General features: G+C 35.9%; 2 protein-coding genes across 5 annotated transcripts in view; both read right to left on the bottom strand.

Moving 5' to 3' along the window:
- Positions 1-1,893: 1,893 nt before the first annotated feature.
- LOC136033984 (uncharacterized) lies at positions 1,894-62,143 on the bottom strand. Of its 2 annotated transcripts, none has more exons than XM_065715016.1 (12): positions 62,085-62,143; positions 52,082-52,237; positions 48,329-48,472; positions 46,231-46,386; positions 39,711-39,922; positions 31,823-32,020; positions 30,999-31,291; positions 26,293-26,429; positions 22,743-22,854; positions 13,734-13,922; positions 7,570-7,680; positions 1,894-3,812 (listed from the first exon to the last, which is right to left on the bottom strand). In XM_065715016.1, the coding sequence occupies exons 1-12, from the start codon at positions 62,106-62,108 to the stop codon at positions 3,481-3,483; spliced, it is 2,064 nt and encodes a 687-aa protein (XP_065571088.1). In that variant the 5' UTR covers positions 62,109-62,143; the 3' UTR covers positions 1,894-3,480. The 2 variants fall into 2 exon arrangements, with proteins under 2 accessions (XP_065571088.1, XP_065571089.1); XM_065715017.1 differs by lacking the exon at positions 62,085-62,143 and adding an exon at positions 61,895-61,914.
- A 13,868-nt stretch (positions 62,144-76,011) lies between these two features.
- The window catches only part of LOC136033983 (orexin receptor type 2-like), a 232,175-nt gene continuing 186,290 nt past the window's right edge, over positions 76,012-121,896 (bottom strand). For 2 of the 3 annotated variants that reach the window (XM_065715012.1, XM_065715013.1), the window contains 2 exons: positions 97,470-97,585; positions 76,012-76,279 (listed from right to left, as the gene is read on the bottom strand). In XM_065715012.1, the coding sequence (XP_065571084.1) occupies positions 76,074-76,279; positions 97,470-97,585 (322 nt within the window). In that variant the 3' untranslated portion in view covers positions 76,012-76,073. Of the gene's footprint in view, positions 76,293-97,469; positions 97,586-121,896 lie in introns of all 3 variants that reach the window. The other variant, XM_065715015.1, reaches the window with a different exon arrangement.

Here is a 121,896-nt window from a genome sequence, read left to right as displayed (position 1 = left end):
GCCAGCCATCCTGTGCTTTCGCACACATATCTGCGTTCTTTCTTCTGAAAAAAAAGCGAAATTCCATATTTTGTAGATAAAAGCTTGCTGCAATTTTGTAGGTATAACAATCTAGTTACAACCAATGCAGTGTCTGTTCATCAAATGTCCCATAAGTAAACGTCGTATTCACATGATGGCAAGACAGCAAACCTTATTGACTATGTTATTGTAGACCGAAGACTGGCACGATCAATACCAGATACTAGAGTATATAAGAGTTAAGTATGTAGTTTAACACCTCCTTGACAGAGCCCTGAAAATCTATATTTATTGGCGCAGGATCAAATTTATATCAATAATATCATATGTTTGAATATTTCAAAGATCAGCTGCACACACAACTAACAGAAAACATATTCATTGTATACATTTACAATGGGAGTAAAAAAGGAAAGAAAATGCGAAAGTGATTATTTTGGGTTGCATGTCTTCTTTTCTTTTTTATTTTGGCTATTATTATTATTATTCATTATTTTAACTTTTAGAACGTTTCGATAACAACATACAGATAGAAGACGAATGTGTTTAAGCTCACCTGCTGCTAGGTATGTTCAGGCATTGTGTGCGTGTAACTCTACCTTATCGAACTCAATCTCTATTCAATTTAACCCTATTCAACTTAACTCCCATTTGTGCGTGTAACTGGTTACAGATTAGGTTAGGATAACTTGAATGGAGGTTAAGTACAGGGCCGTATCCAGGATTTTTTCGAATAGGTTTGAGATGAACGGGGTTCAATTGTACGGTAACTCATAGTTGAATTCTCCGTTCACTTAATTGAATATTTAATGCCCGAATAATCAAATCTGGAGGTGGTAGAGGTGGTTTTAGGGGAGGGAGAGAGTGGGTACTTGCCTCAGGCGCAGAAATTTTAGGGGTGCAAAATTCCAGATAAATAATTTAACGATTATAATTATTTTCTATTTTTTGAGATTTTATTTTTATTAAAATCAAGTAGACGGTGCAGTTAGTAAATGGAAATAATGGATAAATTATTAAAAAATTAATGAAATAAATTAAAAAATAACTAAACAATATTTAAATATTAATAATAATTAAATAGTTAAATAATGTAGATAATAATTAAAAACTAATCAATTAATTAATAAATTGAAATTAATTTTGTTAATAAATGGAAATTTTTATAAAAAGTTTGCCTGAAAATTTTATGGGAGACAGGGGGGGGGGGAGGGGGGCGTTAGTCAAGATTTTTCCCTGGGCGCAAGAGAGCTCAGAACCGCCAATGATAGGTGAGCTTAAACATCTTTTTCTAATGGTTCCAAATACTCATCTATTTTAAAAGTAGCCCTAAAAAAAAAGAAAAAAAAAAAAAAAAAAAAAAAATCTCTGTGTCGCTTTGATCTACGATACAGCTTGTAACGCTGGCTATAGATAGTTTTTTTTTCAAAACTTTTTTAATGTAAATATTTTTTTTAACGCAATACAGGTTTTTTAATGTTGAACTTAACAACACAGAGAAACCTTGATTCACCCAAGATTTGACGCAAAATCAGGAGAATATATCCACTCTCCTCGATACAATTCATTTGCAAAAAAAAAAAAGGATTTTTGTGTACTCATTATATTTTTAGTGTTTTCTGAAGTACAGCTGACCACCTATGAACTAGCATTTTTTGTTGCTTTTGTTCCTACTAAGATAAATAAATAAAAAACTATTTTTTTAAGAACACAAATAAGAAAAAAACATTAAAATTACAAGATGCGAAGATTATTCTGTAAATAAAGAGGGCTATAACCCCCTTGGCTTAGTGTTGAAACCTTAGTTAAGTATGTAGTTTGACACCTCCGTGACATAGCCCAAAAATCTATATTTAAAGGTGCAGGGTCAAATTTATATCAATAATATCATGTATTTGAATATTTAAAGATCAATTATACATACAACTCATAGAAAATATATACAATTTGTGGCACGAGTAACGTTCTTCGTTTAAGTGGCATACAGTTATACAGAAATTGGAATAAAACTCAACATTACTACTACTACCACTACCAAAAACTCATTGCAGCACCAATCCAGCTGCGCACACTCTTCCTCCACCCCAAACCTATTCAAAGCTTCACTCTTTACCTCCTCTCATGAAGTTCCAACTTTCTTTCAAATTCCTATGACCTCTACCCATCCCGTTTGGGGAGGACCTGTTTCGCCTCAGAAGAATGACCCAAATCTTTAGCAATAGGATTCTTGACAAATTTTGGGTGTAGATGAGTAAAAAGAAAAGTGTATTGAATGGCCACCACGGTCTCCAGTACCCAGATCCCCGAATTTTTGTGGGGTGTATCAAAAGATCAGATTTACAATCTCAAGCTGTACAGTTAAAGATTCTGGAAAATTCAGAAAAATTATTGAGCACAATAACCATTCTATTAATTTTGTGAATATACAAATAATATCGATTTATAACTAATTTAATTATATTAATTATATCATATTATTATTAATATAATTACGCCAATATGAGTGAATTATGTTATTTATATTTATATATGGAAAGCATTCCTGTTTGAAAATTAAAAAACCCTAGTTTTGTTCCAAATTTAACAAAGTACTTTTCTTACTTACGCCACACCATTTTTTAATTAGAAAGAAAAATAATAAAAATGAGCAATAAAATAAGTAAAATAACAAGGAAAATTTGTCGAAGTAGGCGAAATAAAATAAACACAACCGAGATTTGAAGAAATCCAATCGTATAATGACAAAACGTCTATTGGGTTTGCCAGTCAAAGATGACTATGTCAGACGGTACTATTTTCTACATCTTACGATATTTTATCAAAACGCTGAAAAATGTCAACGTCAACATCAAGTTACAGCTATTATTAAAAGCTTAGAATACTGGCGCTGTTATATCTTTCTGATTCTTGTTCCGTCCTTGAGAAAATTCTTGGCTCTTATCAAGACTTAAAATATATGTACCTTTTTTTAAAGAAAGAGCTTTAATTTTTATTTATAATTCTAAAGGCAAAGAAGGTATTCTGTTGTGGATATTGTATATCGTTTGTTAATTTTAGCAAGTATTTCTGTACGTTTGCATTAATTTTGTAGTTATAATAGTCTGTTACAATTTAATTTTGAACGAGAAGATATATTTCCAAGATATATTTCCAAGATATATTTTCCAAACTCCAGTGGGGGAGGCAAATTTGTCAGTGAAAAAATATGTATAATGATAATACCGAAAAAAATAGCCTTAAAGTAGGCCTCACTATGTGAAGGTAGGCCCTTACTCCGGTACCAGTTTGTAGTGGAATCACAATAAATGAAAGTTCTTTCCATTTTCTTTCTTGTCAAAACAGTTTTCGGTCTATTTGTTTTTTGATTCTTTTTTTCCTTTTTTAATTCTTTTTGGGGGAAAGGTCAACATACAAGAACTGCAAAGGTTGACATGAAAAACAGAAAAGAAAGTAAAATCGCTAAAAATGAAGATGGATGCCCGCTGTTTTCAGATCACGGACATAACGAAACTTGCAAATTCGCCATTCCAGAACACTAAGACGCCCTGTACCGATATCGACGCCATCAGAAAGTTGTTCGATCACTTGACCAAATTTAAAATATTTAGCATAAGCTTCTAAATAACAATCCAAGTAAGCAGCAACACTACGTGGCATTCTTGGCACTGTTATCTCAACTTCAGCATCAGGATCGGCACAAAACAATTTATTTAGGATAGCTCTGAACTCAGGATCTGCCATATCCCTTGGCGTCTTCCCATGTTTATTCTTCTTATTCTTGATTTTGTTACCTAGAGAGAAAACAAAACGAGTTTGAAAGTAGGTTTTCAATCCGGGTAAAATTTCTGGCAAATATAAACAATTTTGGATATAGTTTCTTATATGATGGATAAACTTTGCTTATTTTTGAAGACGCGTCCATGGATTATTCTTTGCGGTTGATTGTGTATGGCTATGCTGTTCGACCTATGTAATTGGATGGATAAGTAAGGTTAAGGCCTCGTTCAAGTACTGATCTATTTAAATTACTAAAGTAGGAAAACAGTCTTCCTTTCTCCTTCTGTCTGTCTTTCTTTTTTTTTTTCATGGTGTGGATTTGTTTCTGTGTTTGTATTGTTACACTGGTGATTTTTGTTTTTCAATATTGACAAAATCAGATTGTTTCTTTGTGTATTTTTGCCGATTTGAGGTCTGATTCAAGTGAGTTCCAGAAACTAGGACCAATGTGCTCAAATGAGACAGCCTGCTTTAGTAGTTGGAAGGAAACCGGCTAGGAAATGTTCACTAGAGTTTGGAATAATTGTGGCAAGAAGCTGAATTTCTGAATAAATTATGGAGCGAATCTGGCACTTTATTACTAGAGGAAAGATTAGGATATAGATTAGGACTTAACCTATATCCTAATCTTTCAATGATCCTCATTGGCGCTGCTACACCCTATAAACCACTGCTAGGTCTTTAGAGGATGCTCATTGGCGCTGCTACACCCTATAAACCACTGTTAGGTCTTTAGAGGATGCTCATTGGCGCTGCTACACCATATATAACATTGTTAGGTCTTTAGAGGATACTCATTGGCGCTGCTACACCCTATAAACCATTGTTAAATCTCAATGGATAAAAATGAAACATCTAAATTACCTCTGCCACTCCTTTTTAATCTCTCCCAATTATAAATTTAGCGCCACGAAAGACTAACAAATCGAAATCTTAAGTAACGACGCAAAATTACAAAAAAACATACAAGAAAAAAATGACAGAATAATAGTAAATAATAATAAAAGGATTAAATTAAAAAAATGATAAACGATCAAGCCAAATAATAAAGACCAGCGACATGAGTACATTTAAAACCTATAGTCAAATTTAACCCTGTAGAATTCCTGGAATTCCAAGAATTCTTCAACTTTTCTGGATTTTTCCTGACTTTTCCCCATGTAATTCCATGTAACTGTACCAAAAAATTACAATAGATTGGGTAAGACAGTTCGTCATCAATACTATCTACTATGATGACTGGTAAAACTAAACATTTGTAATATTGAAACAGATTCTGCTGTGAAACCTAAAATCTTCAAATATAATCATTAAAAATAACATAATAAGTTCAACAGTGTCTCTGCAACTGGATTTCCCTCTCGCCAGGGGAGGGGAGAGGGGAAAGATACCCCCCTAAACTTAGAAAAATACTTTTTTTATCTATTTTCATAAGAAATTAAAAAAATCCCCCCTCCCTTGATTTTGAGAAATTTTTAAAATCTTCAAATATAATCATTAAAAATAACATAATAAGTTCAACAGTGTCTCTGCAACTGGATTTGGCAGCTAAAAGGATAAGTATTTTCTACTTCTAAGTAATTTTTCCTTCCTTTTCAGTTCTTTTTTTAATTGGTATATTTTTATTATAATTGTTCTTTTCTTGTTTTTATTAATTTTTCTTTTCTTTACCCCAGCCTCCTTCCCCTTGGGAAGCATGTCCCCGGGCATTTTGAAAATGATGATGGCAACGTTATTCCGCATAACACCTTACTCTGGCTTTGTTGGTCATGGGTAATGGGAGTTTGCCACTCCTTTTTGGGGTAGTAGGGGATTTTTGTGTTGGACTACTTTTTGGAGTGGTGGGGGGAGAGGTGAATTTTTCTATTTTGTTCAAATATTTTCTTGTTGAATAGATGTTCCTTAAACAATAACCTTTGATGTTATTAAGCAATTCTAGGGTTTTTAATGGCGTCACTGAATCAAGGATATTCATTTGGATTAAATATTAGTTCATTTTGTCATTTTTTCAGTTCTTCCATTGCCAGTTCATTTGTTGATTCCATTAAACACAATCCTTAGGGACTGATCTAGACATACTAAAAGACATACACAAATCCATTGATTTTTAAATTAAAATCTAATAGTTGTAGGCATCAAGCCATGGCTAATTACACCCCCCCCCCCCAATATTAGGATTGTATAAAAATGATGTTAGTTTGCCATCAAAAATGTGTTTTTATATTCAAGTTTAGATGTTTTTTTAGAATTTCTCTTTTTTTTAAACCTATCGTCCGATAGGCTTTACTGCTAGTAATTAGTAAGGTACACCATCCGAGTTTTGTCAAATTCATACTTTGCACATGAGAAGCCACGATAGATTGAGTGGCCACATGAGAAGCCACTTAAATTACCCAAGACATCAAATAAAAACGTTTTTTAAGCCCCTGGACCAATCTGAACTTTATTCATGCCTGAAAACCGTGATTTTCTGTATTTTTTGGTTGCTTTAAAATTATGAAGTTTTTAGGACCGTATAAAATTTTCACCAGTGTTGCCACGTGAACCCGTCAAAATAGATTAAAAAAGAAACAGTAAGCAGAATTTGATAACACTTTTTGTCCGCTAAATTCAGACATTAATAAGCTATTGATTTCCAAAGGCAACTACATCTTCAAAGGAAAACTATACCTTCTTAAGATGTTTGGTACCTTATGTTTTTAGTTTACTTTTTTTCTTGTTTTCAAATTTTTTTTTATCGATTTCTCACTCATGTTCTTTTTTTTTAAATTTGGGTCCCATTATAAGCAAAAGCTGCACAACTGCATAAGGAGTTTTTTTCTAAAAAATTAAATTCCCAGTTTTTTTTTTCTTGAGATAGATTGTTTCAACAAGTAGAAAGAAGAAAAGTAGAACGTCTACAATAAAAGTGAATAGCTGATGTGATTAATCTCCAAAGCAACAGAATAAGAGCTGATATTTCCTTGTAAGCAATAAGTATTCAATTTTTTTTTTCAGGAATTATTTCAAGTTAAAACCCAGTCTGCAAAAAGTAGACCTAAGTTAGTTTAGGAAAGTCTCGGCAGGTTAAGTAGGATAGTTGACTTTAAGCTAGTAAGCCTACTGAGAACAGATTTATGCTTCCTTTATTATCCCTGCATTTTAAGATACCTGAAATCCAGCAGCTTTGCATCAAACTAAGTCGCCAAAATCTAGATGGTGTTGGTGATTTTTCTTTTCGACACTAGCGCCAGTTTCCACTCTTATAAGTTTTCCATGCTCTTCACTGTAACTTCTATAAATACAAATTTTTATAATTTTTGCCATATTTGCATATATAATTGCTTTATGTCCATAACTCTCAGCCAATCAATAATCTCCACCTCTGAAAACTACTGAGACGCTATGCCACGGGTACCTGATACTAGTCAAGTATTCCTCAATATGCATACATTCAGGAGTTTAATTAAAGTGTTGACGAATTTATAAGTAGCTTTGATATTATTTTTATTTCAGGGTAGGGATATAGAGTTAAAAAATTCCGAAAAAGTTTTTGGGCGAGTTGGTGGGTGGAGGGTTTAAGGGACTTCAAATTTTATGTTGAGGGGAGGGGGATGATTTTTTCTCCGGTCCTCACAGACAAGTATTCTACAAATCCAGTGTTGAAAATATTCAGTTTAGCTGATGCAAATACTTCAACTTGAATAACTCAGAAATAAATAAAAAAGCTCAATCTTGAAAAGCATTTTTGAGACAATATGAAAAGATATCAGAAAATAGAAGACATCCTACCTCCGTATTTTATAAGCAGCTGAATGGTTTCCAAGTTTTTGGTTTTCACAGCAAGATGAAGAGGCGTATCAAAGTCATGCCCAGGACAAGTGATATCTATTTTACTTATACCTAAAATGGATACAGATAAATCAAAAAGAAGAAACCAAGACTAGAGTAGTAAAAGGCAAAAACATGTAGGAGGAGAAAAAAATATATTATAGATATATTTTCAATACAAATATCTCTTACAATCAGAGGACAAAATAAACATATAATAACCTGTCATATTCAGTTGTTTAGGAACGTTTAATATGGGCCTTCATTCCCCTGCCCCTCTTTAGATATTTGGAGTATGCACGATTTTCCAATTTTTAAATATGTATAAATTTCGTAATTTTTTTTGCACTTTTTTTCGAATTTGCCTCCACCATGGCCAAAATAAATTCAAGCGTAAATACTTGCAACCATTTTATCAGATTCCAATTTGACTCCAATTTTATCAAATCTAGAATTATGTAAACTAACAAAGGTGAACAAGACTAAGAAGTGAACAAGACAAAAACCAAAGGGTGAACAAGACAGTGACGACGAAAAAAACTTGAAATGATTTTCTAGCTTCAAAATCAACAGTTCGTGGTATGAACTGCAGTAAGGAGCGACCAGGCTCAACAGCAACCGAAACTAAAAAAAACCGAATTTTAATCCTAATATATACGTCAAAGAATCGAAATCTCATGCTGACTTTAAATATATAAGTTTCATCAAGTTTAGTCTTACCCATCAAAAGTTATGAGCCTGTGAAAACTGGCCTTACTTTAAAAAAAGAGGGAAACACCCCCTAAAAGTCATAAAATCTTAATGAAAATTACACAGTCAGATTCAGCGTATCAGAGAATCTTACCTAGAGGTTTCAAGTTCCATCTGCAAAAATGTGGAATTTTGTATTTTCTGTAAGAAGAAAAATTACGAATGCGTGTTTATTTGCTGCTTTTTTCCCATGGGTGATCGTATCGACCAAGTGGTCCTAGATTGTCACGAGAGAGCTCATTTTAACGGAAATTGAAGTTCTAGTCCCCTTTTTAAGTGAACAAAAATTGGAGGGCAGCTAGGCCTCCTCCCTCACTCATTTTTCCCCAAAGCTACCAGATCAAAATTTTGAAATGGCCATTTGGTTCAGCATAGTCGAAAATCTAATAGCTATGTCTTTGAGGATGACTTAATCCCCCACAGTCCCCAGGGGAAAGGTTGCAAGTTATGAACTTAGCCCATTCTTTACATATAGTATTGGTTATTGGGATGTATATTGACGTTTTCAGGGTTGATTTTTTCTGGTAGTAGGGGGTCGGGGGTTCCTTGAGAGCATCTTTCCATGGAAGAATTTATCATGGGAGAAGAAAATTTCCCTTCTCTGGATTTTCCAGCGTTATATAAAAACAACGAGAAATTATATAATTTTTTTTAACTTAAAGTAAAGAGCAATATTAAAACTTAAAACGAACAGAAATTATTAAGTACATGAGGGGGTTTGTCCCCTTCTCAATACCTCGCTCTTTGCGCCTAAGTGTTTTTAGTAAAAGTTTTTAGAATTGGAACAAAATTCGAGCTTTAGTGTAAAGAGCAAGGTGTTGAGGAGGGGGCGAACCCCCTTCTATACGTAATAAAAACATACGAACATAGAAGTTCGTTACGTAAGTTACGCATAATTATTACTAATAAAAACGTTCGTAAATAAAATTAAAAGTTCTAGTGGCCTTTTTAAGTTACCTATAAATTGGAGGGCAACCAGGCCCCCTCTTACAAACCTTTTTTCTCAAAATCATCCGATCAAAACTTTGAGAAAGCCATTCAGCCAAAAAAAGTAGAATTAATATGCAAATTTCCTTTTAATCATTCATGTACGGTGAGCCAAAATCAAAACCTGCATTAATTCAAAAACGTTCAGAAATTAAATGAAAAAAAGTTTTTTTTTAACTGGAAGTAAGAAGCGAAATTAAAACTTAAAACGAACAGAAATTATTCCGTATATGAAAGGGGCTGTCCCCTCCTCAACGCCCCGCTCTTTACGCTAAAGTTTGATTCTTTCTCACAACTCTTACTTTTTAAACAACAAAAAAAATTTAGCGGAATGAGCGGGGCGTTGAGGAGGGGACAGCCCCTTTCATATACGGGATAATTTCTCTTCTTTTTCACTTTTAATATCACTCTTTACTTTCAGCTAAAATCTAAATTGATCAAGCTTAATCTGATTTCAGCTGTATTTTTGAGCCGGAACTAGTCCTCTGAAAAAAGTTTGTAATAACATTCACAATTCATTATTTTGTAGAGAAACGAATTGTTAGCGAATGTTAAAAATATTAATGCATTCAAAATTATATTTTTTCTGGAGATTTTCTCTTCAACCCTTTCTGGCTCCGTCTCTACTTGCTCTTCATACATACCTGGGAGTGTTTCTGTGCTACCCGAAACACTATTTATATCAAATATATTAATATATTTGAATTAAACATATTCACTTAATTGTAGCTGTTATTCCAACAAAGGGTTTTTGTTGTTGTTTTATTTCATAGATTTTTATTCATCTAGGTATATCTTCGAGGGAGGACCGGGAACTTGAAGGAACCCATGAAGGGTTAGACGGAAGTTGAGAATTTTTTAAGGGTATCTTACGTAAAATGAAATGAAAATATATAAATAAAGAGTAATATAAATTAAGAAAACAAAAACGACACAAAAAAGATTCAAACGAATGTGCATTGTCAGTGTAATATACTTATCCGGATATTTATTTTTTTTAAATCTTAATTAATTTTTGATTTCTTAAAGTTTTAAAAGTTTAAAAGAATTTTTTTAGTAAAGTGCAAAGTATATTCCAGATTTTAGAAAGCACAGGGGTTTTGAACCCTACTCATGTTTATTTCCGCTGATGACACAAATAGTAGTGTTTAATTTAGTCATGTACATCCTCTTGTTGACCAGATAAGTAAAACTTAATACCATTCCCCAAAAATAATATCTATGCTCTTTCTGAGCCTGGACACACTTACACTCTTTTGATTTAGTAAAATATTAAGAGCAGAAGTAGTAATAGAAGTAGTCCTGAAAGATTGAGCTTCATACCCTCAGTCGTTCTTGGTATATTGCTGAGATGTCTTACTGGCAACCAGCAAACAAACAGTGCGTTTTGATTCAATTTTAAAGCAACATTTAGTTCTCAAGCATAACGGGCAAATTATAGAATTGTGGGGGGTTGACCTACCCAATAACCCTAGAGATATAGTTACTAGACAGTTCAGCTATGCTGAACAAAATGGCTGTCTTAAAGTTTTGATTGGAAGTGTCTGGAAAATCATCAGCTAAAGAAGAGGGCTGATTATCCTCCAATCACTTTTAACTCTTAAGAGGACACTAGAACTTTTCATTTTCAATCAAATTAGCTCGTTTAAAATTTCACCGATTTTACTAGCTATGATACCGCATCGCTGCCTATGTCCTTATATACCCTGAATTGCTTATATGTCCTAATAATACCTGCATGCATATAGTTTTTTCGTTGAATTGAAACTCCCACTAAACGTTCTGTACAAGTTTCAACTTAATGCCGTTAGTGTCGTTAGTTAGAGTAAACGTAAAAACAGCATTAAACGTATAAACACAGTGTCATCTAGCTAGTTTTAAATCAGTAACCTATGAAGGTAAAATTTTCAGAGAATATTTCTGTTGTACGGATGAAAGTCTAACATCCGTATACAGGTTGTCAAAAAGGCATATCAGTAATATTTTAGGAGCAATTTCGCGTGTGAAATTAAAACTTACAACACTTGTTGTGGGGATGTTGAACAAACCAAAAAACAATATTTGAAACTACTAAAGCTAAGAAGCTACTAAAGCTACTTTTAGCTCCACCCCCACAGGTACTACTATAACTACTGGTTCTGCTACTATTACTAATAAACCTAAGGGTATTAAGGCGAAAATTTTGAGCAATATTGTAACTGTATTGAAATAAATCGAAACACCCTATGTCCATATAGGTTGTCAAGAGGACGTATCAGCAACACTTCAGGACCGGTTGATGGTACTAAGTTATAAATTTCATCGTGGGTTGAAAATAACGGTGCTATTTGCATACTGCTACTAATGCTACTACTGCTACTACAACAATTGCTACGCATAATTACTGAACCTTTCAACAAAACTGAAAAAAAAATGATGTCTTAAAACTTTGTTTGGATTTTTGTTATAAAAACCTCATTTCCATTAAGGACCTACTCCATTTGCCCTTGCCCCTGGGATTTGGGGGATTATGTCAACCCTGGAGGCATTGTAACAAGTCCTTTGGCATATTTTAAACAAAATTGCCATCACACAATTTCAATCAGATACATTTAATGAAAGGGGGTAGTTGGCTGGGGGGGGGAGGGGCTTGTTATATGATATTTGGACTATTTCAAAAAGACGTCTCGATTTGGACTGTCTCAATAAGACGTGTTTGTGTGGAGGGGGGGGGGTAGCTGCGCTCTGATGACTTTGACTCAAAAACGGCACTAGAACTTCTGATTACCAATCCAATGAGACACATCCAAGCATATATGACCACCCTCTCTATAAGAACCTTAAAATAGCTTACAACCCTTTCCCTGAGAGATTTAGGGGGGGGATTTGTCCTCTTCACAAACATAATTTCTGAAACCATCAACTACAATGAACAAAATTGCTGTCTCCCAAATTTTCATTGGAGGTGTTAAGGGAAACGATGAGCATGGAGGGGGGCTGGTTGCTCTCAAATCACTTTAACTCTTAAAAAGGGCACTATAACTTCAAATTTTAAATCAATTAGACCCCGTCTGAAGTTTATACGACCGTCCATTCCATAAAAACAATATATACCCACACGGCATAACTTACAACCCTATACCCAGGGTACTGAGGTTGTTTCACCCCTATAGACATTGTTATACGTTCTTTGAACTATTTTTTAGCAAAATAGCTGTCTCATAATTTCAATCATGTGATTGGTCAAAAAGAGGGGTTTTTTGGGGAGAGGGGGGGGATAAATGCCCTCAATCACTTTTTAAGCTTAAAAAGGAACTAGAATTTCCAATTTTACCCAAATGAGCCTCTTCTGAAGCTAAACAACCATCCCTTCCACAAAAACCTTAAGTACTGCGTTGCATAACTTACAACCCTCGCCCCTAGACTCTGGTGGTCTTTATCAGCCCCAAAATCTTATTAAATTATCTTTGGATTATTTTGAATAATACGACTGTCTAAAAATATTTTATTCAGTGTATTTTGGGAAAACACGAGGTTATTTTTTGGGAGGGGAGGGTGGTATCTGCCTTCTAATCACTTTGACTCTTAAAAAGGGCACTAGAAATTTAGATTACCAATCCAATGAGTTCCCTCCGAAGTACATACAACCACCCTTTCTATAAAAACCTTATATGCCCACGGGGTATATCTTACAACCCTTGCACTGAGAGCTGTGGGGGCGGGGCTGTTTTCCTGAAAGACATAATTTCCGGAACTTTCAACACTTTAAATCTTTCAACTACGTTTAACAAAATGGCTATCTCAAAATTTTGGTTCGATGTGTTTGGGGAAATGGTGGACGTGGGAGCGGGGCTATTTACCCTCCAGTCACTATCGACTATTAAAGAGGGCACTAGCCCTCTCAATTTCCGATCCAATGAACCCTTCGTGAAGTTTCTACAACAAAACCTTCTATAAAAAACCTTATATACCCTTATATTGGTCTCGGAGGAAAAATCCCCCGATGCACAACATAAACCTTTGAATTTTCTTTTTGGTTTATTGAGTATAAATCTTAGAGAACAATTAATGAAAGCTCTAAAATATATACATCAAATCGACGAGTCAAGTATGACTGCATTTCTGTCTTATATAGTTTAGGCTACTTTCAGATAATCCTCAGTGAGGATTAACTAACAAACAAGCATTTGATTTCACATAAATCGATATTATACTAAAAAATTTAAAAGTTTCTACGTTTCTGCATGTCTATATATACCGTGACATAAATAAAAAAGGCGCAAATACCTATACGTAATAATGGTATCAGAAGGAGCCTCACTAAACACAAATTTTATTACAGTCAAACTCCCCCCCCCTATAAACAAAGGAGCTAAATTTTCTTAAAACGGAAAAAACACTTTCCCTACCTGGAGGGGGGTCCTGAAAGCATTTGGAAAGTAACAAGCTGACAGCTTCAACTGATCCTGCAGCAACCGCCTCGTGCAGGGGACTCCAGCCCGCATTATCCACTTGATTAACATCGACTTTTGCTGCGATCAGAGATCGAATTTGTGGAATGTAGTCATTTTTGCACGCTATATGAAGTTTCGTTTCTCCTAGAAGACAAATAGAATAAAAATAAAATAGCAATTAAATTATATATAAACAAAAATATGAATATTTTTATCAGATAACTTTGGGAAATAAATAGTCGTGGGAGGGAGGCCAGTTGCCCTTCAATCTTTTTTGTTACTTAAAAAGGGCACTAGAGCTTTTAATTGCCTTCTCCTCCCGATCTTCTAGGGCCATTATTTCAATATGATCACCCCTGGGAAAGAATATGAATAAACAAATTATTTTAGTGCAGCAAAGGTTACCAAAAAGATAAAAAAGAAATTTCAATTTGAGTCGTGGTTAAAGCATAGCGACACCTGATAAATATAAAACATAAACGGACGAAAAAAAAGAAACAAAGATTTAAACGGTCTACTATCTAAATCAAAGTTTTTGGGTAGCCTTGGGTGCGAGGCATGCATGCACAGAGAAAACCCTATTGGCCAGACCCCTCATAGGACTAGAGATGGATTTACCACCCAAAATTTTTCCTTTAAATTACTTTTTTAGACCTTGAGGAAATTTTGAAATGTTGAATTTACGTGGTTCTACCAAAAGTGTGATTTTATTTGTAATTGTTTTGTTGTAAACGGTTTATGTACGTAAACGTTTGGTAACATGTGCATTATATCTACGTATGTACTAGAAACAAATAAATAAGCACAATGATTGAAAAGGGCTTCAATATCATCAGAGTGTCCAATTTAATATACGAATTTGGAGCTAGCTTATTTTCTTCAAAAACAACCTCACCCTATCAGAAGATTATGCTACTTATGAGACTAAAGGGTCAAAAAATATAAAATTACGTTTCATTGGATCCAAAATCTTTTTATAAGTTCGGAACCTATTACACAAGCTAAAGTTTTGTCACTCAAGGATCTAGAAGCGAATCCAACCTTTCAAACTCTTTACAAGGATATGTCCACGGTAAATTTTGGGATTGATATTTGAGAAAAAAAGTATGAAAGAATCAGCCAAACATAAACTGTTTTTGTCAAACAGTTCGGGCTAACGAACTGTAAGTAAGGAGCGACGCGGCTCAATAGTAACCGAAACTTTAAAAAACGGAATTTCGATGCTAATATATACATTAGAGAAATATAAGTTTCATCAGTCTAACCCATCAGTTTAGTCTTAACCATAAAAAGTTACGAGCCCGAGAAAACTTGCCTTATTTTCGAAAAAAGGGGAAACATCCCCTAAAAGTCATAGAATAGCACCACAACTTAATGAAAATCAACCTATGAGATTCAGAGTATCAGAGAACCTTACTGCAGAAGTTTCAAGCTCCTATCTGCAAAAACCTGGAATTTTGTATTTTTTTGCCAAAAGAAAGATTGCGGATGCGTGTTTATTTTTTTCCCCTCAGGGGTGATCATATCGACCCAGTCGTTCTAGAATATTGCAAGAGGGTTCATTCGAATGGAAATTGAAAGTTCTAGTGCCCCTTTTTAAGTTACCGAAAAATATTTCTAAATTCACCCGATCAAAATTTTGGGATAGCTATTTTATTCAACTTAGGTAGAAAAATCTAATAACTATGTCTTTGAGGATGATTTAATCTCCCACAGTCCCTGGGGTAGGCTACAAGTTGTGAACTTTGCCCATTGTTTACATATAGTATATGTTACTGCGAAGTATACAGACGTTTTCAGGGGGACTTTTCTTTTTGGTGGGAGTGGGGGGTCGGGGGTTACGTGGTAGGAGTTTTCCACGGATAAATTTTTCATTGGGGAAGGAAATTTTCTATGAAGGAGGCACCAGATTTCCCATAATTATTAAAAAAACGATCAGAAATTAAATAAAAAACAAGCTTTTTCAACTGAAAGTAAGGAGCAACATTAAAACTTAAAACGAGCAGAAATTATTACGTATATCAGGGGGTTCACCCCTCGTCAATACATCGCTCTTTACGAAAAATTTTATTTTTAGTACTTTCAAAAGTCATTCATTCTAATTAAACGGCCTTTTTGGTTTAGGGGTCATTCTCAAAGAATTGGACCAAAACTCGAACTTTAGCGTGAAGAGCGAGGTATTGACGAGGGAGCCCTATCATATACGCAGTAACTTCCGTTCGTTTTAAATTTAAATGTGGCTCCTTACCTTCAGTTGAAAAACTTGTTTTTTTTTTATTTGATTGTACAACAAAAATGACAGTTCAGGTAAAAACAAGATGAGCTTTCAATTTTTGCTCTGCTTCATACCCGAACTCTAGCTAGTGTGCCAAAACTTACTTACAACCCATAACTGACTAGCAAGCCAAAACTTACTTGCGACCTATAACTGACTATCATGACAAAACTTACTTGCAACATATAACTGACTAGAGTGCCATAACTTACTTGCGACCTATATGTGACTTGCATGACAAAACTTACTTGCGACCTATAACTGACTACCGTGACAAAACTTACTTACAACCCATAACTGACTAGCAAGCCAAAACTTACTTGCGACCTATAACTGACTATCGTGACAAAACTTACTTGCAACATATAACTGACTAGAGTGTCATTACTTACTTGCGACCTATATGTGACTTGCATGACAAAACTTACTTGCGACCTATAACTGACTACCGTGACAAAACTTACTTGCAACCTATAACTGACTAGAGTGCCATAACTTACTTGCGACCTATAACTGAGTAGGGTGCCAAAACTTCCTTGCGACCTATAACTGACTTGCATGACAAAACTTACTTGCGACCTATAACTGACTCGAGTGCCATAACTTACTTGCGACCTATAACTGAGTAGTGTGACAGTACTTACTTTCGACCTATAGCTGACTAGCGTGACAAAACCAAAAACTAACTAACTAACTGAACTAACTAGGGTGCCAAAACTTACCTGCGACCAGTAACTGACTAGCGTGAAAAAACTGGCGTGTCAAAAAATCAAATAGGTTGTAGACAAATAATAACAAATAACAAACAATAAAAGACAACACATAAATAAATTTATCCCCATTTGAAAGTTTATTTGTTCGTCGAAGACTAATTGTTTATAAAACTAACACATAGCTTTTGCAGTTCAACGGCATCTCAACGGCAGATTTTACATCCTTTTATCAATCAATCAACTGATTTATTTAAAGAAAACAGAGAAAAAATTACAGAACCTTAGACCCCCACAAAGGCTCAATCTTGAGAGTGAGAGACTAATCATTACATTAAACAATAGAACTAATAATATATAGAATAGAATAGCACTAATAATAGCACGCTTATAATAATAATATTAAATTACAGCACTAATTAAGAATTAAATTAAGCACTAACTACATTAAAGAATAGCACAAAAAACAAGTTCAAAAGGAAAGATAAGAAAGAAAGAAACAAAAGGAGGAGAGATATAGCTCTCAAGGATAGGAGATGGTCGGTTGACCATTTTTTTAAATTGTCCATAAGAATGACACAGTCGCTTTTTAGAGAATTCCATATGGAGGCACAGCATAAAACTGGATTAAAATCCGATCTTATGGTTTTAGTTTTATAATTGAAAATATCCATATCATTTCGAGAGAAGAAAAACACAAAGCTCCTTTGGAATTTAAAAGATATAATTGTTTGAAGAAGTTAAGGAGGAGCCCATGAAAAAACTTAGAAATGGAACAAGAGGAAAGAAAGATGTATGTGGATCGACCATCCAATAAATTCATGCTGAGCTGGCCTGTCACCTCGCATACTAATTTAATTGCACTGTTGTATATTTTGAAAACAGGGAGGGTAAAAGAAGGGAATATTGATAGCCAACCTGTTGGTCAGTAGTACATATAAAGTTGAAAGAGAGAGTGAAAGAGGATCTCTATTATTCAACCAGAGAAACAATGACGAATATTCCGGAGAACTTCTAGGTTTTGGAGAACTTAAGTTTCACACGAGAACAGTGATGTTTGAAAAATATTCATCCAATAAAATACCCAGGAATCGAATCTGTCTATCAGGAGGGCGAGTTATAATCCCATGAGTGGTATAACTAATTTCAACCAAAGAACAAGAAGTACCTGATCTGGAAAAAAATAGCATACAGATGTTTTAAGGGGGATTTTTTCTCTTGGGGATGGTCGGGGGGGAGGGAGAAAATTACTTGGAATGATCTTTCCATGGAGAAGTTTTTCATATGGGGAAGGGAAATTTCATGGCAGAAAGTAAACAAGATTTAGGGCAAAACGATTAGCATCGAACCAAGCAAAGGTTCTTCTAGGACAGAATACATTCTCATGGCAAGGGAAGATTCCTTAATTTCTGAACACTCAAGAGTACTATCATCTGCAAATGCGAATAGCAGTAGGTCTTGAGCTGCATCACTAGGTGGGGCAAAATTACGACCGCAAATACCACAGCAACTTCGTTTAGTTTGTTCAGATGCAGCATGAAAAGATGATTGATAAAAAAAAGGAATAAAACAGGTCCTAGGATAAACCCACGAGGGAGAACAAAATTAACACGGAATTGATGTTGAAGTTTAGTGCCAGCACTGATAGACATTTCAGACAAATAAGTTTCTTCCCAAAATATCTGTTTACCCGTCTCCCTATGCGTTCCATCTCGGAGATTAGAATAGTAAGCGATGTGCCGTCAAACACTTTTCTGATATCAATGAAAAACGCAACTGGAATTCTACCCTCATCAATTGCCTTGTGAATGAACCCTCAGCAAGGCCATGCCATGTTCTGTTGAATGTTTAGGGCAAAACCAGACTGATTCCAATCGGAAAATTGTTTAACGACAGTAGTCTAGAGCAGATACATTTTTCAAAAACTTTACTGAAGACCGATAAAACAGAAATTGACCGATAATTAAAAAGGATTGTCTCTAGAATCACCCATATGGAGAACGACTAATCTGGCAGATTTTAGGACACTAGGAAAAGCTTCACTCAATAATGATAAATTCACAAGAATGACGAGAGGAGATGGAATAGAGGGTAATATAAACTTTAAGTCCATGGCAGAAATTGGTCAGGTCTACAAGAGGATGAGCCTATTACCTCAGAGACGATTCTTTGGACTTTAAACTCGGAAACAGGATCTAAAGCCATCAATTTATGACAAGACGGACCTTGGTACCTTTTAAAGTCACTGGTAGAAGAAGCACTAATAAAAATATAATCAGAAATTGATTTCTCTATGGATACGAAGTCAGAGCTAAATTCATCCATTATGTTATTACTATTAGTTATTACTGTCCCCTTAGAAATTAATTTATTTGGCAAGTTATTTCATTTGAAATTGGGATGAAGAAACGTGTTTGAAGAACCGTAAAGAACTTGTAGAACATCTGCGAGTAATATACACTTAGCGTTACAAATTCAAAAGTTCAATTAATTTTTCATTTTTCATACTTTTCAAGATGATGATGAAAGTTATCACTACTATCACTACTTGCAACTTTGACACAAGACAACTTTGCTAGGAAATTAATGCTGAGATTTATTCCTAATTCTGAGCAACGCACATAAAACTTGCCCCAACTCTCGTGAAAGTATGAAAATATACCAAATATATCGTACGTTGGCTGAAACACTTTATATTTAATTTTGAGTTATTAGTATTGATGAAAATAAAGATAAAATTACAGTGTGGGAAACAGACAAAATTAAAATATAAAGAAAACATAGTGAGATTATAAGTATGTAAAATAGGTTTCTTGGCTCTCGCTGGTATACAGTTTTCATGTTGTAAATCCAACTTTTCTTTTAATCCCTATAATCAAATACAGCCCCTTAATGATAGATTTGTTGCGGCATAAACGACTGTTTTCTACAAGTACATCTACTCCTCCTCTCTCCTCTCTATTTATACTGCAGTTTGGCAAGTCAATACAGCCAATACGAAGAAACACTGTACATAAGATTACTTACAAGAAGAGACACTCCACGCTAGGTACTTAAAGAACAGCCTTGAAGTAGAACCACTTCCACTTGGAATGGTCTCTCAAAGGATGCTATCCCTGGAAACCCCTTCTGCCGAGTCCTTTAAAAGAAGATTTCACGAATGCAACCCTAGGGAGAAAACCTAGCTAAATAGTTGACTAGCAGTAAATCAGGCCCTTAGTTTTTAGCAGACTAGTGCCATGCATTTTGTCATAAAGAAGGAGCCCAAAGACTTTTCTAAAACTGAAAATGTTTCAGAAACATTTCTTGCATATATATTTTATAGACGACACACTTTTGGTAGATCTCACAGAGAGACAGTGTCGGGGTAGTGCTTCAATAAAGGAAAGTAAGTCTAAAAGTGCCCTACCACTCAACAGCGGACGTCTGTAATGGATCATTTTTCTGGATTTTATTATTTTGTAAATATTCCTGGGCAAATCAGGATCCTCTCGTTATAATCCTACTAAAAAGCTTAAAGAGGGGGGGGGGATTGAGAAACACTGGAGATCCCTTGATAAGGTGGAATAAGATCATAAAGACGAAGATTATTTTGATAACTACAGTGGTTTTCGTAGAAATATAAATATAATCGCTGTACACCAAAATACTACAATAAGGGATAGTTTTTCCCTCCCATACTCGTCTCTGAAATATTGGCGTTGGGAATCAACAGCGATGCTCGCCTCTCCGTCCAGCTTATGTTCTGAATCCTTCCCTTAAAATTTCCAAAAAAATTTGCTCGTTTTTTTCCCACGACTCTTATCCATTATTCAATGCACGAGAAACGATAATTGCTGAAATGCAGTTATTACTATACCCAGCCATATGCGAGGTGCCTTTATACAACAGAAGAACAAGCTATAAAGAACTTGCCGCTATCAAGTGCTGGGCTTGATATATAGTGAAACAAGCAACTCTAGCATTTTAATGGTTTTTCGTCTTAAAACAAAATGATCAATTCAGCAGAAGGCTCCTAAGCTAGTCCTTTCGCGCAAGAAGTGATTCAAATTTATAAAAGCCGTCGAAAGATTAACTATTTTTGGGTGTAACTTCTACCAGGAGTTTATTAACGTAGTAACTCTTCACCAGTCGGCTTTCCGTGATAAAGAGAAATAAAACCCTACAACTTTCCTGGTGGAAGTAGCGCTGTTAAAGCGCAGTTACGACTGCTTACACTCAATACCTTAGCTAAGATAGAGACAACCTCTGAATTTTCAGAAAAAAGTAGCCAAAGCATATGCTTCGAGAACACTAACAGAATTACCACTTTAAGGCTCTTGTCAAGCTACTGAAGAGCTTTGTAGGACTATCACATAAAGTCATTGGTATTACGGTTCGACTTGGTAAGGAATCAGGAGGAGCAAAATACGTGGCACCAGCACCAACATTAACAAATCACGGCTCTGATGCAGGAAAACATACAGAGGTCAAAAAGAGCTGTCTAGAAGAAGGGATTTTGCCAATGCATGATGTTTTCCTGTTTCCTAGAGGAATACGAACCTAACTCGACTCAAGTTACCAATACCTTATAAGACATGACCAAAATCAACAGAACTTACTGAAGGACCCGCTCAAAATGATCTACATCAGCAACGGGAGTTGAGTTTGGTTAGCACCCTTTGAGCTTTAAAATACATGCCTGCTTCCATGCATGATTCCTCAAGACTTTAAACTAATTTCAACAAATATATTCAGAGACACCACAAAATTATATTCTGGGTAATTTTGGTTCCGTGTAAACCTCATTTAAATCAGCCTCTTACTCAAAATGAAACTACGTAAAGCTTCGGTGTTGTGTTTGCAAATTAACAAATCCTCATGAAAACAATGAAAGTTTGAAATTTATTAATAATGCAAACATCTTTTACAAGAAACACTTAAACTTCTTTATTCTCGCAGATAAGAGCTCAAGGGTTCTTAGACGAGATCCGGTTTATATCACCGCCCCCGGGAAGACTTGATGGTACGCTAAGATCTGTATTTATTTAATGTTATAAAACTTGGAGGTCTGAGATAAGGACTAAGTCAGTAGCGCAAGTTGAAAGGGGGTAGTGTGGAGGCATTTGCCCCTCCCTGCACATTCATTGAAAAATACCCTTTTTTGGTATTTTCATTTGAAACCAAATAGCCCCCCCCCCATATTTTGAAAAATACAATTGTGTTTCAGGAGTTGTCCTTAAAGAATTAGGGCAAAAAGTCAAACTTCAGCATAAAAGGCGAGAAATGAGGAAGGTATAGCCCCTCACACAGAGAATAATTTCTGTTTGTTTTAAGTTTTAATGTTGCTCCTCGCCTTCAGTTGAAAAAGATCAGTGTTTTAAATTTACTCCCTGACCGTTCTCAAATCATGCCAGCAAATCCCCCTCCCCACCCCATGTAAAATTACTACTTTCTCCACGCGGGAAATCCGGCCCCTACTAAAGTTAATCCCCCCCCACCGAACAATCCCCGTATATTTCACAATAACAAACACTATATATAAACAATGGACAAGTTGCTTAGCTTACATCTCTTTCCCCAGGGACTTTGGTTGTCATATCATACCCAGAGGCACATGTATTGGACTTTTCAACTATGCCAACTCAAATAAACTAACAAAAAAAACTTTTTTCAATGCTAAGCAATGGTATGTGTTGCGCAGGTACCGATCTCCTGATTCACTGCCTTCGGCCAGGAGTGCAATGCGTGGTTGGGGGGAAATCATCCAAACATCATATGATTAGCTCTTTACTTGCAGTTCGTTACCACGATCTGTTTTGATCAATTTAAAAAAAACAGCATGGTATAAGTTAATCAGCCGAAAGAGTACCCTAAATCGCGATAATGCAAATACAGAGCTTTAGATTAGAATAAAAGCACGTCTTCAGAATAGGTTTTGACCAGCGTTGCACGAGTCAGTCAATCTCGTAGCTTCAACATAGTAAATAACATACATACCATATCTGTTTAACTGGCTGTTAATGGGAGCCTTCTCAACTTTTGTCAAAGATAATTCAGTTGGCACTTCACTCTGTTCCAGAGTAGAATCCAAAGTCTTCTTCAACTGAAACTAAAATTTTACAGTTTAAGATATATGGTTAGGTTACAACATTTTGACTAAATTGATATCCAACTCCTCCTTCAACTGAAATCAAAATTTCGTAGTTTAAGTTATACGATTAAGTTACAACAATTCAACTAAATTATCCAACTTTTCAGCTGAAAGTGAAGTTTTACAGTTTAAGATATATGTTTAAGTTAAAACCATTAGAAATAAATTGATGAGCGCTTTTGATAAAGCAAAAAACAAAACGAAAACTATTCGCATCTTCTTCTTCTTTGATTATTTGGGGACACCATTACATTATCTCCCAACAACTTCAAGTCTTACGGCAGGTGGAATCCAGTCCCTAATCCCTATTGTAAAGTAAAGATCAATCCACAACATTCTGGCAGGAATTGTTATGAATTTGTACTTTTCTGCCTACCTGATCTTCTACCGTAATTTTTGATTGTAGCAGTCAACAATTTAATGATCCTCCCTTTGAGAACAATTTAGCAAATGATTTTTGACAAGTAAATCAGACAGGATTTTCCATCCTGGCAGCGAGAATATACGCCTTCTTTTATTGTTGTAAACAACATATTATATTACTATACACGTGTGGTGGTCAAGGATTTTCTGCAATATTCGTCAAAAGATACTGGCCCCTGACAATCTGAAATTAAATTGAGTTTGATTAAATCTTTCCGCTTAGCCAAAAATTTTGAAAATAAAAATAAGACATTTTTCTCACCTTAGACCTCATTTCTCCCGTTCAGGCTCTAAGAAACTTTCCATTTTCACCCCAATTAGTTTTCTACAGAAGGTGTAGAGCTTTTCTCCCAGACAGTATAACCAAAATTATTGATAATTATAGTGTAAAGTTTTCAAAATCATTTTTTTTCAAAGCTCCTTTTCAAACTTACAGTTACTACGGGCCGTGTTTCGCTCTATGCTAGGTTGCAGCTAGAGCTGCTACCATAATGCTCAATTTGATGAGTTTTTTTTCATCTTATGTTTTCGCTATCTATTAGCGATATTGTTAGTTTATTTTTACACGGCAAATAAATGCAGAATCTCTGCTTTGCTTATTCATTCCACAAAGATGAAATCCGGCTTTTAGTCTCTATTGCGCATGCTTACCTCAAATCATGATGGACTCAACTCCACTATGGAAGATAACAACTGCTACTACTTAACCTAATTTAAAATAACGTTCTACATTTTAATATCTAATATTAGCTTAACCTTTTATGAACGGGAAATATCCATCACAAGACTGTCGGGATAGGCGCCATAGGACGGAAGCTAACGACCCCGGAAAATTTTGTATTTTGAATTCTTACATTCAATTTGGTTTAGTTTTCAACATTCCTAAAAGAATAAAAATAATAATAATAAATAAAGATACGAGGTTTTTGTGAACTATCGGAGATATCCGTTGTGGATTTTTACACGACTGATAATTTCACCATTCTCCCTTTCCCTAACTAAACAATAATCAACTATAAACACTAAACTATAAAAATTTTTTATTTTTATATTTGCTTATTTACGCTTTTATTCTCCCTTCAGCATGCTTTACTCAAATCACGATTAACTCGACTTGAGTCAGGAAGAAAATTACTGCTATTAGCCAGAATCTGACAATACCATTGAATATTTTAGCATTTAATATTCGTTTAACATTAGTTTAAGAGAATTCGTTACCCTAAAACTATTTTGCAATCCTCAACGTTGGCTGACTGTTTCAAAGACGCACGGTTCATTAGCTATTTTTTCCAGGGAACTGTCTATCATTAAAAGCTATTGAGGATTTGTGTTTTGAATATGGAATTTGAGTGTAAAGACAATAAAATTATATACCCTGTGTCAGCAAAGTTTCCAATCAAATCGGGTAGCACCATATTGAATCCTCAAAGCAGCAAAATTAATAGAATTGCATTTCTTTTGAGCTGTTTTTGGCGTTTTCCTAGCAGGTTTGCTAGAGCATTTTTGGGAATCGCTTTTCCTGATTTTAAAAAGAAAATTCTATCCCGTTTAATCGAAAAAACTAAATTCACACTCTAATGTCGTAAGTTTTGTCAAAATTGAATATATCTATATCCGGCACAAAACAAGAGAAGCTAAAATGCTTATACAACAAGATCCCAATCCCTTTTTTGCGCCCTTCGTTTTTATTTACATTCTTAGACTCTATTTCTTTCTTTCTTTCTCTCTAAAAAAAACAGTCAATTTTAAAAACGAGTTTAAAAAAATTACGTTTATTATCTTTCTTCGCTTCTCTTTTCTTTGTTGTTCTCTAAGAAAAAAACTTATCCAACATGTTTTAGCTAACATTCAAACCTAAGCTGTCACAGGCAATTGCTGCACTCTCAAGCCTTGTATAATAGTATTTTCCTAGTTTTTGGCGTTTTCCTAGCAGGTATGCTAGAGCATTTTTGGGAATTGCTTTTCCTGATTTTAAAAAGAAAATTCTACCACGTTTAATCGAAAAAACTAAATTCACACTTTCTAATGTCGTAAGTTTTGTCAAAATTGAATATCTCTATATCCGGCACAAAACAAGAGAAGCTAAAATGCTTATACAACAAGATCCCAATCCCCTTTTTGCGCCCTTCGTTTTTATTTACATTCTTAGACTCTATTTCTTTCTTTCTTTCTCTCTAAAAAAAACAGTCAATTTTAAAAACGAGTTTAAAAAAATTACCTTTATTATCTTTCTTCGCTTCTCTTTTCTATGTTCTTTTCTAAGAAAAAAACTTATCCAACATGTTTTAGCTAACATTCAAACCTAAGCTGTCAAAGGCAATTGCTGCACTCTCAAGCCTTGTATAATAGTATTTGTTTTATACTTTTTGGTCATAAGTCAGTGATTCAGGGAAACAAGTTATACAAAATAATTTTCATTTACTTTTGTTCATCTATAATTCTAGTCTCTTTTGTTTATGCTTTTTTCAAATCGTAATACAATCGACTCCATTGAAGAAGACAAAAAGATAGATGGTGCGATTAGTCATAATTATACAATAGCTTAGACCCAATCACAGGCTTTAGACCTAAACAACGTCTCGGGTACAACTCAAAGCTTTAGAGATACCAGCGTTTCTAGCCACGGTAAAAAATATTCTACAAATTTGTTTTATTTCAGTTTAAATTGAAGTCTGGATGAATTTTTCCCAAATGAAAAACTATCTAATTACCGCTTCTTCAAGATCTAGATGTCTCTTCCAGCCATATAATAACCGCTTTTCGGTAAACTATTAATTACCTAATTAACTATCTAATTGCCGTTTCTTCAAGAACTAGATGTCTCTTCCGGCCATATATTACCACTTTCCGGTAAACTATTAATTACCTAATTGACTATCCATTTACCGCTTCTTCAACATCTAGATGTCTCTTCCAGTCATTTATTACCGCTTTTCGGTGAACTATTAATTACCTAATTAACTATTTAATTACCGCTTCTTCAAGATCTAGATGTCTTTTCCAGCCACTCATTGTCCTTAATAAACATCGATCGGCGACCTCCATTACAAGCCAAGGTGATTTTATGTTTGATAAGCATGTGATGATGTCAGTTTCAGTTTCCAAAATTTCTAAAACGAAAAATTAACTTCAAAGGAGACAGGAATTTTACCTTGGGAAGGAAATATTATATCTGTACTCTGTGAGCCTTCAAGCTTGCATTCGACGGAGAGCAAAAGGTCGCTAGGGAGAAGGTAACACTAAGCATGGTCATATCCAGGGGGTAGTGGGTTTGCCCCTCTTCCCCGAAATGTTTATCCAAATCGTACAAATGTAACCGAAAGGCATATAAACCGATTTTTGACTTTTAATAGGCATAAATTAGGGCACATAAATTGATTAATACTCATTTTTTATTTATCATAAATAGGCTTTGATCCGTTTAAGGCGAAGGCAGGGGCTAACGTGGCTCAACCCACTGACACTTCAAACTTCCTTGAATTTCTGGGCACTCCTAATCAAAATATCTCGCGTATTTTTTTTACAATTACCCTCTACCTTTCCAGGAAAAAAATAAATCATTTATGACTTACAATTTTTTTTTCCTGATATACCCTCTGCAAACACACACTATTATCAGCATTTACTAGCGGGTAAAAAAAAAACACAACATCGAGGGTGAACGCTTCCATTCAATTTTATAGTCCCCCATATCGGCATAGGCGTTAAAATAAACGATTAAAAACACTCAGTGTATCTCAGGTCTTTGTGTTGTTATGTTTGATTTTAATGGTTTGTTTAAGCAAGTTTTTTCTTTCAATCCATTTTTTGCCGTTGATAAAGGCTTCTGGGTTTAAAGTCGAAATATTCAGATTTATTTTTCTCAACTGTCTTGTTTGCAATGTTACATCAGTTTTTCTATATTTTCATTTTGTTTAAGTTAACAAACTAATACCCAGCTATCCATCCGCCTCATTCTTCCAGAGCAACCTGCGTACCTGTATGTTTTTTTGTTGAATTAATTGACAAGCGATGTCACAAGAAGACGAGATCCTCTAATAAAGATATAAAAAAGGGTGAGAATTCGTGATTTCTCTCAGAACTGAGCATTACATTGTAGGAGAATCTAGGAATTTTATCTATTTCTTTTTTTGTAAATGACACAATATTTGTTATTATTACTATATTGTTTACTATAGCCTATTATATTATTTGCTATAGCCTACTATATCATTATTTAGTAAATATTGACCCCCTAGACACTAGGTGAACTTCCTAACTAGCTATATCATAATGATATACCCAAGAAGTTGATACCTGGCCAAAACCCACACTCTGAAGCACACATCCAAGATTTTCGAGACAACTTAATCATATTTATAACTTGACCGCGCCGTAGTAGTTGGCCATTTTGGAAAGATATTTTTCATGGAAAGGCTTTAAATGCAATTATTTATTTTTAAAGTTTCACTTTGCTTCACTACGCACAAAACCCGCAGGATCAGGACATCCTATATTTGATACTGCATACAATTAGAATGCCATTGACTTCACATGCTAGAAACTTTTTCTCTAAAGTTTTCAACAAAATTTTTTTAGTAGCGGTACTAGGCCTAACACAAATTCACAAAATAGATATAAAAAAGTGATCATTGATAATAATATGCTCATTCTTTATAAAGGAATGTTAGAGAAATGTAGTTTTGAATTTCTAAATAGTGATGAACTAGATCTTAATGCTAAGTTTCAAAATTGGTATTCAATTATAAATAGTTTATTGGTTGATTGTAGTACTCGTATAAGTGTAACTCGTCGTAGAGAAACTCCAAAGAAACCATGGATTACTCGAGCTCTTTTTAAGGCTATTATTAGAAGAGGGTATTTGTTCAAAGTGTGTACGGCTAGTAAGAGTGTAAGTAATAAAACAGAATATAAGATTTACTGACGGTATACATAATGACAATACAGTTGGTGATAGAGTATTCCGTCAAATTGCTAATGTGGGGAAGGATTTGGTTCAAAGTATAGTTATTTCTGAGCATGAAGGTAGTTTAAAAAAATATTTATTGAATGGAAGTGATGCTTCAGCATATTTGAAGCCAATAAATGCTTCTGAGCTTTTTGAAACATTGAAAAATATGAAAATTGGAGCTTCAGGCTCTGATTCTGTAACAGTTAAAACTTTAAAGTATATTTACCCTGTTATTTCCGGTAATTTAACGAATGTTTTAGGACTGGAGTGTTTCCAAGTTGCTTTAAAATTGCAAAAGTTATTCCTGTTTCTAAGGGCGGGGATAAAAACGTACTAGGAAATTATAGGCCCATTTCTTTATTACCAGTAGTATCCAGATTGTTTGAGACATTAATAGTTAAAAGAATGATTGAATTTTTGGAGAGTAAGTTATTTTTTAATCCAAATCAATTTGGTTGTCGGAGGGGTTTATCTACTGAGCATGCTGTTTTACTTTTGACAACTTTTGTGAGTGATGCGTTGGATAATGGTATGAAAGTCGCTTGTTTTTCTTGACAATGTTAAAGCTTTTGACTGCGTTGACCATAATATACTAATTTCCAAATTAGAAAATTACGATTTTAGAGGACCATTTCTTGAATTACTGTCCTCGTCTTCAAAAGAAAGAAATGAATATGTAAAACTAGAGAACAATGTTTCTTCAGTCAGTAATGTTAAATTTGGAGTACCCCAAGGATTTTTCGAAAATCCCCAAGGATTTTTGCGTTGACCATAATATACTAATTTCCAAATTAGAAAATTACGATTTTAGAGGACCATTTCTTGAATTACTGTCCTCGTTTTTAAAAGAAAGAACTCAATATGTAAAACTAGGTGACAATGTTTCTTCAGTCGGTAATGTTAAATTTGGAGTACCCCAAGGATTTTTCTTATAAAAAATCCCCAAGGGTTTTTATAAATGATTTATGCAGAGCTTCTAATATGATTTCGTATGATCTTGACTTTGGATGTGACGGGGAAAAAGTAATTGTTCCCAGCTTTGCGGATGACACTCATTTAACTGTGGCTGCACAAACAGGAATTCAGCTGTTGAGTCGTATTAATTCCTGCCTGGAGTTGGTACAAAAGTGGATGAAGCTTATTAACTTAAATTTGAATTATAGAAAATCTTCCTTTTTATTGTATGCTAGGAGCTCAAATTATTACCCTTGGATAGACAGACTTAATTTTGCGGATATGAGTATTTTAAGGATAAATTGTACAAAATATCTAGAAGTCTTAATTGATGAATGTATTAGTTTTAGAGAACATATATTAGTCTTAAACTCGCTAGGAATGTTGGCATTTTAAGAAAGTTTAAGTGCATTTTCCCAAGAGATATTTTAAGAACACTGTTTTATTCCTTAATTCATCCTTATCTGCTATATTGTTGAACTTATTGGGATAACACATTTCCTTCCCATCTCCACCATAATCAAGTTTTGCAGAATAAGCACTTCGAGTGTTATGCGGTGTAGGTTTTAAGGACTCGGTACAAAAGAAGTATATAGATTGCAAAATCTTGCCTTTAGCAGGACTTATTACTTCTTATCGAAGCCTGTTTATATATAAATATTTTCAAAATTGTTTACCAATATGTTTTAAAAGTATATTTGAATTAGGAAGTGATATTCATACACATTTTACGAGACAGTCCAATACAATTTTTCGTCCACTTGCTATTACCCTTAGATCTCTATTTTCTATTCGGCATCTAGGACCCCATGGATGGAATTGTTTAACTACGACTTTAAGAAACATGGATACTTTTCGTGAATTTCGGCGGGAATTAAAGCTATTTTGCCTTAATATTCACGGTTTTGATAGTTGAGTGGACCTCAGGGAGAGCCAAGATGTTGGTTTTGTTTTAGGCGATACCGGTCAGGTGGTTATAGTTTATTTTTGTTTTGTCTTTTTCGAAGTTTAATCCCACATCGATCGAAATGCAAGGTAATTGAATACTTTTTTTTCTATTTTTCTTTTTTTTTCTTTTTTTCTTTTTCGTATTGTGTTTATTTGTATTGGTATTGGGGTTGTAAGCCCAAACAAGCTTTGCTTCCGGCCATTTGCTTGTTTTTTTTTCGTTTATTTATATTAATCGACCCATATTTCTCTCTCTCTCTCTAGATAGTAAAAAATATTTCAATCACATACTATCATCAGCAGAATTACTAAAATAATATGATTAGAACTAGCATACAAAAGAAGGAAATTTACATCAAGACTTTGAATGAACTTTTTCAGTAAACTCTCTCTGGAAATAATCTAGTGAATAATCCGAAAGTTCTTTTTTTTGTGAATGACCCGAAAAGTTATTTATTTTTTTTTGTATAAATATGCTAGTTTCAATTATATTATTTTAGTAATTCTACTGATGACGAACGCTGTATATGTGATAGAAATATTTGGATGTTGTACCTGTTTCTTTTTTCCCTATCTAAATAAATGGATTTATCCCCATTTGAAAGCTTATTTGTTCGACATCCAAAATACATATCAAAGGAGGAACATGAGAATTAATCTCATTAAATTATTAGTGCAAAGAGTCTAGTTTTTTTGCCCCCCCCCCGTGAAATTTTTTTAACAGTCTTCTTGAAATCAGGCCGTAGTTTAAGGGTTTTAAACTCACATACAGACAAGTAGTCGCAAATCATTTCTATTTCGCAAAAAAAAAAAAAACTCATCAAACCTCTCAAAGCGTTTTCTAGTCGATTTGCAAAGGTTTCGGCATTTCCTTCTGGGAATCCAATTAAGTACTTTGACTTCATACTCGAGAGTAGAGAGACTTCTCCAATCAAACTGACTAACTTGCTGATTTGTGTGATTGCAAATCTATCATTATCCTCCAGTGACTTTAAAAAGGCGTTGAAAAGGTCAGAGCAAAGGGCATTGGTGGGGCCAGCGGGAGTATTTGGCCAGAAAATTCTCGCAATCAACGGTGATGTTTTGTTGGATCTCAGGTCTTCATAAGGCTTAAGTCGCCTAGAAACAGAAATACATTTATGATGAAATTATAAAGTCATAAATAATGATAATTAGAAAGCCATTAAGTGATTTATTTGATCTCAAGTTCTCAAGTAGTGTATAGAAACTAGAAAGCCTTTCATATCAATAGTTAGAAATCCATTGGAATGAAGAACCCTTAAAAAGACTTGTTTGATGTCAGGCCTTGAAAACATTTTCACCACCAAGAACTAGAAATTTATTATCGATGCCATTAGAAAGCCATCTATGTTAATAGTTAGAATGCCATCCGAACATTTGGATTTAAAGCCTTCAAAAGGTTTACATCACCAAGAAACTCGTCAATAAATAGACTAGAAATACATGTATATAATAACTAGAAAGTCATTAAAAAAAAAGATATTAGAATCGACAACCATTTAGATATATATATATATATATATATATATATATATATATATATATATATATATATATATATATATATATATATATATATATAGAGAGAGAGAGAGAGAGAGAGAGAGAGAGAGCGAGAGAGAATCTTACTTGTGAGCCCACAGCGAAAAGTCTGAACATAGGAATTCAACTATAAAGTCCAAGAGTACTTTGTAGCTTTCTATCTGATCTATTTCCTGATCTCTATTTCCTTCTGTCATAATCTCTAAACTTGATGCTGTATTTGAATGTATTGGACTTCCTTTACGCTTCTTCTTCTTTGGCGTTAGCTTTCTCCTTGATTCTGATCTTTGAAATAAAGATATGTTCTTAGCAGTGTAATATATAATCACATTTATAATATGATGAAAGCACAGAAGGAGAAATCGATCCCTTAAAAATTTAAGGAAATTGGTAAAAAAACAGCGAAACTTCCGATTGCGAACAGAAGATACTTATAATTTTTTTTCTTTTTTGGTAAATTTTAATAGGCTGCTTTCCCTTTCATAACAAAACAAATTTAGAAATTTAAACCTTGGTATCATCCGTAATTTAGACCTCAAACTGCCAAGAAAAACGCAAGTTAATATTCAAACCAATCATGAAAACATCGAAAAAAGCTGAATGCGTGTCTGTAATCTAAGAATTAAATAAAACTGCACAAGTTAGCACAGAAAAAAAAAATTAGAAACAAGAGAGAACAATAATAATAAAGAAAGAGAAAAAAAATAATCACATGTATATTTTATTATGATGATATAGGCAATAAAAAATTTACTTGTTAATACTTTGATTAATTGTTTAAACTCAAAAAGGCTAAATCTATGAAGATAGTCCACAACAGTTTTTTTTTAGTCTAGGGGGTATACGCTCCCCCTCATTGATAAAAAACACCCCGCCCCTTCTCTAGATTAATTAACAAATCATTATATTCACCTTCTATATGAATCTATATTATTTAATACCAAGCATAAATCCACTCTTAACAAGCTCCTATCAAACGAAATACCGTCTAGGACTTGGGGGGTTATTTTAGATAGAACGTTACTTTAGTTTCCTCATATTACTCACAGAAAGAATTCTGCTAAACAATATTCCAGTCGCCTCATTATTATTGCCAGATCAATGTGGGGTCTAAAACCGCCAGCCCAAAGTTTGCTGACAACTCCTTCGTCCTAATTATCTCCTCCTTCCTATAAATGTTGAAAAAGCGTAGGCTAAATATACTTTTACGCGTTTGCTACATCTCCCTTGACCCTCAGGTAGAAACAATCTAATGCCTATTCTGGCCTAGATGTACCACACGTCATCCTTCGGCTTAAAAACTATCCTTCGAAAAAATCATCTTCAATTCTTGGTTAACCACTTGTGGTTTATCTGCCACACAATAGCCGTACAAAAAAAGACACAAACCTAAATTATCGACCAGACAAAGCTTAACTTGGCTATCTGCCAAACAAAAGCAAGGCAATATTAGCTTTGTTCTCATAAATCTTCATCTGCAGGAATTCATAATAAAAGTGTTATTAAAAGTACTATTCTGTATGCTGCTTTTATATGGATTAGTACAATCAGGAAAACGCATATAAGGAAAGCCCTACTTTCAGCTCATAAGACCTTCCCTAATGTTGATTTCCGAATATTTTATAACTGCCTCAAGTGAGGTCATAGCCACCATTTCTGGTGTACTTCCAATTGATTATCGGGCTATTAAGATATCCTTGTTACGTCACTTTAACAAAAATCGTCATACTGTCTGACCAAATTTCTCGCCCTCTGTATTTCTTCTGACCACAGTACTTTTACTGAAGAATTAGCAACTCAATATTTGGGCACAGATATTGCAATGCAAAAGAATACCACTCCCTATTTTCTATTCCCCGTACCGTTTTGACCACTGCAATATATCATAATTTGTAAAATGGGTTTGTGAATTCCGTCAGTAGCTGGACGATGAACGTTTTTGATACTAAGTATGACCTTTTGCCTCTTAAAAGATTCAACCCATCTCCTTACTTAACCCAATTCATAACTGACCACAGCCACCTATACAGAATTGGGAAGAGTGACACTCCACTTTGCTCGCATGGGGGTGTTGAAAATTGTTATCACCTCCCCTTTTGAATGTGCTAATTATTCTTTTCCTATTTTGCTTTTGATAAACTGTTTAAATGAACTGTTAATCTTCTTTTCTTTCGATTTGTATTTGTTTAGTATTTGTAAACTTACTCGGTCTTTAGTGATTCACTTTCTCATTGATACGGTCCGATTTGATCAATGTTCATAGTTGATTTCTAAAGTGATATGCTTATTGTTTAGTTCATAGTCCTTTCTTTCTCCCTTTTTTATTTTATCCTTAATTATTTTCCTTTCTACGTTTTGTTGTGTTTATTTCTCTTTTCTTTTAGTGTCACTTTACAGTTTTTGCAGTTGTATGTGAAATACTAGTTTTCCATGTTCAGTCACTAATTAAGGATCTATCTGTCTATCTCCCTAGATCTTGAAAAATAACTTTTAAGGGGTATTTTCATTGAAAATATGAATGAATGAATGAATGAACTTTATTACCCGTAAAAGTATAAAAAAAACACAAAGTACGGAGTATTATCGATAAACAAAAACAAAAGCGATAAACAGCGAAGAAAAAAACTCAAACTAACAGAAGACAACATGGACTAATTAACCAGTATCAATATGGAAAAAAGGCTGCAGAGGGTCATAAACGTGAATAAATTTGATAGTATTTTTACATAAATTATCACTGGAAGACCGAATCCGAGAAGGCACATCTACTATACCAAATCGAGTAACTATTTTTTTTTGTTTCGGTGCCATCTAGGAAGCCGGAAGAGGAATATGCAATATCTGAAATAAGCCGTACGTAGAGTATGTCGATCTTTCTTACGAAACAGATGAGTCATGCCTGATAAAAACAAAAGCACAGGGGCGCAATAAGCGTAATAAATCATGCACAAACCGTTGCGGTTGTTAACGGCTTTTGTTTGGGGATATTTTTTCGTAAGAGACGCGTAGGTTTTTCACAGCTTGATTCACTAGGGATGAACAGGTAGTGAAAAGTGTTGGGCCGAAACACAGATCAAGCCAACTAACTAAAGAAGAACATGGCAGAACTGCAGTCCCAGCAACGAATGGAGCGACCGCATAAGGGCTATTAAAACAAATAAACTCGCATTTAGACGCATTAACTGACAGTCCAATCTTAGATAGTTCAGTGGTTAATATAGTAAAATTAGAAAGCAATCCATGGCGAGTCCGGGCAACAAGAAGAACGTCATCTGCATATGCAATAGAAGACAAACCAATGTTACCGTAAAAAACAGAACTTCTAAGGGGACGCAGGCAAGATGCAAGCACGCATTTGAATATACTAGGAGACGATACGGCACCTTGCCGAACTCCCTTATTAATTTTTACCGGGTCTGATATTTGGCCATTCCAGGTAACTTGAATTTTAGACTTTGAATACCAAGAAGACAATAAACTTAATACGGAAGGATTAACACCTGAAGACGCAAGGGAAAATATAGCCTGAAAGTGCACAATATTGTCGAAAGCTCCAGAAATATCAACAGTAAGACAGTATAAAGACATTTTAGTTTTTACGGCATCTTTCATGAGTCGGCTTAAAACATGATGTGCATGGGAGCAACCGAAACTTTTCCGAAAACCAAATTGAAAAGGCGTAAAATCACAATTCGACTCAATTTTGGTAGTAACAAATGTTCAAGCAACTTACCTAAAAAACACGATACTGTAATGGGACGATAATTTACACATGACGTGGGGTCCTTGCCTCGCTTTTGAATAGACGTTACACGGCCACAAAGGAAACTATCAGGAACAAGCGACTGTGCTAAGCAAGACTGGAAAAATATATGTAGATGGTCAAGTAGGGCAGGACAATCATAAGCAAAAAATCGGTAAGAAAGGCCGTCACCATCAAGACTATTTGAACGATTAATTTTTCTTAAAGCCCGGCGAATTTCAGATATTGCTACAGGCTGGACTTGAGCTTGCAGGAGATGGTATGGTGAAAGCGGTTTAAGCAACTTATAATAAAAAGACTGAAGAAAACTATTAAATACACTGAACACACGCTTATAATGATCAACTAAATTAGCTAGCTGGAGACAAGCTAAGGTAGATGGGGAACATTTCTCACTATTAATCCTTATTCCAGGAGGCCTTATCGGTGGGGCCTGGCCATGCATTCAAGCGTGCTCTCTTCAAACTGGCCTTATATTCAAGTCTACACTTTTGTTTCACAGAGAAAACAGCTCCGGACGATGGTCGGTCACATGATATCCACATACGTTGCCAAAATTTGGCTTTTTGCTTAGCACGTTTTACTTCAGGATCAACGTTCCAATTAGGCTTTCTTGTACCAATCCGAACTTTATCCACAGGCACTGCAGCTTTGGAAGCTGATTGAAGGCAATGGACAATTTGATAATAATAGCAATTTAGGTCAACTCTACTTGAAGGTGAGGAAACTGACGTTTGCAGCAGGTGATATGGCACTTTTATGGTCGACAGTAAAGCAGTTAGCGTAGCAAGGTATAGTGGGACATTAGCACGATCCCAGTTCAACTTCGTATGCCACTTCGGATGAGCCGAAAGGGTTTTGTCAAATAGCTCACAGGGCAAATTACAGCTAAGAATAAGGTGATCGTCATCAATCTTCTCTTCATCCACCCTGACAATCGATGATATTAAGTTGGAACTGGAAGAGATCACATGATCCAGGTTCGATTTTGAACAGCCTCTGTTATGAATATATGTGAATGGGAGGCTCTTAAGTGCGACGTGATATATGCTAGGAAGTGATTCAAGCAAGAGGATTGACCTATCGGAGGTACCAAGAATGTCACAGTTAAGGTCACCAGCTAAAACCCAATTCAGGTCTTTCAAACGTAGACTTTCGAGTAGAGACTTTAAACTGGAGCAACATTTAGCGAAAGATGTGAACGATGCTATAGAACGTCCATCGCAAGGTAAGTAAACGTTTATAAAGGCGGTACTGTCACATTGAATCGCTAAGATATTATTATCACAAAGAATCACAAAGGGCTTTGATGGGGAACGGAAGAAAATTGCTAGGCCACTGGAAGGGCGGCCTCTAGTTTTCTTGGCCTCTTGCGAAAAAAAATGGTGGACAGAAGATCGCTTCAGGCTAGAAACGTTTGATTTGGTCAAAAGATGTTATTGCAAGAACACTATGTCATGGACTAATAATTCATTAATTAACAAGTCTTTGTCTTTTGTGCCGTTAATATTGAGAGAAGCAAAACTTAAAATAGTGGCTTGGTTCATTTTGGAGCAGAGTTCAGAGCGCGTTTGATCACTAGGCAATTCATACTATAGGAAACATGAGCTTCGCCGCAGTTGGCACATTTCGGAGCCTCTAAGCAAGGATTGTCTTTAGTATTGGAATGGCATCCAGAACATTTAGAGCACTTCCATCTCATTCGGGGCACATGGGCAGTGAGCTAACGAATGATGGATACTTTGGCATCTAAGACACCGTCTGGGCAGTTCTTTGTATTCCGATATTTTAAAAGACTCGTAACCCAAGCGCAGACCTGTAGTAATGGCAGATTTTAGTGCAGCGGAATCAAGGAACTCTAAACGGAATGTATGAGAAGAGCCGATCCGGCTGGCCTCAACAAGACCAGGAATAGCGGAGATGAGTATACTGCTAGAAACACTATTGGGAAGTCCCCTAATTACTCCAAGAGGTTTCCGATCAATCACTTTAGCAAGAATATTTGGATAGCTCGCAACAGCAGATGCGGCAAGAGAATTGGCGGAAACTTTATCCCGCGTAACAACGACCCATCTTTTCCTTGCCGGATCGGACTTTACCGACATAATTCCGTCATGTCTGGTGAAAAAATCAAGCTTTTCCTTGCGAGAAACGGGGTCTCTTAGTTCTGGAGGCGGATATTTAAGAACGACGGCGTACGAGGGTTTGCGATTGGTACCCTTACTATCCGAGACCAAAGAACTATTTATAGACGTTGCTGGACTATTGAGGTGAGCAAGCGATTTTAGCTGATCAAGGCACTGGTTGACTTTGGCGGTAAGGATAGAATAAGCTGACGCCGGAATGCTTAGGTCCCGAACGACGAGGTATAGGCTCATCTGGGAAGCAATTGCTATATAAAAGTTTCTTAGCGCCAAGAACATCTTCATACGGGAAAAAATCCACTAGCGCATTTCACAATCGACTGATGGTCCAACCCCTCATCGAGATTGTGCTGAGCAAAATTCAAAACTGGGCAATAATAAAGCGTACTGGTATTCCAATTGTCCATGATAAGCAAAATTCACTCACGACTCGGCATCAGTCCAAAAACAATTAAGCGAAAAAGGTATATCCACAGAGAAGTTCTCAATAAGCACAATTATGAAATGATCCACACTGGCTAAATGAATGCAATGAGAATAAATAATAACTTATCTTTGAGTGGGGCAAGTAATCAGCGATTTGCAAGTAATCCGAATATTTCAATGCACGACTCAGATAATAGTAGTGCTGAATACTAACCCACAGCCACAATCCATAAATAATCCTTAAGCCGTAACCATATACAAGTTCATAAATTTATCTAACAAGTTTCAATTACAAGTTCAAAAATATTTCACTCGTTATTTATTCCAAACAGGTACAGAGTTAATCCGGCTTAAATTCAATTAGTTGTTGACTGGTCAAATGCCAAAAGAAAACTTTCAATGAAAAAAGCATTGATCCCTTTTTCAGCATAAAACAGATTTTTTCAACTGTATTCAGATTTTTCAATCGGGAGAAGGGGGGGGGGGTAAGGGTCTTTACCTATATTTTTAAGACAGATTTAAGAGTCGAGGAAATTTTTTTGTTTGTTACGGGTTAAATTTCTGTGGGGGTTTACTTAAATCAATTAGAGTTGATTACTTATTTATAATTATCTCCACATCAAAATTATAAAGATTCGACGATACTCTACAGAGGCCGAATCTCTTAAGTAGGCTATTAAAAAACATCAAAGGAGTAACATGCTTCTTGACTCTATCTAGTCATGGCCTATAAATTATCTATATACTATTCTCGGTCCAACATATCCCAAGGATGTGCCTAAGACAGTTATTCTCAAACTAAGTTATTCAACTAAGACCATTTTTTAAGCCATTTCAAAAAAAAAAAAAAATGCAACATTGCCATTCGATTTTGCCTATCCTGTTATAGACACGTTATTTTACTGTTTCCGGTTGTTTGTCGATATTAAATAAAAAAATTAGTTTTTTCAACTGAAAGTAAGGAGCCATATAAAAACTTAAAACAAACATAAGTTATTCCATATATCATTCCCCCTCGCTATTCACGCAGAAGTTTTTTGTACTTTAAGAAAGCTCATTATTCTAATTAAACGGATTGTGAGTTTCAGCAGTCGTTCTTAAAGAATTGGGATAAAAAGTCAAACTTTAGCGCACCGACCAAGGAGGGGTTATCCCCTTCATATACGGAATACTTTCTGTTCGTGTTAAACTTTAATGTTGCTTCTTATTTTTAGTTAAAAAACTTTTTTTTAATCAATTTCTAATCACTTTTAAAATAATGCTCAGAAATCAGTGTCTCCTTGCAAGGAAAATTCCTCCCCCCAAGGAAAGCTCCTCCCGCGTAAAATACCCACCCCCCGGAAAATTTCTATCATCGCTGAAAATTCACCCACGAATTTTTTTTGAATAATTCCGCCTAGAAAATTCTCCTTAGCCTATTTTCAGTTGAAAATAGAATTCCGCTTTTTAGAGTTTCGGTTACTATTCGGCCGAGTTAGTCCTTACTTAACATTAGTTACCAATAACTGTTTGATTAGCTTTTGTAAAGCCTTTCAGAAAAAGTTTCTTATTATTACTGTTGGCTAGAAGGAAAGTAAAGAAATACAACAAAAATATGAAAGAAAGAGAAACTAAATGATAAACAAAAAAACAAAAAGATTACTCAGAAAGGAGCGATCCAAACATCCCTGTTGTCCCCATAGAACCATCAATAAGGGTAAATAGAAGGTCTTTGGTCGTCTGATCCTCACTCGCCCCAAAACGAAATGCATTCATATAGTAATCTCTTCTGGCAAGATTATCAGGAGGATGGTAAAAAATCAGTTGGTTCAATAATGCTTGAACTGATGAAACGGTCGAGCCATCATGCGATTCCTGGAAAATTAGTGACTATTTATTGACTTAATTAGTGACTATTGTCACTAATTAGTGATAATTGTAAAATTAGTGACTATTTGGCATAAATTGGCTGTAATGTAAAAACCACTATTTCTTTGACGATCAGGCTGGTAATAAAACCATTATTTTTTCGACACTCAGGCTGGTAATAAAACTATTATTTCTTCAGCAGTAGTATCACTGAACTCTGAAAGGGCCTGATTGAACCATAATTAGAATTATATCCTTACAAAATATATCCTTACAAAAAGTAAGAATATAAAACATATTCAAATACCTACCATTTTTGGTATGAGTTTGATTTGACACATGATTTTCCCCTATTTCTTCATGAAAAAAAGAGAAGAAAATAAATCATTAATAGATGCCAGGTTGTTTGTCAGGTGGATCTAAATGAGCTTTATAATCTGGATATTTTTTCCATCATAAATATAACAAACAGGCAAACTTTCAAGGTTCTCTTGCAGTTTCTTATTAATTATCCTTTTGTCTACAAAGACTCTTTAGGTTAAAGATATTGCCTAGTAGGCCCAACCAATAAGAAGCACGTTGACGTTGACGCACCAATAAGAAGTACGTTGATCTCGTAAAGGTAGCTGCTATAAATAGTATGAAATGTAATGTTTAACGCTAAATCTTGCTCTTCGAAATAGTCAAATAAAAATGCTTGTTGCGACAAGCAATAAATGCTTACGTTTTGGGTTAAAATAAATAAATAAAAAAAGATTATATTCCATTTCTTATTAATTTCCGTTGTCACTATTAGGTAACATCACCTCGCAAATTCGAAGAGAAATTATTCCGTATATAAGGAGGCTATCTCCTTCTCAACAACCCCCCGCTCTTTACGCTAAAGTTCGATTTTTTGTCCCAATCAGAATGGCTGCTCAATCAAACAAAAACTCTGTTAATTAGAATGAGAAGCGTTTTTAAAACACTATAAAACCTAGCGTAAAGAGTAGGGGTTGAGGAGAAGGCAGCACGTCGTGTAGCCACATATCTCTTATTAAACAAATAACCTTCCACACAGATCCTTTCCTACATAGGACCTCCTCAAGGACGAAGGAAATAGGTTGAACTAACGAACATCACTTACATAATTTTGCTGGGTAGGCCAAAAGTATGGATAATTTATAAGAGTGGGAACTGGCAATAGTGTCGATAAAAAGAGACAATCAATACCATCTAGCGGGAGGCAATACTTGGCATTATTTCAAGTTCTGTAATCATTTTTCCGCTAGGAACTGAGATCAGACCCTTGTTACTACCCCAATTTAACCAATTACATCAATTGAATTATTCATTCTTATTGATACACTGAAAAATGCCAAGTGTCAAAAAAACTAGATGGCGTTGGTAGTTTTTTTTTAACACTAGTGCCAGTTCCCACTCTTATGAGTTATTTAATTTTCTTTAAGTTAGACTCTAAATACTTGGTGTCACAAAACAAAATCCCATTAAAAGTCACATGCGACAAAAATTTTTTAGCAATGGAAAATAAAATTGCACTAAGAAACTCGAAACCAATTAGATCTCTCGTGGACAATCTTGCGGCATCCCGCAAACAAGATTATTCTAAGTACCCCATACTGAACAGTGTTTACATATTAAGGCTCTTTTTCATCAGCACCATTATTACAGACACTTTTCTGGTACCTTGCATGAACAAAATTATCTAAAAACAAAATTCGCAATTAACAATTAGGAACACGTTCCAATCACGCGGAAAATCCAAAAAATATAACCTTTAAATGTAAACAAGGGATCACTATCCTAATTTATCTGACACTAACAAAAGACAAAAAACAAGAGTGCCGGAAATTTTCAACAAGGAAAAATTAGATCAATTCTTTTTAAGATCTAGGAATGGTAGAGCGGGTGTAGCAGCTGTAATCCCTTAAATTTCATTTTAAAATTATGTAAAAATTGCGAATGGCTCATCCATTCTTGCTACTAAATAAGGAGACATAAACAAAGCCTTAAAAAACGCTGAGAAGGCCAATTCCGTATATAATAGTTGTCTTCACAGATTCAAAAACCTGCCCTAGAAATCATACAACAAACTCATTTTGCGATCCTAGACAGGTTTTTGTCAGAGGAGCTTCCTTAGTTTTCAACTAGCCCCCCTCCCACGCCCACCATCTCCCAAACACATCCAATCAAAATATTGAAATAGCCACTTTGTTTAACGTAGTTGAAAGGTCCTGAATGCCTTTGAGGATGACAATTCCCCCACAACCTTCAGGGCAAGGGTTGTAAGTTATGTCCTGGGGATAGATAAGGTTTATACAGAAAGGGTGATCGTAAAAACTTCAGGGGGGCTCACTGGATTGGTGTTTCTAGTACCATTTTTAAGATTCAGAGTGATTGGAGGGCAGCAACCCCCCCCCCCACACAACCACACAAACACGTCGTAATGTTCCGATATGCATTCAATTGAAATTTTAAGATAATAATTTTATTCAAAACAGTCTAAAGATCATATAACAGGGCTTTTAGGGTTGAAACAAGCCCCCAGACCTGGGAGTAAGGGCTGTAAGTTATGCCCTGGAGACATTTAAGGTTTTTATGGAGGGAATGGTTGTATATACTTTAGAGGAGTCTTATTTGGTTGAAAATTGGAAGCTATAGTTCCCTTTTAACAGTCAAAAACTACCCCCCCCCCCCCGACTACCCTTCTTTTAACCAAAAGTGTCTGATTTAAATTGTAAGATAGCCATTTTGTTCAAAATAGTCCAAAGACATATAAGAATGCCTCTAGGATTGGCGTAACCCCCTCAGAGCCCTATACAAGGGTTGTAAGTTATGTCCTGGGGTATATAAGGTTTTTATGTAATGGCTGTTTGTACAAACTTCAGCTAGGGGCTTATTTAATCTGAAATGGGAAGTTATAGTGCCCTATTTAAGAGTCAAAAATGATTTGAAAGCAACCAGCCCCCCCCCACTCTACACCAATCATTTCTTCCAACACATCCGATCAATTCCGTTCAGCGCAGTTGAAGGGTCCGGACATTATGTCTTTGAGGATGACAAACAACCCCACAGCCCTCAGGGCAAGGGTTGTAAGTAACACCCCCCCTCTCTCACGCACGTCGTCTTTTCCGGAATTGCAGACAATAGAAATTTTGAGATAGTCATTTTATTCAAAATAGTCAAAAGATATTATAGCAAGACTTTTTAGGTTGTTACAAATCACCAGGGCCTGGGGATAAGGGTTGTAAATTATATTCCAGGGAATTTAAGGTTTTTATGGAAGGGATGGTCGTATAAACTTTAGAGGTGGCTCATATGATTGAAAATTAGAAGTTCTAGTTCCCCTTTAAGAGTCTAAAGTGATGGAGGTCGACAAGGCCCCTCTCAACTACCCCTCTTTCATGAAACGCGTCTAACTGAAATTTTAAGATATCCATTCTAAAACAAAATAGTCCAAAGAGTATACAACAATACCTCCAGGGTTGACAAAACCCCGGAGCCCAGGGGCAAGGACGGTAAATTATGCACTGAAGCATAAAAGGTTTTTATAGAATGCGTTGTCGTATAAACTTCAGATGTGGCTCATGAGATTTGCAATTGGAAGTTACTGTACCCTTTTTAAGAGTCAATAGTGATTTGAGGGCAAACAACCTCCCCCCATGCCCATCATTTCCCCAAAAACAAACATCCACACAAAGTTTTCAGACATCCATTTTTTCAGCATTATTGAACGGTTCAGTAATTATGCGTTTGGGGATGTCAACCCCTTCGCCCCGAGGCCTCAGGGCTGTAAGTTAGGTAATTTTTTCATTGTTTACATATTAAACATGTTATTGGGAAAAGGTGAGCATGTTTGACTACTTCTACTAATAACTCACTGCAGCACCAAGCCGCCTGAGGCCAACACAGCTACGCACGCTCCTCCTCCGACCTAATCTATTCAAACCCTCTCTCTTTACACCCTCCCAGGAAGTTCCCATTTCCTTTAAATCTTTATTTATGACATCCTCCCAATCTAGACAAGGACGACCTGCTTTCCGTGTAGCCCCAGACGGTTGGCCAAAAAGGACAATCTTCGGTAATCTGTCATCCTTCATCCGTAGAACGTGACCTAGCCATCTCAACCTTTCTTTCACTATAGCCCTAGAAAGCGGGATTGAACCACATTTTTCGTACAACCTACCTTTTGAAATACGGTCAGTCAGCCGCATACCCAGAACAATCCGAAGGCAATTTCTCTGGAAAACATCTAGTAAATTTTCATCTGCTTTTCGAGTGCCCATGCTTCAGAGCCATATTTGACCACTGTCATCACTGTAGCTTCCAATATTCTAATCTTGGTTTGTAGACTTATCTTTCTATTCTTCCAAACTTTTTTTAACTGTGAAAAAACATCCTGAGCAATAGCTATTCTACTTTTAACATCTTCACTGCTCCCACCATCTTTACTAATAATACTACCAAGGTAACTGAAGCTCCCAACCTGATCAATCTTTTCGTTACCTAATGTCACCTGTTCATCTTCACTTATTCCTAGCCTTAGTGACTTAGTCTTCTTAACATTAACTTTCAAGCCTATTCTAGCACCCTGAACCCGCAAAACCTCTAAAAATTCATTCATTTTCCTCACACTTTCATCTAATATGCTCAAATCATCAGCATAATCTAAGTCCAGGAGCATTCTTCCTCCCAATTTGATTCCATGGTCTCCAATTGCCTTTCCTGTGCTCCTTAAGTTTGACTACTACTTTCCCATAATACGAAGGATATTAAGGTAAGTCTTTCAAGGAATGTATAATTAAATCAAAACATGTTATGTGTATATGGGTTGTCAAAAGGGCGTAATTTAGGAACGACTGAGTTGAGACTCATTTGAGACTTTCGGGAAATGATAAGGGAGATGATCAATTGACCAAAAACGCAATATTACTGAATTTGAAATATTACTATTTGCATTTTACTGAAAAAAATTAAATGTTTTCACTTTTGTAACTTTAATAAATAAAAAATTATTAAGATTTCAAAGAATAAATATGAGCATATGTATATTAAACTGACAATGCACATTCATTTGTATTTTTCTTCAGTAAAGTGCAAATTATGTTCTGGCCCTGAGAAGGCACAGGGGTTGTGAGCCCCAATCATGTTGATTTCTGCTCATTTTGAGTTTGACTCGGTTATTTATTGCAATTTCTGTTCGTTTTGGGTTTTATTTATTTATTGATGTTGATTTATAGTAGGTTTACGCTTGATAGGTTATTTATTTCTATATTTGCTCATTTTTGGTTTAATGGGGTTCTTTATTTTTCCTTAAAAACTTATTTTGTGGAAAACCTTTTTTCTAATTAATAGCAGGTTTCATGTTTCAGCATATTTCTAACTATCAAGGAATTGGAGGAAAAAAGCTACCCGATGCTTTAACTGCAAATAAAATTCAGCCAATCAGATACAGGTGCCAAAAATCTCTCCACACTAAGTGAAAATCTGAGAGCAAGGCTTCCTAAAACTTTTAAGTCCTTTCAACCCTTGGTTTCGAAGAAGACGAGTGCTTTGCAGGGTTAATTGCTGAGCTATCTTGATTCTGGAAACAAAGTGGAAGATAGGGCCCATCTTCACCAAATTGCTTAGTAGCAAACGAATCCATTCAGCATCTAATATTTGACTGCACATCTTCGCTTGAAGCATCTGCCGAACTACGAGAAAACCTTGAAAAATACCAGCTTAAACCAAACATCCAGAACCAGCCCCAAAATATATTGGATTAAATACTATTTTTTTTTTGTATAAATGTAGTTATGGGTACCATAAAGCCTTATTGGTTGCCATTTAAATTTCGGATAAAATTTTGCAACAAATTTTAATAATAGTTGGTAGCTTTCCGTTTCGGTAATGTTTTTTGGTAATTTGTATAACTTTTTATGAAAAGAAACATTTATTTTTTTCTTTATTTTCTATTTTTTTTTCATGGAACTTACATAGTTTGTTTAAATGTGGTTATTGTCTCCTCGGACTAGAGTCTATGAAATGTTGTATTTTCTTTGTATCTACCTAACTTCTAAGACCACTGCCTTTCCATGACGAAAGTAAAACAGTTCAAAATAGGGATGATACCTTTTTATTGACAGTGAATAGATATAAAATTATTTAACAGGATATTTCGAACACATATACAGTGTTCATCATCTTTCGTTGTATCTATTTCTAATGAAATTTAATTCATCATAATTTTATAGATTTTCCATAAAGGCTACTCCGAAGTATGAAATATTCAATTAATCACAAAACAAAGAAAACAATACAAGGCTACTTACCCGTAAAATTCCATAAAGAATTGCGTTTACAATTTTGCTGCCTATATATGTAGTGTCCGTTATAAATTCCTTGGCATAATGAATTGCAGAATAAGGTCCAGAATGCCTCCAAAGAACATTGAATTCACCGATGTCAAAGCAAGATGTCACTTGACCCTAAAATAATTGTAATCACTCATATCTGAAAACCCACGGGGAAAGTTGGAGGGTATTAGGTTTTCTAGGATAAGTCCAGAGACCACCCACTCTCTTCAAGGCTAGATTTTCTAGATTCTACCGTTTTTGCGCGATGGGTCTGCCATCATTTTTTAAAGTTTCAACCCCCCTCCCCCCCAAAAAAAAAATCCTCAAAATAATTATGCAAAAAACGTTAAGATAACAGAAGTTGTAATTACATTTGGAAATCGGCAAATAAAATTATATAAAAACCGTATATTTTAGTACTTAAGCTTGATTTTGCTGAATATAAGCCCAATAACTAAGGTAATTTGACAATTCGAAGCCCTCTCCACTCTAAAGACAATAACTCCAATCACTCTGAATCTTAACAAGGGCACTGAAATTCTGATTACCAGTCCAATGAGCCCCCTCTAAAGTTTATACGATCACCCTTTCTATATAAGCCTTATATGCCCTCTGGAAATAACTTACAACCCTTGCCCTGAAGGCTGTGGGGGAGTTATCATCCTAAGACATAAATATTTTGATTGGATGTGTTTGGGGAAATGGTGGGCGTAGGAAGGGGGTTAATTACCCTCCAATTACTTTCGACTATTAAATAGGGCGCTATTTCGACTATTCTAGGGTCTACAGTTTTTGTGCAATAGGTATTTTGTCGAAATTTTAGAACTCAAAATAAAAAACAATTTCAAAACAATAAATAAGCAGGAACTATCTGAATAAGTGAATGAAATAATTATATTCTTTTTACTCAGTGTAAAATGTCTGTTTTGCAGTCCCTAAAATACGAACTAAGCTGATTCAACAGCCCCCCCCCCCCAAAAAAAAGAGACTTCTATAGCATCTTCAGTTTCTGCGCAAAAGGTTTCATTTGATATAACTTCGAATCAAAAATAAAAATATTTTTAACACAGAACCTTCAGAGTGCAAGACAAATATGATTTTTCTTACGCTCGAGAAAAACTTCGAGAACTCAAAATAAGCGAAAATATGGTTATACTTCTAATTTCATCGTGAAAATTCTTGAGCCCAAAAAGTTGAATTCCGTTCCGCACCATGTTTCACCCAACCTTTTTAAGCTTTTGGAGAGTAAAAGTTCAAGAATTAAGGTAATTTGGCATTTCTAGATACAGAAAGAGCCTTTCCAACTTGAAATACCTAGACTTGATATATATATATATATATATATATATATATATATATATATATATATATATATATATATATATATATATATATATGCATATATATATTTCTTTACTGAGCATTTTTTGTTGGTTTTCCAGTTTTGTATTTTTTTTTTTTTAACCAAACCCTGGTTATTTGAGTCTTAAAAGCACCCTTTGTGAATTACAAATGAGACGGTTTGTGCCAATGAACTGTAACTTAGCTTAACTGTTCATACAGTTTAATTTATGAATAATATAATTCATGTTAATTTTTTTTCATTTATTTTTCTTTACTTGGCATAAACAGCGAATTCGGCTCAAGCTAATCGGAAGTTAAGAATGATCAAAGCAAATAGTAGCCAAAACTCTTGTAATGGAATATCTGAACAGCTCTGTTACTGAAGCTCTGAGTTGATACAACTCCTTTTCATGCTAAGTGTAAATATGATAATTTCTTACACCAGCCTGATCTTTGGACATAATTGGAAGAAAGGGATCAAACTCAGCTGCAACTAGACATGTTCCGGCTCGAAAATATTCCTTAATTAAACGACTGATGCCTGAATATCCATAGCTGAGGTGAGCTTAAACATCTTTTACTAATGAATCCAAAGATTCATGAAGTTTAAGATAGCCTTACAGCTTCAAATTTTAAAGCCAAAGACCCCCCTCCCCAAACAGACTTAACAAGCCCCTAACTACCAAAATACATAATTTTAAGCCAAATAAATTTGAACAATAGATTTTACCTCGGTCTTACTCTTGGAGTTACTTTCAGAGTCTGACAGTAAAGAGTCTTGCTTTTTGGATGTTTGACCCATCGAATTGACCCATTCTTCTGTTCTATTGACACTTAAACCAACATTTTTATCATCTTGGGAAGATCTGTAAGGCTGGAAAAATGAATTCAGTGAAAAAAACCGTACAATGAAAGGGTATAATAGGGCAATACGAATTCACCCTTTTTAAAAAGGCTAAATTCAGTTAAATAAAAAGGGTATAATAGGGTATGGTACAAGGAAATTAGTCAAAGCCAACAATTATTTCCAAGCTCACTGTTAACATTGCAAATTCCGTTCTAAAAAAGCGAAATGACGGATATTTTAAGCTTAGAAATATTTACAAAACGGTGCAGTGTTTCACTTGATAATGATTATTCCCAAACCAACTTTTCCAGCCAACTAGGAATGCTTATCCTATCTTTTTCCATCCAATTTTTGAAGTTCCAAGTCTTGATATTTCAAAACTTAAAAAAAAAAAAAAATGTCTTGAGACAAAATGGTATTCTATTTTATGATCCTAGCCCGAGATTAACAAAGAGGTCGTACTCGCGAAAAGTAAAATATGAATTTCAGCTTCAGTTCTTTTGGGAGATGGGTACTCAACTACTCAGATTTTGAACTTGTTCTAAAAAGCTGAAAATTTCATGCGTTCATCGAAATAACGCTTCAATATAATACAAGCAATCCTCATTGAAAAATGATGCAGTGTACCCTTGATAGTAATTTTTTACTATTATTTCTTGTGATTTTGCATTCATAACAAGTTAGTTATATTTTTTATAATTCTAGTCTACATTTTTCTCACAGATAGTTCATATCAGGCATGCAAGATGAGCTTTATATTCTTCTTTTTTCAGGTTACGTAAATAATAGGCTTTTATTTAATTAATTTTGGCGACTTCTGAAACAATAATCCAAAGTCAAAAATTAACTTTTTTTCAGGGGAAGAGGATCGTGTGCAGCTGTGCTGGCCTCAGGTGGTTCGGCGATGCAATGAGTTGCTTGTACTAACAGAAATAAAACCTCTAGACAAGACGGCAGGTACACCTCTCATATCTATGTTTAATAGAGTCAACAAGTCTTTGATGGCCCAGTGAATTTAACATAGATAAGTAACCTCCCCAGTAATATGTTCTGCTTCCAGGGTATTCTGATACTTAGACAATTTGAAGATGCCAGCAATAGTATGATCTGCAGTGGAGATGCGAATGTAAAATTTGTTATACACAGATGCCTCCAAGGTTTCAGCGCCGTACTATGACACCCTGCTGACGTGATGCTGAAGGAGTTCCTTGGAAATTCTTTCTCGTCACGGCCGTGGCTGCCAAAAGAGGTGAAATATATATGGCAGAATTACAGCAGAAGATACAGGGCAGACGATGGGATCGAAAATGGTTGTCAATTAAAGAGCTTTCAGCTGCACTTGGAAGATTTTCTCGTTACGGCCATGGTTGCCAACCGAGGTGAAATATATATGGCAGAATTACAGCAGAGGATACGGGGCTGACGATGGGATCGAAAATAGTTGTCGATTAAAGAGCTATCAGCTGCGGACAGAGCCTACTAGAGCCAAATGTACCAATCGGATCTCGAATGCTACGACGAACCAAGGTCAATGTGAAACAAGTACAAATGGATAACCTGTTGTAGCATCTTAATTATTTATAGTGGTACATATTATTTTGACAATCTTAAAGATTACAACGCAAATCTTTTAGTGTCTGTTTTAATCCCTAAAGTTTGTCCTAACATCTTCTTAAGGGAGTTACATGAGCCAAAATGAAGGGCTTTTCACCTCATTTGACTGGTCTGTAATAAACTCAAATGCAACTAATATACATTCAACAAGTACATAAAGAATGCTTAGAGAACAATAATAATTCCTAAAAAATTGCCATCCTCCAATAACTAAAATGAGGGGGAGGTATCTGTAAATCAAGAAGTAATTAAACATTCATCATTTCCATCCCTTGGTTCAATTTCAATTTCTCAAACAAGTTTTACGGGGAAAGTATACCCTTTGTGGACGCCAGGAGAGAGGGGGCGGGCCAATAATTCTTATGAAACAGGAAAAAAATTAGAACATGGTAAATTTCCCCATTTAAATTTTGGTTCAAGCCTCTCAATTATTTATGTCGGTAAGCATATGAATGTAATCTTTCATTTAAAATTTATTTCTGCAACAAGAGACGCTACATGCAGCACCCATATAAGAGACTTAGTCCAAAAATGCTTCCATAAATAAAAGGGGGCCGGCAATAATTTGAGCCAGAATGAAGTTCTTTTCACCTCTTTTGTCCGGTCTTTAAAACAGATAAGATATGTTTGCTCACAAAATATAAATACCTGATTAGTTTCTGAATCGAATATAAATGCTAATCTAACAGAACGAATATGTCACTAAGAAATTATACTACAAAAGAAACCAAATATATGAGATAAGAGGCAGATAAGTTTTTGGCCCATATTTATCATGGAGAATTCCTTATAGTGTATTTAATAGCTTATAATAATTATGATTTATTTACTCAAAATCAACAGATCATTATAGTGGAGCAAAGAAAAAAATAATCATACGAATAAAAAGAAACACTTTTAAGCTATTATTGGACGAAAACGTCGTCTATTCAGTCTATTAGCACAACAGTTATTGTTAACTAGTGAATAGGATTAAAACAAACATGTAGCTTTTACTATTTTTACAACGAAAAACAAAAACAAACTCATCATACCCAATGTAAAACTTAACCCTCCCAAAGACGGCTAATCTTCAAACCCATGGTTTATGTAATAAAGAGTGATTAAAAAAAAAAAAAAAAAACAGTGATGGATGACAAGGCATACTAAAAATATAGACTCCTTTTTTTGTGAAAAGCTCAAACTATTTTAAGTATAGGGTATGAGGAGGGGGCATTAAACAAGTTTGATTTGTTTTTAACACAAACACACACACACACACACACACACACACACACACACACACACACACACACACACACACACACACACACACACACACACACACACACACACACACACACACATATATATATATATATATATATATATATATATATATATATATATATATATATATATATATATATATATATATATATATATATAAATTTTTTTTTGGTGTTGTGCTGAAATAGGGCCAAACATTGGACACAAGGCGGAAATATTCAATGAATTGAATTCCACTGTCTTGAGAAAATTTCCCTATTGTTTCTAAGCTGTGTTTGTTTGACATCCATACTAAAGAGAACACTAATTCCAGAAAACGAATAACAACATTAAGAGCAATTAATAGCAAATTTTAACTTTTATTTGAAACTTCAGCAATAACCAGCAAGTGCCATCTATTATCTCATCAATCAGTTGCTTATTCTAGTATGTTGCTAAGATTCAAATAAAAAACCAGGGGTGCTAACGTGAGGAGGTGGGGACCATTGTCCCCATAGATTTTTGAAAACTGTTCTTTTTATTGGCATCTTCATTGAAAAACAAAAACAGCAAAAATGCTCTCTCTAGATCTAAAAAATACATTTTTGCTTCTTCATTAAAAAAATGGAAAAGGAATCCCCCACCTTCATTTTCATGAATTTAGCAAAATCTGAAACTATGAGGAGATGATTTCTGCCCGATCCAATAGGAAAATCCTTGAAAAAAGGTAAGCAACATGCAAAATAACAGAATTCATATGAGCAATACAAATACCTTATTTTGGAGGACTTCATCTGGCTCAGAAGATAAAACACAAAAAATAGCATTGTACAGCTGCTTAGCAGACACAGGAATTACTTCATTCATGTTTTCGCGTTCCTCCCTATGCTCAATGGGAAAATCATTTCTGTAGTCTCCTTCATACCAACCCTTGAAAAAAATCATACATAAGAGACAGATCTTTATAGGAGACAAATCATAAGAGTAACTCCAGAGGTAGCCTACGTATGCAATGCCGTACATCTCGTCATATATATACTTCATACACATGTCGTATACCACGTCATACATCACCAGTTATTTTCATCTCGATTGGTTATCAATCATACTCGGTTCTTACATCAAGTTGTGACAATTAAGACTACTATTTATATGGGCATTTCAGGTTCCTAGGGGTGGGTTAATTCCCTATTACCATGTTATTTAACCAACATTCAAAGGCATTTTTGCCAGCTAGGTTGACTCCCACAGCCCTTAGACAGATAGATAGCCTTGACGAATATGCACATCATACTCTTCAAATAGAAAAAACAAAAAAATAAATAAACAACAACAATCAAAACAGTACTCAGATTCTCCAAACACCAGAATACAACTGGAGCAGCATTGTTTTATGAGGAGAAGCTAAGTGATGAGCATCACATAATGAGATAATCTGCTACAGATGGACATTGCAGCAATTACAGTTAGTAATTCTAATTGTCAATGGGGTAGATACTTGTGTTGTCAGGTTGAAACTTCCTGAGTCTACAGATTAATTTTCTTTACTGAAATATGAGTTGCTTACACAATTGCACATAGTATGTTGGAGAAATTCCTCTCACAAATGGCAAAATATGTTCAGGGAGAAGTTTTTTTCCGTAATGAGAGGTCTTTTATTTAGATTTACAGATAATGTTTGTGATTGAGGAAAGATAACAGAAATTGCTTTTAATTCTAAAAACGCTTTATCCTGTATGTCCAATATGTTTTAAGTTTCATGGCATTACGTCAGATTATGTCCTAGAGTACTAGCCACTTTTGATTTCCACAGAAACCACATTAAAGTTCTATTTTGTTGCTGTTGACCCTAACATGGCTAGAAAAATGTTAGAAAATGACAAAATAACTATTTGACTGAATCATGAGAACTGAGTATCTAACTTAAAGTAAACCTGAATCAGACAATTTCCATTATAGTTTGATTTTAATAATTTATATGTAAATCATTGAATGATTTTTATTTCATATTTCATTGCAATCAAACAATCTTGATTTTGTCCACTCTCAAAATCAACAGACAGAGTTTCAATTTGCCTTTAGTGTTGTATCAGATGACGTAACCCCTCATCTAGAGTTCTGTCAATTTAATTAACTGTCTAGTTTATCAATTTGGTAATCTTGTGGCTATGGTAACACCTCGGCAATTGGACAGTGCCTGATTTCGAGCATCCATTTTATAAAAAAATAGACAAAAAATAAAAATAGAATAAAATAAAAAAAATCAAATCTAATATCATTTGGGATTAAAATCATATTCGTCGTTTTTTTCTACATTTAAACCTACGAAATATTACTCTAAAAGCCTTGTAGCTGTATTCTGCCAGATTCCTTATATCATAAATATGTCATTTTTCATTTATTTATAAAAGTAAATACAAGTAAAAAAGAGGTTTATAACATGTTGATGACTTTGATTAACTAAGCGCTGGATCATAATGGAGGAATATTCAGTCACTTTCACATTTATTAAGAATGACTTCAACAGTATTTGCTTGCAAATCTAGCTCTTCTCCTTTGGACTTGAATTCAGGTGGCCTTGCCTGTACCAACGCCCCCTAATCAAATGCCTCCCACTGATACTTCCAGAGAACACCATTCCACAATAACTTCTTGAAAACTCCATTACTGGGTGCTGAGACTGTTATATTTGAGAGAGTATTCCAGGGGTTTACTACAATGCAGGAAAAACACTATTGTCAGAGTTTTGACAGATGGCTTGAACAGCATCTTTGAATGTACCCTCTTGTCAGTGCCAATATTTTGGAAAACTGACACATGAATTGGGGAGGGGAGGGGTTTCTTGTGAAGTAAGCCTATATGTCAGAAGCATACTAGCTCTTCATTGTTGGTAAACCAGTGAAGATAATTTCAGCTCCTTCAAATATTCATCATAAGGCTTGTCATCTGTTGCCAGTCCAAATTTGTGAAGTATCTGTTTATTTTTTTATAAAGCCATAGACTACGTAAGCTGAATCGTTTATTTTCTGCATTTGGGGAAACCTGTGCAGAAGAGAGCGATAACAAACACGAAGAGCCGTATTGGTACCGGCGGGATATTCATCCTTAAACTGCTGGGGATAGGCGATTTGAGTATCCGCGCTTCCCACAGGTCCCCCAAGTTCTGAAAACCCCGTGATAAATTGATATCTGTTGGCTGAAAAGCTATTTTTTTTCCCGCATTTTTTCCAGCGATTTTTTTTTTCTCATATCATGCCGCCACCTAGCGAAATTAAGGCCACATCAAGTAGAAGACCAAAAAGGACTCATATAAGTCCGAAAAAAGGATCCGACAATTGTCTTGCCTGCAATATTGCATTAGAAAATGATTCTTATGCCATTCTTTGTGATGGGTGTGACAAGTGGATATGTGCCGAGTGTCTAGACATGCCTGAACCTGAATATCTGCTTGTCACTAAAATCTCCAGACGTGTAGATATTTGTATCAAGTGCCCAGCATGTAAATATGGATCAACATCTGTTAATACTCAAAATTCTAGTGTTGAGAATATCGTAAAAGCTACAATAGATAGCATGAAAAATGAGATTATTGATAAAATCCCATCTCAAGCGGCCTTTCAAGAAATTGTCCAAGCATCTTTAAAAGACTTGGAAACATCATTAAAAGCTGAAATCTCACAAACTGTCAGTAAGATAAAATCACAAGTGTCAGCACTGGAAACCCGGGTGTCCGAAAAATACTCACTCTCTGAAATGCGTTCCGAAGTCCAGACGGTTGTTCTTCAAGAGACAACAAGCATCAAAGCCAATCTCACCCAGCATCTTGATAGTGAGATCCAGCGCCACTTTTCTGAAGAAAGGGACAGACAACGTAGAACCCTTAACATTGTTGCGTTCGGGATCCCTCCGCAACCCAATGACCAACTATTCATCAAATCTTATATTGATCAAAAGTATAAGCTCAGAGACGTTCACATCAATAATGTGAGAAGACTTCCGATCGCTACTAATTCTCTGCCATCTGCACGCCCTCCTCCTGTCCTTTTTACTGTCCCAAGCCTGGACATCAAAAGGTCAATCATCAACCGCTCCCGCGAGCTCCGCGAGGATATACAATTTCGTGGTGACGCATCCAAGACAGAGAGAAACAGGAGGAAGGCTTTAGTTGAGGAGTTGAAAAGAAGAATAAGCTCAGGTGAGCCCAACCTCATGATCTTCAAGGGCCAAATCGTTCCAAAAAACGAGGCTGCTCATCGCAGTTGGGAAGCGCCACCCCGGTCCCCTCCAAAGCAATCCACGATGGAAACCTAGTTATATCATCGCATCCTCATGTAAATAGTTTTGTTTCCCCAGTGCTTCGTTTTGATAAATCGTCAGTTGATATTTCTTGTGAAGCTTCATCCAATCCTTCTCCAAATATTTCCCATGTCGATTTAAGAGCTATTTCTGCTAATGTTCATTCAAATGTTATATCTAATAATTCGCTCGTGTCATGTCAGAATTCGGCAGATTCAAGTTTTTCAAGTACTATTGTAACTGTGGAGGCTTCCCAGGAAGAAGAAGAAGACTTGAGCTTTGTTTCTGTTGAGGAAGGAAGTGACTCTGGTGAAAATAACAACAGACAAACCATACTGGACAGAAGCCAACCAGAACCAGCAACCGTAAGTTCTGACTTTAGTGTATGTGTTACTAATGTTGACCAGTTGCCCAACAAAATTGATGAACTAAAAACCCTAATTGACTCAAAAAAGTTCGATGTGATCTTACTGACTGAAGTCTGCCCTAAAAACAGTAGTAACAAATTTCACGATTCCCATGTGAAAATCCCAGGTTACCAAGTTCTCTCAAATCTGTCGTCCCAGGGTTGCAAAAGAGGAACACTAGCCCTCGCTAAAGCAGGATACAATACAAAGATAATTGATGTTCCTCTCCTTTGCCCCTTTGTTGAGGCAGTTTGCTTTGATCTATGCGTGCCAGGGAGCCATGAGTCAGAGACAGTCAGAATCGGATGCATCTACAGAAGTCCCTCAGCCCCATCCCAAGTTGTAACCGAACAAGCAATAGCAGAAATAATATGCACACTAAATTCGAACCTCAAAGGACATCTGCTTATTGCCGGCGATTTCAACCTTCCATCTATAAATTGGATAAACGGTTTTGGATGTGGTGCCACTCCAACCGAACAAGACAAGCAACAGCCTTTCCTAAATTGCCTCAGTGAATTGTCCCTACACCAGATAGTTGACCAACCAACTAGATACAGATTGCTTCAGTGCCCAACAACACTTGACCTGGTTATCTTGAATGACAAAAGCTTAGTTCAAAGTATTGATTACTCACCACCCCTTGGTAAAAGCGATCACCTAACTATAGAGCTCATGCTGAAAGTGAAGGTACTTAAGAACAAGCTAGTCAAAAAAGTGTTTATCGACTAAACTGCTATTCGAAATGAATTATCCACTACAGACTGGCCGAATGTACTAAGTGGCTCAGTTGACGAACAATGGACCAAATTCAAGGGTGTTTTGCTGAAAGCTCAGGATGCCCACACAAAGACCAGTTTCAAACCAAAACCTAGATCCCTCCCCTACATGACAAAAGACATCAAAAGAGAAATAAACAGGAAAAAGAGGTCATGGAAAAAGTTCAGGCAGTCAGGAGACCTGCAGCAACACACAAAATTCACCAAGGCACGAAACAAGCTGAGAAACCTCACCAGAAAACTCTACGAAAATCTGGAGTCCAATCTTGCCAAAGAAAGTAAGACAAATCCTAAAAAATTCTGGAATTATGTCTCTAGCAAGAACCACTCCCGTCAAACTATCTCCAGACTGGTGAAACCCTGTGGCACTACCGTAACCAACATAACTGATGTAGCAAACGAACTAAATAGGCACTTTGCTTCAGTTTTCACTTGTGAACTGGAAGGCTCCCTGCCAAACTGCCCGGGCTATGAAGCCCCCACAACGATGGAGCAAGTCAGCATCGACCCCTCCAACATCCTCAAACGGCTTCAAAATCTTGACACAAATAAATCGACTGGACCAGATCACTTACACCCAAGACTGCTGAAGGAACTGGCAACCATCATTGCAGGACCACTGTCTGACCTATTCCAAAAGTCTATTAATGCCAAATCTGTCCCATCTGATTGGAAAACTGCTTTTGTGACCCCAATATTCAAAAAAGGCAGCAGACTTAAAGCAGAAAACTACAGACCTATAAGTCTCACATCAGTAGTCGCAAAAATCCTTGAAAGAGTGGTCAATGATGCAATACTGGAACATCTGAAAGTCAACAATATCCTATCCCCTAATCAGCATGGGTTTCAACCAGGAAAGTCAGTTGAAACAAACTTACTGGAAACATATGACATCATTACAAATTTGCTTGACAAAGGATTGCCAGTGGACCTAGTTTTACTAGACTTTGCTAAGGCCTTTGATAAAGTCCCACACAAAAGCCTAAGAGAAAAGCTTACTGCTGCCCAGTTACACCCCAACCTGGTTGATTGGCTTATGGACTTCCTGTCAGGACAAACCCAGAGTGTCAGGCTATTTGGTGTTGGAGGTGAAAAGGTCTTTTCCGAGCCCTGTGATGTCATCAGTGGAGTACTGCAGGGAACTGTTCTTGGTCCTACACTGTTCAACATCTACATCAACAATATATTCAGCGAGGTGGAAAACAACTTGTCTCTCTATGCTGACGACTCAAAGCTATTTGGAGCAGTGAATGTAAAATCCCTGCGAACAGATGTCCAGAAAATCCAGCTGTGGGCAGACAAATGGCTCTTATCGTTCAATATAAGCAAGTGCAGCACGCTACACTTTGGATCCTCAAACCCATGCGCCCAATACCATATGCATGAACATGCCTCCAACTCCGATTCACCCATCAAGACCAGCACAGAGGAACGCGACCTTGGGGTCATCGTTGACAGCCTTCTCAAGTTCCATGCCAACACCATCAAGAGCGTGTCCCAGGCCAACACAAACTTAGGTCTGATCAAAAGAACAGTTACCAGCAGATCCCCACTAGTTTTCCTGAAACTTTACAAGGCACTAGTCAGACCTGTTTTGGATTTTGGCATGTGCGCTGCCTTCCCAACATACAAAGGAGATGTCAGGCTAATTGAAGGAGTCCAGAGGAGAGCAACCAAGGCCATCACAAACCTTGGAGACAAACCTTATCAAGATCGTTTACGGGCTCTCAACCTCCCTACCCTTGTGTACAGGCGCAACCGTAGCGACATGATGATGACCTGCAAATTGCTGAATTCATCATATGCCAAGATCCTGCCCATCCACCCAGGCCCCCCACAGTGCACCAGAGGACACTCAAAGAAGCTGTTCAAGCAGTCAGTCAGAACCAGGGCCAGAAAAAGTTTCTTCACCAACAGAGTCGTCAACCCCTGGAATGACTGTGCGAAGCAACAGTCTCAGCCCCCACCCCCAAAGCATTCAAGAAGGCACTGGATAAAATGTGGGCCACGAAAGACTGGAAGTATGAGTGGGACATTCTGTCCTGCTCATACCTGCTATGAGACATCACTGATTCAACTCAGGAGCATTCAACAGATCTACAGATCTTAATTTGCTCCAAAGTGCAAATTAAGGTAATTAAGGTAATACAAATTTATTTCTTAGATATTGCCTTACTGGCTCTCCTTTGCACCCCTTCCAGAAGCTGTATGTCACCCCTGTATCCCAGTGATGCTAATCACATGCCTGACAAGGGCCTTGCACAGCCTCACAAAACATAGGAAGACCTAGTGTATATAGTTTTCTTTAAGAGTGCTAAGATAGTTTGCATGAGACACAGGCTTCTTGCATCTTGAATGGAATTTACACTGGTTGGGAACAATGATTCCAAGATCCCTTTCTTCATTCACACTTTGCAGCTTTTGAATGTCATTTACAGCTGGATTGACTAGTATTCTTGAAACCAGGTTTGGACTTGGCAAAATGAATAATACTATTTGTTGATATTGAAGCTCATGTGCCATGTTGTTGCCCAGTTTTGAATATGGTCAAGATCTGCTTGTAGTGACTCATGATTGACTGCATGAAACAACTTTGAGTTGTCAGTATAAGAAGTTAGATGATTTGTAGTTAATTGTAAAATATTGTTTATATAGATATTGAATAAGGTAGGTCCTAAAAAACTACCCTGTAGGAGACCACTAGTGAAACCACATCTCTCAGAGAGCCCACAAGGTCTGCATTAATTCCACATGTGATAAGTTTTTGTTCAAGTGGGCAAGGTAAAGCAACAAGACATCCACATTTAAGCCTTCAATGAGGTCTGTTATAAAATCATAAGTCTCTAGCAAATTTGTTTATACACTCTCCTGGATGAAAACCATGTTGGCTGGGTGATAGTAACTAATTAAGCTTGAGATGCTTCATGATAGGGTCAGGGTCATTTACCACTCTTTCCAAGATTTTAGTAACTGCAGAAGTCATACTTATGGAATGGTAGTTTTCTGTGCTGGATTTACTTCCCTTTTTAAACAAAGGGGTGACAAATGCTGTTGTCCAATCTACTTGCACTTCCTTGGTACACAGGGAGAGTTTGGATAATTGCAAGAGTGTCTTGACAGTATCTAATGCAACTTCTTTTAGAAGACATGAATATAACCTATCTGGCTAAACTGATTTGTTGACATCTAGCAATTTAAGTTATTTGAGGATATCTAAACAATGAATCTCAATGGGTTCTCCTGGATAGTAGATTTGTGTAGGTTTAACATTGGGTAGGTTGGTATCTGATGTGCTACTAAATTCATCTGCAATTTCTTGGTCATCTGTTAGTTCAGCTCATGAAGCAGTTAGTTTAGAAAATGATTGTCAACCAGGATTTTACACAACACATATTGCCAAAATTTCTTTGGGTTATGCCTGCATTCTTTAGCTAGTGTTGCTTCATGGTTCTGGTAAAGCTTCCTGGTTAAATTTCTCAATTCTATGTGGCTTTGTATTTTTTACCAAGATCTCATTTTTATTGAGTTGCTTCTAAATTTCCTTGATCATGTATGGAAGATAATTTGGCTTTCTCTGTAAGATACAGAGGAGTTGCTGTCTTGAATCCTAAGTAAAGTTAACTTGAAATTTTCCCATTGCTTTTCTAGTGATCCCTGTAAAATTTCACTCTAGTTAACCATTTCTAGTTCCTTCCTGATAAAACTGTAACCTGTGAAGACCCTTTTAATAACTCTATTACTCATATTATTTAGACAAAGCTGTATTTTAACTACTTAGTAGTTAAGGTATTGCCAAGTTTCTTTGCCCCTCTACATTTATCTAGCAATGTTCAAGCTAATCATATTCTTTTTAACAAGATTTGGTAAAATTCTAGTTGATTGATTTTTGCCTATATCAGAAAGGGGTTAGGTTAGGAAAATGAAACTTCCAGGGATGGGTCTAAAGGCCTAAGTATGTCTGGGGAAGGTATTTTGTAGTACCAACCTCTACTCCTTCTCCCTCTAGAGGGCCCTGAAATTTGCCTCCATGACCTATTGAAATTTTGACAAAACAACATTTTACCTTAATTTTCAGTTACCAGTTGCCTTCTCTTGCCTTTTGTTTTGAAAAATGCAATTCCTGTTATTTGAGTAGAATTCTGAGCCATAAAAATGTTGTTTTTTTTTTCAAAATTTAGGAAATGTATTTGCATATCTTTAAAACCTTATAAATTGGGATTGAGCAAAGTTGTGAAGCTGGAATTTTTTTTTGTACTTCATTCAAGCAGAAGATCTATTTTGCAAGGTTTCACTTTTATAACACACATGTTTTTAAAGGTTGTCAAAGGTCAGGGCCCTCTAGAGGGAGAAGGAGTGGAGGTGGGTACTTCAAGATACCTTCCCTGGACATACTTTAGCCTTTAGACTCATCCCTGAAACTTTCATTTTCCTAACATAACCCCTTTCCAAGATAGCCAAAAGTCAATTAACTAGAATTTTACCCAAGATTTAAAAATAATCAAGCAAAAAAAAGCAATTTATCTATGTTACATGTTTCCTTTAGAGGTGGTCAACCACTACATTGATACCAAAAACAATGGTTAAGGTTTGTATGAACAGACTATTCTGGGAGCTAAACAATAAACTTACCTCTATAGTCAGAATTGCATCATGAATTGAATTTAATATTCATTTTGTGTTGGAAATGATCTTTACTCACCTTCAGATATATAGGCCTATATATATATATATATATATATATATATATATATATATATATATATATATATCAATTCAGAGTATATATTTGGATATTAGGAGGGGGGATAAAGTACAAACTTATCTCTACAGTAAGAATTGCATCATGAGCCAAGCTTAACAGGCTATTCATTTGCACCAGAAATGAGCTTTAACTCCGCCTCTCTAATGTGCAAATACATAATTTGAATTTTAATATAGTCTGAATTGACATATATTGGGGTGGGGGTAAATTTCATTTCCAACAGAAATGAATGTTACATTGGGATTCAAGATGTAATTCTGACTTTAGAGGTAAGTTTGTTTCTTAGCTCCCTGAACAGACTGTTAATATAAACCTTACGCAAAGCAAGAAACTTTTTTTTTACTTAAGCCTACATCTGGCCCTGGTAGTGGTGGGACAAGAGCAACATAACAGAGGCTGGCCGCTGACAAAATAAAACAGCAATCCCACGTGCTACTAAAATTTGGAAACATTACCTTAAGCTGCGACTGAAAAAAATTTTTCCCATGCTCTTATTACCTGCAGTATAGAAGCTAAGAGTCGTATTACTTTACCTCTGCATTTCCACCAGGAGGCATTCTTATTTTGAATTTTCATGTATTGAAGCCAAGGTTGCCGACTAATAACATCGTGATTGTCCGACAAAGAGAGCAAAGTAGTCCCTTTTCTACCTAAAAAGTGGATAAAGCCGGGTTTTTGTCTACAACCAGAGTTGTTTGAACCCAGTAATTAAAATAAATCAATTAATTATCGAACATCATACCGTATATTATACCATATATTCAACAGATAATATGTTAAGAAGGTAGGAAAATCCCTAGTTTAAACAAAACGAAGGAAAATCTACCTTTTTTCTTCTCTGATAAGATCTTTGATTTCTGAATTTAGAATAACTTCTCGTTTTGATGATAGGCAGCAACAAGTGCTGCCTAAGTAAAGATGCGATGTGGGCAAAATGTATATTTTTATTATTATTTTTTTTTTAAAGAAGGGCATATCGTCTAAAAGGAGTTGCCTTAGAAACTTTGAAAGGGGCTTATTCGAATGGAAATTATAAGTTATAGCGTCATTTTTAGTTGTCAAGAGTGATTGGAGGGTAACCATGCCCCCACCATGCTGATTACTCCCCCAAATTAATCCAATCAAAATTTTGCTATAGCCAATTAGTTCGGCGTAGTTGGAAGGTCAGGTAATGATGTTTTTGAAGATGACAACCTTGCCTCCCCCATAACCCTCAGGGCAAGGGCTATAGCTAATGCCTCGGAAAACATAAGTTTTTATTGGAAAGGGGTTCATAAGAACTTCAGAGACGGAAGATTGAATTGGAAATCGAAAGTTATAATGCCCTATTTAATAGTCAAATGTAATTGAAGGGCAACCATCCCCCTTTCAAATCTATCATTCCCTCAAAAACACCCATTCAAAGTTCTGAAATTTTTCATTTTGCTAAGTATATTTGAAAAGTCTAAAAATTATGTTTTTGGGTGTGACCCCCCCTCCCTCACTGACCTCAGAAATAAAAATACTTAGTGTCCTTTTTAAAAGTCAAAAATGGTAGTGATTAAAAGCGACTAGCCCCGTAAACAGCGAAGTGTTGGGGACAGTACAGTCCCTTTCATATACGGAATTATTCCTGTTTGTCTTAAGTTTTAAGGTCGATTCTTACAAGCAGTTAAAAAACCATGTTTTTTTTTCAATTTAATTTATGATCGTTTTTTTTCAAATAATACAAAAATACATATTCGATAAACATTAGATAAATTTTTAATTACATAATGCTAAAATTCAATGTCATAGTTTTGGCTCTTCTTTTCACTTTGGACTAAATTGGGGACAAGCCCTTTTGAACCTGTGATCTCTCGATCTTCAGAACATTTCAATATCAAATCCTATGTGTAAACAATATGGGCAAATTTCAAAACTTACAGCCGTTTTCAGCGAATGGAGGGGGTTACCTTTTCCTCAGCACCTCACTCTTCACACTAAAGTTGTTTAGTACTTTAAAAAATCTTCTTATTGTTATGATTTAACGACTCATTGGCTTCACAAATCGTTATGAGAGAATCCGGACACAATTTAAACATTTGCGTAAAGAGTGATGTGTTGAGAAGGTGATAAACTCTTTCCTATACGTAATATTTTCTTTTTGTTTTAAGATTTAATATTTCTCCTTACAATCAGTTGGAAAAATTTGTTATTTTGAATTTAAATTTTGATGGTTTTTAAATAATTTTGAGAAATTCGGCTTCAAAGCCGAATTCGGTTTCTGATACTTTTCTGATCTTAATCAGATATATGAGAACCCAGGGTCAACCAAAACTTATGATAGTTCATGTTCGCATATTATTCCTTTCTGGAACTGAAATTGCTATGGTAGCACATAAATGGGCCTTGTTTTTCTTCCAGGAAATGATTTGACGTCACTGAGGATTCCAGACAGCTAAAAAATTCCAAGTAAGAGCCAAGATATGAAAAGAAAAGTTAACCAATGGGGAAGGAAGTTATAAGGCATTTGCGGAGAATTTGGTCTAGTCATTGGAAATGGAAGGTTTTGAATGGATGCGGGACGCGGTGAGTTTACTTGCATTTCTGGAATGAATTTTAGTGTTACTGATTATGTTTTGGTGAATAGTGGGCGCAGCAGAATCCCTAAGCCTTGAGGTAGTGCATTTTGGAGGTTCAGACCATTTTCCATTAATTTTTTACTTTCAGCCGACAAATATTAGTAAAAATTAGCGGAAAAGAGAAAAACTAAAGCATCAGAAATTTGGAACAGGAACGAGCAGCCTTGGTTTGGTAAAATCAAGAATACTATGTGAGTGGGTGGAGAAAGATTTGACTCGAATAAAACAGTATTTTTGCTTGGAGCCGATGGTACAACAGTTGAATGCCATAGCATGTGAGATTGAGGAAAATACTGGAAGTGTAAATGAAGTTTCTTCAAAATTTGCTGAGCTGACACAGAGTCCTTTACTTGAAAACATGCGAAAAAAGGGGAAACAAAAATCCCATTTTTCAAAAATGAATGTAAACGGAAAAAAGAAGAATCAAATCAATCACATGCTAAAATATGCTAAAAGATCCAAAAAGGAAATTGAGAGACTGGAGGTGCTCCGATACTATAGAAGTAAAAGAAAAGAGTAAAAACTAATGATAAAAATGAAGAAACTAGAGTTTCGTTGGCGGGAATAAAATGAACTTGCCCATTTTTATAAAACCAATGATTCCCGGGAATTCTGGAAAAGTGTTTCATCAAAAAAGATGACTGCTCCCAAAAGTACTACGCAGGAGGAAGAGTGGCCCCCCTTCTTTGAGAAACTAGAAGCAGGTGCATCATCTGGTACACAACAGCCACCACCTGATTTTGAAAAACTGTCAGAAGAATTCGGAACCCCCTCTTGTGACCACAATGAATACCATCTACTGGAAGAAGATTATCACCTTTGTCGTCAAATTCACCGGGAAGAAATAGAAGATGCCTTAAAACAAAACAAGGGTGGGTCTGCGCCAGGAACAGATGGAACTCCAGCAAAGACTTTGAATGTATAACAAGTGGTATTATTCTGCTTCTGGGGTTGTATGACTTAGTTGTGAAAGCAAAAAGGTGACCTGATCCTTGGAAGATATCTGTAGTTATCCCCCTATTTAAGAAAGTTGATGTAAGTTTGTGCGAGAATTACCGACCAATCAGCTTAGGAAACTGGCTTGGAAAAATTATGGACAAAATTTTAAACAAAAGGCTGGAATTATGGCTGGATGACAGGAAAATTCTGAGAGAAGAGTAAGCCGGTTTCCGTAAAGGGTACTCACCATCTGATCGAATGTTGATTAGTAAGTATTGCAAAGGAAACGGAAAGTTGTACGTGGCTTTTCTTGATTTAAGTAGAGCATTCGACAATGTTGACCGTACAATTTTGTTTAGAACGCTTTTAGGAACATGAGTTCCGCCTTCCTTTTTTAGCGTTCTTCTTTCTATGTATTGTTTGACCAGAAATACGGTAAAGATAGCAGGAAGCGGGATATCTTAGTTTTTATATCTTGATTTTTATATCGGTATATCTTGAGTTTTTCTTAATGTAAAAGGTGTAAAACAGGGTAGTAGCCTATCACCGAAACTTTTTGCTATTATTATAAATGATCTTGCCAAATAATTTGATAAAAGGTGGGCGCCAGTTGTACACCTTCGAAATAAAGTATTATCATTGCTATTAGTTGCCGATGACATTGCCTTGGTCGCCAGAGGAAAAGAAACATAAAAAAGACAGAGGTGACGATTTTTTTGCCGTAGACATTCAGCAGGAAATAAAGTAGAAGAGAGTTTTGATTTGAATGGTGAAGCTGTGTAGGTTGTGTCTGAGGCAATATATTTAGGATTCCATATAATATTGAACAGAAGATGGAGCAATCATATTTCGAAGATGGCAAATCGAGGAAAAGCAGCAACGGCAACGCTGCAGTTGACGGGAATAGGTGACTTAAAGATGCACAGAAATGTGTTCAACTCATAATGGAAGCCAATCCTCCACTATGGAGGAGAAGTATGAGGCCTAGAAGCGGCAAATTCATTAGAAACTCTACAGCTACAATATTATAAATGAATGCTAGGTCTGCACGCCACATCCCACACACTTTTCATCAAAGGAGATTTGGAACGTTTCTCAATGAGAAAACATACACAGATCCAATTAATCAAGTTTTGGCTGAAAATACTGCAATGTCCCTCCTTAAGACTCATCAGAGCATCGTATGATGAATTACTTATCCTGGAACAAAATCTTCATATCCCTGTCAAAAACTCCACAAGTTTATCGTATGCGTGGAATGGAGGTGATGGCCCAATCTCAGATCCTAAAGTTTTTCTTTCAGAGATCCGATTAAGGCTGGAAGGTCAAGAAATTCAGAAACGGTGGAACGACCTTAGCAAGTCGGAAAGCTTAAGTTCTTATTATAAGATGAAAAAAATTTTTGACGAAGAGTTTTATTTTAAATTAGGGATTTCAAAAGAATCCCTGAGGTCAAGTATGCAGGTGCGAGCAAACTGTCTCCCTCTTTATAGTCTTTGGAAAAAAGGTGTTACCCGGAAATGCAATATTCTTGCCCGATTTGCGGTGATTTTGATGGGCTGGACCATTTCCTTTTCAGGTGTCAGGGGCTAAAAGAACCAAGAGGGAGCTTTCTTAGAGTGGGTGGTCGTGAGCCCCTTCTTGGAACTTTGAAGTCGAAGTCATAAGTAAATACAGTAGCACTGGAAAATTTTTCCGGAATTGTCTTATTATTCGAAAGTCGAGTGTTACATGATTTAGTTTGTTTGTTGTTGTATATGTATGTATACGGCCTGAAAAATAGCCTAAAATACAGTCATTCGTTCATTAATACCATTGATCAATAAGTTTAGGCATTATAATCTTTGGGGCATATGGAGTTCAAGGACAGCGAAAAAATTAGTGGCATTGAAAGACGGAAACTAGTAATTCTTAATCCCAAGATTAAAATCAATGAAGAAAAAGAAGATTTTGCCATGATATACATTGAAAACTAGATCAGAGTCACCGAGGGAATGACAAAACCGCTCATGACATCAGATAGCTCTTAAAAATGAATATTCTCAATAGATGTATAAAAGCAAAATAAGATTTGCAAAGGGGATAATATTTATCGCTGTTAGCCACTCCAAATAAATTATCAAACTTTGCTGCAAGAATCCAAAGGACTGCTGCAAGTGACAAAATAACCTCTTTAAGAAAAACTTGTGAAATTTCGCCCCACTACCCTTGAATAGACCACTGCCTACTCTGTCTTTAATCTTTTATTCCGATTTTCTGGTTATAAATAAATTTTTATAAACTGTAACAAACTTACTTTGCACTATAGCTTATTTAGCACACGGAAATCAACAAATTACTGCCAAAACATATGGCTAAGTATAGACAGACTGGAGAGACATTGACACCCCACTAGCATTGATGGCATACCGGTGTGCCGTCAGAAACTTTCTCTATGCCATGTTTGTCTTTCATTATTGGAGTGCCACCTATAGATAAACTCGGCGTCGGAGTCTATGAATATTTGTCTTTTCGCTGAAATTTGAGATTTACCGACATCTTTTGCTCAACTGTGATCTTCAAAAGTAAATCTTATATTAGCAGCTTCCCAGTCAAAAGCAAGGGTTTCCAACTTGACACACCATCTGGGTTACCATTGAAGTAACTTTTATAGATTAGCGAATAAGATGAGCATAATATTACAATAATAGGATTAGTGAATAAAAGTGATAACACTGGAAGAATATATATCTATCACTACTTACATGATATTCAGTAATTACAATGATTTATCCTGCCAAAAATATTGGATGATTCAGTGACGACTTTAGAATTTATCAGACACAATTTGTCGGTAATTGCTTATTCAATAGCAACTGGCTCAGAAATAGTCTTTTCTAATTTCAAGGGTTGGTTAGACTACTGATTTTAAGTATATTAATTGGTTGTCTTGCCTTACACTTGACAGTTCACACTGATTAACTTTTATATTCAGTATTGACCAAGTGTTTGGACATGGATTTTCTCATCAGATCTACGACGGCTACAAATTGTTCAGAACAAACTAATAAGAATTTTAAACCATTTTAGCTCAACCCAGTAAGAGCGAAAAAGAATCTGAATCTAAAACATTTTTTTACTTCCTTATGTTCTTGACCTAAGACAAATTCCACCTTTTAGTTTGGGAGTGTGGTTTTAAAAACTTATTATGAAGATCGTTTTTTGGATGGACTGAAACTTGTGATTGAAAGTCAACATTGTCATTTCGGAAGCTAGAAACAAGTTCATTTTTCTTTTTTTTAAGAATGAGAAATTGAGATTAAGAAGCAAGCCATCAACAACCTTCCACTGAGAATTGATGCAATCTGTCAGATATAACAAGTAAAGTATACTTGCTGCGGAGGCCACCAAGTTGTAGTATCTAACATAGCAGCTAGCCTGTAGTCCAACAATCCCTTGAAACACTTTGAGTTTCTTGAACGGCTAGGCCAAAACGACAAGGTACAAAACATTGAACACGACAAAAATCAACTAGTTTTTCATACGGAAGCTGAAATTTCTAGTTTTAGCATCCTAGCCCGATTCCCAAGGATCTCAATATTCGTTCAAAATTAATCAAGATAGAGTATCTGGGGACTATATACATGAATAGAAATTTCGACAAATCGAATATTCTGAACATATTGAAAGTGCTGATGGTAAAAAACCCTTTCGTCAGTCAACGGTGGCACAGCTATGCTTTCGTTCACCAGAGGGTTTGGAAGTGGCACTTAAGTATGGTATTAAGATAGAATATTGCTTTTTTTGAGTTTTTTCGTCCTTCCTCGAGTTTCTTTATATGCGTTCCTTATAGATAGCATTCCTTATACATAAAAACCCTATACACTTCCAGGGCATAACTTGAAACAGTTGCCCCTGGGCTGTGGGGTGTTTTGTTAACCACAAACCACAAAGTTTTTTTCTGATGCTTGAAATATTTGAAAAAAATGGGTATCCAACATTTGTATCGAATGGATTTGGGGGAAAAAGGGCTAGGGTCAGGGGCTAGTTGCCTTCGGATCTCTTTTAACTCTTAAAAAGTGAACTAGAACTTTCGGTTTCCAATCAAATGAGCCATCTCTGAATTTTATACGAGTATCCTTTTCTAAGAGCCGTCGTATATGCCCCTTGGACATAACTTACAACGCCGGCCCCTGGGCCTTGGTGGGTTAGGTCGATACCGGTGTTTTTTTTATCTGACCTTTGAACTATTTTTAAAGAAATGGCTATTTCGAAATTTGCATCAAACAGGTTTGGGGAAAAAAGGTGTGAGGGGGACTAATTGCCCTCCGATCTCCTCTGACTCTTAATAAGAGAACTAGAACTTTCAATTGAATTTTTCCGTCCAATTGAGCTCCATTTCTCTCTGAAGCTAATACAAGCATTCCTTCCGTAGGAGCCATATATCCCCCAGGGCATTACTAGGCCCTGGGGGGTTGTATCGATACCCAAGTTTGTCTTATCTGACCTTTGAATGATTTTTAGCAAAATAATTATTTCAAAATTTTTTTCCGATGGGTTTGGTGAAAAAAGGTGTGGGGGGAGGGTAGTTGCCATCGGATCTCTTTCGACTCTCATTATGCGAGCTTTTAATTGTCCCTCAAATAAGCCCTCTTTGAAGATTTGCCCCTAGCGCTTTATTTACAACACCCGCCCCGGGCCTCGGGGGGCTGTGAGAACGCTAGAGTTTTTGTTATCTGACCTTTAAACAGTTTTTAACAAAGTGGCTCTCTCAAAATTTTTATCAGTTGTATTTGGGCAAAAAAGGGCGAAGGGGGGTAGTTGCTCCAGGGCATAACTTACGACGCCTGGCCTCCAGCCCCTGAGTGATTGTGTAGAGCCAGGAGTGGCTTGAATTTACAACACCTGCCCCGGGCTTTGGGGGGTTATTTCGTTCCCGGAGTTTTCGTTATATGATCTTTGAACTATTAAAAAATGGCTATCTCAGAGTTCTTATCGGCTATGTTTGAGGGAAAAAAAGGCGTGGTGGTGGGTTAGTTGCTTTCAATCTCTTTTGGCTCTTAAAAGTTGAACAAAAACTTTCAATTTTCGATCAAATGAGCCCTCTCCGAAGTTAATAAGAGCATCCCTTCCATAAGAACCATATATGCCCCCGTACATTACTTTAAACGCATCCCCATGAGCCCTGGAGGGTTGTATCGACACCGAAATTTTTGTTTTATGATCTTTGAACTATTTTCAACAAAAAACTGTCACAAATTTTTTATCAGCTGCATGTTGGAAAAAAAGGCGTGGGGGGGGCTAGTTGCCATCTGATCATTTTTGACTCTTAAACAGGCCACTAGAACTTCCAATTTCTAATCGAATGAGCCCCCTCCAAAGTTTATTTGAAGACTCCTTCTATATGAAGTACCACTGGCAAAAAAATGGATAAATAATAAACATTGGAGCAATATAACCTTTACTATAATGAAGGCTATAACGTTACCTCTGATGTATTTATAATGACCGTTTTATTCATATTTTTTCTTAGCTTTGTTTTCTCTCTACGCTGAAGACACCTTGTTTTGTACGGGTAAAATATTTGTTGGATTTTTTGTTCCCTTCGATTTCTTTTACGTGCCAAAGATCTATTTTGTCATTTTCAGATTCATTTCTTTGTTTTGTCATGGCTGGCCAGTTTTTTCAGCTTTCAGCCTTAGATCTTATTTTTGTTACAACTAACGTCTCTGTCAAAAGCTAAGCACAGTGAAGGGTATTAAAAAATCTTTTCCACGGTTTAAGGTGGTGCTTCAATACTAGACATAACTTACTTCGTATATTTTAAAAGATTTGAGTGCGAAAAAGGAAGAAATCCACCGACCCGTTAACTTTGACAACAAATAGGTAAAAATGGAAGCATTATTATTTACCAGCTATTTAGACGGAACGCTCAGTATTTTTCTCAAGCTACAATTGATGACAAAAAACATATATAAATGATTTGATTCAAATTTATTGTTTTTGAATGTAAAAAATCGTTTCTTATATTCTCTCGCATAGGCAAAAACCGCCCTACACTGACACAGAGCTTCAAACATCTAAGGGATCCATATCCCGCCCAGCTGACCAGCTGACCGACTTGTTCGATTCCTTGGGATACTTCTGGATGAAAACCTATCTTTCAAGCGGCATAATGAGTCGATATGATTAAAGGTTTCTCGAGGCCTTGGAATTATTTGGAAGTTGAAGCGACTCTTTCCTTTCTCTACCCTTCGTCTATTATACTTCTCTCTTATTTACCCCTATTCATGTTACTGCTCGTCAGTGTTGATGTCTACATTTCCATCTTTACTGACACCGTTACATAATCTCCACCTGAAATCACCAAAAGTTCTGGAGTCTACCACCCATATTTCTGTTGAACTTCTGAAGATTAAGGATATTCACACATTACACCTCTCGTTCATTGCATTTCAATATTTCCATGGAGACCATCCATCAAGCTTTTCTCGGCTGCTTGAGTTGGTTAGAAATGCCAGCCCTTATGAAACTAGGAACCAGGATGATGTGCTAGTGCCATCCACCTGTGTATTAGGCTAGGACTTTGGTCTGATGGTTGCTGTCGGGCGTGCCTGTAACTCCATTCCTGTTTGGATTCGACAGTCCAGTGCCATAGGCTCATTCAAGAAACAGTTAAAGAAATTTTTCATTAAAAAAAATTAAATTAAATTATAATATTGATCAGCTATTCAAATTGTTTAATTATTCCGATTGAATTTAATTAATTAATTATTTAGATTGAATTAAATTATTTAGAATTGGGTGGTGTGAGTGTTGGATCCTCGATGTATATATATATTTTTTTTTATTGATTTTTTTTTTTTTTTTAAGTAGGTGGTTCGGAGACCAGTTGTAGTCGTGTGAGGATTGGTGAGTAGAATCTAAGAATATTTTAAGGGTGAATGCATTTAATAGTTATTTATATATATTTTTTTTCAAATAATGTGCCATTAAACCCTTTGAGATATTTTGGTTTATAAATGGATGTATATTGATAATAAAAGTAACTTGAACTTGAACGCACTTTGTTCAATTTGAATAGATATGTATGATTTGCATCCCAAACTCAACATTCTTTTAAAATAATTCCTCCATTTTTAGGTATATTTATGGCAATAACTAAAGCTCCCTTTTGCTCGCTAGCGAGAAAAAATTGTGTCATAGTTAGTAAAATGGTAACTATGCCTCAAAACTAAAGTTTAAGAGAAGAGGTTTCAAAACTCTTTTTTTTGTCATAGACAACTTTCAAAATTTTGCTGGTTTCGGTGGACCCCCTGCAGCTAAGTTTCTACTATAATTCCCAAATTCGAGAAACAATGTGATCTGAAGTGTTAAAATAATTTGGACTCCATCCAACTTTACTTTTTTGACATATAATCATAACACAAAAAACAAATAAATTCTTGTCTTATTTAGAACTAAATAAAAAAGTTTTTCTGTAACTGAAAGTAAGGAGCAACATTAAAACTTAAAACTAGATCTACGTTGCATGGGCAACATGAGGTGTTGCGGCAACCTTTGCTCGGCTTCGCCGAGTAAAGTGTTGCGAGAGCAACACTTTGGTTTTGTTTCCTCGCTGCGACTAAACGCTGAAGTTGTTAATCTGTAAGGATGCTAAAATACATACTAGGTACACCAACTCGCAAAAGTTGCAAACTCCTCATTGCTAAAGATGATTATAGCCTTACAGCCGATTACTACTTACAAGTCCCCTACATGTCTTACCACTGGAACCAAATTGGTCTTACCATCAAATACAACGGAAACAAAAAATAGGTACACCAACTAGTAAGAGTTGCGAACCCCTCATTGCCGAGGATGATTATGAGCTAACAGCCGACTGTTGCTTACAACTCCCCTATATGTCTCACAATTGGTATCGGCCTATTTTTGGTTTCAGTGTGTACCTTACTACTGAAGTTGTCAACCCCTTTAAACTTTCAAACTGGTATATCTCATGAAGGAATTTTTGTACAAAAACATGGATGACCTATACTTTGATAAGCTCATCAAAAGCTATCGACTGCCGTCGAAAAAAAAATCTATCTGTCTTAGTTCAAAAGTTGACTTTTTTGCCGTAGGCCAACTTTCTAACGTCAACACTTAGAAAGGAGCGAAGGATAAACTCTCATTTCTTTAGCAATGAGAGAACTTTTAAAGTTTAAGAGGCACATCTGATACCATTTCTCTACCGCAATCCAAGTGCGAAAAACCGAATGATAAACTCAGCTGAAATCACGAACAGAAATAGGTAGAAACAATAGATGGCAGCACTTTCGGACCCGTGGAAAAATGCCGCTTTTTTGCTTCTCTAAATTTTTCTATTTATCACTCAAAGAAGATATATTGGCTGTGGGGCAGGGTAACTGTCGCATATATTTAACACTTATAGATTTTAGTCCATCTTCAATTTGAAACTGGTGCCTACCTGCTTGCCTGCTAGAACGGAGCTTTCCACTCGAAAGCAGAAACATGGTTTGATGAAAGGAAAGCTTGGCTGCATAACTTCAGATAGTCCTCTCTGACATAGGCTATACAACTCCTCTTCACTTCACACACTATAGGCTCTGGCTCAAGGACAAGCAAAAACCATCCTTTTTGGCCCCAGGCAAGAGTTCTACGAAGCTTTCCAAAATGTAAAGTCATATTCATCAATCCGGCCTAAGGTCCACACTTTCCGTAAAAACCGCAGAAGTTAGACCCTTATCACTTTCTAGGAATAAGCTGAAATCGGGGTGCTAGGAACAAAAAAAAAAAAAAAACACGACAAAACCAAAGTGTTGCTCTCGCAACACAATGAACAGAAATTATTCCGTATATGAAAGGGGTTGTGCCCTCCTCAACGTCCCGTTTCTTACGCTAAAGTTTTTTTCTATTATTTTAAAGAGTAGAGTTGTGAGAAAGAGTCATACATCCGCATAAATCCAAAAGGATTTAAGCGTTTTGGTATAAGAGTTCTTTTCACCAGTTTGAGCCTCGTGTTTGCATTTAACTTCACCTAATTTATATTGAAAGGAACTAAAAAGAAGTTGGAAAATTACTAATAATGCTTGACATTACCAGGCCGTGCTGATAATTTGCCTTGATTAGTGTTGGATAATAATCTGACTAACAAATATATCAATATATCGACAATTTTACTTTCTACATATCAAAACTGATATTTGGATCATGTTTTTGCTAAGGTTAACTCTGGGTTTTATCTGGGTTCAACAACAATAATTGTAATTAAAGAATATTTTGCATAATTTTTTCTTTAAACTTTGAGTAATACAAATGAAATGATAAAAAGGGACTTCGATTACATAAATGAATATTACGAAAACCCATATTTGAAATTACGCAGGACAAGCAAAAATTAGGTGTTGGGTATTTTTAGCTATAAAAAAGCAACAAGCCATTGTTTTCCTTGAGAATTATTTCTATTTTTCAATGTTTAGCCGGATAGCCATGAAAACACTCTCAGAAGGGATACTACTGACAGTCATGGGAATTAATTTCGTGGCAACCTCGTATAAGTATTTATATTACCAGACTTATATTATAAGACTTTAGAGGATTAGATTTCCTTTCAGCTATATATAATGTTTTGAAAATCTGTGAAGTCGTGATAAAAACAACTGCTGGTGAACCATGTCTGGCATTCACTTCTGAAACTTCGTCATATAAACTCAACAAACTAGCCTGAACAGGCACCATTGGGGCACTTGCATCTTCTGATACACATTGAGTAGCCAGGAAGGCCAAGTCGATCTTTTTTGCTATTTTACTCCCAACTTAGAGAATATCGTCCGGGAATATATATATTTCCTTTAGACGTGAATCAAGATACTTAGCAAACGGGGTGGGTGTAATCTGACCAAGGCTAACTTAAAGAGCATTTTACCTAACAAAGCCTACCCGAGTTTCTCCGCAACATTTTGAGAGTCTGACCAAACGCAGTTTGAATTTAAGAGTAGACTATGCCAACTTATCTATACAGATATGCATGCTATGTGTCAGTATGTATAAGTCAATGGATTGAATGCGTTATTCTTCTTCTTCTGAGCCATATTTAAAACAAGTTGCCATACTATAACTATTACTAAAAACTCACTGTAGCACCAAGCACCTGAGGCCAACACTTCTTGGCACGTTCCTCCTCCATCCCAACATATTCAAGTTCTCCCACTTTGTACCCTCCAAAGATTCTTCAGTTTTTGAAAAACTTTTCCTCGTGGCATCCTATACCCCCTCCATCCAAGCAATCCGTTGGTGATTTCGCTGGAAACATCATATGATTATTAGCTCAATCCAACAACCTCTGAAAAAACCCCCACACAAACAAGCAAATAAACCTCCTAGACCAGTCTTCTCGCAGAACATGCAAAATTATGTATTTTTGTTAATAACATCTTGAGCGTTCTGTAATAGGGTTTTTGGATTCACTGAAGTTAGTGACGTAGTTTTTATGGAGACCTCACAACCTTATAGGTGTTCTTGCTCAAAAAAAAAAAAAGAAAAAAAGAAAGAAAAAAAGCAACTTTTTTTAGGCTCCTAGCTGTTGGGGGGTAGCTTTGAGATTAACAAACTTTCCATATTCGGAATCAACATAAAAAGATTTTTTTGATGTTTTTACGGTAGTAGGAATTCATTTTTCTCTGAATTTGGTTGCTATTAGCTCGAGTTGCTCTTCACTACAATTTGTTACTAAGAAATATTTGATCTTACACTTTTTTAACTTTTGTTTTTAACATGGTCAATTCCTACTGTATTGACTTAACTTTTGGCAACATCTAATGAATTTTATAATATTTTGTGATCGAATATTTTCATATTTGGTCAATATGACAACACAAGTCACCTTTTATCTATAATTCTTGACCAAACACTGAGTAAAAATTTCTAAAATAATACATGAGGAATAAGCATCTATTACATTGAAGTAAATATGAAAATAAAACAGCTTCAATGTTCCAGTTATATATTTGTATTTGGTTGAAATGTGTTTACTGAGGCAAGTGATGTCACACAGGTCATTTGACTAGATCTTGCAGACGTTCTTCCTCTACAGTTCATAGTAAAGGTTGCCAGTTTGATGCTCGCATGAGGATGGTAACTGTCCCTTCTCTTATGCCGCCTCGAGTCACAATCAATGGCATTATAGAACTCTCTTCTGAATTTTCCTAAAAGGAAAAACTGAATAATAATTATAAACCTTATAGGCGCATCTTTGGGTGTGAGTGTATTAGTTCCCAGCAGGATTGTGACGTGTGGGGGACCCAGAGATTATTCCGTATATGAGGGGATTGCATCCTTTTAAATATATTGCTCTTAACGCTAATTTTTTTTAGTACTTTCAGAAAGTGATCTATCTAAATGTGATCTAACAAAACGACCTAATGATCTAGCATTAGTGATCTAACTAAAAGACCTTTGTGTTATAAGAGTCGTTCTTAGAGAAGTAGGACAAACAGCCAAAATTTAGCATGAAAAGCTAAGTTCTTAGGAGGGGCAAACCTCCTCATATATGGAATAATTTCTGTTCGTTTTAAGTTTTAATGTTGCTGTTTACTTTTGGTTGAGTTTTTTAAAATCGAATTTCCTGTTATTTTTCAAATAATGTCGGGAAATGCGGCTCCCCTCGACGGAAAATCCCCATCTCTCAAAAAGATATTCCATTGAGAGCTCCTCTCCCACAAATTCTCTATTCCCCTCCAAGAACTCCATACTTGCCGAAAAATCCCTCGGATAGTTTCTCGCGGAAGATTCCGCCTGAAAAATTCTTCATATCATACTGTCATTTGAAAAGACTTCGATTTATTACTTGTTTTCAAATCATTCCAAAAATATTCCTTCCGTGGAATTTTCCAGTGATTCCCTCCCCTCCATGGAAAGTTGCTCCCACAAAAGATCTCCCATTTTGAATTTCTCCCGTGGAAAATACTCCCCCCCCCCTCATGAAAAAAAAACTCCAGACAATTTCAACCTCGCTGAAAGTTTCCTTCGCACAATTTCCTCACAGCATCTCCAAATATAAAATTGAGTAAGCAAGGAATAAAACAAAAAAAACAAAAACATTTTGTATTGGAATCCTGAAAATGTCAAAGTGTAAAATTTTCCTTCGAAAGTCTCCCTGTAACTGACTTTCCCATGGAAAGCTATCCCCGTGGGAAATCCATCCCCCCTAATCATAGACCACATATCCTACAAAAGATAAATGCATACTTCCCAATAACAAAAATTATCCATAAACAGTTGAATGTCTACCGTTCTACTTTTCTTTAAATGTCTACCGTCATATTGAAACTTTTGAAGTTTTTATTATTATCAATTCATTTTAATAATATTTTATAATATTCATCATAAAAATTCGAAAACTGAAGTTCCAAGCTTTCAAATTTTCTAATTTGGAAAAAATATGACTTAAGTCTTAACTCTGATCGGTAAAGCAAAAATTGAATGCTTGAAAATGTTGAACATTGTTCAGCTCGAGAAATTAGGAAACGTATAAATGGTAATTTGTAATATAGTTTTTTTTATTTTGACTTTTCAATAAATATAATAAAATGTCACCTGGCCACAAGAATTTTTTTGCTATTTGTTTATTTCAATGCCACACAAGTGACAAGATGGCTTTGCCACTGATTGCCAAACATATGAATTTTCACAAGTGTCCCTAAAGAACACTCTGGTTTTCAGTAGTTGCTAACAATTATTAAATAAAAAAAACTAGTTTTTTAAACTGAAAGTAAGGAGCGACATTAAAACTTAAAACGAACAGAAATTACTCCGTATATGAAATGGGTTGTCCCCTCCGCAGTCCCACGCTCTTTACGCTAAAGTTTGACTCTTTGAGACAATTCTACTTTTTAAAACAATTAAAAACTTTAGCGTAAAGAGCGTGGGACTGCGGAGGGGACAACCCATTTCATATACGGAGTAATTTCTGTTCGTTTTAAGTTTTAATGTCGCTCCTTACTTTCAGTTAAAAAAACTAGTTTTTTTTATTTAATTTCTGAACGTTTTTGAATTAATGCATGTTTGATTTTGGCTCTCCGCACATAAATTATTGAAATGAAATTAGTATATTAATTTTTTTTTGGCTAAATGGCTTTCTCTTAGTTTTGATCAGACGATTTTGAGAAATAAGGGGTGGGGAAGGAGGCCTAGCTGCCCTCCAATTTTTCGGTTACTTAAAAAGGCTACTAGAACTTTTAATATTCAACGAACGTTTTTATTAGTAAAAAATATACGTAACTTAAGAATTAACTTACGTAACAAACTTTTATATTCTTATATTTTTATTATGTGTACGAGGGGGTTTGTACCCTCGTTAATACCTCGCTCTTTACACTAAATCGTAAGTTTTGTCCCAATTCTTTAAGAATGACCCCTGAATCAAAAAGGCCGTAGAATAAATAGTTGAAATCACTAAAAATATTTTAGCATCAAGAGCGAGGTATCTATCTCCTCCTAAATACCTCGCTCTTTATGCTAAAGTATTTTTAGAACCCCTCATATGCGTAATAATCTCTGTTCGTTTTAAATTTCAATGCTATTCCTTACTTTCATTTGAAAAAACGTTTTCATGTTTATTTTTTCATTGTTTTTTTTTATAGTAATGCTAGAAAATCCTGCGCCCTTTTCATTGAATTTTTCTTCCCCCGTGACATATTCCTCAAAGGAAAGATCCTCCCACAAAGCCCTCTCCCATCAACCCCACCCCCCAAACCAAAAAATCCCCATGAAAACGTCTGTACACTTCCCAATAACCATTACTATATGTAAACACTGGTCAAAGTTTGTAACTTGCAGCCCCTCCCTCAGGGATTGTGGGGGAGTAAGTCATTCCCAAAGACATAGTTATTATGGTTTTCGACTATGTTGAACAAAATGGCTATCTTAAAATTTTAATCTGTTGAATTTTGGAAAAAAATGAGCATGGAAGGGGGCCTATTTGCCCTCCAATTTTTTGGTCACTTAAAAAGGGCACTAGAACTTTTCATTTCCGTTAGAATGAGCCCTCTCGCGACATCCTAGGACCACTTGGTCGATAAGATGACCCCTGGGAAAAAAACAAAAAAAAACAAACAAATAAATAAACACGCACCCGTGATTTGTCTTCTGGCAAAAAATACAAAATTCCACATTTTTTAGATAGGAGCTTGAAATTTTTGCTATAGAGTTCTCTGATATACCGAATGCGATAGTGTGACTTTCGTTAAGATTCTGTGACTTTTAATGGATGTTTCCCCCTTTTTTCCAAAATAGGGCAAATTTTCTCAGGCTCGTAACTTTTGATGACAAAGACTAAATTAATTGAAACTTAATATTTAGAATCAGCGTAAAAATTCGAATCTTTTGATGTATCTTTTAGCATCAAAATTCCGTTTTTTAGAGTTTCGTTTACTATTGAGCCGGGTCGCCCCTTACTACAGTTCCTTACCACGAAGTGTTTGAAAAGAAAATAATTCGGTATTTCGGGGCTTCTGACATTATTACTCCTTTGCGGAAGTTAGGCTCAAAATTGAAAAAGGATTATATTTTTTCTCTGGGCCCCTTCCACCTCTTAGTTCGTTTATTTTCCCGTTAGTTTTCACCTGTTTTCGCTTTATAGTTGTGTTATCTCTTAGCAGTTCTTTCGTTAGTTGAGTTATGGTTGTGGTATACATGTTTTATCGCTCGTATAGTTGTGTTATTTTCAAATTATACTCCATAATAGAGAGGCTCCGAACACCCAGCATTGAATATTAAGCTCTTAATTTGACATTTTTTTCTAACGTGACCAGATTCGTCCTGCGCCCTTTTCATTGAATTTTTTCCCCCATGGCATATTTCTCCAAGGAAAGATCCTCCCACATAGCCCCCTCCCTCAACCCTACCCCCAAAACCAAAAAAATCCCCCTGAAAACGTCTGTACACTTTCCAATAACCATTATTATATGTAAACACTGGTTGAAGTTTGTAACTTGCAACCCCTCCCCCAGGGGCTGTGGGGGAGCAAGTCATCCCCAAAAACATGGTTATTATGATTTTCGACTATGCTAAACAAAATGGCTATCTCAAAATTTTGATCCGTTGACTTTGGGAAAAAAATGAGCGTGGGAGGGGGCCTAGATGCCCTCCAATTTTTTTGGTCACTTAAAAAGGGCACTAGAACTTTTCATTTCCGTTAGAATGAGCCCTCTTGCGACATTCTAGGACCACTTGGTCGATACGATGACCCCTGGGAAAAAAAAAAAAAAAAAACAAACAAATAAACACGTACCCGTGATTTGTCTTCGGGCAAAAAATGCAAAATTCCACATTTTTGTAGATAGGAGCTTGAAACTTCTACAGTAGGGTTCTCTGATACGCTGAATCTGATGGTGTCATTTTCGTTAAGATCCTACGACTTTTAGGGGGTGTTTCCCCCTATTTTCCTAAATAAGGCAAATTTTCTCAGGCTCGTAACTTCTGACGGCTAAGACTAAACTTGATGAAACTTATATATTTAAAATCAGCATTAAAATGCGATTCTTTTGATGTAGCTATTGATATCAAAATTCAATTTTTTAGAGTTTTGGTTACTATTGAGCCGGATCGCTCCTTACTACAGTTCGTTACCACGAACTGTTTGATTACTATGCTTGGGTACCCACTTGAAGGTTGGCAAGGACATAAATTTGTGAATAAAAGCTCTCAATCTCTATCTATTTTTGTTATCATTTATGCTACTATATGGTCGTTAAGATGTCAATTTAAGAGAATTTCAGTAATCTAACCGCTCACCTATCTTATGTGTCTTTACAAGTGCCCCTATAAGATTAATCAGATTTCCAATAATCTGTGACAGTTCTTGCTGCACTTGGGTGCCCACTTGAAGGTTGGCCAGACCACAAGATTTACAATACTAGCTATCCATCTCTTTCTTTTTTTCTTCCCATTTATAATACTATCTTCTCGTTAATATGCCAATTTAAGTGAATTTCAATATTGTAACGGAAAAACATGTCAATAAATTGTGAACTCTGGTGTTCAAGACATATTCTTGTAAAAAAAAAGAACACTTTGGTTTGATTATGTTAGAAAATGGATCAGTGTAGAATATATTCATTAAAAAAAATAAAATAAAAATGTTCTGGGAATACTAAAGAAAGAACAAACCAAGGAAAGGTTAAATCAGGGCTGTAATAGCGCTCACGAGAAATAGGAAAGAGTCGGAGCTCATCAGACTAAAAAAAGGAGGTCTGAAACAGCGTTAATTATCAAACTTTGTGACAAATACGAAATATGTCTTAATTTTGACAATGTCAGAGGTATCATAAAGGTTTCTTTAAGGCTGATGAAATGCAAAATAACACAAACTAAAGATATTAAAATAAGCTTTGGAAATCGTTAGTCAGAAATGTAGCAGATTATTATATTTGTTTGCACAAAACAGAAAATAATGTATTTACATAGATAAAACCATAAAATAAATTCTTAGATTTGTATCAATATAAATTCCTTTTGTTTTCTCTGAAAAAAAATTCGAAAATACCGAATAGACGCCAGATGTAGAATGTTAACTTTATACAAACATGCTATATACCACTGAAGATCTCTTTTCACGGTGAATTTGATCTATTACAAAAACAACCGGGAATTTTTAGACGCTTTCACTTCTTTCATCCACCGCAAAAACAGAGGAGGCTTGGGAGAGAGTCCACACTCTCAAATTTCAGAGTTTCTATCTTTTTCTATGAATTAAATTATCGAATTTCATGAAATGTAAATCAAAATTTGCAGGATCGGCAAGTCGGGCTAAGGGAGAGCTATTGTCCAGAAAGGGGCTGGTTCCTCCCGAGCTCTTTTGACAATCGAGGCGATCCGAGTTAGACCTTACTACCCAAACTGTGGCCCGAGTAGAGTAAGATCTATTTCTAAAAATATTTTGATAGCTTGGTTATGATGTATTTTACATTTAAAATACATTAAAGTAATATGTTTGGGATTTCTGGTAATACCGAATTGATACAGAATTTTTTTCACATATAGACAGCTTTATCTATATATGACCACTTATATATCCAGGGGGTAGCTCCAGCATTTTTATTGGGGGGCAAGAAGGTCATATTTAAGATTATTTTCAATTTCTGTTATTGTGTTACTATGAGATGACGGGAAAAGAAATCAAATACAATTCCCTTTCAATACATTCTTCTTCTTCTTGTTCCAGTATCCATTGCTTTTTTAAAGTTGGTTCTGAACCAAAGAAAGTAAGGAGCTCACCTTTTCTTTAGTTTTATTAGCCTGTTAAAAAAACAAAATCGATACAAAAAATGTTTTTAACAGCGTTGCAAAAACATCATAGACGAGACCTGGACAAAGCTGGTTTTTACGGAACTGGTTAAGGAACTGAAATTTGGGCCATCTTGCATTACAAAATAAACGTGCTTATTTTGAATTAATAGTTTACAGAATATGAAGTAGCCCAGTTGTCTCGGTCCTGGAATCACATGTGCTTGCGGTCCTAGCGTTCTTCCACCTGATGGAGGAAGTGGGGGGATGGGTGCACCAAGCAGTTATAAAGTACAGGTAGCCTGTTTCATTCTCAAGTCTTCAATAGGTCATTTTTACCAGAGATTTTGCTTGGTTAAATTAAAAACGTTAAAGCAAATATGGATAAAAATGCACAGGCATCGAATAAACATAACTTAAGAAGTGGACTCAGCTTTTACTCAGGCTGTCAGCACTGGGTTGCTACAGACAACAATAGTGTATACTGTAAACAAGCTTTGTGGTTGTGATGGTAAGCTTAATAAGCTAGGAATTTTTGCCAACTTTGTCGTTAATTTAAAGTGCATATGCCCCTCCCACTTCCTTCAACACCCATGCCCATCATTGGAGACTAAATCTTGCATTTCAATTGTACACTGTTCCAGCAGACCCTTGCATCGTGTCATTCAGTCACATTCGGTTCGAAATTGACGTCTAAATGAACAATTTATTGAATGTGAAGCAGCCCAGCTGTCCCGGTCCTCGGAGCACATGTGCTTGCGGTCTTAGCGTTCTTCTAACTGATAGAAGAGGTGGGAAGGATGAGGGTACCAAGCAGTTAAAAAGTACAGATAGACGGTTTGATTCTTAAGTCTTTAATAGGTCAATTTTCACGAAGCAATAATGAAGAAAAGTCACAATTTATCAGAGATTTTGCTTGGTTAAATTAAGGAACATAACAGCATATATGGATAAAAATGCAGAGACATTAAACAAACATAACTTAAGAAGTGGACTCAGCTTTTACTCAGGCTGTCAGCACTGAGTTGCTGCAGACAACGATAGTGTATACTGTAAACAAGCTTTTGGGTTGTGATGGTAAGTTTAATAAGCTATGAATTTTTGCCAACTTTGTCATTAATTTATAGTGCATATGCCCCTCCCACTTCCTTCAACACCCACGCCCATCATTGGTGACTAAATCTTGCAGTTCAATTGTAAACTGTTCCAGCAGCCCCGTGCATCGTGTCATTCAGTCACATTCGGTTCGAAATTGACGTCTAAATGAACAATTTATTGAATGTGAAGCAGCCCAGCTGTCCCGGTCCTCGGAGCACATGTGCTTGCGGTCTTAGCGTTCTTCCAACTGATAGAAGAGGCGGGAAGGATGAGGGTACCAAGCAGTTAAAAAGTACAGATAGACGGTTTGATTCTTAAGTATTTAATAGGTCAATTTTCACGAAGCAATAATTAAGAAAAGTCACAATTTATCAGAGATTTTGCTTGGTTAAATTAAGGAACATAACAGCATGTATGGATAAAAAATGCAGAGACATCAAACAAACATAACTTAAGAAGTGGACTGAGGTTTTACTCAGGCTGTCAGCACTGAGTTGCTGCAGACAACGATAGTGTATACTGTAAACAAGCTTTTGGATTGTGATGGTAAGTTTAATAAGCTATGAATTTTTGCCAACTTTGTCGTTAATTTATAGTGCATATGCCCCTCCCACTTCCTTCAACACCCACGCCCATCATTGGTGACTAAATCTTGCAGTTCAATTCTACACTGTTCCAGTAGCCCCGTGCATCGTGTCATTCAGTGGCATTCGATTTCAAATTGACGTCTAAGCAAGTCAGAAAGTAAACCCTTTAAATTGCTATTGTTGAAACCTTATACAGGAAATTACAACACCTCTAACTGAACAACAAGAACAAATTATATTTTTACAAGGGCAGCAGGGGTATGTCATCTTATTCTTCTCCGTTGCTATTGAGGCACTGAAACAGTGTACAGAGCTGTTTAAGTACTCATAAAAACTAATCCTTAAACCAAATCTTATTTTTATTAGACATAAAGTGACACGTGGTTCACTAAAGCACCATTAAGGCAACGTTTTTGGAATGAAAAGGCTGGGCTGGACGCATGTAAATTATTGGGAGCTAGTTATGGGCTAATTTATGAATTAATTTTTATATTTAATGGCTCTCTATAAATTTGACTTGATAACACCATCATTATGTGCTACATGGCACCCGAAAAATACACTATGGGTTGTTTTTGTGTTTAAAAAGATATAAATAACATCAAAGGATGTTGTCCAATGAAAAAAGTTTATGGACAAAAATTCCCACACCCCTGCGGAAATTCTCCTACATGGAGACTCCCCCTGAAATTTTTTCTTATATTTGAAATAGCTACAGTATTTTTAATTTAAAGTATTCAAAAAAATGTTTAGTTTATCAACTGCCCGTTGAGCGATGTTTGATTAAGATTATCAAGAAAATTTGAACAGTTCTTTGCAGTATAGCGGTTGAAACCTTACGTTGATTGATACTTGTGAGGAATGCCAATTGGATGGGAAAAAATGACACCTAGAGTTTGGAAGTCATCTTACTCTTTGTAATTTTGTTAAAAAGAGAAAAATCCTGAAAATTACATAATTTCTTTTGTTTGAATTGTTGCATACATTTCTGGAAATGGGAGGGGTACTAAATATTTTTTTAACGTTTGAAATTCCTTTCGCCAAGTGAGGCTCGGTCTCCTAGTGCTGCATATTAAAACTGATACCACTTAGGATTTTAGTTGGTGGTTTAGATGTAATCATAAAGCATCTAATATATATATATATATATATATATATATATATATATATATATATAATATATATATATATATATATATATATATATATATATATATATATATATATATATATATATATATATATATATATATATATATATATATATATATATATATATATATATATATATATATATATATATATATGTGTGTGTTTGTTTGGATTCATTTTATACTTCTTGCAAAAGACATTTCATACACCAGGCTGGTGCAGACATAAATGTCACACAGGTAGCACTGGTGTTCCGTTAAATATAATGAAAAGAGAAATCACCAATGCAGCAGCACAAACACATTAAAAAAAAAGGAAGACAGAAGGAGAAAAGGAAGACTGTTTTCCTACATTAGTGATTAATATAGATCAGCACTTGAATAAAGCCTTAACCCTACTCATTCATACAATAACATTGGTTAAACAGCATAGCCATACACAATCAACCTTAAGGAATAATCCATGGACAGGCAGTCGTGTCATAAAAAAGTATAAGTCGTCATTTATCAAACAATAAAAACAGCAAAGGCAAATAATTCAGAGGCAACAACCCAACACAAGGGCTCATCAGGAGAATACACACTTGCCTATAGGGTTTTGGCACTTTAAATTCTCTACCCAGGCAAGTGACATGCCTACCATAAATTCCCCATAGTATCCCCGCTTTAGGTTACACCCCCAAAACATATGCCTATGAAAAAACAAGCAAATGTAGAAATATAGAACAAAAGGTATTTCAGTAACAAATAAGAGATTTTGGAACTTTTATTGCAGTTTTGATTTAAATATTTGAAAGTAAAAAATTAAAACAAATAATTCCTGGAGCCAATTTGATCTATCTAAATGCAGTATGAATGTTATTATAAAAAGAACTATTTTATTTTCTTTTTCAATGATTTCTTTCTCCTGTCTTTTAATGAAAAAAAAGATCTTATTTTCAAGGATTTCTTGACTTTCAATGATCCAATCCTATTTGCAGATGCAGAAGGCATATTCGTATACATTTTTATAAAGTTTTAAAACCAGAAAACTTTTTCTTGAACTGATACATTTCAGAAATTAAAAAACCCTTAACCATCAGGGGAAAAATGACATGAGCAAACAGGAAGTATAGTACTTTTTTTGCAATTTTGCCGTTAACTAGGCTCACCTATTTACTTGGTGATAAGGTTTCATAGGCAGTATATTTGTATAAATATTAATGTTGAATATTTTAGGAGGAGTAATGGGACACTGTTTTTCATTTTTTTTTATTGAAAATGAGGGTGGATTAATTAAAAAAATCTGCTCAAAGTAAACAGTGAACTTGAAACTTAAAACAAGAAACAGTTTTAAAGCTACTTAATTAGCAAGCAGAAGAGGGGAAGGAACCCCCCGCAAGCGCCGTACTGTACCCGCTGGTATTCAGTTACCCGAAAATTGCGGGGAAAAGGTGAGGGGGTACTTACGCTTCCCTTGTTCCTGGGTGATTTCAGTAGGCGTTCATTCAGCGCTCGACGCGTGAAGGTGTATTGTGTGCGAAAGAAAATAAAACGTTCAAGATTCTGGACTACTTTCAGCTCTCGAGCAGTGAAGTTCGTTGGTATGACACAAGAGACTATTTACGAATATATATACGCGCCTGTCCTGAATTTCGCTCAGACAAGTTTGCGATATGCCGATATTTCCCGTGACGCGGTGGTTGCTACGGGAAGTAAATTTTACGGAAAAGACATTCTGTACGCTGCGCATTGCAAACTGAACGATATTTTGCGGCAACTTGGAGATGAATATGTAATGAAGGACCGCCGAGCTGGTTTGCAGAGTGATGTTTTCATGGGTGATTTATACGATGCTATCAAGAATGCAGAAAACTCAGCCAATTTCACCTATAGATTTACTATCTGGAAAATTGGCGAAGTGCCTAGAATACCGCAAGATGTGCTGACTTCTCTTTCAATTAGAGTTAACGAGTGCACAGAGAAAATAGAGGGACTAATCGATCAGTGTAAGATCTACCTTCCGTCAGGCCCTACTGTCTGGCCCCCGCTACCGAAACCAGAAAGACTTGAGAATCCTGTAGTGATAGCGAATGTGCCGGCGGAAAGCCTTGAATCATGTGCCAAACAGAAGGAATTTATCGAAAAGAACGGTGGAAAAGGACATATTCGCCAGATCACTCAACGAAAAGGTGGGTTAGTTGCCTTTCTCGATACGGCGGATTCAGCTCAAATCCTCGCAGACATGTTGAAAGAAAATGTCCGTGATGTCAAGGTTTCTTACCGGAAACCAAAGTTTTTAGCGGTGGCAAGATTCGTTCCTCCGGCAACCACAGAGGAAGAAATTATTGCTGCGAACTCCGAAGTTACGGAAGTCCACCGGTTCGGCACCTCTGGCACAGTGAAACTTGTATTTAAAGACTCGTTCGCGCGAGATCAGACAATTAAACGCGGAATATTTGTAGACTACACCCACTTCCGGGTTGAGGCCTATAAAGAGCTCCCCAAGAGATGTTTTAACTGTCAATCTTTCGAGCACCTCTCTAGTGCCTGCAGCAACGCTCCGAAGTGCTCTAAGTGCGCCGGTGCCCACGTCGCATCACGGACGTCCCCATGCACGTCCACCACAGTTAAATGTGCTCTATGCCCAGAAGGCCACAACACCCACCCCTCATACAGCATGAGATGCCCACTAGTTAGAAATGCTATGAAAAAGCCTACTACAACGAAATGACTTCTCTCTCCATCATTTGCCGAAATATCTATGGGCACAATTCAGTCAAACTAGACTACGTTAAAGAACTATGCCGTCAATTTAATGTTGTGTGCTTACAAGAACATTTACTCACCTCCGAAAATTTTGGTCTTTTCGAACAGTTGAATCAAAAAACTGTGTTCATGCATGAAGCAAAAAGGTCCTCAGTCCGCGGTCGACCTAGTGGGGGCACTGCTATCATAACGGATAGTTCGCTTGAATGTCAAAAGCTGGAATCGTGTGAGTTCTTCCTCGCTGTAGATTTTCCTGGCCCCGGGGGTTTTGTTCTGATCACGGTTTATCTACCAACAAACCTAAACACCCTCTCTTCCGAAAAACGGTTCTCGGAAGCTTGTGGCCGCCTCTCGCGCTTACTTATTAGGCTGGGCAATCGAAGAGTGCTAGTCTGCGGTGACTTTCAGTGCGACTTAACGAACCCATCAAATAAGCTCTCCGAAATCTTCTTCTCAGTAATCCCAGCTGGGTATGATCTCTGTGAAAAGACTGACGCATATACGTACATCCATAATTCCGGTTCAACGACAAACATTGACCATGTGCTATGTAACTTCTCTCTAGGTGCTCCAGTCACCGTGGACTCTGAGCACACAGTAAGTGATCACCTTGGCTTGTGCTTTAAGGCTAACTTCTTCCCGTGTAGGCCGAATAAGCCCCAAATTTATGCTACCAAGACTGAGTGGAATAAAATAAACGCCGACCAGTATAAACAGACATGTGATGAGATTCTCGGAAAGATAAAAGTTCCCTTTCAGCTCTTGATGCATGGCTCGAGTGATTTGGTAGCACTAGACATTTATTGTACTGAGATTATACATGCAATGAAAACGGCTGAGCAGGCTTCTGTACCCACTCGCCGTTTTAAACCTGGAATCAGCAAGCCTGGCTGGAGTCGCTCTCCTAAAGTAAGGCAAGCCAAAGCTCGTGCTAAGTTTTGGCTGAGATTATGGCGCGATTGCGAGAGGCCTAGGTCAGGTGTAGTGTTTGAGCAGTTCCGCAACACGAAAAAAACTTATAATAAGTCTGTAAGTGATCTTAAAGCTGCCGAAGCCGAACTTGCTTCCCAAGAAGCAGCAAATAATCCTGTATCTATGTGGAAGTCTTTTAGACAGTCTAAACCAGTGACAAACCCTGCTAGTAACATACCTGAGGAGCAGTGGGTAAAACACTATAGTGAAGTTTTTGGGATCAAACATGCCCAACTAACAACCGAAAGTGATAGTGAGCTCTCACGAGCTTTTGCGTCCCTCTTGAGCCAACGGAACTATTTTACCGTCTCAATAGGCGAAGTGCTCCAGGTTATTAAGCAGCTGAGAAAGGGCAAGGCTCCCGGGCACGACGGAATTGTGACTGAACACCTCCGCTGTGGCTCACCTCTGCTCATTGAGCACTTGACGCTGCTATATCAAATGTGCCTTGATTCTGGTGCAGTCCCTAAGTCGTTTGCCCTAGGTATTGTGTCTAACGTCTTGAAGAAGGGAAAAAATCGTAACCTCTGCTCTAGCTTTAGGCCTATAACAGTTTCTAGTACATTAAGCAAAGTGTTAGAGAGACTTCTGTTACCTGAGCTGTTACGAAAGTGTAAAATTGACAATCGACAATTCGGGTTCCGTCGCCACCTCGGTTGTGCATTTGCACATCGCCTTCTTACGCGTATAGTATCGAAAGCTCAGAATCAATCACGGACTCTTTTAATTTGTGCAGTAGATGTGTCCGCGGCGTTCGATTCGGTAATTCATTCAAAGTTAATTTTGAACCTGCTGCACCAAGGTGTGAACCCACATGTAGCGGCCGTCCTATGGCACTGGTATTCGAGTAGCCTTATCCGTGTTAAGTTGAGTAGTGAACTCCTGTCGAAACCGATTAAGCTTCACCGGGGACTGCGTCAAGGGTCGGTTTTAAGCCCTGTACTCTTCAACTCACTAACCTCGTCGGTAACAAAAAAGATTAACGGTGGTTTTAACACTGAATGTATGGATGTGAGCCTACTGTGCTACGCCGACGACATACTACTGGTGAGCACATCGCTTTGTAACCTTCAAGCTAATATCGATCTCCTAAGTCGAGGTTATACTAATATTGGTCTGGTTATTAACCCTGCTAAAACAGAATTTCTTGTATTTGAACCCCCGCGTGCGCCGTCTGAAGTTGCCCGTCGCGAGGCTACCTGTGTTACCGTTGCAGGGCAAGTAGTACTTCCAAGCCGCAAGTTGAAGTACCTAGGTATCACATATGGAAGCGACCTCAGAAGCTCGCGTGCTCTTTTTGTTGACCAGGTTCTGTCGGGTTTTCGGTCTGGGTATGCTAAACTTGCAGCTCTGAAGTTTAAATTTAATAAGCATATCCTTGCTAGGTTGTACCGTGCCGTCGCTCTTCCCTTTGCTCACTACATCTCACCCGTTTGGCATTGGCTATCGAATTCGGATATGTTGCGAATCCGTTCAGGCTTTTGCAAATATTTAAAGTTTCTGCTTGGTCTGCCACTTTACCTCCGTAACACTGGTCTGCTAGAAAAGTATCATATACCTGATCCTGTTGAGTTCATGCCGAATTTTGAAAAACAAGCTCTCGTGAAACACAGGGCACTATTATTTGATTTCCCAGCGACTTTCTTGCTTGATAGTTGAAGTGTGATTTGTTTGTATTTAGTAGATTATTATGTTCGGTTGATTTGTTTTCGTCTTTATTTTCTCTTTCTTTTGTTTTGCTCCGCTTTTTCATGCTTCTTTTTTATAAGCGGGTTTGTAATAAATTATTATTATTATAGCAGTATAAATGAAAACAAGAGAGAGATAAAGATTGAGAGCTATTATTGTAAAGTTGTGTTCTGGCCAATCTTTAAGAAGCTACCGAAGCGAAGCAACTGTCATAGATTATCCAAACAATCTTTAAACGGGCTCTCGTCAGTAGGCATAATTTTTTTTTTAAATTCACATCCTGAAGCCTTTATCAGTGGATGAACAAAAAGAACGAAATAATTAGACAAAAAAAGAAAAGTAAGCATAATCCAACTATCATATCTTTTTTTCATCCACACGATGCATAAAATAAATATGGCGGAGTAGGAATGAATTAAAAAAAGAGAAAAAAAATACATACACAGAATCAACGAAAGGAACGGATTAGATGGTAGTGAAGGGATAGACGTGCAGAAGCTGTACTGGAGGGTTTTCTGTGTAGAATCTTCAATTTTAAAGTTACATCAGGAACTGAAAATTTGCTAACAAGAATCCGATTTTTTGTACAAGATGGAAGATACAGAAGAAATTTGCAAAATTTGAAATAATTTATCTTGGTTCTTTGTAAATTACCATTATTAAGAAGGGAGAAAGGACCTGAAGCATAAAGGACAGAATGATCACAGAAAGTAGAATAAAGTATGGCCAGAGCACATCTATTATACTTCACTCTTTTTGCAACAACCTTTGCATAGCCAATCTGGATTTTTTTTTACAAATCCCACAAACAGTACGCTGACGTAAGCTCGAAAGATTGTTAGTAATAGAGATACCAAGCCAACGAATACAATCAAAAAGAGGGATATTGAAGTTATTACAGTGAAGGAGAGTAGCAGCAGTACAGTTATATTGAAGAAACTCCCCTTTATCTATATTAAGTGAAATGCCAATATAAGAAAAAGCATCAGAAACTATAGAGACCATCTGGGAAAGAGCCTTTTTGGAACGGCTAATTAGAAGCAAGTCGTCCAAACACGCAAGATTAGAAACATCTGCAAGACCAGAAAGGTATGTCCCTGAAATATTAGCCAGCACACTAGAATACATATTTTAAAAAGGGTAGGGGACAGAAAATCGCCCTGCCTAACTACTCTTCGTACCCTTATAATAGTGTCTGGTACAGATCTTAAATTGAAGAAAAGAATTTGAATACCAAAACCTAAGAAGTAATTTAACAGAAAGATTGACCACAGAATTATACAGAGAAAAAAAGAGCTGACTATGGACCACACTATTAAACGCTTTCAAAACATCCAAGCGCAAATATAAAGACCATTTCCCTTGGAAGAATTATCAACCAGTAGAGAAGAGAGAATCTAATGCGCATACTGACAACCCACTCCATGCCGTAAAATAAATCGATTATCACCCTCATTAATATTTTTAGTCATCAAACGTAGAAGGATATACTCAAAAACCTTGTTTATATTACAAGAAACAGTAATAGGTCGATAGCAAGAACAATCAGTCGGTGACTTTCCCCTTTTTAAAATTGACGAAACAGTGTCACACAGAAAACTCTTAGGTACGCTTGAAGTACATAGACATGTTTGAAAAAGAAGCTGAACGTGATATACTGGGGGGCGCAATCAATCGGCATATGTGTCTTCGAAATACCATCCTTATCTATTGAAAAAGATTTTAAACTTTTCACAGCATCAATTACAGAAGAAGAAATATGCGTACTATATGGCATTGCGAAAGCGTTGTATTAAAGAGGGGGGGGGTGTAAAAAGGCGAGTATATACAGAATGCACTGAATAGTTAGTCACCGAAAAAATTGAAGACAAATGTTCATACCAAGTTGAAGATAGAAGGCAGTTACTTGTCATAATATCATCTTTCAACTTGTAAGAATTGATCACTTTTCACGAATTTTTCCTTCTTACAGGGAAATTCATACCGCGGTAACATGCCGACCTCAAATAATGTTTATATTCGGTTTTAGTTTGACTTTTAAAATCAGCCACACACCCAAAACTTAGCCGTCCACATTCATTCCATATCTCGAGCCAAAGTTTCGCTTTATTTTTTTACCGACTTTAAAAATAAGGATCCATTGACCAGATAGGTTTTTGTTCTTTTACGAATACGTTGCCGAGGTACGGTAGCTTCTTTTGCCTTTTTCATAGACATCACAAGTTGGTTATAATAACAGTCAATATCGGCTTTACCATTTGTAGGTACCTGGCGCTGAAAAAGATGGTACAGAACACGTATGGTTGAAAGAAGGGCTGTCAAAGTTGAGATGTAGGGCGGTACATTTGTTTAGCTCCAGTTGCTTTTTTCAAACCATTTTGATTTTTCTCACGAGCAATTGTATCTTATAATATGTTGGTAACATACGAGGCTCTGGAAAAAGTATCAGCACTGACCTTACGTCGGAAAGAACTTTTGTGTTTGGCTTATAAGCTACGGAACTGTAATGTGCCACTGGGAGAGTATCACAAACCAAAGTGATTCAGATGGGCACTAAGCTTTAGTAGGAAACGAAAAAGACCAAGTTCTAATTGGGTAATTTTCAGTGATGGTTGTTACTATTCCCTGGCCCTAGTTTTTCTCAAAAGACAATGGTGGCTATGATTCCGACGCTTGATAGAATTTAAATTTAAATTGCTCTCGCTTCTGATTAGTAGAATGACTTGTCAGAAATTGTGTTCTTTTGTTTACTATGCATGTTTCTATGCCCTTATTTTTTACTTCGTGCTTTTCTTCCCTTCCTTTCTTCTCTATCCCATGTTAATTACTTACTTACTTGCATTTATTTTTCTGTTTCAGATTAAAAAATCAAGATTGTGCCATTACCTATTTATTGCTCTTTAAGGAGATTATCTACGTCACAATTATTCACTCGACTACCGCCTGATCTCTACATCACTGTATTAGTAAGTGATTATGTTTGATTTTGATTTTCCATCAAGAGTCAGTGGTAATAATAAGATATAAAATTTAGATGCGTATACAATTAGAAGAGTTGGTTTTAATAAAATTATGAATTACTCGGTAGGGGAATATCAGAATAAAAATTATGGAGAAAATTTCGAAAAAATAATTGATTGCATGTTTGTGGAAGAGCTGGGATTTACGGGATCCGGAGCCCAGTGGGGGAGGCCCTTCCGATGGCGCATCTTAAAGGGACTGAATTCTTCGTTTGATCATATTGATTTGCTATGTAGAAATTCACATCCTGCAGAAATTGGCCAAAAATGGCCAAAAGTGAAATTTTTTCACAAAAAATGTGAAACATTTTTGACAATAAGAATGAGCTGCTTGTGGATATTCCTGGATATACGTCTATGTTTTTGAACTGAAAGACGGCACGAAAAGGGAGACTCAAATTTTATATTTTAAGTAATCTACCAGCTATCCGGAGAGATGATTTATGTACAAATATCGTAAAAGATTTTGAATTATTATTTTTAGAAACTAAAATTAACACCGGGGAAAAGGTAATATTTGGGAAATATATAGATTTCCAGGTGGATCTACGAAGGATTTTTTCAAATTTTGGAAGAAGTTCTTTTGAAAATTTCATCTGAAAAATGAGAAATAATCCTAATGAGTAGCTTCAACATTGACTTAAAGGATATTTCATCTAGTCAACCTTCCGATCTTTTGTCGCTGACAGCCCCGTGGACAACAAGTGGAATTCTAATATCAATAAAAAGAAAGCAAAATATCTAGAAAGCGTTTAGGAAAAGACCAAGCAACGAAAAGCTAGAGATATTTAAATTATACCGAAATATATTAAAATCCCTGACACAAAAAGCTAATGTGGCATATTTTGCTAGCAGACTTGTAGATTCAGGAAATAATATTAACAAGAAAAGGGATGTGATAAAAGAGGCTACACGAAAACCAAAAAAACCATTATCTTGCCCCAAATCTCTGAAAAAAGATGATAAGTTGATTACAGATAAAGACCAAGTTTGACATCAGCTGACGAGATATTTTGCTGAGGTGGAAAAAAAGACAGCAGAAGGTGTGTCCCTTTCTTCTAAATATCAGTCTTGGAAACTCTTTCTCGGTCCTCCATGATCTGAATCAATGGTTCTTGAGCCAGTCACAAAGCAGAAATTAGCAAAAATAATTTTATTCCGTAAGGACTCTTCTGCCGTTTGACCAAATTCCTGTTAAAGTCATTAAGTTCATTTTTCCATCAATTATAAGGCCACTGTGTCATTTGGCTAATGACCCATCCCAAATAGGAGTTTTCCCCAGCGACTCAAATTGGCTAGAGTGATATCTCTTTTTAATGGAGGTGACCGTGAGGATCCAGGGAACTATAGCCCAATCTCTCTCCTATCAATCTTTCCTATAATACTTGAAAAACCAATACTGAAGCGACTAGTGAGTTATCTTGACGCTAAACAGTTTTTCCATAAGCATTAATTTTGATTTCATGCAAAACATTTAACGGAACATGCGTGTAATATGTTTCTTTAGTTTATACGGCAGTCATTGGATTCTGGTCTCATACCAGCAGCCATTTTCATTGATGTGAGGAAAGCTTTTGACAGTCTGACCCATGAGATCCTTATTGATAAGCTGTCTCGTCATGGAGTTTGTGGGGAGCAGCTGTCATGACTTTCTTCATGTATCACTAGCCGTTCTATCGCCGCTGAATTTTCAGATGACCAATTTACAGTTAATTATGGAGTGCCCCAAGGCTCAATTCTTGGGCCTTCACTATTCCTCATTAACATGAATGATTTCTATCGGGGTTTTACTGCCACGACACCTCTCTGATGTAGAATCTGATAAATATGATTCCCGAATCACACCAATAGCTGCTTCCAATAAACATGAATGCGAATTAATCGCATTCGCTAATGACACTACACTAAGTGCATCGGCTACAGATAAAGAATCCCTTATACTGAAGTTACAAACGATGACTGAGAGGGTTTACCATTAGCATGATAGTAATCGTTTAGCTATGAATGTTAAAAAGTCACACCTACTTATTTTTTTCTCGTATAGGTAAAAGCTGTCCTACAGTAATGGAAGTTTCAAGAGGTCCTATATGACCCCGCCTGATCGATATCCGTGAATCCTTGGACTTCTACTGGACGAAAATCGAACATTCAGCCGCATATCCAGGTGATAAGAGTCAAGGTTTCAAGAGAACTGGGGATCATAAGAAAACTCCAACAATTTTTTCCTTTTTCCATTTTCTGTCTTGAATACTTCTTTCTTATTTATCCTTATCTATACAATTGCTCATCTGCTTGGATGTCTACTTTTCCATTTCTGCTTCCCCTCATCCGTAGTCTGCAGCTGAAAGTAGCAAAAGTCCTGCAGTCCACCACTTATGCTCTTGTCCAGCTTTTAAAGCTGAAGTATATCTATACACTTTCGCTGTGCTCAATGAAATTTCTTTATTTTCACAGAGATCTCCGAGTGTTTTACAGGCATTTTTCAACGAGTGAGTGAAGTCAACCCATATACAGTTCGAAATCGAGAGGATTCCTTCCACCCCTCTATGCATTCAGACTTTGGGCCTACCGTTTCTGTGGGGCATGCCTGGAACTCTATTCCTGCTCGGGTTTGGAATTCCCACACCCTTGGTTCTTTTAAAAAAACGCCAGAAGAGATTTTTGTGGGACAAGAATAGATGTCCGATACATTTTCTAGATATTTTAGTGTTAAATTGGATTTTATTGGTTTGGTTTAGTGTTGGTTGTTTATGTCGATTATAAAGTATGATTTGTAGTTGGTGTTGGGTGATGTGGAGTTCGGTTGTCTTCCTGCGAACATTCGCATGAGCTGCAATTCTTATTCTTTTTGTCCAGGCCTGGCTTGGTAACCTGCAAATGATTAATAGGGCTTTTTAATTATTTTTCCCCAGTTAACCGGCCTCCGGTTCCTTTGGGATGTTTTTGGATTGTAGTATTTTTTTATATTAATTGAATAAAAGAACTTGAACTCGAACATTGTTGTAAATTTCTGCTTTGTCTTCGTCCTTGGTATCAGAGAAGAAAAAATAATGAAATGTTTCACCTTTCAATTATTATTAAGTAATGAAAGCAATTTCATCTATTGAATGTAAGCAGCAACTTTAAAACTGAAACCAAACAGAAATTATTGCTTATGTGAGGGAATTTCCCCTTCTCAATACCTCTCTATACATGCTACACTTTTTAAAGTACTTTTCAAAAAGATCTTGACTCTAATTACATGGCCCCTGTGTTTTAGGAATCGTTCTTAAGGAAATGGGACAAAAGTTCGAACTCTAGCGTAAAGATTGGGGCATTGAGGAAAGGAAGTCCCCTTATATACGGAATAATTTACGTTTGTCTTAAGTTTTAATGTTGCTCCTTACTTTCAGTAGAAAAAACTTGTTTTAAAAAATTTAATTCTGATCATTTTTCAAATAATCCCAGGAAATTCACCCCCCCTACATGGAACATACATCCCATAAAAAAATATCCACAAAAAGTTCTTCTTAACTAAAATTCCTACCCTAAAAAATTGTCCCCGAACAATTCCCTCTTCGCTGCGGATTCCCTTGAGAAAATTTTTTGCTTACGATTCCACCTGAAAAATACTCCATAGCACACTTTCATTTGAAGAAATCCTTTATTTATTTATTTATTTGTTGATCGTTTCCAAGACAATAGCGGAATCCCCCTCTGCGGAAAACGTTCCCCATAACCCCAACCTTTATTTTGTGTACAGAACATTATTTTTTTTTATTCATGATTTTTTACTGAAAAAAGTGCAACAAGACACTTAAACTTTTCATTAAGTGTAATTTTCAGGAAATATAAGAAAAGACTTACGACTCATAAAATTATAGATAACCGGATTGATAGCACTGTTGAAATAGCAAAGCCAATGTGCTACCATTGAACCAGCAATTAAGTAATCAGTTTGCTCCATATCACTCACAAGATATCTGTAAAAAGCCAACAATAATTAAACATCCTTTATTTAAATCAGATTGTCGAATTACAACAAATATCCCCCTTCCCAGACAAAAAAACGAAACACAAAGAACACAATTGAAAGTGAGGTTTTACTGAAATATTTAATTTTTTGGTTGCATTATCCCTTATAAATACATATTATTCTTTTGCGTTCTTCTCGTTTATTTGTTCTTGTATTGCTGCCTGTTTTGGTGCAAAATCTCTATATCTGTAAGTTAGTTTCTTGAACTTTACATTCAATTAACCTATTGAAGTTGCCCTTCCCGTTCTTAGTCACCGAAGAATTTACGCATACGTGCTTGGTCTCCCCTCCCAAATATAAAAAACTATGGCTTAACTTGGAGTTTCATTTTCGCAGATTAATTTGCTTAAAATAGAAGAAATACAGATTATGATAAGAACTTTAAGGGCTAAGGTTCATGAATAACCTTGTCAAACCTGAAAACACTTCAATTTTCCCAGCATACCTGGTGACAATCAGCCAGTAGCACAATGTAAACCAACCAAGTATGCATTAACAACTAGCATATCATTGTCATATAATTAATTAACTAGTAAATATAAATAATATCTATGTATATAAAAAAAACGAAAAGGAGATAACCAGTAAAGGGATACGAATTAGCAAGCCCTAACACCTACAGAAAAGCTGGTAAGAGCTCAAAGAGAGAACAATAGAAACTATTGCCTCGCAAAAAGGAAAGCTTCCCTTTTTGCAGCAGCCCTTAGGGGAAGGAGGCACGTGGGTACGTTTAAAATTTAAAATCTTTAAAACGTCATTATTCCAAAGACAGGAGAGGCACACTCTCTTGAGGTGAAAACGAGTAGAATCAAAATGAGCAGCTTAGGCGTCGAGTACTGGACTGAAAGTTAAGATAAGAGAAAAAGAAATGTTAATAAAAAGAGAAATTAAAAAATAGGGAAGAAAAGGCAAAAAAAGAGGTGCTATAAAAGAGAAGAAATAGAGATTAGAGTCCTATGTTTGTATGTAAAGTAGTGTGCTCTGTAATCTTTTTGACGGATTTTTGTAAGCCAATCATATAATTCCTTAAGCGTATTTTAAAGGGTGAGTCAAATATCCTCAATCTTTTTTGCTTGTTTTTTCTTTCTGCGTGCCTACGTCAAAATTTAAAAAGTAATTAGGATGCTAAAATGGTCTGTTATTTTGTATACATTTTTTGATACTAAAAAGAACTGAAAGTTTTGAGTCATAGCGTATCTTAAAAGTAAAATCCCCATTTTTCTTGGCTATTTTTTTTTTAAATTTGTACGCAGGAGGGAGGCATACCGGCGACCATCTTCTAAATCCCGTGTACATGTTTACTACTTCCTTTCCCGTTTTATGTTGACCCATTATATTGTGACTCTATCAATTTAGAAGCTTTGATTTCTTATGATGAAAAGAACCTGTCAGGACCAAAAATCCTTTGTTAGAATACAGGTAAAAGTACGGAAATGTCAAAGAAATTTCAAATTTTACCCTGCTGGAAAGCTATTATTGAATGAGGAGGAAAAAATCTTCCCAATTTAATTTATTTGTCCTTTGCAATAGTTTGAAATAAAATGAAATAATTTCGATCAAACATCAAAGAGTTGGAACGTCAAGGAGTATGAAAGAGTTTGAACACCGTTCCATTAAAAATATAACAGAAAATTTAAAATAATCTAGAAATTTATTAGAACGAAATCGATTTTTATACGAACAACTACCTCAATGACAATTATTAATAGCTCGATATGCTGCAATACTGAAAGCTGGTACATAGTAAAAGTCTAATATAGTTAAAAACTTGTATAGTGTACTATTCTGTAAAAAACAACAACAAAGTATAAGCCCATATGAAATATAGGTGTACACGTGAAACAACATACTAGAAGTGATAACATACCAAACAACTTTATGCACAACAATAAATGTTGTGTGTTGTTAGGAATTTCAGAAGGTACGAGAGATTTACTGTCCCATACTTCTGTTAAAAAACTTGAATTAAACCAACCATTAAATATGGTTTTCTATGAAGAAATTTCCCAAACCAATTTTCCCATGTCATATTTTGAGACAGTTAAAAAGCTCTAAACTTATTTGGCTCTTTGTGTGAAATCAAATAAAAACCAAGTTTATTCAACTGAAAGTAAGGATAAAAATTAAAATTAATGTGAACAGAAACTTTTCTGTATATTAGGGGGGCTGCCGGTTTTTCAACCGTCGCTTTTAACGTTAAAAGTTTTTAAAGTCCTTTAAAATACTTTGCAGTCCAATATCAATAACTCTTGTGTTTGAGTAGTCTGTCTTAAAGAATTAAGACAAAAAGTCATACTTTAGCTTTAAGAGCAAGGACTGAAGACGAGGCAGTCCCCCTCATATACAGCGTGATTTCTGTTAGTTTTAACTCTAAATATTGATCTCAGTTGAAAAGGTTTTTTTTTTAAATTGAACCTGATCTGACTGCTTTTCGAATCATGCTAGGAAAACCCCTTCCCTTCCACCCTCCTCGTGTAAATTTCTTCTTGAAAATTACCCACGGAAAATTAATTAACACTGGAATTCACGCTCCCTTCCCACCCGAAAAACGTGTGACAAACATTATGACAAACACCTTAGGCCTAAGGAAATTATAGGCAAATTTCATAACTTAAAGACCTTTCCCAAGAGTATCGATGACGTTTTGGAGCCATAGCTTACAGACTGAGGCTCTAAAGATTATACCCTAAGCCTCTTTATATATATCTTAAACTTAGTTTGCATCCTCCAATAGGCACACAATTAGCATAGCACCAGATATCCATAGTTTGCATTCTTCCATGGGAACATTACATATTCCTGTCATGACATGATTAACATATATCCAACCTTCACTGAATAAGAGGAATGACCAATTAAGTAAAGTGGTTCATTCGAAATCAAATGTTCTAGTGGAATTAGCAAAATCAGAGGAATGATCACTTTAGTAAACAGGTGCACATGAACTCAAATGAAATGGCAGAATCTCCGTAATAGGAGGAATAACCCCTTAAGTAAACCGTTTTATTTGATTTCAAATTGGACTAATCTAATTTATCATATATTATTGAACTTTACTTGACAGTATATATTAACATAGGCATAGTGCAACCACTTGTATCATCTTATTCATGGGAATGAGCACTTGCATCAGCACCCTTTTTTAGAAAGACTTTATGGTCGTCCCCGTCCCATCTCTAAGGAACCCTAATACCCCATCCCCAACTCTTTGCCCTCCATAAAAAAATAAACAATAAAAAAGTTAAATGTGAAAAATAAAAACAAATTTAAAATTAAAAAATTTACGAAAAATAAAAAAAACTAATATTTTTTAAACAAAGAAAAAAAATTAACAATAAAAAAACAAATTTAAAAAATGAAAAAAAATAATTTAAAAATGAAAAAAATAACGAAAAATATAAACAAATTTACAGGTTCAAAAATTATAAGAAATAACGAAAAGTAAAAACAAATTCAAAAATAAAAACAATAACGAAAAATAAAAGTGTTAAAATGAAAAATAATGTAAAATGGAAAAAATTTTAATAAAAAATGACGAAAAATTTAAAAAAATTTAAAAATGGGAAAAAATAAGGAAAAAAAATAAATGAAAGAAAAAACTACAAATATTATTTTCCTAAAAAGAAAAATCATGAGTAGCATACGTTTAGAACTTTCATTTTCTATTTCAAAATATCAAGTGAATTTCTTTCGTTATTGGCTTGAAAAAAATGATCTCGTGCTATTGTATTTGAATGCGCATTTTTGTTTATGAATCATTCAAAAAACCAAATATTCTCATCACAATATTTCCTGTGTGAAATAAAATCAAGAAATATGCAATGGTATTGCTCAGAATGCATTGTTTCTTATTGTTAAATTAAGATTAAAATAAGTAAAGGCATTATTCAAAAATAAAAAATATTTTTTCTAAATGTTTTACTGCTTGAAACACGATGGGGAAATCTATGATGGTCTTGATCAAATTCCATTATTCAAAAATTCACAAAAAATATCAAAAGTTTTTCTGATTCAAATAAAATGAAGGGAATTATGTGATAATGTTGCTCAAAATGTATCGTTCTTTAAAATAAGATTGGAAATAAGCAACTACATTATTCAAAAATGCAAAATATTTTGAACAATAGTTTGGCTCGTTGAAAGATTGTGAGAAAATATGCCATGGTGTTGTTCAAAATGTATTTTTTTGAAATAAGATTGGAAATAAGCAAATACATTATTCAAAACATCAAATAGTTTCGTAAAAATGTTTTGCTGCTTGAAATTAAATGAGAAAATATGCAATGATGTTGTTCAAAATGTAATGCTTCTTGAAATAAGATTAAATAAAAAAAATAGTTTTTTAACTGAAAGTGAGGAGCAACATTAAAATTCAAAACGAACAGAAATTACTCCGTATATAAAATGGGTTGTCCCCTCCGCAATCCCTGGCTCTATACGCAAAAGTTTTTAATTGTTTTAAGAAGTAGAACTCTGGCAAAGAGTCAAACTTTAGCGTAAAGAGCGAGGGATTGCGGAGGAGACAACCCGTTTCATATACGGAGTAATTTCTGTTCGTTTTAAACTTTAATGTCACTCCTCACTTTCAGTTAAAGAAAAATTTTTTTTATTTAATTTCTGAACGTTTTCGAATTAATACATGTTTGATTTTGGCTCTCCGCACATAAATTATTAAAAGGAAATTTGAATATTAATTCTTTTTTTTTTGGCTAAATGGCTTTCTCTTAGTTTTGATCAGATGATTTTGAGAAATAAGGGGTGGGGAAGGAGCCCTGATGCCCTCCAATTCTTCGGTTACTTAAAAAGGCAACTAAAACTTTAATTTTTAACGAACGTTTTTATTATTAAAAAATATGCGTAACTTTAGAATTAACTTACGTAACAAACTTTTATATTCTTATATTTTTATTATGTATATGAGGGGGTCTGTTCCCTCATTAATACCTCGCTCTTTACACTAAATCTTAAGTTTTGTCCCAATTCTTTAAGAATAAACCCTGAATCAGAAAGGCCGTAGACAAAATAGTTTAAATTACTAAAAATACTTAGCATAAAGAGCGAGGTATTTATCTTCTCCTAAATACCTCGCTCTTTATGCTAAAGTATTTTTAGAACCCCTCATATGCGTAATAATATCTGTCCGTTTTAATTTTTAATGCTTCTCCTTACTTTTAATTAAAAAAACTGTTTCATGTTTATTTTTTAATTGTTTTTTTTTTTTGTATAGTAATGCTAGAAAATGCTGCGTCCTTTTCATTGAATTTTTCTTCCCCCATGACATATTCCTCCAAATAAAGATCCTCCCACATAGACCCCTCCCCTTAACCCCACCCCCAAACCAAAAGAAATGCCACTGAAAACGTCTGTACGCTTTCCAATAACCATTACTATATGTAAACACTGGTCAAAGTTTGTAACTTACAGCCCCTCTCCCAGGGACTGTGGGGGAGTAAGGCATCCCCAAAGACATAGTTATTATGGTTTTCGACTATGCGGAAAAGGGGTACAAGAACTTTTCATTTCCGTTAGAATGAGCCCTCTTGCAACATTCTAAGACCACTTGGTCGATACGATGACCCCTGGGAAAAAGAGAAAACAAAACAAGAGCTAAGAGCTCATATGGCACTTGTGACGAGGTCGGAAGAGCCGAGAGCTCATATGGTACGAGGTCGGAAGAGCCAAGAGCTCATTTGGACGAGGTCGGAAGAGCCAAGAGCTCATTTGGCACTTGTGAGAAGGTCAGAACCTAAAGTTAAACTTTATAGCACAAGATCCTTCTAAATATCAAATTTCATTAAGATCTGGTCACCCTTTCGTAAGTTACAAATACCTCAATTTTCAAAATTACCTCCCCCCTCCCAATTCCACCAAAGAGAGCAGATCCGGTCCAGTTATGTCAGTCACGTATCTTAGACAGGTTTCTATTCTTCCCATCCAGTTTCATCCTGATCTCACCGCTTTAAGTATTTTCTAAGATTTCCGGTCCCCCCAACTGTCCCCCCCCCCAATTACGTTTGATCCGGTTGAGATTTAAAATAAGATATCAGAGTTACGAGGTCCTTCTAAATATGAAGTTTCATGAAGATCCGATCACTCCTTCGTAAGTTAAAAATACGTTATTTTTCTTATTTTTCAGAATTACCCCCCCCCCCCGCAATTGAGCGGATCCGTTCCAATTATGTAAATTACGTATGCAAGACTTTTGCTTATTTTTCCAACCAAGTTTCATCCCAATCCTTCCAATCTAAGGGTTTCCCATCATTTTAGGTCTCCCCACCCCAAACTTCCCCCAATGTCACCAGATCCGGTCAGGATTTAAAATAAGAGCTTTGAGCCACGATATCCTTCTAAAAATCAAATTTCATGGAGATCCAATCACCCATTCGTAAGTTAAAAATACCTCATTTTTTCTAATTTTTCAGAATTAACCCCCCCCCCCCAACTACCCAAAAGAGAGCGGATCCGTTCCGTTTATGTCAATCATCTATCTAGGACTTGTGTTTATTTTTCCCACCATGTTTCATCCCGATCCCTCCACTCTAAGTGTTTTCCAAGTTTTAGGTTTCCCCCTCCCAACTCCCCGCCCCCATCACCAGATCCGGTCGGGATTTAAAATAAGAGCTCTAAGACACGATATCCTTCTAAACATCAAATTTCATTGAGATCCGATCACCCGTTCGTAAGTTGAAAATACCTCATTTTTCTAATTTTTAAGACTTACTCCCCCCCTCCCAACTACCCCAAAGAGAGCAAATAAGTTCCGATTATGTCAATCATGTATCTGGGACTTGCGCTTATTTTTCCCATCAAGTTTCATCCCGATCCCTCTACTCTAAGTGTTTTCCAAGATTTTAGGTTTCCCCCCTCCAACTCCCCCCAATGTCATCAGACCCAGTCGGGATTTAAAATAAGAGCTCTGAGACACAATATCATTCCAAACATCAAATTTCATTAAGATCCAATCACCCGCTCATAAGTTAAAAATACTTCATTTTTTCTATTTTTCCGAATTAACCGGCCCCTTCTCCCCCCCCCAGATGGTCAAATCGGGAAAACGACTATTTCTAATTTAATCTGGTCCGGTCCCTGATACGCTTGCCAAATTTCATCGTCCTAGCTTACCTGGAAGTGCCTAAAGTAGCAAAACCGGGACTTTAGGTTTTCCCCCTCCAACTCCCCCCAATGTCATCAGATCCGGTCGGGATTAAAAATAAGAGCTCTAAGACACAATATCATTCCAAACATCAAATTTCATTAAGATCCAAATACCCGCTGATAAGTTAAAAATACTTCATTTTTTCTATTTTTTACGAATTAACCGGGCCCCCACTCCCCCCCAGATGGTCAAATCGGGAAAACGACTATTTCTAATTTAATCTGGTCCGGTCCCTGATACGCTTGCCAAATTTCATCGTCCTAGCTTACCTGGAAGTGCCTAAAGTAGCAAAACCGGGACCGACAGACAGACCGACAGACAGACCGACAGACAGACCGACAGACAGACCGACAGACCGACAGTATTGGTGACTGCTATATGTCACTTGGTTAATACCAAGTGCCATAAAAAACAAAACAAATAAACACGCACCCGTGATCTGTCTTTTGGCAAAAAATACGAAATTCTACATTTTTGTAGATAGGAGCTTGAAATTTTTGCTATAGGGTTCTCTATATGGTATGACTTTTAGGGGGTGTTTCCCCCTTTTTTCCAAAATGAGGCAAATTTTCTCAGGCTCGTAACTTTTGATGACAAAGACTAAATTTGATGAAACTTATACATTTAAAATAAGCATGAAAATCCGATCCTTTTGATGTATCTTTTAGTATCAAAATTCCGTTTTTAGAGTTTCGTTTACTATTGAGCCGGGTCGCTCCTTACTACAGTTTGTTACCATGAACTGTTTGAAATGAAAACAAGTAAATGCATTATTCATAATGCATTAGATTTCCAATTAGACTAATAAGATTTATGATATAGTATTGAACTTTACTTGACAGCATATGTTTACTTGACAACATAGGCATAATGTAACCGCTTGTCTCAGCATAATCATGGGAATGAGCGGTTATATCAACACATTTTTTGAGGAAACTTATGGTCATCAATACCCCACCTCCAAGGGTCCTCAATGCCCCTTCACTAACTTTTTGTCCCCCACAATTAAACTAAAATAGAAAAATGAGAAAAAAATAAAGATAAAAAATAACGAAAAATTTAAACAGATTCAAAAACAAATAAATGGTAAATATGCAATGGTATTGCTAAAATTGTATGGTTTCTTGAAATAAGATGTAAATAAGCAAATGCATTATTCAAAAATATCAAATATTTCTTACGAAATGCTTTACTGCTTGAAATAAAATGAGGAAACATGTGATAATGTTGTTCAGAATGTATCGCTTCTTGACATAAGATGGAAAAAACAAATACAAAATTAAAAAATATATAATATTTTTATCAAATTATTTGTTGATTGGAATGAGATGAGGAAATATGCAATGGTGTGGCTCAAAAATGTATTGTTTCTGGAAATACGATTGGAAATAAGAAAATATTTTATTCAAAAATATCACATATTTTCATGAAAATGTTTTGCTGATTGGAACAAGATGAGGAAATGGGCGATGGTGTTGTTCAAAATCTAATGCTTCTTGAAATAAGATTGGAAATAAGCAAATGCATACTTTATAATACATTATACTTTCATGAAAATGTTTCCCTGTTTGAAACAAGACGAGAAAGTATGTAATAGTGCTGCTCAAAATATATTGTAATATGGAATTAAAATGGAAATGAGCAAATGCTTTATTCAAAATATCTAATATTTTTATTAAAATATTTTGCTGGTTGATATGAACTGAAGATATATTTAATGACGTCGTTCAAGATCTATTGTTTCTTGAAATAAGATGGAAATAAGCAAATGGACTATTAAAAAAATACAAAATATTTTACACTACGCTAATGCCATGCTAAATAATTGGCCGGCCAAACTAACATAGCCTAAGCAGCCTAACTTAAAAGCAGTAAACCTAATGTAACCTAGCCTCACGCTCATGTATCCTTTGTGCGTTTGTGTGTCTGACTCTGTGTATTTGTAGCTTTTTGTCTCTCTCTCTCTCTCTCTCTCTCTCTCTTTCTCTCTCTCTCTCTCTCTCTCTCTCTCTCTCTCTCTCTCTCTCTCTCTCTCTCTCTCTCTCTCTCTCTCACTGTCTCTCTCTCTTTGTATCTGTTTGCCTGAGCGGGCGAATTTTTCATTGTTTCATTTAAATTTGTTTTTATTTTTGGTTATTTTTTATTTGTTTTATTTTTTGTTTTTTATCGTTAAATTTATTTCTATTTTTCGTTTAAATTTTTTTTCTTATTTTTTCATTTTTAATTGTTTCGTTATTTTTCATTTTTAACTTCTTATTCTTAATTTTTTTTGGGGGGGTGGGAGCCAAAAGTTGGGGATGGGTTATTAGGGGCCCTTGGAGGTGGGACAGGGACGACGATAAGTTCCCTTTATAAAAGTGTTGATGCAAGTGCTCATTCCTATGAATATGATGATACAAGCGGTTACAGTATGCCTATGTTAATATATGCTGTCAAGTAAAGTTCAATAATATATCATGAATTCTATTAGTCCAACTTGAAATCAAATAAAACGGTTTACTTAAGTGGTAATTCCTGTGATAACGTTGATTCCACCCAGTGCTTCCACTTTTTTTTTCTGAAAATCAGTAACGACTCCAAAAAAGTCGGGAGATTATCGGGAGGTGTTTTTTTTAAGTCGGGGAAAAAATCAGGAGGTTTTAAACAGCTGTTTTGTCTAACATACCAGTTGTATTGGTGGTAAAAATGTCAGTAATAGAGAGACAGAACAAAGTAGAATCGAAAATATGTTTTAGAGTCTTAAGTCCGGCCTTCACCTCCCGGAACTTCCGGAATCTGGGCTTCCAGATTATTCTTTGACGTCTTCTTCTTCTTGCATCTCGAATATGAACCGGTCCGAAAGTATATCAAAATCATCCGGAAAAAAGGGGCTTTTGAACTTCCAGATTTCCGGAATTTTGAAGCATCGCAGAAGTAATTCAAAAAAAATCTCGGAAAACCTGGGAACCCAGATTCCGGAAGGTGAAGACTTATTATTACTCCAAAATCAGCTATCAACAAGGAACAATGTTTCTTTCATACAAAACTTATGCAAACTAGATGGTTTTATTGAAAGTCATCTAAAACTACTTGTTCACATAATTAGAACTAGAATTACGAATACGAGTAACAGAACTCAGGCAGAATTTTCACTGTATCACACTGCAGTTAAAACTACTTGATCACATAACTTGAACTAGAATTATGAATACGAATCACAGTCAGAATTTTCACTAGATCACACTGCAGCTAATCCTGATGGTCAACGGTATTGTTTGCTCTTTCTGGGGCCAGACGAGCTCGCGCTAAAGAAGCCGATTTCAAGATAGCGGCACTAGCTTCAGTAGCGGTTGCGGAAGCAACTACGCCTTTCAGTAACTGCCTCATGCTCCCATCTACGACCAAAGACTGAGGTGTCACCATAAGCCTACTCATGCCAAGTTTAGTCTGAAGCGTTGAACTAATCGTAACTGTCGACAGGCTGTTACGTTTGTCTGTTTTGACGTCCTTCAAAGTACTAAACAGTCTCTCCGCTATTACGTTCGAAAACGGTAGAGCGTACAGGTACTCAACGACAAGCCTCAGGTTACCAAACTTTGGTTTGCCGTTAATATAAGCTTCTAGTAGTCAGTTACTGAGAGCGAACTGGCATCTTTGCCATTTGGCTGTCTTACAGAGCCCTGCTCTCTCCACTCTCTGTCTATCAGACTTTTGGACCATGAGGGTAAGCTATATTTCGCCAAAAATGGTGCCAGGCTAGGAGGATTCAGATCCTGAGCCTGAACAGGGTCAAGTAGTTCTGAGAAGGCGAAAATGTCCGAGTCGAACGAGAAGCGGTTTTTAATCTGGACCACCACATCCTTGTAAAATTCTCTCGCGGTAGAATAAACCTTGTCAACTTCGTCGGGATTGGCATTTCGTCCATCACTAGACGCAAGAAGGCCAGTCATTGCTGCTTCGGCATCTAAGCCGAGGTAGACCTTTCGCAGATCTACATAACTGGCTTCATCTTCAACATCAATTTTCATGATGTCGGTACAGCTCCTTGCTGCGCGAGCATTCATAAAGTTTTTCAACAGAGTTTCTACCAATTGAATGACTTCGATTTTCAGTCGGTAGAAAATAGGCGCCTGGGACTAGAAAAGGGTAGAGAAGTCGTTCAAAAGTCCCAGCACGTAGTCCACGAACATCATGACGTTCCTCATAAATTGATTTTTCAGGGCACTCAGAACTAACTCACTGCCGTGAGTCGGATCTTCAAAATGGGCACTGGTAAAATACAAGGTTAGGGCATTCCTCTGCTCTAGAATTCGGTGGACACTGTTCTGTAGCGAAAGCCATCTTGTTTGACCTGGTGACAATGTCTTGTGGACCGCAGTCTCTGAAAACAATTGAAATTCTTTCAGGGCAGCTGTACGCTTGGCACTCATATTGAAATGATTGTACACATGACGACACAGGTCTTCTAGAGTCTTCGTCAGTTTCTTGCAGGCGTATAAGGCGCACAGATGAATGGAATGACAGCTGCACTTCACTATTAATACCCAAGGGTAGCTTCTTTGGATCAGAGTGGCCACTGAGTTGTTACAACCCATCATGGCGTTCGTGGTATCACTACAGAACCCGACCCGATTCCGTAAAGGCACTTCACTTACTATTAAAAACTCCAAAGTTTCCTCCAGTTTGGTGAAAATGGAAACTGCTGATCCGTTTGAGCACTCCACAAAATCAATGACATCGATATCCGTTTCCATTTCGTTGTTACAAAAGGAAACACATACAGCGAGCAACGATACATTCATTTAAGCTAGTAGTTCGCTTTTGAGGAATATTAATCAACAAAATTCCAGAATGAGTCTTTTTATCAGATTTCAACTCGTTGCATGTTTTCGACGGTGAAGTCGAATAAACTTCTCATATTAGACGTTTCGGGTAGAGCATTGACCAAACAAATCAGAAAAAAACTTGCATCTTGCTGTCGTTGTTCTCCAAACATTTTTCTTTGAATTTTTTCGTCAACCTGGTCTCGCAAGTGCTTAGAAGTAACGCTGGTATCAGAGTCTTTGTTGCAATTCGAATATGCGTAACACATTTTTTGTAGCTCGAGTTCCAGGGAATTTGAGAAGCTCCCAGCCATTAAATTGTTCCGAAAGATGTCTGAAGTGATTAAAAGGTTATAAATCGAATTTGCATAGCAGGAAACAGAATCAGAATTTTCCAAATTTCTTAAAGGCAATACGAAGCCCGAGGTATTAGCATTATCTTCAACACTACTTGAGTTTCGTACATTTTCCTCGGACATACTTCAATCAGGTGTTGGGTCGAAGCTTATATTTTCGAAATTGGTTGGTTTTATCGTTTTTTAGTTTACTCTTTTGAATCTAGTTTTGTTGGTAGACGATTTTGTGAATTTACTTTATTTCTTGCTTTATTCTATGCTTGTTTTTCGCTTAATTTATTTCAGTACTTATAATTTGTTAATTTTTTCGAGTTCGTAATAAGAGTTAGTATTCGGGTTAGTATTCGATTTCTTATTCGTATTCGAGTTTCTATTCGTTTTCAAATTCGTATTCGTTTTCGAGTTCGTATTTTTTTCGAATTCGTTTTCGATTTCGTATTCTTCGATGTTGTAGATCGGATCGAGGTGAGCCTCCTGTTGCACCAGTGCCGAGTAGAATCGGCTACACCAGTGCCGAGTAGAAGCGGCTACACCAGTGCCGAGCAGAAGCGGGTGCACCAGTGCCAAGTAGAAAGCAACTTTACGAGTATCAAGCAGAAGCGACTGCACTAGAGGATGGAGCAAGCTTTGTTTTGCTAAGTAAAGTGAATTGGTCCTGCAAGAGAACAATTGAAAATTGGGTTTCTCTGATAAGAAATAAACTATATACAGGGTGGGCCGAAAGTCACTGACCCATTTCAATTTTAAATAACTTTTTTATTTTAACAGTTACATACATGAAATTTTACTATCATAAAGTCAATGTGATGTAAATTGATTTTGTATCACGTACGTATACCGTACGTTGTACGTACATCGTATCACGTTATATACCGTATGTTGTAAGGTACTGGATTTCTCTATAAATAATTTCTAGGATATAATAATAAAAAAATTAAGAAAATAAAAAATATTGAGAAATAAAAAAGGTCAGTGACGTTTGGCACACCCTGTACAATTCGTCTAGGCAAAATGGAGTGGTTGAATACTCTTTTCAGTTTGGAGGACTAGAGTATTGAGATAGCTTTAGTATTTGCGATATTAATAATTTGTTCCTCCAAGAATAATTCGAGAAGACAGAGGAAAAAATTCGTCATCCAATAATGATGGGCTGTTTCTCAGATCCAAAAGAAAGGAATATTGTTACCAAACAGTTCGTGGTAACGAACTGTACTAAGGAGCGACCCGGCTCAATAGTGAACGGAAGTCTAAAAAACGAAATTTTGATAATAATAGATACATAAAAAAAATCAGATTTTTATGTTGATTTGAAATATATAAGTTTCATCAAATTTAGTCTAACCCATCAAAAGATACGAGCTAGAGAAAACTTACCATATTTTGGAAATTATGGCGAAACACCCCCTAAAAGTCCTAATATCTGAACGAAAATCGCATTCAGCGTATCAGTGAACCGCAATGTAGAGGTTTCAAGCTTACAAAAAATAAGAAACTTTGTATTTTTTGCCAGAAGACCGATCATGGGTGTGTGTTTATTTTTATTTTGTGTTTTTTCCAAGGGATGTTCGTATCGACCGAGTGGTCCTAGAATGTCGCAAGAGGGCTCATTTTAAAGGAAATTAAAGGTTCTAGTGCCCTTTTAAAGTGACCAAAAAATTGGAGGGCACCTAGACCCCTACCATGCTCATTTCCCCCCAAAGTCAATGCATTATGAGAAAGCCATTTAACAAAAAAAAAAAAACAAAAAAAATGCAAATTTCGTTTTAATTATTAATGTGCAGTGAACTAAAATCAAAAAGTGCAGTAATTCAAAAACGTTCAAAAATTAATTAAAAAAAAGTTTTTTAACTGCAAGTAAGGAGCGACATTAAGACAAAACGAACAGAAATTATTCCGTATTGAAAAGGGTTGTCCCCTACTCAATGCATCACTCTTTACGCTAAAGCTTTTTATTGTTTAAAAAGTACAGTTGTGAGAAACTGTAGGGTAAAGAGCGCTGCATCGAGGAGGGTACAGCACCTTTCATATACAAAATAACTTCTGTTCGTTTTAAGTTTTAATGTCGCTCCTTACTTGCAGTAAAAAAAAACTTCTTTTTCTATTAAATAACATGATGAAACCGTACCTGAACTTTAAAGCACGCCCCCCCCCCCCTGCTTAGTTTAGTTTTTATAATTAGTATATTGTTTTGTTTAGTAACTACGTATTCTTAGTTACTAAGGGTTACCATTGGGTTACTATTAACCCAATAGCAACCCATTCACGAGAGAAAACACATAAATTAAAAGATTTTTCTTTCAGTTTGCTGACATCCAATTACTCGCCGAAGAGGAACTGGCCATACTCAAAGAAGCCTCATATACAGCAGTCATCAGTCGACTGGTCATCTACGGAATTAACATAGACACCACTTTGGAAGATCTAGAAGCACCACTCCTAAGCAAAGAAGGCGTGGAATCGGACACTTAGACCAAAAATGAACCACTGTATATTAATCACAAAAAAAAATCAAATCATGTTTAAAAATTTTAACTGGCATAAAAAATTTATCTTTTTATTATTATTTGAATAAATTGGAATTTGTTTTATATATGTTGTTCTACATTTATATAAAAAACCTCGTCTGAGGTTTTTTTTAACACCGTTGAAAAAATATAGAATATAGACCTCACCCCGCTGCCCGCGGGACTCAGGGAGCTTCGCTCTATAGATAATGTTACCTGTAAGCAAGCCCACTTTACGCATTTTTAGTTTCATTGAAGGGGGATTTTAGAAAAGTTAAAAATAGATGCGCTTCACTAATAATAACAGAGAAACAATATGCGATCATCAGGATCTTGCTATATGCTGTAATACACACTTTAGAAAACTTGTGACGAAACTAAACATTGACCCTAAGCTGAAATAAGCTAACGAAAGAGAGGGGGGGGGGGGGCTAGTGTCGGATAAACCACCCTGACGTTTGGAAAGACCATAAAATAATTTGTTACTTAGGCCTATGAAACATACCAAACAGTCGAGATGTTAGCTGAATGTACAAGATCTATTTTGCAAGGTTTCACTTTTATAACACACATATTTTTAAAGGTCATCAAAGGTCAGGGCCCTCTAGAGGGAGAAGGAGTGGAGGTAGTTGCTTCAAAATACCTTCCCGGGACATACTTTAGTCTGTAGATTCATCCCTGAAAGTTTCATTTTCCTAACCTAAACCCTTTCTGAGATAGCAAGAAGTCAATTAACTAGAATTTTACCATAATTTGGGCTATATATTTGCAAATTAGGGGGGGGGATATATCTCAGAAATGGGTGCGGTGAACCAAAATCAAAACGTGCATTAATTCAAAAACATTCAAAAATTAAATAAAAAAAAGTTTTACCAGAAAATCGCTAATTTCAAGTAGAAAGATATATTATTTTCAAAATACTTTTTTTCACAACCATTCCCTATGGAAATACCATTCCTAATAAGATTTGGGCTTTTGCTTAGTTGTAGTTCACAAGGAAATCGTCCAATAAATATTCGTCTTTGTGATCTCATTGAAAAGTCGACCCAATAGCAACCCATTCACGAGAAAAAAAACACACAAATTAAAAGATTTTTTTTTCAGTTTGCTGACATCCTATCAATGCCCGAAGAGGAACTGGCCATACTTAAAGAAGCCTCATATACTGCAGTAATCAGTAGACTGGTCATTCACGGGATTGACATAGATACAACTTTAGAAGATTTAGAAGCACCACCCCTAAGCGAAGAAGACGTAGAATCGGACCCATAGACTAAATATGAATCACAAAAAAATGAAATCATTTCTAAAAAATAACTTGCATAAAAAACTGATCTTTTTATTGTTTGAATAAATTGGAATTTGTTTTATATATGTTGTTCTATATTTATTTAAAAAAACGTAGTCTGAGGTTTTTTTTAACACTTTTTTGAAAAAATATAGAATATAAACCTCACCCCGCTGCCAGCGGGGCTCATGGAGCTTCGCTCTATAGATAATGTTACCTGTAAGCAAGCCCACTTTACGCATTTTTACTTTCATTGAAGGGGGATTTTAGAAAGGTAAAAAATAAATGCGCTTCTCTAATAATAACAGAGAAACAATATGCGATCATCAGAATCTTGCTATATGCAGTAATATACACTTAAGAATACTTGTGACGAAACTAAACATTCACCCTAAGCTGAAATAAACTAACGAGAAAGGGGGGGGGGGGGGTTAGTGTCAGATAAACCACCCTGATGTTTGGAAAGACCATAAAATAATTTGTTACTTAGGCCATGTAACACCAAATAGTCGAGCTGTTAGCTGAATGTACGATCAGACCAAACCGGTTTCATAGACACAAGGACAAATGACGGGAGACAGAATGTATTGGACTTGTATGATTTGCGTCAAATATGGGTACATCAGGGGGGTGGGGGTAAGGTTAGGTTATTAACCCATTTCTGAGATATATTCTCCCCCCCCCTAATTTGCAAATATATAGCCCAAATTATACTATTGTATAAACTAAAGTATTATATTTACATCATGTTTTGGTGTATTTCATTATGATTAACGTAAATACACTTATTGAGTGTGTTAGGTATAATACATAAGTACCAGTAATTTTCTTTCAAAAGGCCACAGACTAATAGAACCAATTTTCGATGATTTTTAAGTTAATCCCCCCCCCTCTAAAAAACAAACCAAGAGCCTGTGTATGTACCTGCAGTCCTTTTAGTCTGCAAGGCTATCAAAATATTCAACACCAGACTTTAGAATAACATCAAAAATTATTACCTTACCCTTTCGTATTATCGACACCGTTCTTTATAGGTAGGAATTTTTTCATACACTTCAGTTACAATTTTATGCTTATCTTTTGACATAGATTCTTGAATGACTTCCGTTTCTTCTCATCAAATTCATGGAAAACGTTTTAAATACGTATTTAAATTGCGCATCGTTGTCTGTGCCCAAAGGACTGGGAACTAATTAAAAGTCAATAGCTAAGTTCATGAATGTGAAATCATCATTGATGACTGTCACAGTGTAAAAATATTTTCCCTTTACTATAGGGTTCCATGCAAAATCTGTTTGCTACAATTGTTATGCATATTGTAAATTGTTTTCTTATCATGCTTCCTTCTCAAACATGTTTCCTTCTTAAATCGTAAGTTAAAAATACCTAATTTTTATAATCTTTCAGAATTAACCCTCGCCCCCACTCCCCCAAAGAGACCGGATCCGCCCTTCCAACTCCCCCGAATGTCACAGGATCTGGTCGGAATTTGAAATTAGAACTTTATAGCACAAGATCCTTCTAAATATCAAATTTAATTAAGATCTGGTTACCCTTTCGTAAGTTACAAATACCTCAATTTTAAATCTAAGCGTTTCCCATCATTTTAGGTCTCCCCACCCCAAACTTCCCCCAATGTCACCAGATCCGGTCAGGATTTAAAATAAGAGCTTTGAGCCACGATATCCTTCTAAAAATCAAATTTCATGGAGATCCAATCACCTGTTCGTAAATTAAAAATACCTCATTTTTTCTAATTTTTCAGGATTAACCCCCCCCCCCCCCCACCTACCCAAAAGAGAGCGGATCCGTTCCGTTTATGTCAATCATCTATCTAGGACTTGTGTTTATTTTTCCCACCATGTTTCATCCCGATCCTCCACTCTAAGTGTTTTCCAAGTTTTAGGTTTCCCCCTCCCAACTCACCGCCCCCATCACCAGATCCGGTCGGGATTTAAAATAAGAGCTCTAAGACACGATATCCTTCTAAACATCAAATTTCATTGAGATCCGATCACCCGTTCGTAAGTTGAAAATACCTCATTTTTCTAATTTTTAAGACTTACTCCCCCCCCCCCCAACTACCCCTAAGAGAGCAAATAAGTTCCGATCATGTCAATCATGTATCTAGGACTTGCGCTTATTTTTCCCATCAAGTTTCATCCCGATCCCTCTACTCTAAGTGTTTTCCAAGATTTTAGGTTTCCCCCCTCCAACTCCCCCCAATGTCATCAGACCCAGTCGGGATTTAAAATAAGAGCTCTGAGACACAATATCATTCCAAACATCAAATTTCATTAAGATCCAATCACCCGCTCATAAGTTAAAAATACTTCATTTTTTCTATTTTTCCGAATTAACCGGCCCCTACTCCCCCCCCCAGATGGTCAAATCGGGAAAACGACTATTTCTAATTTAATCTGGTCCGGTCCCTGATACGCTTGCCAAATTTCATCGTCCTAGCTTACCTGGAAGTGCCTAAAGTAGCAGAACCGGGACTTTAGGTTTTCTCCCTCCAACTCCCCCCAATGTCATCAGATCCGGTCGCGATTTAAAATAAAAGCTCTAAGACACAATATCATTCCAAACATTAAATTTCATTAATATCCAAATACCCGCTGATAAGTTAAAAATACTTAATTTTTTCTATTTTTTGCGAATTAACCGGGCCCCCACTCCCCCCCAGATGGTCAAATCGGGAAAACGACTATTTCTAATTTAATCTGGTCCGGTCCCTGATACGCTTGCCAAATTTCATCGTCCTAGCTTACCTGGAAGTGCCTAAAGTAGCAAAACCGGGACCGACAGACAGACCGACAGACAGACCGACAGACAGACCGACAGACAGACCGACAGACCGACAGAATTGGCGACTGCTATATGTCACTTGGTTAATACCAAGTGCCATAAAAAACCAATCAAGAAACTTGTGTTGCATTAAATAACCTAGAATCTAAATCCTTTTATCATTGTCTCTCTATAGAACTTGCTTTTACAGAAGGCAATTACAAACTACTATCTGTTCACATAAATATCCCTTGGGAGGAAATTTGAGAACCTTCCAAAATCTAGTAAAAATCCTTTGAACACTTTGCTGCTAACTCGAAAGCTTCGCTAACAAACTGTTTCATAAATCCTAGATCCTTGGAAAACAAGCTTAAGAGACAAAGTATGAAAAGAATAATCATCACCCAGATGCAAAGGAGAAACTTTTTTTTTTACTTTTATTGTGTTTTTGTGAAATAAAGTGAATTATATAGCGAATCACTAGCATCTTTTTTTTACATTCTAAAGTCGTCATTATTATGGTTCTACTCATAGAAGAACTACAAAAGAAATTTAGTGCACTCCAACTTAAAAGAAGTATTTGTATTGCTACTAGAATAACAACTTTTCAAACCAATATTTTCAGTCGGAAGTTTCAGACAAAAAGAAAAAAAAAATTGAGAGCCAAATAAGTGTAAAACAAGAAAGTAACTTATCCCCTAAGTAGTGAAATATGGATCACTATCTTTATCACTTTCATCGTTTAGGATGATATTATCCTCAACGCAAAATAAGAGGAGGATTTACGAATATTGTTAAATTTCGTAAAAGAATACCTTGAGAAGACAAAATTAAAAACCACAGAAACAGAACAGTCAAATTCTTAAGTTTTCGAAAACCCAACCAAGAAGAGAAGATATTTTCCTTTAAAGGAGAACTGCTATTGGTGGTAGCAGAGGCATAATACTTGGGCATTCACTTGTAACTAAACGGGAGCTGGAAAAGGGTCATCTCAGTTGCAGCAGCCAGAGGATGCGCAGCGGATTTGAAGCAATAGGGTTTCGAGGATGTCAAGCAATACTGCATCCTCAATATTTTGAGAGAGTACTTGGTCTCAATAAAATAACACCAACGTTAGTACTAAGAGGAGACTTGGCTATATTTTCCCTTCAGTTGGCGAGACTTCTCCAGGCAATCCGATATTGGTCGCAAAGAATCTTCCTATACCTCCCATGTTAAACATTTGGAGTTTGCCTGACGTTCCTGAATTAGTGATTTTGGCGATTTTTATGTCAATAGAAGTAAAAAAATCTGGGGAATATTTTGGCATAATCAAATCTTAAAGCCGACAATTATTTTTTTTTATAATTCCAAAATAATTATAAAACAAGAATGCAAAAATTACACCAAGGGGCTAACCACTCTGATTGTTCGGATTGTTCAGGAGCGATTCAGTCAAGCATTATTTAGTTCTAACCTGTTTAAACAGAGTCTAGAGAAGAAGTAAGGTGCAGACACCAAACTGCCTGTTAATGAATATATAAGAAAATTGTATTGTATAAATAATTAAGGATAAGCTGCGTCTAATCCTAGAGATAAATTGAACACAGTACAAGGGCCGTATAAGAAGCAGTGATTTTATTTTAAAAAGATTGATCTATCGTTTTGGTTTAATTAAAAAAAAAATTCAGGACAAATTTATGTATTGTAGTATAAGTACAATTTTGCATTCGTACTGAAATAAGAATTAAAAATATATAAAACAAGCTAATTAATAACTAATGAATGAAACAAAATAACTAATGAACGAAACAAGATGTCCCCAGAATATTTAAATTTGTTATAGCAAGACCCGAGTCTTGCTGTAGAACTACCAAAGCAAACTACAAAAGCAGTCAATGACCAGTCTCAAGTCCAAGGCCTTTCCAAGAAACAATCCAACCCCTTGGTAAATAAACCCCAATAAAAATTACCCATACTAAAGCAGTCAAATGACCAGTCTCAAGTCCAAGGCCTTTCCAAGAAACAATTCAACCCCTTAGTAAGTGAACCCCGATAAAAATGGTCAAAGCCCTAATAAAATTCTTATATAGTTCTTGTTATTGACCACAGTAACATGGGAAAAAAAAAGAAATATGCGAGGGCTCCATTTGCCAAATGTGCAAGCCCATCGTGAAAAGTTGAAATTAAATTATCGGGCTAGAGGCAGACCAAGTTTACCAAAATATTTGCTAGAAGACTTAACGGATGCTTTGGTTCACGACGAATCAAGTTCCGAAGGAATTGGAACAAATTCCCCTTTTGTGTTGAAAGTTATCACTTCTGGAAAAAAATTGGGGTCAGACCTTCTAAAAGATTCACGCTGGATTGTGGATCTGCCTTACCTTTTTGAGAATTATGAAAAGCTCGTGATTCGCCACATGTAAGTTTTTTCTTTGTCTTTCATTTTACGTCATTGATTTACTGCTATTAAAATTATTAGGATGGGGAATTATTCTAGGTTGCAATTAATACAACTTGTACCTTATTAATTCTTGATAATTGTCTTTTCTGCTATAGAGAAAGAATGTTCGATAACTTTTAAAGATATTTTCATCCCAAAACAACAGAACGCTCCGACGGTAATTACTTAGGTTGGTTTAATTTCACTAGCATATATAGAATAGTCGGCAGTTGTTTCGCTATTTCTTTAGCAATCTCATCTTCGTGCTCAAGTTCTGGCTCTTCTCTTGTCATATTTCACGGGTTATCTATCACATTATTTTCAAATTACGGTTTAGAAAATACAAGATTTATTTCTACAAAACGGCTATCACAAGCCCAAGAGGGCCAAATTCACACTTTCGTGTCAATAAAAAAATTTAAAAAAATGGTGAATGCCAATCAGTAATAAATATCAAACCAGTTTAGACGCATAAAATTGCAATTAGTAAAAAAGTCAAACCATAAAAAGTTGCAAATTAAAACCGGGAAAACAAATTTAAACAAAATGACAATTTAGTTTACCTTGCAAGAATTGTAAAGTTTGCAGTTGCAAAATAAGCATTAAAATTACAAGTTAAAAGTGGAGCGATAAGAGGGGAGGGTTAGTAATTTAAAATTTCAAATATGTGAAGGATGAATGTTCTTCTATATCTTTCAGTGGAAACTCTTATTGGGGCAAGAAGGGGGATTTTTGTTGAATTAGAACGTGGGGCAGTGGCGAATGCAGGGGGCATCCTCTCCCTGACATATTAGTAGATTTGTGGTTGGGACCGCTTGCTCTGGTTCTTTTAGGGACGAATTTTTTTTATATTTGGTTTTTAATAGTCGAGTTTTAAGTAAGTTTTTAATTATTAAGGCTTTTTCTTTTTGCAAACAAGTTTGAAACAAGGTTTCAGTTACTTTTTGCAGTCTCTATTAGATTTTTATTAATGTCAAATGTCCCCAAAAAATATTTAATTAAATTTGAGTTTATCAAGGGGATCTGTCCGTATTACCACAAATGCCAACTGGGAGGTGAAAATCTTCATTCGTAAGAAGGGGAGATTTAAAATTCTGACTTAATCCGCTGCTAATAGCAACAATAAGAAAGCATTATATTTCTATTTCTTTGTTCTATTTTTCCTACTACACCATCAAACGAACTATTACTTAATGTTTAATCAAGAATTAGTTCCAAAGAATGTATGATACCAAAATATGGGTCTAACTTTTTTTGACAATACAAAGTTTAAGTAACTCGCTATAGTCCCCAGAAGTGCAAATGCTAACAATTATGGAGAAAATATTAAATATATTATTTTTTTGTAGATGGTGAACAACCTTTTAATTGTGTTTTATGGCGAGGTGGTTCTTATAAACTTACTTTTTTTGTATCAATATTTCTAACTGACTTTAATTTCAATTGAAATCATCAGATTTTATATTAAATTAAAGTCCATATCCACTACCTACCCACGAATTAGAAATTGTTGCAGTTCCCTTTAAATTACTGGTATTTCTTTGTCCACAAGTTTATAGGAGTAATCTTTCATGTACACCCCCCCCCCCAAAAAAAAACCTAGATCCGCCCCTGACGCGGCGGGTGGGTAAATATTCACTAGGGAAAAGAGAAGTAGTACAAGGGTTATGCACGATATTGTTGGCAAAATATTGAGGAAATTTGTACTCTCATTTCCTTAAGGGTGACTAGATTTGCTCTCCGAAGAAGGGAAATGTAAGGCCCTTTACCTTGTTTGAAAATAATTCTTAGACACGTTTTTTGAACTGCCTCTATTCTGTCCCACAATTCATTGGACATGCCAGAATGGCAAACAGAGAAACAGAAAAAAAAAACACAATAAAAATGTATTAATCCAAAAATGATCAGAAATAAAATGAAAAAAACAAGTTTTTTAACTGAAAGTAAGGAGCGACATTAAAACTTAACACAGACAGAAATTACTCTGTATATTAAAAGAGTTTTTCCCTTCTCAACTCTCTGCTCCCTACGCTAAAGTTTTTTACTGTTTTAAAAAGTAAACTTGAGAAAAAGAGTCAAACTTTAGCGTAAAGAGCAAGGGTTTGAGGGAAGAAAAGGCCCTTTGATATACGGAGTAATTTCTGTTCGTTAATTTTGCTCCTTACTTTCAGTTAAAAAACTTCTTTTTATCATTTTATTTCCAACATAAAGCAAACTTACCAGTAGAGGTAATTTCGAACAGTTCGTGGTAACGAAATGTAGTAAAGAGCAACCCGGCTCAATAGTAACCAAAGCTCTAAAAACAGAATTTTGATATCAAGAGTTACATCTCAAGAATCGCACTCTTATGCCGATATTAAATATGTGAGTTTCATCATCAAGTTTAGTCTTACCCATCAAAAGTTACGAGCCTGAGATGATTCACCTTATTTTCGAAAATGGGGGGACCCCCTTAAAAGTAATTTAATCTTAAAGAAAATAACACCATCAGATTCAGCGTATCACAGAACCTTATTGTACGAGTTTCAAGCTCCTATCTACAAGAATGTAGAATTTTGTATATTTTGCCAAAACACAAATCCCAGATGCGTGTTTATTTATTTAATTCTTTTTTCCAAGGGTGATTGTACCGACCCAGTGGTCTTAAAATTTTGCGAGAGCGCTCATTCAAATGGAAATGAAAAGTTCTAGCGCCCTTTCTAAGTGACCAAACCAATTGGAGGGCACCTAGGCCCCCTTCCACACTCATTTTTTCCAAACGTCGTCCGATCAAAATCCTGATATAGCCATTTTATTCAGCATAGTTGAAAAACCTTATAACTATGTCTTTCAGGACGACTTACTCCCCCAAAGTCCCCATGGGAGAAGCTGCAAGTTAAAAATTTTGACCAGTGTTTGCAGATAGTAATGATTATTGGGAAGTGTAAAGACGTTTCCAGTGGG

This window comes from Artemia franciscana, chromosome 12 (assembly GCF_032884065.1).
Source record: "Artemia franciscana chromosome 12, ASM3288406v1, whole genome shotgun sequence".
Lineage (NCBI taxonomy): Eukaryota > Metazoa > Arthropoda > Branchiopoda > Anostraca > Artemiidae > Artemia > Artemia franciscana.
Note: the sequence above shows the minus strand (reverse complement) of the source record. Positions and strands in the feature narration are given on the sequence as shown.

Excerpts from the sequence above, each read along its gene's own strand:
- LOC136033984 (XM_065715016.1), bottom strand. The coding sequence starts at position 62,108 with ATGCCTCCTGGTGGAAATGCAGAG. Across the intron at positions 48,473-52,081 it reads ATGAAGTCCTCCAAAATAAG|CCTTACAGATCTTCCCAAGA; the intron begins GTATTTGTATTG and ends TCATTTTTCCAG. Across the intron at positions 7,681-13,733 it reads CTTTCAGGACCCCCCTCCAG|GTATAAGTAAAATAGATATC; the intron begins GTAGGGAAAGTG and ends TATCCATTTTAG.